The 144179-nt window shown below is 41.5% G+C and overlaps 3 protein-coding genes across 4 annotated transcripts; 2 read left to right on the top strand and 1 right to left on the bottom strand.

The window, feature by feature from the left end:
* Window positions 1-23138: 23138 nt before the first annotated feature.
* Window positions 23139-25709, top strand: gsc (goosecoid). The gene is made up of 3 exons (XM_082515094.1): window positions 23139-23711; window positions 24476-24735; window positions 25364-25709. Exons 1-3 carry the CDS (start codon window positions 23396-23398, stop codon window positions 25511-25513), a joined length of 726 nt encoding a protein of 241 aa, XP_082371220.1. The 5' UTR covers window positions 23139-23395; the 3' UTR covers window positions 25514-25709.
* A 43248-nt stretch (window positions 25710-68957) lies between these two features.
* On the bottom strand, window positions 68958-69908 carry LOC309695992 (GTPase IMAP family member 9-like; the record flags this gene model as incomplete). The annotated part of the gene is made up of 1 exon (XM_082517016.1): window positions 68958-69908. One exon carries the CDS (start codon window positions 69906-69908, stop codon window positions 68958-68960), a length of 951 nt encoding a protein of 316 aa, XP_082373142.1.
* A 7994-nt stretch (window positions 69909-77902) lies between these two features.
* galcb (galactosylceramidase b) lies at window positions 77903-124229 on the top strand. 2 transcript variants are annotated; one of them, XM_082515740.1, is made up of 17 exons: window positions 77903-78096; window positions 78249-78317; window positions 78393-78456; window positions 78782-78895; window positions 79396-79535; window positions 80427-80465; window positions 89522-89652; window positions 109733-109888; window positions 110095-110219; window positions 110604-110731; window positions 110836-110925; window positions 111011-111100; window positions 111189-111333; window positions 111440-111620; window positions 111793-111956; window positions 122624-122700; window positions 123335-124229. In XM_082515740.1, the coding sequence occupies exons 1-17, from the start codon at window positions 77956-77958 to the stop codon at window positions 123476-123478; spliced, it is 1998 nt and encodes a 665-aa protein (XP_082371866.1). In that variant the 5' UTR covers window positions 77903-77955; the 3' UTR covers window positions 123479-124229. The 2 variants fall into 2 exon arrangements, with proteins under 2 accessions (XP_082371866.1, XP_082371867.1); XM_082515741.1 differs by lacking the exon at window positions 89522-89652 and adding an exon at window positions 80652-80779.
* The last annotated feature ends 19950 nt before the right edge of the window (window positions 124230-144179 follow it).

The raw sequence follows: 144179 nt of genomic DNA, 5'->3' as shown, positions 1-144179 counted from the left end.
TCCCTGAAAAACTGTGCCTGTTTCAAGTTCCTGACAATGCAGGAATTAATAAATTTGATTAATTTGTCAATACTGTGTGGTAGAGACACTCAGTTGCCTTAAGGAGCGGTTTGCCTCAGCACCCATTCTATCACAACCGGACCTCACCCTGCAATTCGTGGTTGAAGTGGACGCCTCCGACTCTGAAGTAGGAGCTGTACTTTCGCAACAAAGGAACGGTAATCTTTATCCATGTGCCTTCTTCTGCAAATTCCACTCCCCTTCAGTCTCATTCCTGCATTACATTCTGGCGGGAGGGCAGATGAAGACGGACCCCGTGAAGATCAAGACAGTGGATGAATGGCCAACCCCCGTCTCATGTAAGCAATTGCAATGTCTACTGGGTTTTGCAAACTTCTACAGATGCTTTATCAGAAACTACAGCTAGGTAGCCGCACCCCTTACTCATCTCAAGTCCACTAAAGTACCTTTTGTCTGGTCTCCTGAAGCCCACTCAGCCTTCACTAAACTTAAACTGCTCTTACTACAGCCCTGCTCCAGGCTCACACAGACACTAATAAACAATTCATAGTAAAAGTCAACACCTCTAATGTGGGTGTGGGGGCCATACTATCTCAAAAGGTTCAAAATAAGCTCGAGCCATGTGCCTAATTCTCCCGATGGTTCTCCCCCCACTAAAAAGGATTATGATGTGGGGGATAAAGAGCTACTGGCCATAAAACTGTCCCTGGAGGAATGGCACCACTGGTTGGAGCAAGCTGAACACCCCTTTCTTATATGGACTGATCACAAGAATCTAACATATCTCAAATCAGCTAAAAGGTTCAATTTTCCCCAAGCTCGGTGATCCCTACTTTTTGCTCGTTTCAACTTTTCCGTTTCCTATGGCCCTGGCTCCAGAAATATTAACCTCAACACACTGTCTCATCAGTCCTCCCCTGACTTGGAACCTCAGGATCCAGCAACCTTCCCCCTACCTGCAGGACCGGCTCTTTCACCTGGGAGGTTGAGGAGGCCATTCACCAAGGACTGCAGGAAGAACCTGGTCCCCAAATCTATGCTTCATCAAAGAAACCCACCACTTGCCAGCTGCCTTGGGTTGAATACGCACACAATACACTCACCCCTCGCCACCGCGGTCGTGGTAACCAGTATCTGGTGAACTGGGAGGAATGCAACCTGGAGGAGCATTCCTCCGGGTCCCCTGGTCTGTCATCCTGGACCCATCTCTAATTTCTGATTATTACATTTCTCTTCGCATGCCTGGATGATAAATGGACTGATTCTTATAAAGTGCTTTTCTACTCTGCCGGAGTACTCAAAGCACTGTATACAACATGCCTCATTCACAACATGAACACATCGGAGGTTAACTTGGGGTTAATATCTTGTCCAAGGATATTTGGCATACAGACTGGGGAAGCCAAGGATCAAACCACCAACCTTCCAATCAGTAGCTGATCTGCTCTACCACCTGAACCACAGCCTCCCAACCCTTGGAGGCCACCCTTGGGGGGTGGGGGTACTGTCATGTGCCGTGGGAGTGTCTGGATGGTTTCTCTGGTCGTGATGGGAGCTCCAGTTGTCCGTCCTCTGGGATGGAGCTTCCAGCAACTCATGTGGTCCTAATGCTGGCCCATCTTGTGGTTAACGCTGTTTTCCTGTCCCCAGTCTCCTCAGATCCGTCTCCAGTTGTGCTCCACAGCAGCGCTGATCCTGTTCCTCTTTACTTTACTGGTTGCCCTGCAAACTAAAAGTTTCATGCTCACCTCGCTTCTTGGCCTGCCTTCCTGCCCTTCGTTCCTCCTTCAGATTTCTCCTTTCCTCTGGATCACCTGGAACCTGGACCACCCCGGTTCACATACTCCTCCTCCTCAGGTCACTCTCACAGCAACCCCCCTCCTGTACTAACCGGTCTGCACCTGCAAGTAAACACATCAACCCTGCAATACTTAGTCACCTCTGGCGACTCTCTCATTTCCCTGTCCAATAACACTTCTTTCCTCTGTTCCAGAATTCCTCATTCCATGCTCCCCTTGTGTTCCCAGTGCCCGAACGTTCCCCATTCCCGGTTTTCCCACAGCTCCTTACCTCGTTCCCTGTTATAATCTATGTCCTGTTTTGAGTTTTGTTTGATAAATAAACCTTGTAAATAGTTCTTGAAAATTGAACTATTTACAAGATTTGTCACACCATGCTCGAGTCTCCAGTCCATGACAGTTAAGGAGGTCATCCCTTCCCACTGCTATCAGACTCTTTAATTCATCCACTTGGGTCAGGTCCACAGATATGGAACAGAATTAATCACACCTCATTTCACCCTGTCACTTTTGTACACCACAATATATTGTAGCGGGTCAGGGCTGTTTGGGGTTTGACAGCTATGTTCTGTTGTTCCAGGCGGCAGCGTTATGTTGCCATGGTTACAGGTGACGCTCTCTCTGCGACTGTGTGTTTCTGGGTGAAGAGAGCGCCTTTTTGTTGTTATGCTAGTGCTACGCCGAGCACTGGAGTTAGTGGTGTGTGTTTTCTGTTGAATGCTAATAAACGGTTGTGCTCCCTGGCTAACTCTGCGGGAAGCAAGACCAAATGATACCTCTGTCTCCTCCTTGTCTGAGCTCGCCACTTTGGTGTCAGAAGTGAGATAGCTCACCCTCGCCGCAATGCAGAGAGACATTCAGTGGCTGGAGCAAGCCGTCCAGGAGAGCATTCGCTGCTTGGGGAGCTGGCGATTGAAGAGAGAGGAAGCGACCGGCTGTGTAAGTCCCCCGACGGGTCCCGACGGCGCGAGCGCACCGCGGCAGCAGCCCGTCGCGACAGAGGCTAGGACAATGCTTCATGGGCTGCCTCTGTTGACTGACACGCCGAGCCCCAAACAGTGAGCAGTGATGCCTACAACGCCAGCTAAGGTACCGAAATACAGCAGGCTAACAACGCTACCTCTCACAAGTCTGGCTAGCAGCAAGGCATAGTGGCTGGAACGACAAAGAGGCTGCTACGCTCCTAGCGCCAGCATTGGAAGGACATGCACTGCAGGTACTGCTTGACCTAGCCCTGGCAGAGCAGCATGAGCTCCAGGCCCTCACCATGGCACTCAAGAGGCGATTTGGGCAGCGGCACTCCACTGATCAGAGCAGGGAGCAGCTGACCAACCGGAGCCATCGGGCAGGGGAGAGGCTGGGCACCTTTGCAGCTGATGTGTTGCTATATGCTCGTCGTGGCTACCCAGAGTTCCCAGCAGCAGCCCGTGAGGAGTTTAGCCTGCATGCTTTTCTGCGAGGACTCTTTCCAGAGCGACTGCGCCAACACATCTGGCTGGCCATGCCTCGAACTCTCCGTGAGGCGCTCCTTGAGGCTGAAAGGGCCGAGCTGGTGCTCGCCTCGCGACCTAACCAGCAGGTGACCCTCCCAAACTACCCCCAAATTAGAGCCGCAGACTGCGACAGGGAGGGGGAGGTCGCAGAGATATGCCAGCTGCAGCCCGGTGCTCTGGAGGCGTCCCCGTCGACAGACCGACCGCTGCTACCAGTACGATGAGCCTGGCCATGTGGCGCGCGACTGCCTGGCACCTGCCCCAAAGACCAGAACTATGTGGCCTCAGGGAAACGAGAGGCGGAGTGGTGTAGCGAGGGGACCACCGCTCCAGCTTCCTGCCCCCCCTGAAAGAACGATGCACGGTGGTGGGCCTAGTCGGGCACCTCAAGGGACTCTACCTGAGCTGCTGTGTTGAGGACCAGCCCTGCCGGTCCCTGGTGGACACGGGGTCTACCATTTCCTAATACGACCTGGTGTGCTCCCTGGAACGTCCGGGCCGCTTGTGATGGGTTGGTCGCCCACCAAATCAAATCAAATCAAATCACTTTTATTGTCACATCACATGTGCAGGTACATTGGTACAGCACATGTGAGTGAAATTCTTGTGTGCGAGCTTCACAAGCAACAGAGTTGTGCAAATACAATAATGTAAACAAGCAAAATACAAGAATGGCTACATCTGAAACTAATAAATATATGTACAATATATAATAGTATATGCATTTCACCCAACTGATGACGGTGACGGGGGAGAGAACTGACATGCAGGGGAAGAAACCGTTGCGGATCCGAGTGAAGGATCTGGAGCTGGTGCACGACTTCTGGCTTGCTGACATCCAGGACCAGTGCATCATCGGCCTTGATCTGCTGACCCGCTGGGGGGCCTGCGTTGACACCACAAAGCTGGCTATCACTCTTGGTACAGAGACTCTGGCCCTCCAGTGCGGTCAAATATATATTTGCACACATACTTGTCCTTTAATATTTATACCTATATTTCAGTATCTCTGTTTCTCACTTTTTTTTATATGAGTGCTGTTTGTTGTATATTCGCTGCTATGACAACTCAATTTCCCTCTGGGAAACCATTCACACCACTCACACCTATGTGATAACCCACTAATCTAGTCTTGTCATGTCTTTAGGGGGAGTACTTGGAGAGAAGTGTAGAACTCTGCACAGAAAGGACATGACGAGATGGTGGAGTAGAACTCAGGAACTTCTTACTGTGAAACAACAGCGCTAATCTCTATGCCGAAGTCCTAAACTCTGCACCACGTACTTTGTAACAAAAATATCTGTACTTTTTACTCCTTACATTTTCAAAACAGGTTCATTATGTTAACCTAACCCCAACACATATTTATTTGATTGCAAGCCTTCAAACATAAAACCACTTTGAGCCTAAATGGAGCAATAATACATAAACAAAGTGAAAGAGTCAGTAATTTATGCACCATTTATAGCACTCAGGTGTGCTATAAATGGTGGGACAGAACGATCTGGAATGGCAATTTTGGTATAGAAATTAAGAAATTACGTTTTTTGTTAAATGGTAATTAAACACTGTAAAAAAAAAACTATGTTAATAGTATGTATTGTAAGTCTAGGGTCCTGGTCAAAAATGACTCCAATATTTCTCACAATGTTGTTGGGGGCCTAGGTAGCTGTAAAATTATGTACTCTTCCTTCAAATAATACTGCCTAGAGGGAGCATGTATAATGTAAACAGAACTACCACCAGCTGTAGCTCAGGTGGTAGAGCAGCTACAAACCGGAAGGTTGGTGGTTCGATCCCAGGCTCCACCAGTCAGCATGCCAGATATTCTTGGGCAAGATACTAACCCCATGTGAATGTGTATTAATGTTAGACAGTAAGCACTAAACAGTTTAGAAAAAGTGCTTGTGTGATTGGGTGAATTAGTTGTATAAAGCGCTTTGAGTGCTCAGATAAAGTAGAAAAGCACAATATAAGAACCAGCCCTTTTACTGTGTAGGAAAGTCCTTATGAGACAGTTGTAGTTCCTTTCCTTTGACATTGGCCACAGTTCTGCTTGTGAGGGACTTTTCTACCACACTTTCACATTCCAGTAAACTGCCCATTACTAAGTTTCAATATAGTATTCTTTGAACAGACAATCTTTTACCTTCCTGGTTCACCCTCTATGTTTATAATCATAATTTGGACATGTCTAAGTATGTACTGATCTACACTGAGAGAAAAATAGAACTAATCTGTCTGAATAGAGATTTTCTCACGCTTTGAGATACACTATTAATATGAGATTTTTCTAAGTTGTGGGCCAACTGTACAACTCAAAATACAAAAAGAAGTCTTGAAAAATCACAGTGTGTTTTACAGTTTGTCTGTGTAAATACATTCAAATTTCACGTTCTTAACTGCGTGAACATTGAACTTTTTATGAAATTCAAGGTTTTTTGAGGCATACTGTATGTGTGTGATTGTGACTTCTTTTTTGTAAGTAGTATTCCTTTTAATTTCACTACTTCACAAGCTCTACACTTATTTTGCCATCAGTCCAATGCCTTTCATTGTGTTGCTCGTGTGACTACACTCAGCCCTCTGTGGGTTCGTTTAAGATAAGATAAGATAAGATAACCTTTATTAGTCCCACACGTGGGAAATTTGTTTTGTCACAGCAGGAAGTGGACAGTGCAAAAGTTATGACGCAAAAATTAGAATACAATAAGAATAAATACAGTACACAGCTGTACAGAATAGAATAAAATAATATACTATATACTATATACTGGCTGTATACACCTGGTTTATATCCAGTGCCAGAAAATCTCCTGACATTTTATGTTTGTGGTTATCAATTTGAAAAAAAAAAAAGCCCCCCAAAATACTGAACTCAGAAAAAAAGCAAAATAAAAATAGCAGCTTTTTCTTTAAAAAAAGAAAGAAAGAAAAAAGAAGTATATACCTTCCAGCCCAAAACCACATATATTTCCCTTCCCTTCCTTTTCGATCATTCCAGTCATTCCAAGCTCTTTCTAAATCCACACAGGAAGCTCGTCAGCGCTGGGAAGACATCTAGATCAGTGAGGTTTAGACTCTCATGGCGGCACTGGTAAGACCACCCGTAAGGATCAGATAAGTATATGTGGCAAGCCTGGCCTAACTCAGGATGGCATTTGGAATTACACTGATGTTAAAGTACCACCCCACCCCCCAAACATTCCCCACTACATAACCACACTGTTCCCTTGTAACAGATTTCAGCAGTTTTTTTGCTCCCCTCTAGGCTTGTTTATTATTGTTCGAAATGACAGAGTGCAGAGTTTAAGGTGGAGGAGCAGGGCTGATGGTGGTGGTATCAGTGTGAGCCTGCTTTGAATTATCCTTACCTATAAGAATTAAGTGTTATGCCAAGAATTGGAAGAAGAGAAAATTGAGGCTACCTGAGGTCTTTGCAAGTACAGATATACTTGAAACCAATAACTGTCAAAGATAGATGGCAACTGTCAGTTCACACTCAAGGCGCTGAGTTTTAGGCCTGCAGCTCAGCAGGTTTATGGGGTTTTAAAAGCCACATATTCTGACTGTGCCATCTGTCTGCTCATCTAACTGTCCTCAATCTGATGGGCAATTTGCTACCCACGATTCTCCCACATGCCACCTACACAGAAACACAATGTGTAGAATTACTTTTTCCCCTTCTTGCCCTCAGTTTGAGCAGCTGTCAAAGACTCATAGTCTTCATGAATTCTCATCTTTTCTCTAATTTTGTCACAATTAACACTTCAGTGATGATTTACATCTCACATAACCACGCACTTTGGTAAACGCTGACTGGACTACAGTACATAATGCTTTTCTACTCATAATGAGAATACAAATTTATACTACCAGTCACTATTCCCATCTATTCCCACAGAGCATTTGATTGTATGCATTTAAACATAACTTTGGGTGTCATACTTGATAATACTCTTTCATTCCAGTCTCACATTAATTACATAACCCGGTCTACTTACTTCCATTTACGTAATATTAACCGACTCCGTCCCTTCCTTACTCCCCATGCTGCTGCCATCCTTGTCCATAGTCTTATTACATCCCATATTGATTACTGTAATTCCCTCCTATTTGGTCTCCCTAAAAGGTCCCTTCATAAACTCCAACTTCTTCAAAATTCTCCAGCTCGGGTCATAACATGAACTCCGTTAAGTGCTCATATTACCCCAGTTCTTCAGCAGCTTCACTGGTTGCCCATAGAAACCAGGATAAATTTTAAAATCTTACTTCTTACATACAAGTGTATCCATAAATCTGCTCCTTCATATTTGTGTGACCTGCTCCATATCACCACTGTTTCCCGCCCTCTCAGATCATCATCTACTATTCATGTTACTGTTCCATCCTCACACCTTATTACTGTGGGGAACAGAGCTTTCAGTCGCTCTGCTCCCCGGCTCTGGAACTCTCCACCTGTTTAAACTGGCTTATTCGCTTTAATGCTGATTTTATCTGTTGTCACGCTCTGTTTTGTAATTTTAACTTATTTTATGTATTTTATGACTACTTTTCCTTTTATTAATTGTGTTTTTTGTAAGGTGACCTTGGGTTTCTGAAAGGCGCCCTCAAATAAAATGTATTATTATTATTATTATTATTATTATTATTATTATTATTATTATTATTATTATTATTATTATTATTATTATTATAACTATATTATTCACAGACACACACCTTATTTAACCAAATGATTTAATTTGAATATTTGCAATACTGACAGCAAAAATATAGGGTAAATTTATAGGGTAAAACATACTAATGAGATGCATTTGGTGAAACAGGACTTTTCCTGTTAGGAAACCATCCAGTGAATATCAGAATATATCAGGTTTTGATCATTCTCTTCTTTAAGTTGAGATGATCTTTTGGGTTTTTAGAGCAAAACATGTTTCATTACTCTCCTGTATTAAATGTTTCCTAGATTAATAAGGCACAGGAAGCAACATGAATCCCATGTTTTAAGAAAAAAGGTATGTATTTTTTGAAATAAAAAATTAATATAAAAGACTCAGGAAAAAAGCCTAGACTAAAAGTAAAATACTCCAAACTAAATAATAGCAATTCAACTGTCTGAGATGCTAGTTAGTAAGTTAAATAGCTTTGCCACGCCCCTTCTTTCACGTATCATATGGGGGGAGGAGGGTCTGTTTCAGACAGCATTAAATTGCACTATATTGCACTACTATTTTACACCATAACTGACCACGTTTGAGCAGGTGGCAAAAAATGCACTTTAAAAGCTATGTTTCCACAACAGCAGCATCCCCCAAGATGCAAAACCTTTAGAGGATCTTATTGTGTTTTTAACACAGGAATCAGGATATGTTTGTGGATGGATTGACTTTAGTCTATTTTAGTCTAGTTTGTGGTAAGCCTGGTTTGTTGTTTATGGCTCTGTCTTTTCTCTTGTCTCTTTCCCCTCAGCCCCCAGCTGGACCCCCTGAACCTGGTCCTGTTGTAGGTCTCTTACTGTTAAGAAAATTCTTCTTCCCCACCATCATGAAATGCTATGTTATCGCTGGTGCTTGGTGCTAATTAAATAAAATTACACTAAAGTATTTTAGCTCATGGCAATTTTCCACAATAATTAATATAATTCCATTATATAATCAGTTTATTCACTTTAGGTCCATCATTTGGGAAATTGCACTTTCCCAGGACAAAAAGTGGGAAACATGGCTTAGTGGTGAGACTGGGTGGCACACCATTATTTCCAAAATACAAAATGGTAAATGGTAAATGGCCTGCATTTGTATAGCGCTTTTCTAGTCCATAGGACCCCAAAGCGCTTTACACTACATTCAGTCATTCACCCATTCACACACACTGGTGATGGCAGCTACATTGTAGCCACAGCTGCCCTGGGGCGCACTGACAGAGGCGAGGCTGCCGGACACAGGCGCCACCGGGCCCTCTGACCACCACCAGTAGGCAAACATGGGGTTAGTATCTTGCCCAAGGATATTTGACATGCAGCCAGGAGGCAGCCTGGGATCGAACCACCGACCTTCTGATTAGTGGCTGACCTGCTCTGCCACCTGAGCTACAGCCACCAAAAATGTAGCACATTACACAGACTCACACAGACACACACACGTTTTCATATCTTAGAGAGGTAATCTAGTTGACATAATGCTTTCCCTAGCTGCTTACCCTAACAATCAAAAATGAATGCCTAATCCTAACCCTCAGCCTAAACCTAACCATAACCTAACTGTAACCATGGCACCCAAACCACATTTTGAGGCATTTTGTCCCAGTGAATGACTGTTGGTCCCCATAAGTATAGTAGCATGCCAATTTTCTGTCCTCACAAAGATGTCTAAACATGTACACACTAATGTTTTCTGTTCTGCAGCCTTCTCTGTTGTAAGTAATTACAGGCTGCTAATAAGTCCATTCTAACTGACATGGGATTAGGTGATGCCATGGGGTTTAAGTCAGTTGGCTTATCTAAGTGTTTTTCAGTAATTCCTCAGGAGATGCCGTTTGTGTTTGTATTGACATGTGACCTACTTGGTACATCTGTCTGTAAAACAATGGTTCATTCCGATTGTACACAGAAACCCAAAATCAAAGAATGCTGTGTTTAGTAAAATTCTTTTTTTGAAAAATTCAGTTTGAGTGAAAGAGCAAAAAAGCAGTCTTATTAATCCCAAATGTTTTAAGAACCACTTAACTTTAAGTCTTTGAAAGAATCAAAGTGCAACTTGATATGGACTATAGCAACAACTGAATTTTTAGAATATCATTGCTCAGCAGCAGAAAGCAGCCCACATCTCTTTAGCAACATGAGGGAACTTTATCCCAGAGTTCTCGCTACACTGCGCCTGGGCAGAATGGTTCAGTTTCACTGCTGATTTAATAGAAATAAAACAAGATGGATTTGGGGATATTTCATTAATCTCCTGTCTCTTTCTTTGCAGAGGAAATTAAGGCAAATAAAGTTCAAACATACCTTGTTACCTCGTCTCTCCTCTCTCAGGCTGAACCATGCCAGGAGCTATTTTCGCTTTCTCTTTGGAAAATCAAGACCCAATTAGCTGGCCAAATTCCTGGCTAATCCCTCTGACTGGGTGGATGTGTATTCTGCTGCAGGTGTAAACAGAAGTAGAAGGGTTAAACTACCAGAGATTTATGCGCAGGCCTTCCCTTTAACACGCTCAAAAGCAGGAATGTCAAACATTCTGAGTGTTTTCTTTCTTTAAATCCAACTGCAAACTAAATCAGGGCATTCAATGTTCAGGCATAATACACTCCATAGGTTTGTCTTGTGAGACACACTTACTAACATGGCATTTGCGCTTTACTTTTCTGGTTTGATGAAGTTCATCCAGCCTATCAAAAAGATGCTATTTTACCAAAATTAACCACTGTAGCTATTTCTGGGATTAATGGGGGTGACTGCAGCTCAAGAGGTAGAACAAGTCATCTAATCAGAGGGTTAGTGGTTCAATCCTTGGTTACGCCAGTCGGCATGCCAAAGATACTAATTCCAAGTTGCTCTCCGATGCATCCATCGCAGTGTGATTGTTAGATACTAAGCACTTAAAGAAAAAGAGCATAGAAAAACGTGCTAGTGTGAAAGCACTTTACGCACTGTGCAAAGTACTCAGTTGAAGTAAAAAAGCGCTGTATAAGAACCAGTCCATTTACCAAATGCATGTTACAAGCATCTGCATCTATTTTTAAGATTGCCCTTTGAATATTTTCCTGTAATATTCCCATTTTAATAATGTGATTTCACCTCAGATTTACACAGAGAAGAGCTCAGTTTCAAACTAATGTAGTTTTCATGTCCAAGATCGTTATTGTTGAGGAGACCAGCATTTTGCAGTAGAAGAGTACAAAGTGTCCAAATACAGGCAGCCACTAGACACTGGGAGCACTGCGCATTTGTCCCCAGGGTCAGACTGTGAGGCGGAGTCTAATGTAACAAAATCTTTGAGATCTGGCAAATTTTGAAATCAGGTGTTGCTTTTGAACTTTGTAATCACATTTTATCTGTTTTTTGCAAACACAAATTCCACAGAGCACCTTTAACCTCCTCAGACCCGAACTCTTTCATGGCATGCATTTTTAATTTTTCTTTGCTGTTTGGGCTGATTGGGACCTGATGAATGTAAAAACAAAGAATTAAGTGATTTTTTTTTTTTACCTGATTTTTGTTTCTGAGAAAAATGAGATCCACATATGAGGACATTTGCTTTAAATTCCGATAGAACAGTGGCAGTATAATGTCCTCGTAAGTGGATATCAAGGATTCAAGGATTCAAGGAGCTTTATTGTCATTTGCATCACATGTTAACATGAGATGGAACGCAGTTATGTACACACATTGTCCCGGAGTTATAAAAAAACAAAATAATGAAGAAACACTTTTTATTTTTTATTTTTTTTTGTATAAAGTAATAAATAAATAGTTGGGTTTAGTTTTGTGGAGTATGGGTATAGAGTGTAGGTATAAATGTAGGTGTAAATAAATACTTTAGCAGCAAAGGGCATGTTGACCAGCATTGATAAAGTGACAGTGTCAGTAAGTGTCAGTAGTGATTAAGGTGCTACAATAGCAGTTCTTCTCCATTTATGTATTCAGAAAGTCTCACAGCTTCAGGAATGAAGCTGTTTCTCAGTCCGGTGGTTTGCCATTTGATGATCAGGCCGTTGTAGAGCAAAATTTAGTATTTTGGTCTAGACAACCCTAAAATGTGATGTTCATATATGTGGACGCTTGGTCCTAGGAGGTTAAAAATAGCAGTAGTTAGAGGAGCTCTATGTAACACATTTCGATTTTTATAATAAGGTTCATATTCAAGGTGTAGCAAAGTTACAACTGCCTAGCATGTTGGCTATTTCTGTGGACAACAAATGGTACTCATACATCTTTGCTTTTGGCATTATATGGTTACACACTGGCCAAAATCAACGATTCTTGAGTTTATACCGTTTTAATTGACTTAATTTCAGTTCAGACATTTTAAATATAGAACCTATTCACAACAGCAGTCACCTCAAAATGCTTAACATTGTAAGGTACTATGATATTAGAGAGAAAAACCCGAACAACCAGATAAGCTGCACTTAATGACAATGGGAAGGAAGAACCCCCTTTAAGCTGCAACTTGTAATTGCTAGTTTGTAAGGGAACACTGTTGGAACACTTTATTTTATTTATTTATTTTTTAGGTCTTGTCTATCCTGTTACCTATTTAATATTACCTTATTGTTAGGGCTGTTTTTTGTTGTGCATCTGCACTTTATTGTTGTCAATGTCTACGCATGGGACAGTGTGAAACGTAATTTCAATTCCTTTGTATGGCAAGTACATTTGAAGAAATTGACAAATAAAGTTTTCTATTCTATTCTAAAAGACAAATTAATTGACAAAATGGACAACAAAGTTATGAGATCAGCTTTGATATTTTCAGTGAATAAGCTGACTCCAAACAATATTTCGATGTGCGTTAAAGCAGGTAATCATCCATGTAAAAAGGCATGCATCAGGCAAAAGAAACACCGCTTGAATGACTTGTCCCCAAGCTATATCATTCATTAGTTTGTTAGTGGACTCCACTTCTAAGCTACAGTTAGCTAGTTTTTTCTGACACAGGAATTGCAAACAGGCTTGGGACTTGAGCATGAGCAGCACATCCTTTGGATTTTCATGAAAAACACAAGACATCGTTCACGCTGAAACAGGTGTTAGAAAGAATCAAGAGAGTTGAGGAACAACTTGTATTTAAAGTTATGTCTGAAGCCATGCACAATAGCGATAGCATGTGAATATTTCATTGAGAACTGTATGAAGCACTCATTTATGATTTACAGGCATTACACATATCAAGTTTCCTTTGAGAAAACATTTGCAACACTGTGCTGCTTTTTCTCAGTTTAAATTTATCTGTATATCTTACAGGTTTTTCCCATAAATGCATATAAAAAAACCCTATTACATTAAGCATAACATAACCCAGTGAATTGCTTCGAGGCTATCTTCTTATTGAATTACAAACCTGCAATAGAAATCTGCAGCAGTTGTGTGCCAAGAACAATATATTGGGAGGGGTATATCTTAAGAGAGTGCAGTTTAAGGTTGAGTAAAAGTTTTAAAGCATTACCAGGCATTGTTTATTGCAACAGATATGCTTGCTGTAATGAAATGTTATGTTGATTTTAGGCATGAAGTGTTTTAAACAGGGGAGACATAGCAGTGAATTCCATCCATCAGACACAGACTCCACCACTTGCTAATAAGATCTGTTAAATGCCCATATTCCCGTTACAGTACATGAATATCTGCAGAGAACTGTATCTTTTGTGTGTTTTCTCTTCCTAAAACAACATTTGTCTACATATTTAAAATGCATTATTATAGTGGTTATTGGAATTATTCCCAAAACCAAGTTAGTAATTGAATTTTACACAGATTTCTGCAGTGAAAGCCTCTTTTCCTCCCTAAGACTGTGCTTGGAAAGGAAGTTAGGAAATATGGAAATTGACCTTGTAAACTCCTGGGAGACAGAGTACAGATTTCAAGCACTGCAGGGCAAGGCTCTGACAGTTTTCAGCTGCATGGGAATGTTAATATGTATTTCCAGGATTATTGAATTATGTGTATGACAAACATCTCAAGGAACATGCAGCATTAGCTTCGGGTTTATGAGGCTGGTCATCTCCACGCTCCAGTTACCCCTAATGATGGTAATTATGACATAGCTTAACTATAATACTGGATTGATTCTCAGGCTCCTGAATAACCCTTCATGCTGGCAGGCAGCACCAACCCAAGCCCCTCCTTAGCTGCCCAACAAAGGCTACGTTGAGGCTGGTAAACACTTTGTGGTCCTTGAAGCGGGCTGGCAACCTGTGTGAGCGTTTTTGACCAAGGTTAATACTCTAGCCATATAAAGATGGGATTAAGGCCCAGGCTTACACAGTGACTAAGAAAATTGAAAGTTTTGAGGGAAATATGTGGCTAATTCCATTCTGTCATCAGTGGATATTAAAGACTTTTAGCTGCTGTGTCAAATTATTTGTAAATCACAATAGTGGCCCTGTTTTAAATCAGATTTAATTTCCAGGGGCAACTAGACCTGGAAGTATAAGGAGGGTATCATTTCATATCAGTTCCTCGGCAGACCTCGAGGTTTTAAAGGGAGTTACATCAATTTGTTGATAATAATATCCTTATTTTCTGCTACCTGACTTAGTTCATTTGCTGAAACATTGCGCTATGGTTTTCACCCATTTTCCGTGTCTTAAGGAAAATATGCAAGCTTTGCCAAGCAGCCATGGAAAAGAACAAAAACAAATTACAATGTGTCCAAAAATGAATCCAAACGTGTACCAGATTTTTTCCTGCTGCAATGTGGAACCTGGCTGTTAAGCACCTGTACCGGATTAATGGGCGACCTCTATCGCACAACACGGTTAAGCTTTTAGATTGAGTTACACATAGGGGTGGGACCCAGGCAGGCCAGGTGCTGGCTGGGGAAAAAACATCCCAGATCTCAACAGTCTTGTTCTGTTTTAGAGCTGCTGTGTGCTCCCCTTTCCCTGCTGTTCTACGTCTTGCTAGTACGCCATCACACTTGATATTTATCTGAAAGTAGAAGAGGAAGCTCTGTGAAGCACCAAGAAAGGGATGCTAGATTCTCAAGGCCAGTCCTAAACTCAACTGCACCTCTGCGAGCATTTACTAAATAAAATGCTGACTTTTACTGACACATTCATATTATCAGGCAGTGAGCAGTTATTTGACTCAGTATCAGTTATTCATTAAACAAAGAAGTAACTTGATTTTTTTATTTATTTTTTTGTTACCCGGCAGCCAAGGTGCTTTAATGTGCTGCTTCATTCACTGTTTTTGTGCTTTAAACTTACAGGACCAAGAAGTGACCAAGGAGTTTGTCACGAAAAGTTGTGCTTTAAAATCCATCACAGACATTTTACTTTTAGAGAGAACATGAGACAGCTTAGTTCACCGGCTGACTGGAGACAGATTGTGGCTGGTTAGCATTCACTAAGCAACTGATGAATGAAATGTAGGATAAAGAGAGGTGGAGCCTTAAACTGAATCCACATCCTGCAATTAGTAGACGAGTGAATGTTACTGTCTTAAAACAGGGCTGGTTGACAGCAGCCTATACCTTTAGTATAGAGTCTTGAATAAAATAATAGATGTTCATTTGGTGAAGTTACATCTCTGTACTTCCTAATTCAAACTCAACATGTTACTGAAGTATGTGAGCTCGTTCTTTGTCTCAGATTACCTGACTGATGTGCACGTGAAAATGCAAATAACAGTGAATGGCCTTTAACTTGCCTGTACTTTGTAATTATAGTAATAAAATACTTGTGGTGTGTACTTGCATCAATTTTAAGAATAGTGCAGGTAATATTACAGAGAATTCAAAGCTAGCAGGTGGCTAATCCACACAAAGTATTTCCAGCAGGGAGCTGTGGCTCATGCTGCATCAGTTTACCTGATTCTCACAGAATTTTCTGTTGGTCATGTGTGAAGGTGCTTTCACAACTCAGAGCTGAGACTTTCACCCAGGATAGTGGGATTCAGCTGGTCTAATGGAACTATAACCTTACAATATAAAGCGCCAGTCGTTGTATTTGTGATATTAATAAAACTGAAGGGAACTGAACAATGGGGCAATCAATTTTCCATTTCAGGGCTGAGAGTTAGGCAGTTTTTTAACTTGGCTGAGCAGCTATTGCCACTTTTATCTGGGCACCATTGATTTTGTTCATAATGAAAACTGTTTATTTATTATTATTATTTTAAAAATGACTAAATATTTTACTTTCCCCACGTTTTGCAGCTCAGGTCAGGTGCAGGTCCTAATTTCCAAAGCATAGTTGATATTAACCATTTCTTTTTGACTTTCCAATAAGCACAGATCTTAGGCCAGTAATCTGTGATACAATTGATTACAAGCAACCCTGGATGCTTTCAATGACTGGGCCGTTTACCAGGGCTACTGGATGCAGAAACACATGGTGAAATGCAGCTGCCTCAGAGCTGCTTCATGTCAACATGTCACCTCAGTCCTGTTTCATTTGGTCTCCATATCTCTGATAATCACTCGTCTGAAAATACTGCCTTTATGAATGAGAGTGTGTGATCAGTTTTTATTTTCCTGCTTTTTATGTTGTGGCTTAAAAATGTTGAGATTAGTTTAAAACAATCAGTGTATTAATTACAGACAGTCGACAAATCAAAAATAAAACCTGAACACTTGACCTTTGCACTTTGATGGACTGGTTCCTTTTAGTCTCTTTAGAAGGAAGGGGCACTGCAACTCAGGACAAAGTGATGAAACACTTTTATCCAGGTGGTACTAACAGGGGTTTGGATAAAGGGAGGGCTGGGTGTTGCAAACTCTTATTAGAATAAAACTTATTTAAAACTGTGACCAGACTCCTTCACTGTGACTGCCATATTGTTCTGGGTTATGCTATATTTCCTGATGTCTGTTTAGATTTTTGGGGGAATTTATATCTTTGATGTTTTAATCTTCTGATTAGCCATGGGCACCTTATGACTGCTCACCCACCTACCCAACCTCCTAATGTGAGCCCACAATCACAGTCCCTCCATGCATAGGGAATATGGGCTCACTGATTGTGTATAAAATGCTGTGAATCACAAACCATGGCCTTCGCAGAAATCAGATCTACCCCTAATTGAACACATATGAGAGATTCTGGACCAACATGCTAGAGAGAGCTCTAAGCATGTTCATTTTCAGAAGAAAATGTTGTTTTTCCTTTAAATTGTCACCCATCTGTCCCTTTATGCAAATGTACAAACAAATATACAAAGGATGTTGTAACATTGTATCCTTTGCATATATATATATATATATATATATATTTGCCGAACACAATATATATATATATATATATATATATATATATATATATATATATATATATATATATATATATATATATATATATATATATATATATATATATATATATTGTGTTCGGCAAATCTTTATAAAACTGCACACAACATATGATCATAGGAGGAAACCTGTGGATTACAGAAAAGCGTCATGAAGTGAAATGCATATTGTAATGTCAGATGTGATAGAAGTGTAGGTGACATTTTCCAAACATTGCCATGACAATTCCTTGTGGAACACTGGAAGACATCTGAAACTACTTTGCCGTGCTGTGTTAAGACAGGCCTGAGGTTTAAATTCTAGTGTGTTCAATCCATCCTGGCTGCATCTCTTCTGGCTTGTTTTGATAGAATAATTCTAGGTTCCATTATGTTCCTGCCACAGCCTGTAGAGCTGATTTGAATTTCTTATAATTCCAAAGTGTGTTAAGTAGCACCTCTTTGAAAAGAGGGGGGAGTCGGAGCGCATGTTTCAGACCTTCTAATGTGCAAATGTGTTTCTGATTCCTGACACGACACAAAGTCAGATGGCAGTGTGTGTGTGTAAGTGTGTGTTTCCTTGATCCCTCCATATGACTGGCTGCCTGTAATCAGTAATTACCGGGATTGGTTGATGGATTCTAGTTATAATGAATGATTGATGACTGCTGAAAGAGAGCGGCCAGGCCATTTCTGTCCTCTGACAGCATGACGTTAGCACTGAATTGAAACCATTTAAGTAGAAAATGACTGGACACAAGCGAGGGCTCAATAGCAGGTACCATGTTACCATTTTGGAAATAGACATGTTTGCATTCACCCTGTCTTTGAATACTGTGTATATTCATGTGCATCTAAAACCTGAGCTCTTGCCGCTGCCAACTGTTCACAAGTGTTCATAGGAAAATCAATCCAAGCCCGAGATGAACTTAAATGCTATAAAAGTGTCTTTCACTCAAACAAACAAAAAACAAAACAAAACACTAATTTGTTTGTTTTCACCTCTAACACATGCTAAAAAATGACTAGAAAAACAAGTTAAACATTTAAATTTCCACTGTGTGGACATCTTTAATGGGAGTACCTCTTGTTTTTATATCTGTGGTGAGTATTTTCAGGCACACTGACCCCACAACACAATTGAGAGTGGCTTTCCTGAAATTTGTACATTCAAGTGGTAAAGGCCAGAGTCTGTCCAGATATTTATAAGTTATGCTAACACTTCATAAAACAGCTGTGACCAGGCCTGTGAATGTGACAGCAAAGCACCTCCTTTTGCAAGCTTGCCACCACACAACTCAAGTGTGTTACTGTCTGCACCCCAAATAGTGTTTAATGTTTAACTACAGTGTAATTAGGGAGGTTGGGCTACTCTGTGATATAGCCTACAAGAGTGATGAGTAATTACAGTCTAGGAAGGGGAGATACAGCCCACTCCTGTTTCATTATAATTTAAGAAAGGAAAATATTATTGTTTTCCTATAAAAGATCTTGAAGGTATTTGTTACTACTTAAAATAACTAATTACAACGAAATTTATGTCTATATGCTTTTAAAATACTCCAAAGATACTCACTGCTTACTCTCCTTTCCTTTAAAAACTTTTTGAATCTATTTACTCCGCACTGAAAATAACACCATGCATTCAGAAACATGACATAAATGTTTAGAAATTACACCAGGCTGAATAATGAAGGGCTAACTCTGCTTTTACAAATCTAAGTCATCATACTGTCACACTACCACTAGGAGTCACCACAGTCAGGCATTTTAAAACCCATGCAGATGGACTTAACCCTGGCTGTATTTTTAATCGTTATCATACACTGTATTAAAATTTCCATCATATTTATCTATGAATCATTTTGGGGTTTTTTAGATTGAATTATGTACTCATCACACTTTTTATACGTGATAGTGTATCACACATGGTTAGGTTAGGTTGTGCATAATTATTAATGTGAGACTAAATGATGGTCTGTTAGCCTTGCAATGACAGCTGATCTGTTCACTGTGCATCCCGCTGCTCTTTGCCCAGTGACAGCTGGGATAAGTGGACGGATGAATGGATGGATTTGGCTGGGATGTAAATGACATGGTATTTTGTCTGAGCAGTTTTGTATAAAACTCTGCATGCACTGCACTCTCTGCACTGCAGGGTTGTTGGGATCCATTTAATGGTTTCAACTCATATTTGTGACGTTGTTTGACAAAATTTTTTACATGATTTCAATTTATGCAACACAAAGCAAAAAGTGAATTACAGATTTGTCTGGAGACTGGATTGTCGGGAAGCATCATTCATCACCTTTTTTTTTCTAGTAGGCCGGCTTTTTGTGAAAGGATTATTGTGTGTGCAACTTACTTGAAGCTCATGTGCGAAGAAAATGAGTGCTGAACAAAATGACATTTTGTGATTCGCGTCCTTTCATGTGTGAGGCAGATATTAAATTTGTGGTCAGGTTACGGGCACTTTGTGGTTTGCTTTGAGCAAAAGATGGTTTGCATCGGGTGGTGGTGGGAATGATGAACGGAGGAAGGGTGGGCTGCCTCCTTGAACCTAGCAAGTGGTTCTTAGAAACACATGGGTCCCATAGTGGATCCCTGATCCAACAAAAGGAACCAGACTCTACATGACAGATCTGACATGTACATGTGTGTGTGTGTGTGTGTGTGTGTGTGTGTGTGTGTGTGTGTGTGTGTGTGTGTCTGTGAGTTGATGAATTTGAAGGTCTGTTAATCTAGTTTTCAGTTTCCTTTCAAATAAAATGCAAGTAAATTCAATCACACACACACACATACACACACACACACACATTCCATAATATTCATTTGTTAATGCTGGTACTATGTGTGTTTTTTAGGTTTGTTTATGCATTTTCCTTTGAATTCACATCACTTATGCAATGCTGTTTACAGTAATTTTTCATTTTATGATTTATACAGTTATACAGTTATGGTAGAGTAACGGTATATACAGTGCAATGACAGTAATATACACTGATATGCCACAAGAACTGAACACTGATGACCTTGTTATTACACTACAGTGGGTTTCTTACCTTCATGTGGCTACTTTAACACACACCACACCCAAAAACGCTGTTTGAAACCACACAAATTGTTGCTGACCAAGTGGTTTCCTTAACCAGGACAAAAACAACACATGGACAGTTTGAGGAATGCAATAAACGGCTGAAGCTGACCCATCCTCCAAACTTCCTCTATCTATCTATCTATCTATCTATCTATCTATCTATCTATCTATCTATCTATCTATCTATCTATCTATCTATCTATCTATCTATCTATCTATCTATCTATCTATCTATCTATCTATCTATCTATCTATCTATCTATCTATCTATCTGATAATGTAATTATTCAGCCTTACCATATATTTATCACCTCTTGGAGGGAAGCATTAACAAGTTTGTCTGTTTTTATTTACCCTGTTTAAGCAGGTTTTAAAGATCAGGGCTCTGATATATAAAAGATGCATCTGCTATTGCAGCTTTGTGAGTCTTCTTCAGCTTCCATCTGCAGCCTGATTGACGCTTCTATTCACCTGTAAGTGCTGCCTTCACGGTGCTTTTCAACGGCTTTTAATTTCAAATGGACATTTCGTTTTGTGGCAATCCCTTTTGACTCGTTGCTTTCACTGCCACTTGGAAGTAGAAATATAGAAAGAAATGTGAAAATAATAACAGCACATGGTCCTGTTTTGCTCTCTCTCCCGGTCTCCTCTGAGCTAGAATCAAAGTGTGACTGTATTACAGAAAAGGCTTTCAGCCGCGGGAGCGTGTTTCCAGACCCAAAAAAGTCACACTGATTTCCCACTACACACAAAATCAAAATGTGTCACAATCAAATCAATCAATATCCACTTGAATTTTTTTCATCTGGAATGTAAATTAAGTAATGCATTTTATGTATTTTTTAAAAACGAAAAAAAAATTATCTTTTGCTTCTTATACTGTATATATGTAATAACCACAGTCATACCAAAGGCCTGACACTGCACACTGCTCGTGTACGCATGATAAAGAACAGAGTAAGTTTAGTCTTTGTCCTGTGAACATCCCCGTGTCCACATCGGCTCCTATCTAAGGTTCGCTTTGTTTTGGTTACATGGCTGATAGATTTCAGATCAAGTGTCATACTTCGAATTTCCCATGCACGCATGCTGCAGCGGGATGAAACGGAAGTAAAAGCTTTGAAAGAGCTTCATTCTGGATAAAAGGCGCATTTTTTTTTATAACATAAGATGCAGTTTTGGGGTTGTTGGCTCAGAGTGCTGCCGTGCACTTATCTGTAAAACAGCGTCCTCAGAGCAGCAGGTTGTAGTTTAAAGGTCAGGCTGCGGCTGAACGGCAGGAGTCAGCCTAGCCTCGCCGGCACAAGCCTACTGAGGGCTGGCAGCAGCGCGCTTAGCTTTCACGATTTTTGCAAAACTGTCAAAGCAAAGAAGAGAGACACACACGGCCCCGGAAAAGCGCCCAAACACAACGTGACAAAAGAAAGGAAAATGCATCTGTGATCACAAACAGTGTCTAAAATGACGCTGAAGGACCAACGCATTTTATTTGCCTTTTTCTACTCTTCACGCGACTTGTTTTTACCTTACAGAAAAGCCATCGTGCTTATCCCAGTGTTACTGTACAGAGGTTTCAACGGAATATCTCTTTCAGGGAAATTTCGTAGTAGAAGGTTAGAGATAATAGATCAATCGTCTTAAATTCAATTGCTCTAAAATTAAGAAAAGAAAAGAAAAAAGAAAGAAAGATTTTTTTATTTCACCCGATATTTCAAACAATTGCAAAAATGTTAAAAATAAACGTTTCTTTAAAAAAAAAAAGGTGCAGTGTCTTCGTTTTCCGAAACAGGCTGACATGTACAGGGGTATTTCATCCACATTTTTTAAAATGCTGTAAAAACAATTTGATGGATGGTCTGCAGGTAAGAGGAGTGTAAACTTAGAACAGAGCTTGTGTGTAAACTGTGCGGCCACACAGTGCTAATCACCTCCGTATCTTCACAGCTCAGGCTTATCTGGCCGCCTGACAGCAGCATGTGCGAACATCCTGCAGAGTGTTAAATGCAATCATCGTCCCATTAAGGTCTGAGCTGGAATCCACGTTCCACTGCAGCAGCCAGCGCCCGTTTCCCGACCGCTAAGTCTATGTTGATTAGCCATGTAAATACTTAATAAGTTCCCCTTTCCTTCACTGAATGGAAGCGATAATGGGCCGTTACCTTCGCCCGGTCAGGGGGAAAGAAAGACAACTATGGAGGAAAGCGCTGACTTCCTCCCCACGGAACAGCGAGGGTGGATTAAAGCTGGGGGTCATCTCATTAGATGACCCCCAGCTTTAATACAGCGTGTTTCAGGGTGACATTTTCATTTAGTCATGCAGGAAGGCAGAGGAGGTAACAGGTAAAGCCCCGGTCACACTTTCACCGCACTCATGCGCACAGATTGTTAATCTAATGGTTTCTTTGTTGTTAAGTAGTCCTAAATGGGCCATTAGTGATAGATATTAATGAGCAACAAAATAACCGTCATGTCTGCTCACTGCTCGAGCTTTAGCGACTTTCTTGCTTTGAGTCAGTAATGATGTCAGAGTGTCCAGAGTGATGGGCACAGCTCACGGAGACCGGTGCACTGGTTTTATGAGGACTTTGATCTGTGCTGAGGGGCACGTTGAAGCAGCCTGTAAACGCTGCTGTGATGTCCTGCACAAAGTCTCGCTGACACCGCGATAATCGGATTACTCTGTAGGAAGAGCCCCCGCGGCCCAGTGACACGTTTCTAAAAGTCTGCAAACACTCTGGATTATCTTAATTGAATTAATTCAATACACAGCTCCGTGGCGCGTTCACGCAGCAAGACGAGCGCAAGGAGACTTGTTGCTGTGACGTCAGCAGTGTATAAGAACAGCCCCGGACTCAGGCGGTTCCCCCAAACCTCCTGTCCGTATTCTCCAGCAGAGAGAGAGAGCACACACGAGTCCCGGAGCCGCGATGACGCAGTTGTAGCTTACGTTCTCCCGGAGCACGGAATCCCGTCAGTCCAGGACACTCACAGCTGGTTCCCACTTTTCGGAGAGTTCCCGCCGCACACCGGTGTGATGCCCGCCGGGATGTTCAGCATCGACAGCATCCTGTCCGCGCGGCCGAGCTGTAAGGAGCCGCTGCTGCTGCACCGGAGCGGCCCGGTGGTGCTGTCCGCCGGCCTGACGGACTCTCTCTACGCCGACTACAACGGACTGTATTCAGCCACGTGCGGGCCCGTGGCCCCCCCGGTGCAGCCCGTGAGCGGGAGCAGGATCGGATATAATGGCTACTACTACAGCCAGCTGCACGTCCAGGGCGCCGCGGCAGGGCCCCCGTGCTGCGGCTCCGTGCCCGGCCTCAGCCCGCAGCAGTGCCCCTGCATCCCCACAGGTAACACGGCCAGTCACAGAGTGTCACAGACTCAGCTAAGACCTACGCAGTGAAGGATCCGCCACGGGAACTTTTTTTTCTCCTCACACTCTGTATTTCTCAGAGAAAGCATCTGTGGAGCGAAGTAGCTTCCAGGCCAGAGGGCCCATCAGCCTCTAGGTCAACGCGCGTAATTCCACCGTGAAGTAATTATTCGTTATTAATACAAATTAATTACAATCATGCGTAATATTTCATCGCTTGCGAGCACTATCTTACAATTAAGATTCAGTGTAAACACGCCTGAAATACGCGTTTGTAAAATTATTTCAGACTCCATGCTGCATTTCAAAGCTTTGTAAAAACTCGCAAATGTTCACGTGTGAAGTCTTTTTGTGAGACATTACTGTCGCTGCTGTTTCGCAATCAGGACGAATATCACCGAGCTGTTCTGGATTCATACACAGGAAGCAGAAGCGCTCAGGCACGTGCGCGAGCTTAACTTTGAATACAGGAAAGACTGGAGTTGAGCTTTTCCATCGCTGGGATCTGTTTTGGTGTTTCCACACATTCTGTCATGCATAAAACAGCCTCTTCCACAGTTCATTTAATGTATTTTATTTTATTTTATTTTATTTTATTTGTTTTGTTTTGTTTTGTTTTGTTTTGTTTTGTTTTGTTTTGTTTTGTAGTAAAAAACGGAGTGATTTTAATACGCCAAATAATTGAGTGTATATATAGGGTTTCCACCCAGCCATGATGTGTGCTGTCTGTCCGTCATGCAGGCTATGACAGCCCGGGCTCGGTGCTGATCTCTCCGGTGCCCCACCAGATGATGTCCTACATGAACATGAGCAGCCTGTCTCGGACCGAGCTGCAGCTCCTCAACCAGCTGCACTGCCGCAGGAAGCGAAGGCACCGCACCATCTTCACGGACGAGCAGCTCGAGGCTCTGGAGGGCCTCTTCCAAGAAACTAAGTATCCGGACGTCGGCACTCGCGAACAACTTGCCCGCAAGGTCCACCTCCGCGAGGAGAAGGTCGAGGTCAGCGCTTTTATTTTTAAAAGCTATCTTCTTTCAAAGCTTTCACTCCACTCATAAACACACTCACGTGCAGTGAGTTCTAAAACCCGACTGACACGCGCTCACAATGTTATTATTATTATTGAATAATAATAATAATAATAATAATTAAAGTTTGCTCACCTTTATTATTATTATTATTATTATTATTATTATTATTATTATTATTATTATTATTATTATTATTATTATTATTATTATTATTATTATCTTTTTTGTTGCTTCAACAAAATTCACAAAAATCACTATGTTAGAGGTTGTATAATATTGAACAGAAATGTAATTTAATTCAATTTTATTAAATGTTTCTGTTTGCAACAGTTTATCTTCTGCCCTGATTCTGAAAACAAAGTCGATGCTTATCTACAATGTGCAGCAAGTAACACTGCTTCAAAGCAAAAACAAAACAATAACAACAACAACAAAACAATAATCATCATCATCATCATCATCATCATCATCACCATCGTGATAGTTATAATAATCCATTGAAAACAATAGATTAAGAATAAGGGGCTGAGCTGTGGTCGTGCTCAGCATCAGTCGCCACACAGACACGTTCAAAGTGTGCTCTCTCTCTGTCACGCAGGTGTGGTTCAAAAACAGACGTGCGAAGTGGAGGAGGCAGAAAAGGTCTTCATCGGAAGAATCAGAGAACTCTCAGAAATGGAACAAATCCACTAAAACGTCCGCGGAGAAACCCGAAGAGAGTAAGAGCGAGGTGGACTCGGACAGCTGATAACAGAGCGGACCTAACACGGCCTCATCGGCTTGTCCCGTGGAAATCGATGTGGACCCCGAGACATTGTGGTGGTGTGGTGTTGCCATGTTGCACAGTTGTATATATATCTACATTTTATTATTGACTGTGTTCATTATTTAAATTTAATTTAAGCTGCTTTTGTAACGTTCCACACACAGGGATGAGACGCCCTCTGAACTGACTGACATGTGTGAATATATCGTGATGTTCTCTATATGTGATATTTTCATGGATATTAAATGTTGTAATTCTATCATTATTATTACTGTTCTTTTGTCTTTGGCAAAAATAAGAGAAACGTATAAAGGACAGATAAATGTGCGCTCATTTAAACAGTGTGCGCTTTCATTCTGCGCTCGGCGGCAGAACCACAGACTGAAAAGAGCTTGTAAACAGGCTGTGAAATATAGCGCGAAGAAAACGAACGTTTTTTGTTTTTAGCTTCCAAAACGTCAGGGAGAAAAGCTGCTGCAGGCCTCCACATATAAAAGCCTTTATGTGAAAGTAAATGAAATGAAAGATGATTTTATTGTTATCACATCTGAACTGTGGCTCTTTTATGTCCCGCTGACGATTTGGGGTTTGTTTAAAACATCTTTTGGGCAATGAGTTAAAAAAAAAACAACCCCAGAACAGGACAGGTTAGAGAGGTCAGGTCGATCATTTTAAATGGAAACCGTGGAGAAAACAACCGCCAACAATCAACTGCAGCTATTTCCTTCATTTTTTTAAAACTTGGTACGTTTATTATCATTGACAAACCAACAGCAACAACAGTCCAGAAACGTTTGGCCCGCTCAGCAGATCTGGATCAAAGTGTCAGTGTAAGCTGAAACAGAGGAGCAAAGAGACACCGAGCAAAGAGAAGGTATGAACGCTATCTGCAGAGTGTTGAAGTCCCTCTCTCTCTCTCTCTCTCTCTCTCTCTCTCTCTCTCTCCATATACATTGTAGAAAAAATTATTATTATTATTTTATTTATTTATTTTTTACAGTGCCTTAACATTTGCGCTCTTTATGGCCTCCTCTCGATTATTTCCCCCAGTTAAAGGGCTCAGCTCACATTGAGCTCCTCATGTCGTTTAGAATGAGCAAACATGAGCAAATGCAGCTGCTGATAAACACAGCATCAAGGTCAGAAATGCCACATACGAGATAAAGGTCAATGTGATTATGAAATAGAGGGCAATGTGATTGCATCAATAAACTGATGCAGTAAACACACAGCTAAATACAATGATTCATTAAATATATCTACATAGAAATAAAAGTGGCCAGATAAACGAATGGAGTCCGGGCCTCCACGCTTTCGCAATAGCAACTTCATTTTTCGATACAAGTGGAAAAACAATCAAGCTCTAAAATCGGGTTCACCTTTCTCTTTTCAAACACGTGTGGGACATCCACTGTCTTTAAAGTCATAATTCCATATCAAAATGGACTTCTCAAAACGCACTTCTTCAACAAAACCCGCAACCTTTAGCCTTCTTTCTTTTTCTTTTCTTTTTTTTCCTACTCTTGTGTAAATCGGGGTTCTTCAGAAAGGCTATACAAATATGTTATTATTATTATTATTATTATTATTATTATTATTATTATTATTATTATTATTATTGTTGTTGTTGTTGTTGATAATAATAATAAAACAATAATAATAATAATAATAATAATAATAATAATAATAATAATAATAATAATAATAATAATAATAATAATAACAATAATGATAATAATAATAAAAATAATGATAACAACTGTGTTGCGCTGGCTATTGCTCTTTTCACATTTTTCAGCTGGAGGCAACAAAATTAAGTGACCCGGACACTCCAGTATGCTCACAGATGAAGTCTGGCAGGTTCTGCTGGTTCTGGTGTGCTGGTTTGGTTTGAGTCTATGATTCTGAGCGATCGTCTTTAGGTGTAGGTATCATTCACGACTCTTTCCTTGATGAAAATGAAACAGTTGGTCACATGTTCTCACCTTTACAGTAACCAGAGCAGCTCTCACACATGTGGCGGTGAGCTCGGAGTTCTGTTTCCATCTTCTGAAAGAATGTTGCCTGTCGCTTCAGAGCAAATTTCATCAGATGTGGACTATCTGTGCTGAGGAGTAGAAAGATACTGCGCTGGTTTTTCCTTTAGCTGGTTGCTCATTTGTATTGGAAAAAACAATCACGTGTAAACTGACACTTTTATATCAACTGTTAGATCTTACATGAATAAAAGTGTATTCACGAGTAGTTTAGCTTCTATATTTCTGAAAGTTTGTGTTTGTGTACAGCAATGGCGTTCTAAAAGCTATTAAAACTTTGAAATCCACACAGAAAAGACTGCTTGTGATTGCTGTTAGGTCATATTTATTAAAAAGAAAAATTCACACACTTTTTGTGTGTTTTGTGTTGTACCCTTTATTAAAGGGTTTGCGCATTTGTATGGGAAATTTCAAATTTGCTTTATTAAGTGTTCCTAATGAAAGGGTGTTACCCACCTCTTTAGCTGTTTACAGTAAAAGATAAATATTGTTATAAGCTGTTGTTTAAAATGCATTGTAAAAAGTAGTCTCCATGGCAAACTAGGGGTAAAGACTTCTGCTGCATGCAGGTTCTGTTGTAATATAAATGCTAGCACAGCAACGATGACGCATTAAGTTAGAGCAGATGAACCAGTCCTTAAGTACATTATTTCTTTCTTATGAATTCAGTTTTCATCAGAGCCCTGCAGACCTGCTGCCTGACCGTCACGCTGTATGCTGTCTGTATCCAGAGGTGAGTGTCTGTGGTGTTTTTTCATGAACACGATTGATTGCAGACTCAGCGATCAATCGATCGCTCTTGATTGATTGATCGATCAACCACCGATCAATCAATCATCTTTCTGACACCATTTTAAAGGAAAATTACTATTAAAACAAAGGTGTTTAATTCACTGAGGACTGAAGTACAGCTGATCTTGCACGAGTTGCTTTATTTAAACGCAGATATTGTTTTGAGGATTTTTACAGATGACACCTAATTATTTGTCATTAACATTCGCATACTTTCTCTAATTTGTGTTTTGTTCTGTTTGCTGTTCTGTCTTCTATTTTCCTCTCCATGCCTAACCAGTCGTAGTAGATGCCTCTCCTGGTTCTGTGAGAGGCCGTTTGCTCTAAAAGAGGAATTATTCTCGCACCACACTTTCACATCAAGCTAGTCTGGTTGTTGGGATTTTCTCTCTAATATTGTAGGATATCCATCATACAGTCTGGAGACTGGAGACAACTGTTAGAGTCAGCTGGTAAAAATAAAATGTAATTGAACTATATATCGACATTCAAACTGGGTAAGATTATTTAATTCCAATTTACATTAAATTAAATTGACACTTAACCTTTCCTTTAAAACTCCAAATACCTCTCAGCAGGTAAAAGACTGAACCGAGGATTCTTGCAGGAATAATGAAGTGTTATTTTACTTGCAGCCAAACTCTGCTGTAGTGCCAGCATAGATGGAGTCCTTCACCTGTGCAATAAACTGCTTTTATCCAAGCTATGGTTTTAACTACATATTTAAATTTAATTTATTATATTTCACTTAATCTCACTTTATTAGGTCCTACAACAGAGTGCAGAGTCACACTGTCCCTCTGTCATTTTGAGTCAATTTCTCCCCACTGACTTAATATTGTTTTTCAGCTTTTTGTATAGTGTTTTTTTAGCCACACGGTAAAGTCCTCGAGGCACTCAATCCTGTTTGTGCAGTTGTATTAGCTGGGACTATTTACTGAGTTAATGCTTGCCATGTGTTCTCATTTTAAAATATTACATGTCATCATTTTAAAATATTACATATCAAAGGGCACTCTGCCACTCATCCTGAAGCAGAGACATCAGCACATACATGTATCCTTATGCTCTGTCAGTGACCATAAGTGCTGCTTTTCTGGAGGCAGATGATATTGAAAGTCCAAAAAGAAATGTTCGATTTCACTGCAAAAATGATGGCTTTGTATTAAATGTCTTTTATTCCCCCAAATGTTTGTCTTTTCAAATAACATAAGAATGTATGTTTATATTTTTGTTATAATGCTCACTGTAACTTATTCTTGGTGCCTCTGAGAACTTCAGTCGCTAGTCTTATATTATGTCATTTTTGTCATAAACTAGGACCAAGTTTCAGTTTTCCAGCAAAGCAAACAAAAAAAACCACAACCACAACAAAAAAGCCCTTTAAATATAATACTTTAATAATATGTAAAAAAAAAAAGATTATATTATACTGAATTAGAATTTTGAAAATTAAAAAAAACATTATGTTAAAAAATGTAGTAAAAATATTGGCACAGTTAAAAATGACAAACAGATCATACGATAAATTATTTTACAATTATTTTGTTTTTATGCATTTATATAGTTATGAACTTGGAAGATGTGGGTTTAATGTTGCATTTTTGGTATAATTCATTTGCCAAAAAATGACAAAACAAAATAAATGAAGTTTAAGATGAATTTGACTGGGAGTATTAGAGCTATTTTTGCAGGTTTTAGGCAGACATTAGCACAACAATTATGAAGTGAAAATCTGATATTGTGACAGCCCTAATCTAGACAGAAAAAGCAGTGAAGCTGTGAATCACTTCTTTTGACAACCAGGAGAGAAGCTGGAGTTCAAAGAAAGGAACACAGCTGGCATCAAGAGGAGCACAAACCCTCAAACTAATGAGTACACCACAACACAAACCACAATGTTCAGCTAAACAAGCACGTTGTAAATTAAGAAAGTACAATTTACAGTTATCAGATATCAATTTTTTACACTAATCAGAGCATGCCTAAACATGATGAGGAATGACATCAGGACAACCCAAAGCCTGGTAATGTAGAACAACAAATATGGTTTGAAGTGCATGTTTTTGCTGCCCAGATCCCATCAGTCTATTATACAAAATCAGCTCTAAAAATCATTGTGTTTTCATGGTTATGTTTAGGAAAGTCACACACATGATCAGGGAAAATTATTGCTTAGTTAAAGATTGCAAATAAGTCAATTTCTTTTTAGTTTGACAGAGCATATTTACATTTTCAGTATTTATGCAAATCTTGGTCTAACCTTGACCATTCCGACATGCAAGGACACACAACACAAATCTTCATCGCTGCAGCTCGTGACCTCTACGGTGTCATTCCTGTACGAAACAAAAACATGTAACAATCGTATCTCTTTAGTGCATATAGCTCATATAATTGCCATTTTTATGAGTTCGGTCAGGTTTGGGTGGCAAGAAGGTTTCTGGTTTGAACCCCAGCTGAGGTCTTTCTGTGTGAGGTTTGCACGTGTCTGTGAGCCCAGGTGGTTTTTATTCCCCCCACTGTTCAAAGACAACATGTTAGGGTGGCTGCTGTTGAAATTTTTAGAGGATACAATTGTATACAATACTATAAGAATTTATGGTTACAAGTGCTTTGAGTTGTCAGTAGGACTTGAAAGCTCTACATAAATGCCATTCCATTAATCAGAATGAGAGTATAACGTGAAATTACCCAAACGCTGTCAGGAAGATGGTGTACAGAGAACCCTTTGTTCCCAATCTTAAAACCCTAGAACAAGGAACCATTAAGTTCAAAGAAAGTCATGAAATTAAGAAATCATGAAAATGTAAACATTTAAGGCAGCCTTTTAATGTTTTTAGATCAAACACCTTAACTTTTCTCTGTCTGTTTTTTTTTTTTTTTTTTTTTTTAGATTTTTAAGTATTTTTATTACATACCACAACAACAGTTTGCTTATAATAATTTAGTTTTAGGTCAACTCAAACACGACTTTGTTTTTCACATCATTATCTTTTGTAGTCACTGAAAAGCAGTGCCTCACTGTAATCACAGTCCTTTCAGCAATCACTGTAAAATAACAATAGCATCTTAAATTAATTCACTCTTGGTAACACAGCCAGAAATTCACTTTAAAAAGCTTGGTATTTTACAAAGAGAGCATAAAACATTTTCTGTTTCATTAACTCAGAGAGAAAACATCGCAGAAATTCAAAGCTTTAAGTAAAAAAAATAATTTTATACCTGATGACCTGCCTCTTGCCCTATGACAATTGTGATTGTTTCCAGCACCCCAGTGACCCTGAACTGGGTAACTAGAAGAAGATGGATGGATGGGTAATTAGGTTTTCAGTGCCTAATCTAATTAATCACTTTGGGCATTTGTCTTTCCACCACTATAGAGTATAGCTTTTACTCGAGTAAATTTAAAAGAAATTAGAGAAATTTTTTTTTAATTCTCCATCTTTTTTTCCTAACATTATCCTAACTGTCCTAACTGTACATGAATTTATTATTTAAATTCATGTACAGACTTAAATGAAATGGATTACACTTAGTTATTTGCTGACAGAACAAATAAACAAGAATTTTCAAAGTTAGCATTAAACATTTTTCTGTTTTCCATTTAAAACAGAGAGCTATACATGGCTTTTCAATTATTAATAGTACAAAGTGGTGAAAAGTACCTTACATAGATTTTCTTGCCGATCTTGCTTTGATCAGTCTATCAACATTCATATGCCACACAGGCTCCCATCAAAGAAGAAATCACCTTGCTTTGTGGTGGCTGTACTCAGATCATGAGGAGAGTGACATAGAAGCAGGCTGCTAAAGAGACTTTTTAAAAAACAGATTAGAGCCTGGATCAGTTCAAGCTCCCTGAGACTTGGCACCCACACAAATAGTGAAAAACACCATCCCAATTAACTCCTTGTATGGACACCAGTGATTTATTAAGTACCTCTGTACAGAGCTCCAGTGAGATCCATGAGCCCACAGCTAGAGCCATTTATCTTTTTTTCAGCTGCAGTAATTTTCTGTTTCACAAATTTAATGCAACCAGTTAAAAAAAAAAAAACATTTTCTTTCTTTGACCTTTTTTATACTGTTCCCAGCACTTGGAAAAACAAAGGTGGAGTCCAAGAAAAATTAGGTATTGAGTTAACTTTCAGAGTAGATAAATCTTTACTCCTTCTGCAAGCATTTTGGGGGGAAAAAAAGAAGTTGTTTTTCATTTTTTTGGATTCTGTGTAATTTTCTGTGGGTGAGCTGCACTTACGTAAGCCCAGCTGATGATGCTGAGGTCTGATTTATTTACTTTTTTCTAGTAAATACCACCACGTCTATAGTATCTGAGCCTGTGCGTGCGTGTGTGTTTGCACGTATACATACACATATGCATGCATACACATCTGCAGTCAGTCAGACACACGCACAAGTGTGTATGCATTGTGCGTGCGTGGATGTGTGTGTGTGTGCAGATGTCTCTGAATGACGCTGTTAGTGTTTGGGGGTCTGGAGAGTTTTAGCAGTCCTGGATTTGGCGGCTGGACTGACAGCTCTTGGGTGGATTCCCTGCTCTAAAGATAGACAGGGGTGTTGGCTGCTCTGTGGTCCACGTCCAGAAACATTTGAGAAAATGGCCTCCCTCATCATGGCAGGCTCAGCCAGTCATGAATGAAAGCTAAGACAAATAATGCATATTTTTACAAAATGTAAACTTCCTCCTGTATTATTACCATATATCACTGGGATGACGTGTGGTTTGAAGTTTGTTTTTGTTTTTGTCCATGACTATCTTTTTGGCCTCTGGATCTTTCTAGAGAGCCTGACTCTTGAGGCCAGATTAAAGTTGGTTGGATACATGGCTACACATAAAGGCATGTACAAATACACAGTGGAAAAAGTCATACCACAGCCATTTAAATACCCAACATGTGGCTGCTCTATGGAGTTGCCTTTTCACTGTCTTACCATCCCTGGTTTTGCTTCCACAGAGATTTGTTGGATTAAAAGCGTTTTCCTTTCATTAAATTTTTTGTGTTAGTTATTGGATTTACTGCAAAACCAATAATATTTCAGTTCAATTCAATGCAGTTGTATTTCTCTAGTGTCAAGTCACAACAACTCAAGTCAAGGCAGCTATCAGCTCAATATTTTCACCCTTATTTAGGCCATAGGTTACACAGTACTCAAATAAAACATGCTTTGGTCACAAATATTGTCTGCTGTTAATGCATAAACATGTCAGCATGTGTATGTGGCTGCAGCTCAGGAGGTATTGCAGGTCACATACTAACTGGAAGATTGGTGGTTTGAGCCCTGGCTGCTCCAGTCTGTGTGCCAAAGTATCCTTGGGCAAGATTCTGACCCACATGCTACGCATTCTTCAGAGTATGAAATAAGTACTTGGATGAACTAGACATGTAAAATGTTGTGATAAGAGTAGAGCAGAATTATATAAGAACCCCTCCATTCAAGTGTTAGCCAGTGCTTGCACTGTTTAGACAGACAAAATTGTGTTACTCATGCTGACATCGTGACACTACTTGTAGGTGTGCTACACTACCAAATAGCTGGATGTCCATTTAGCTGGTTAAATTTGTATTTAACCTTTGTACACAGAAACCAAAAAAATAACCAAAATGTTCATTCTGTTCTTGTAACAAACAACAAAAAATAAGATAAAAATAAATGTAATAATAATAATAATAATAATAATAATAATAACAACAACAAAAAATTAAAAAAAAAAGATATGCTGGATATGAGCGGTGACTTTGTCTTCTTCTTATGCACAATCAGTGCAGACAAGATGACTATTTATTACAAATAGCAAAATCGAATTGAATGCAATTAAATCTAAACATGATTTATCATCTCCCTAGTCTGATATGTACTGATTTATGTCTTTGTGTTTTCCACTTTTCAGAGCTGTTTCAACTTTAAAACTGCCTTTAAACTATGAAATATAGTTATTGTGTTTTAGTTACTAGATGAGTAAAGTAAATATAGAACAGATGTTGGTGCTAAGCTTTTCAGTCAGTCAAAATGTGTTGGACATTTTCTGTCTAGTCACATACAAGGACTGAATTCAAGACCAGTCTTCATCATAGGTACCATAGTTTCCATTATTATAAAAAGAAGAAAAGTATCACCTTTACATGCATTAAAAAATGTCATGTGTCTGAAGAAAACAAAATTGCATCTCTGGGGCACACATGGAATTATAATTTTAGCTCTGTCTGAAAATTCAGAAAGGGAAAGGGAATTTATTATGTTTTACTCACTCTGTCCTGAAACCTCTTTTAACAGAGATTTTTTTTTTAGAGATTTCTTGGTCCAAGGAAGGATAAAGAAATGTACTTACACTGCAGATGTACACCCCACCACAAACATACATTGTATTGAGCAGCGTCGCAGCACTCCCCACGATTTACAAATACCAAAATGTAAGTATCCTTTTATTGGCCGAGTTAGTGCCCGTGAAACCCCTTAACTACTGTAATGTTCTTTCTGACCAGCCGTGTAATTACACTGCTTGTCACCACACAAATCACAGCACACCCGCCATCTGCTGACTTCAATTAGCCGCTCCCCCTGGCACTCCCGCCTGGCTGGCTTAAAATCACTGAGGAACCTTAAATCTGAGGAGCTATAGTGCAGGTCAAAGCCAGGTGCTGCCAATGCTCACTGATCTCTATGGTGGAGGAGGAGATTATAAAGCCTGTGACAACTCAGGTTTAAACCACCGTAAAAGATTTCAAGGTAAAGCCACGGTAATTCACAAGCCTCCAAAAGAAAGGTTCGTTCTAAAATGTGCATGCTGTAACCTGTAACCATAAATGAAAACTCTGTACTTTCCTGTCATTCTCCTCTTATTTTCCTGTCATTTCTATGTAGCATAAAACTCAACTTAAAGCTTGCCTGTGTTGGGTGATCCAACACTGCAAATATAAACTTTGCTTTCCCTGTTATCAATACATTATTGCTGGCTGTTTCACAGTGGATATTGACTGAAAAGTCTGCAGCCAATTCCTTCAAAGTGACAAAATAACTTTGACATAACTGAAAAAGGAGAGAAGGGACAGAAAAGACGCCATCAAAATATGTTACCGTGGAACTGAATCTCTTAATTTTATTTCCAAGTCACAATTCACAAGCTAAATGTTAATTTTTTTTTTACATGCCTTTAAATGATCGAGATTTTTCAGTAATAAATAAAAATATTATTTTTGAATTTTCAAGAGCTTTACTTTATTATTATTATTATTATTATTATTATTATTATTATTATTATTATTACACCTTTAAAAAACAAACCAAATGATACAATAAGTGTGTGTGTGTGTGTGTGTGTGTGTGTGTGTGTGTGTGTGTGTGTGTGTGTGTGTGTGTGTGTGTGTGTGTGTGTGGTTTTCTTTCAGTTTGTGAGAGCAAGCCACTGGGATGAATGTCTGACCACATATCACCAGCTGATATTGCAGTTTAGAGGGACAGGTTGTGGTTTGGGGGCTGCAGGTTATAGGGAGAGAGGCAGCAAGAAGAAAGGGAGATACTGATGATGAGTAGGAGGCAGAAAGCAGATTTAAAGAGAAACAATAAGAGCAAAATGTGTAACAAGTTGATCAACAGAGAACAACCCTAAATGATTTTTTTCCTAACACTTTGGAGGCTGAGTAAAAAAAACACAAGGTAAGTGTAAAAAGAGTCAAGTCTTAATCGTCAGATTCCACAGCAGCACAAACAAAGTGAAGCTGTTTTCATTGAAGTCACAACTGAAAAGCAAAGCAAGTATAAAAATATCAGAAACACTTCTTACGTAGTTTTCCGATTGTGGAGCCTAAATGCGTTTGCACAGTCAAGTTATGACGACGACTAGTATTCATAGTTAAGATTATAGCAAGTCTCCTGGAAAAGAACATATGTTGATGTAACGTTTAAAAGAAGAGGAAACCAGAGACTGTAATTTAATTTTCTTAAAATGTTTCAACGTGAAAAATACTAAGTGAACAGACAAAATTCACAGAAATGAGACCATTTTGAGAATTACCAAACACCACTCAACATAAAACCAGCTACTGGGTTTTCTGAGAAAGTATTTTCATTGCAAGTTGAAAAGTAGTGTTTTGCTGCCCTCTATGGCTGAAGGTTTCAGGTCTGTTTCCTCTCTGACCCATTGAGAAATAATATCCTCTGGGCAAAATGTTTGCACCAAATTTTGTTATGATCCATTTAGTCTATTTCAGAACAGATACTGAAACTTGGTTTCCGGAGGTGACTGAGTTTGGGTTTGACCTCTGAAACCAGGCTAAAGTGACTAATTTGACTGCTTTGAACAAAAAGTTTCAATATTTTTAAACACAAGTCTTGTTCTTCTCACCTTTTTATTTATAAAGTATTAAGGCTGAAAGAAATGTAGTATAACTGCCAGCCATGGCATTGCTGCAATACAACCGCATGAAAATACTCAATGTAAAAGATGTAACATAATTACAGCACTGACAGAACGAGCTGCAGAGCTTGCATCATTTTATGTGCTACGTGCAAAATTTGATAGTACAACAATGTGACATAAAATGTGTTACATTTAAAATTTCCTAACTTGGCTGTTCAGAGTGTAGGAATACATTCATTATGCTCTACTCACATCAGAAAGTTATTAAAGTGTAGATAACAAGTGTGACTATGTGACCACAGGAAGAAGCTGTTGCACTGCTGGGGCTGAAACCTAACCACCTTCAGTCTGAACTGAAGCATCATTTGCTGTTTGACTGTGAACAATCTTGTCTTTGTGTCAGCGAATATAAGCAAATTCTGTAATTACTGATGTAAAGCTCAAGGTTCATGAAAGAAGTCTGCGTGTGCACTGAAGACATACATGCTTGTTGTTACACTCTGTTGTGTTTATGGATCAGCGATGGTGCTGATGTGGATACAAATGTTGAACGTTTTAATAAGGAGCAGATTTGAGGATTCTATGATATTAGTTTGGGTAAAATGAGGCTAAATGCATCAGCTCTGTGCTAAAAACAAAGCAGAAATTTTACTTGATTTTTTTACTTGCTTTTTAATTCTACTTCAAAAATTAAAGCTAACAAAAATGTTTTTTATTCCATATTACATTATTATTATTGTTAATTGACTTTTTTCATCATCATTTGTTTGACCCCTCACCCAGGAGCAATTTGCTTTGGGAGACCCTACCAGGGGGCAACAAAAGCCCCCCAACAATATAGCATCTGGTATCACAGTAGAAACAGTGATACCAATAAATTAATGTGAGCCTTGACCCAAACAAGAAAAGCCTGTAGCTCTTGATTTGCTGGGTACGTTGATAAATGACAGTGTGGTGATTGAAGTGTTCTTGCAACTTGTCTGGGCCTTTGTGTTTGGCTTCTGGGGGTGGGTATTGCAGTTGTAGGTGTACATGCCCTGCTGACATCTGGGGGAACGCTCACCCTAAGTTCAATCCCACCCTTGGGCTTTCTGGGTTTTTAGCTGCTGCTTGCCTCTGTTACCAACATGATCCAGAAAAAAATTACCACAGCACCACCTGAAACTAAAAAGCAGCATGTTTATATCAGCCCATCCTCCCCCCACCTAGCTCGACTCTATAAGCAGGGGCTCACAGTAGATCACTTGTTTTTGACCCCAGAGTGTCCCCCCTTGTCCTCCTCCACTCTGTCTCCTAGTTGCTGAGAGCAAGGGGTAAATAAAACAATGTGTGGATTAATGATCATGTGATTTGATGGCTATGTTCTTCCAAGGGCCAGAGCAAACCGCTCTCTATTTACCCAAAGGATAAATCAAAATTATGGGCTGTATCAACAACAGAATTGCACTCCCTAGACACACACACACACACACACACACACACACACACACACACACACACACACACACACACACACACACACACACACACACACACAAAACCCCAGAAAAAGATCATCAATGGAAAAGACTACACCACGAATTGCAAAGAGTCTCTTCTGTCTACTTATCTGATGATAGATGCTTCTTCACATGCGAGAATGTGATACATTTTTCAGTTAAATGCACAGAAATTAAGAAAGCCACTGCTGCTTGTGTTACATAGAATTTTTAAAACACCTATTTAACCTTTATTATTTTTATATAACTGATTATGTGTTTTTTAGTCCAAAAAATCATTTGCACACTTTATTTAGGGTCTGCTCACAAGTCTTTTTCCAAGCTATTAACCACCTTTCATGGTCTTCATCACTGAAGACATGGACTATTTCCAGATTTATTTGTCACTTGATAAGAATGGATGAGGGGTGGGGGGTTCTGGCACATCAAGCACAATCTGTTCATATGATACCAGCAATTGCAATGTTTTTGTGTAGTTGGCTAGTATTTTGCAGGTCACAAGTAAGTCTCATGTCTTTGTTATGTAGTCATGTCCCAAGCCAAAACCAACAAGTCAAGCCAAGTTCAAGTCCTAAACAAGTCAATATTTGTCCATCAGCTCATCTACACTGCCAAATGCACCTTTTCCTTCTGCAAAACTGGCTGACAAATTTACTCCATTGAGTGTTAGTTCATACTCCCCACACATTTATAACACTGTTTTTAGCATAATATTGTAGTGTGACTCATTTGAGTCAATGAGTGTGAAAAAGGCCCTTTTCCAACAAGACAGTTCCATAGCTTCCACACAAAAAGTTTTATAGTAAATTAAAAATGGACTGGTTCTTATGTAGAGCTTTTCTACTCTGCCCGAAAACTCAAAGTATTTAGGACTTTGCAGTTACTAAGCCAGGAGATTGTTGGCAACTTTTATACACTAGCAACACATCAACTTTGAGTGTCGACGCGCTGCTACCACGTGGTGGCTGAGTTTCTGTGGTTCGTAAATATCTCCAATTTATAATATTAACACTTGTTGAGCATCTTGAAAGGAAGAAATTTCACCAACTTACTTGCTGCGGTGGTGACAGTGATACTACAGTACCACACTCGAATTCAGAAAGGTCTTCACAGCAACCCATTCTGTCACAAATATTTGTTGCATTTAAGACTGCATGGCTTGGAACTTGAATTTATACATCATTGGCAATGGGACTGAAAACACTGGAATTCAAAGATTCAGAGATTAGGAGTTGTGTCCCAAGAGCTAAAACTAACACAGAACCTAAACACATTCAAGCAGTTCTATAGCCTGTGTCTCAACCTCTTCTCCTGTATCAGAGAAAAACGCTTGTACTTGCAGATTCTCTGTATTAATACTAAATACAAAATGGTTGAGAGTCCCAGGTGTTTAAGCCCTAGTGGGAGTTCTCCCTTAAGAAGGTAGTTGACCCACTATTGATCATCTGCCTCATGAGCCAAAGTGTGAAAAAAGGCATGGGTCATTATCTGCAGAGGTTTCGAGTGAAATCATTGTGAGACCTTGCCTCACTGTATCATGTGACCCATTGAGATCAACTGATGCAAGATGTAAGTGGGCGTTAAGGAAGGGATCTTAAATCTCTATTATAGAGGTGGCAGACAGTTGGCGTCCTAAGGCACCTCCTCTGTTTATCATTTAGATGCAAGTGTAAATAAATTATCTTTAGACTAAAGACCTATGCTCAGTGTTTCATGTCTTTCAGCATGTATGTCCTATAGAGCTTCTCCTGAAGCTGAAGAACAGCTGCATCTGCTTGAGGCTGACATACAGGGAGTAATTACTAATTGACTTTTGCATTAGATTTGCTTGTCAGGCTGCCAACTTCTGCTTTAAATAACTAGTGGATGGATGTTTAGTGCTGAGGAGAGAGCATGCTCTGGATGCAGAGATGCAGAGGCATATTCAAATCACAAATGTTTAAACTGTTGTTAAAATCTTTGTCTACACAGGCTGCCTGTGCCCTCTTGTGGAATAAAGCTATAATTACAATGAATAAATGATCCGAGTTGTGTAAATATACAACACCTGCCTCATTTCTCTCTTAGAGTGTTTCCTTATTTTTACACTTGTGATTCTAACATGTATATAAGCAGACACGACTAATTCCTATCATCAATCATGGGCTATTATACTTTATAGATGAGTATATAATGATCATAATCTTATGTCACTACAATTCCTCAGCCAGTTTCTTCTCACAATTTGCATGGCTGTGAGGAAAAGTGTATGAAATGTGCTACTCCCTGAACAGAACCAGGCTCAGAGAGTGGCACAGTTTATCAAGTGCTTGTTTATACAATATAATACATACATTACACACTTATAATTAATTATACCATCCTCATTATCAAGCACTTTTTAACACACACACACACACACACACACACACACGTAAAGATAAAACATTGTATGTTTGCTTTCTCTCTTTCAGGTGCTGTTATCTCTGAGACTGTGTTTTGTTGCAGCACTTGGTGAACCGTTGGGCTCATCCCCTTTTTTCTCTTTATTCCTTTTTTCTTCCTCTCTGTCAGCTCTGGCATTATTACACAAGACATACATTAATGAGAATAAAAAAAAAAAAAACTTTGAAAAATAAATAAAAAGAATAAGAAACTGGGCAACAAGAGGAGCCTGTGCAGATTTTATAGAGCTCCTCTTAGCAAAGCAAGTGTTCTTGGCACATCAGGGCATTTAGATCATGACACTGCTAAAGCCAACAGCCTCCCACCTAAGCAGCTACACTTCTTCTTCTCAGCAGGCTCGCCACAACTTAGTGCACTGCTTTTGTCCTTCTGGTGAAATAATATCATTGTTTGATTTGTTGTTACTTGATTGCTTTAAAGCAGGTTTTAGATGTATCCTTGATCCAACACAGCTGATTTAAATGGTTAAATTACTTCCTCAACATGTCTTGACATTCTCCAGAGTCCTGGTAATGAACTAATCATTTGATTCAGGTGTGTTGACCCAGGGTGATATCTAAAACCTGCAGGCCCTTGAGTTCCCCAACCCCTGCTTTAAAGGCACAGTCTGTAAAATTTCACAACTAGATGTCAGTAGATTGCAGACAGCTGAATTCTTTGTTAGTGATCTTAATTCATGTGCATAATTGTAGCTTTAGTGACAGCTGTACTACAAACATATTTTAGTCAGCTATGTTTTCACTAGAAATTTATTAGGAATAAAATTATCTTAGTGGGTATCTTAATATCCCCTCGGCTTGCTGCCTGTACGTTGAGGTTTCTCCTGGTGGATAAGAGTGTTTGTTCCCTGCACCATCAGGTCTGGGAATGGGTGGTTTTCTGAGCTTATACGCTGAACAACGGAACAAGAACAACTTCTTGGAGTTCCTGGGCGGGGTTTGAGGGTGTTCCACCTAGGGTCTCTGTGATCCTACTGGGAGACTTCACGGCTCATGTGGGCAACGACAGTAAGAACTGGAGGGGAATGATTGGGAAGAATGGCCTGCTAGATCTGAACCTGAGTGGTATTCTGTGCAAACCACAGTTTGTCCATAAAGAACACCATGTTCGAACATAAGGTTGCCGTTACGTGCACGTGGCACCAGGTCAATGATCCATTTTGTAATCATACCATCAGATCTGCAGCCATATGTTCTGGACACTTGGGTGAAGAGAGGGGCTGAGTTGTCAACAGATTACCACCTGGTGGTGCGTTGGGTGATGGAGCACATCTTCAACCTGAGCCTGAGGGGAGAGTTCCACAGCTCTGGAAAACCTCTTGTGTGGTACCAGTGCCAAAGACTCTACGTCCCAAGGAGCTCAAGAGCTACAGGCCGGTGGCTCTGACATCCCTGATGAAGATCCTAGAGCGGCTGGTCCTGGCTCAGCTTCGGCCCCTGGTGAGCTCATTATTGGACCCACTTCAGTTTGCCTACCAGCCTAGAATTGGAGTGGATGATGCCATCATTCACCTCCTGCATTGTTCCCTCTCTCACCTGGAGACCACTGGGAGCACTTTGAGAATCATGTTGTTTGATTTCTCCAGTGCCTTCAACACCATTCTTCCCACAGTCCTGAAGGACAAGCTGGAGAACACAGGAGTGGACCATCACCTCACAACATGGATACTGGACTACCTCACCAACTGACCAGAGTACGTGAGAACTAAGGGCTGTGTGTCAGACAGGGTCATCTACAGTGCGGGGACCCAACAGGGAACGGTTCTGCCTCCATTCCTCTTCACCATCTACACTGCAGACTTCTGCCACAACTCCACCCAGTGCTTCCTGCAGAAGTTCTCTGACGATTCTGTAATAGTTGGCCTCATCACTGATGGGGACGACAGGGAGTACAGAGAACTGACCCAAGGCTTTGTGGACTGGTGCTAGCAGATCAACAATAGAAAAACCAAGGAGCTGGTGGTACACTTCCACAGGCACAAAAATCCTCCAATGCTGCCACTAAACATTCAAGACATGGACACTAAGGCTGTGGACAGCTACAGGTCCATTGGTGTTTATCTGAACAATAAACTGGACTGGACTCACAATTCAAATGCTCTCTACAGAAAAGGCTGTACTGCTGCGGAGGCTCAGGTCTCAGTAAAGGGCCCACTCCTGAAGACCTTCTATGACTCTGTGGTGGCCTCAGCCATCTTTTACGGTGTGGTCTGCTGGGGCAGCAGCATCTCTGCCGGGGACAGGAAGAGACTGAACAGGCTGATCTGGGGGGCCAGCTCTGTTCTAGGATGCCCTCTGGACCCAGTGGAGGTGGTGAGTGACAGGAGAATGGTGGCTAAGCTGTCATCCCTGTTGGACAACATCTCCCACCCCATACAGCAGACTGTGACAACAGCACTGAGCAGCTCCTTCAGTGGCAGGCTGCGGCACCCACGATGTGGGACAGAGAGATACCGCAAGTCTTTCCTGCCAACTGCTGTCAGACTCTACAACAAAGACTTTACAGATGATCACACACGCACACAAACACACACACACACACACACACACACACACACACACACACACACACACATCCAATACACCAAGACAGCCTTCACCCAGTCTCTGTAATGTGCAATAGTACCAGTGCAATTTTATTCGAACTTGTATAGTATTTTTATTCTATTTTGTATATTACTTTATTCTATTGGATAAAATATTTTATCCTATTTTGTATAGTATGTTGTTCTATTTTATTTTATTCTATTCTATTGGGGGTTTTTTCTTAATTTTTGCTGCTCCTAACTTTATACTCTCCACTTTCGGCCGTGACCAAAACATTTCCCACTTTGGTACTTATAATAATGGTTTATCTCATCTCATCTTACCTTCATCTGTTAGCCTCTGACTATATTTTTCCTGAGTTTTACACTTAACATAAAATTTGCAGTTCATTTATCTGAGCTTTTCAACCTAAAACAGCTGTATGCTCCGGCAACCATTGATCACTGGTTGATGAAAAGTATGAGGTAAAGCCTGGAAAGCTGTAAGATTATTGATCGTCTCATTTAATACTTAACAGGTTTCAAGGCAATCTGAGTTCCAGATTTTCAGATCTACTTGACAATCACCCAGTGTGTCCCAAAAATGTGTCATTTGATCTGGGTAAAAGAAAAGCCAACACTAATCCAAAAACCGGTGTGATGTTTCATGAATTCACTTAAATGGCAGCTAACATGCATGTATAAATATTCAATGTTAATTTTCAGGTGAGCTGAGTACAAGGACAGCAGGATATGTTTAAAAAAGTATGGGGGGATAAAGTGTTATAATTTGTGACTGCAGTCTTCTCCTCTGACCCCAGAAATAGTGCGGTGTTGGCATCAGTTCTCATGTCTAATCTCCAACTGCTAAGTGAGTAATTGGAAGTGAGAGCTTATGTATTTTGGTAATGAGCTGACAGCATATTTCCACTCCTTGCCCCAAAGGTTTATCTAATCAACATGGTCACTCAGTTTCTCTGTTAGTGACAGCTCTCGCCACAATGACCATGAGAAAACAAAGTGTCAAACAGTGAAAAGGTGTGTGTGTGTGTGTGTGTGTGTGTGTGTGTGTGTGTGTGTGTGTGTGTGTGTGTGTGTGTGTGTGAGTGTCTGTATTTTGGGTGGGCTTCAACTTCTCCCCCAACAGTGTTTCAACATCACTCCTTTTTGTCCATCTGCAGCACTGGACAGGAAGCTGCACATGATAGATAACTTAGATGAATATGCTTAGTATGAATGCAACCTTTATATGTTGTGAACTGGAAGCCCCAAGTTCACAGACACATACCGCAACATTTAGCTCTAGATGATGAGTGTTTGCGTGAAAAAAACTGGGGTGGCTGTAGCTCAGGAGGTAGAGCTGATCATCTACTAATCGGAAGGTTGGTGGTTTGATCAACAACTGCTCCAGCCTGCATGCTGAATATCCTTGGGCAAGATACTGACCCCAAGTTGCTCTCTGATATATCCATCAGAGTATGATTATGTGGGAATTTTAGATATAAAGCATTTACAGAGAAAACGCACAAGAAAAAAGTCTTTGTGAAATATGTGAATGAGACATGTCATATAAGGTGCTTTGATTGCTCAATTAGAGTAGAAAAGTGCTATATAAGAACCAGTCCATTTACCAAAATGTCTATGGTGACTATTTAAGAGAAGAAAATGACTGAATGTGCATAGCATTGGGAAGCCTTTGGAAACAAGGCATGTCTTACATGCAAGATTTAAATTTCCAATCTATAAAAATTTACTTGCTGAACAGTTCTTACATATAAAAATAACTTTTCATCTTTGTCTCTTTATCTTGCTTCTTCTATTAGTTTTGCATATTAACAATTTTCCCTTCCTAGGAAATACAGCAGCTGTATCTTTGACTAGCAGACACATCTGGTGACAAACCCTCAGTAACCATAAGTAACAATTTGTGTTTTTGAAAAGTTTAATGTGAAGTTACCTGGCACTGAAACTCTTTGGTCACTCCTCTTCTGCAACTATCTAGATTCACACAAGTTTAAAAAATGATGTTTTGAGGCTGTAAAAAATGAAAATGTTCAATCGCAAGAGCTTCCAAACTAGGAGTATTCCTTCATGTTTATTATGCAATGAATTTGATACAACAGATCAGAATGAAACCGTCACACTGGCAATTAATAAAAAAAAACCCCAAAACATTTGTGCTCGGTCTGTGTTCTTAAAGTGAACTGCTTGGGAATTCTTGTTGGATTAAGAATGCTAAAACTGAGAATACACAGAGCTCAGAGGTGAAAAGGCAAGTGGTACAATCAGGATCCTGTCTTTTTAATCTGTAACTCAAGCTGATGGGCCTATGTGGGAAATCAGCTTTGGCTGAAGGCTTCACGGATTAGACTCTATCTTCCATGCTCCCTCGGTCCCTCAAGGCCAGTGCTCCTGACCGCAAAGCCTCAGCCCCATATCTCCATTTAGGGATACATGGGCACATGAGAGGTCACAGTGGATTGTATATGGAGGTGTTCCATTTTAAATGCCAAAACAATTTCCCTCTGGCCTGTTGAAAGCCTGTTTTGAAGGTCATCTGCCACTTGTGACATCAGTGAACCCAGAGTAACCTGCAAAAGGGTTTAGGGCTGCTCTGGACCTGCTGTGGGACTCAAATGCTGCAAACCATAGGCAAGAATGCATATAATACAGTTGTGTCATCAACATCAGAGGCTATCCCAAAGAGTGTTATATGTTTTCTGAAGTAATTACAATCACAGCCATGAGCTCTCTCTCTCCCCCCCCCCCCCCCCCCCCCCATTCGTCCTTGCAGTAATCTGGAGTACTGGCAATTGTACTGCTGAGGATCTGCTATCTGCAGCACAGGGCACCAACCCATGCGTGACCATGTGTAATATAATCAAAAAGTCAGAGCTGTGTTTTATACAACTAATCAGAGCCAATCAGTGTGAGCCCAATGTGTGATGGGAAGGTAGAAAGGGGAGTATAGGGTTTGCTGGGGCCCCAGTTGAGTGTGTTACTCATCAGTCTCCAAGGCACAGCGCTCTGTTTGGATTGCTGTGTTTGGATAAAGCAGATTGGTTTGCACTTAACCCTGTAATATATGCAAACTATTCTCCTGATAATACTCTTTAAGGCTGCCCAGTCACCACTGTGGCAGATACCGTAAACGTGACACAGCTTGAAGAAAAATGGCACATAATAAATTGTGACAAAGTCAATGAGTCAGGCAGAGTCTGTGTAGCCCCCCCCCCCCCCCCCCCCGCCCAACACACACACACACACACACACACACACACACACACACACACACACACACAGTTATATTTCCATTAAATCATAGGGCATTTCATTGACCTATTTATTTATTTTTTTTACAGACTAACCTTTTTCTCTCTTAAACCAAGTTAATTAAAAAATGTATTGATTTATGGTATGGAGGTTGTTTCTTGCATATCTAGAAGATGGATGTACCAACAACATTGATGCGTAACTAGATTAATGTTCTCGCAACATGAGCAATATAAGTAAGCAGATACAACACTCTCCTCTGTAATGTTTCCAGTAAGGATATAAAATATGGGATTGCGATTTACAGATGCCGGTCAAGAGTGTGTATTTGCATTATAGTGCACATTTGAAAATAAAATTAAGTAAAAATTGTTCAAGTTTTAAATTGCAATTTTCATTAATTTCTCACCAGACTTATATATAACAATAAAGCATACATCAAAATATTAATCATAGTATTCATTACTGCAAAAACACACAGAGAAGTCTGTATAAACAGTAACTGATGATAAACATGCTGGATTCTCTATGAGTCATGATAAATACAAGGGAAAGTAAGGCCCTGATGCTCCAGAGGAGACATGCAAATTAAACAGGCAAATAAATCAATTTTTTAGTTCAGTTCAATGCTAATGTATATATTTTTATTTAAATCACAGCAAAAGTCATCTAATGGCACTTTATATTGTAAAGGAAAGACCTTACAATGAGTCGTAGATGAAGGGAAATTGTCTTAGCATGGTGTGAGGGTAGAATGGAAATCAGATGGGTTGGAAAAATCAAAGCCACTTCAGGTGTTACACTCTGGAGTATGTATTATATATGGTTAAAATACATCAAATGTAGGAATTATACACAGTAAAGACAGACAGGAAAGTATACTATTCTTTCATATGAACATAGTCTGTAACTTTGTTATTACCATATTTTTTGGGCTATAAGGCACACCCAAAATCCTTTAATTTTCTCAAAAATCGTCAGTGCGCCTTATAATCTGGTGCGCCTTATAAGGCGCATTGAGCAAAGCAGAAAACAGACCCATTCATCGACAGAGCGCCTTATAACAATAATAATAATAATGGATTGCATTTATAAAGCGCTTTACAATTCCACTATTCATTCACTCTCACATTCACACACTGGTGGAGGCAGCTACAGTTGTAGCCACAGCTGCCCTGGGGCAGACTGACAGAAGCGAGGCTGCCATATCGCGCCATCGGCCCCTCTGGGCCGCTGAGTGCGCTTCATGGTCCGAAAAGTACAGTAGCTTTAGACCAAAAGATTCAACATTTCAGTTACATAACAAATTTGAATTTTGATGTTATGTACTGTATAGCCTATATAATAAATAAGCATGTAGTCCTCTGTGTCTCCCTCTGTTCCTGTCTTGTTATTGTCTAATCCGTATGTGTGTTTCCCGGTTCAGTTCAGTCAGCTTATGTTCTGTCCATCCAGTCCTTATAATAAACACTATCCACATCCTCAGCCAGCAAGTTCTGCATTTGGGTCCTCTCTCTCCACACTGATGCTGACAAAACTAGAGTGGCAGTAGGGGTAGGAAGAGATTAGTGACTCTACTGTGACTCTGCTGTGGTATAGCCCACCACAGCAGATCTGCCCCACCTACAATACTAGAAACAGTAAAATGTAAGAACTGCTATATGTACAAAGACATTATTTATTACTATTTGGTGTTATTCTTAAAAACCACATTTACTTTACCGTCCTCTGTCAATGATCTGCGGGTGCAGATCATGTGAGGCAAGGTGCAGACCCAGGCACAGACAATGCATGGAAATGGGGAACTTGAAAACAAAAGTGAGCCTTTTATTGAGTGTTGATAATAATAATGGATTGCATTTATATAGCGCTTTTCTAGACCCTCAAAGCACTGTACAATTCCACTATTCATTCACTCTCACATTCACACACTGGTGGAGGCAAGCCACAGTTGTAGCCACAGCTGCCTCGGGCAGACTGACAGAAGCGAGGCTGCCATATCGTGCCATCGGCCCCTCTGGCCATCACCAGTAGGTGAAGTGTCTTGCCCAAGGACACAACGACCGAGACTGTCCGAGCCGTGGCTCGAACCGGCAACCTTCCAGTTAGAAGACGAACTGCTAACTCCTTGAGCCACGATCACAAGAACACAAAAATTACCTAAACTGGAAAAGTACTAAGAAACCTGAAAACCTTAAAGAAATGAGAGGAGGGGAGCAGAGACTTGGACAAAGGGACAAGGGAAGTCTGAAACAATTTTTACACAGAGGGATGACAAGGAAAGCAACAAATTAAGTATAATGAGACAGGAGAAGCCACTGAACACAAAGCACATGAGACAAGGAACTGGCACCAAAGGTGGAAAGTAATGAATTACATTTATTTGTGTTACTGTAATTGAGTATTATTTTTGTGTATTTGTACATTTTAAAGTAGTTTTTAAAATCTGTAATTGTACTTTTCCTTAAGTATGTTTTTGAAAAAGTATTGTAATTCACTACATTTTCAATCACACCTGTTACTGAGTGAAAAAACATAGCGCTTTGGACTCGGAAATACTGCAGGGAATAATGGGTAGAAGAACAAACTGGCGCTAAGGTCAGAATAAAGATGGAGACGGAGGCCGAGGCCGCCTCAAAAGGGAAAGGACCCAAATGCTGGGCGCCGAACAGCACGTAAGTAGTTTCAGTGACAACGTTTATTTTCTCAGTAAGTGTTCACAATCAGGAAACTGGAATGTGAGTTTAACAAGTGCTAAATGCCACAATTAAACCAAAGGGGTTTTAAGCAGCCTGGGCTAAGTAAGCAATCTGGTCGTTGGTCAGTGGAAACAGCTGTTCCAGGGATTGGGCTGGAGGGAGAGTCAAACTGGGTCCGGGGCAAGGGTCAGAGTCACTGTAAATAGAGTACAGACGTTCAGGTATGGTTCGAGCAAGCTATTCAATTAAATTCAATTCAATTCAATTTTATTTATATAGCGCCAAATCACAACAAAAGTCGCCTCAAGGCGCTTCATAGATACAGAGAAAAACCCAACAATCATATGACCCCCTATGACCCCCTATGAGCAAGCACTTTGGCAACAGTGGGAAGGAAAAACTCCCTTTTAACAGGAAGAAACCTCCGGCAGAACCAGGCTCAGGGAGGGGCGGGGCCATCTGCTGCGACCGGTTGGGGTGAGAGAAGGAAGACAGGATAAAGACATGCTGTGGAAGAGAGACAGAGGTTAATAACAGATATGATTCAATGCAGAGAGGTCTATTAATACATAGTGAGTGAGAAAGGTGACTGGAAAGGAAAAACTCAATGCATCATGGGAATCCCCCGGCAGCCTACGTCTATTGCAGCATAACTAAGGGAGGATTCAGGGTCACCTGGTCCAGCCCTAACTATATGCTTTAGCAAAATGGAAAGTTTTAAGATTAATCTTAAAAGTAGAGATAGTGTCTGTCTCCTGAATCCAAACTGGAAGCTGGTTCCACAGAAAAGGGGCCTGAAAACTGAAGGCTCTCCCTCCCATTCTACTTTTAAACACTCTAGGAACAACAAGTAGGCCTGCAGTGTGAGAGCGAAGTGCTCTAATAGGGTGATATGGTACTACAAGGTCATTAAGATAAGATGGGGCCTGATTATTTAAGACCTTGTATGTGAGGAGCAGGATTTTGAATTCAATTCTGGACTTAACAGGAAGCCAATGAAGGGAAGCCAAAACAGGAGAAATATGCTCTCTCTTTCTAGTCCCTGTCAGTACTCTTGCTGCACACTTTTAGGAGTCCTCATTCACTTCCGCAAGGAACCTGTAGTGGTGGCAGCAGACATAGAACAGATGTTCTATTGTTTCAAAGTCTGCCATGATCACCGGGACTTCCTATATTTCCTCTGGTTTGAGGACAATGACCCCACCAAGCGCATCACGGAGTATAGGATGACCGTGCACGTATTCGGCAACAGCCCCTCTCGCGCTGTTGCCATATACGGCTTGAGAAGAGCAGCTCTGCAAGGACAGGAAGAACACAGTGCAGAGGCAAAAGAGTTTGTTCTAAAGAACTTTTACGTGGACGATGGTCTTGCTTCCTTCTCCACCAATGAGAACGCCATCCAAGTCCTGAAGGAAACCAAGGAAATGTTAGCTGATTCCAACATACGGCTACATAAGATAGCTTCCAACCACAACATAGTAGTGGAGGCGTTTCCACCTGAGGAATGTGCTAAAGAGCTGAATGACCTAGAGCTAGGTGTGGATCTGTTGCCTATGCAGAGAAGCTTGGGTCTCAACTGCCACCTTCAAACCGACAGCTTTACCTTTCTTGTCTCCCAGGAAGAGAAGCCCTTTAACCGTAGAGGTATTCTCTCCACAGTTAACAGCATATTTGACCCGTTGGGGTTTGCAACTCCAATAGTAGTTCAGGGCAAGGCTATAGTCAGAGAGCTATGCATGGAGTATTGCGATTGGGACACCCCAATACCTGCTGAAAAAGGGGTAGTCTTGGAGAGACTCACTGAAGGCACTCGAGCAACTTCACATACCAAGGCAGTATCTACCTGTTTCCCCTGCTTTCCGCACAGCACAGGGAGTTATGTGTCTTTTGTGACGCGTCCACCATGGCCATCTCTGGCAGATGCCTACCTCAGGACAGTTGATGATGAAGGACACTGTCTTGTAGGATTCTGCATAGGGAAATCTAAATTCCTATACTGTGCCCTGTCTAGAGCCGTACTATCAGTTGAGCTGGCTGATATCTTGAGGGATGAGCTAGATGTCGAAATCCACAAAGTGAAGTTTTACACCAACTCCAGAGTTGTGCTGGGCTACATCTACAACGCCAACCCAAGGTTTTATGTGTATGTTGCAAACAGAGTAGCACGCATCCGGAAGTCTTCGCAGCCTGAACAGTGGCACTTTCTCAGTTCGGAACACAATCCTGGTACAAGACCAGTTCCAGCTGCACTGTTGAGAGATACAAACTGGTTTTCTGGGCCGATGTTCTTGAAAATGAAAAGGGAGTTACACTTACTCCACCACAGTTCTTTGAGCTTGTAGAACCAGAAAAGAATGCAGATGTGCGTCCACTGATTGCAACCTTTTCTACGAAAGCTTCTGAAAGACTGCTTGGTTCACACAGGTTTGAGAGCTTTTCCAGCTGGAAGACACTTGTATGTGGCATAGCGAAGCTCATCCAGAAAGTCAGATCCTGTGCTAAGACTCTGGAGGGAGATTCGACAAAGGTAGATGAGCATACACAGGCAACAACAGTGCAGGGAGTGCAGAATTATTAGGCAAATGAGTATTTTGTCTCACATCATCCTCTTCATGCATGTTGTCTTACTCCAAGCTGTATAGGCTCGAAAGCCTACTACCAATTAAGCATATTAGGTGATGTGCATCTCTGTAATGAGAAGGGGTGTGGTCTAATGACATCAACACCCTATATCAGGTGTGCATAATTATTAGGCAACGTCCTTTCCTTTGGCAAAATGGGTCAAAAGAAGGACTTGACAGGCACAGAAAAGTCAAAAATAGTGAGATATCTTGCAGAGGGATGCAGCAGTCTCAAAACTGCAAAGCTTCTGAAGCGTGATCATCGAATAATCAAGCGTTTTCATTCAAAATAGTCAACAGGGTCTCAAGAAGCGTGTGGAAAAACCAAGGCGCAAAATAACTGCCCATGAACTGAGAAAAGTCAAGCGTGCAGCTGCCAAGATGCCACTTGCCACCAGTTTGGCCATATTTCAGAGCTGCAACATCACTGGAGTGCCCAAAAGCACAAGGTGTGCAATACTCAGAGACATGGCCAAGGTAAGAAAGGCTGAAAGACGACCACCACTGAACAAGACACACAAGCTGAAACGTCAAGACTGGGCCAAGAAATATCTCTGTGACTGATTTTTCTAAGGTTTTATGGACTGATGAAATGAGAGTGAGTCTTGATGGGCCAGATGGATGGGCCCGTGGCTGGATTGGTAAAGGGCAGAGAGCTCCAGTCCGCCTCAGACGCCAGCAAGGTGGAGGTGGAGTACTGGTTTGGGCTGGTATCGTCAAAGATGAGCTTGTGGGGCCTTTTCGGGTTGAGGATGGAGTAAAACTCAACTCCCAGTCCTACTGCCAGTTTCTGGAAGACACCTTCTTCAAGCAGTTCCACTTTTTGTTCACTTTTTCTTGCTGAGCCTGAGAGAGCACATGCCTGTAAGTAGTTGCTATATGTTGTGTAAGCTTTCCCGCGATAGTTATGTGTAGCAGTTTAGAGTTTTGTGTGAGAAATGGCCGCGATGCTAACACGTTAGCCCGTCTATGGGATTTCCGGACTCCCGGATGTTTATTGTGGCCCTGTTAGCTATCTGTCAAGCTAGAAACCACCCTAATGAGGGCAGAATAACGACCTCTAAAATTTAACAAGACCTGTGACGGATGACACTAACTGAGGTTAGCAGATCACTTGGCAGCAAGTAGTGGTGAATGCTGGTCTTAAATGCCGGCAGCTCAGTTGCTCGCAGGTGTGTGGTAATGCAAGTGCAGGGTGACTCCGCCCAGGGGTGGTGACCACGCTCCAGTGGAAAATCCCAGCACTCACCCGGACCATGACAACTAAATATTCCACAGTCATGTGTTAGTAATAGGGCTGCCACAAACGATTATTTTGATAGTCGACTAGTCACCGATTATTTTTGCGATTAGTTGACTAATCAGATCATGCATCCATTGGACCTAAAACGTACAGCTTACTGCACAAGCATGCATCTGCTCTTATATAACTATCATTAGCTTACAGCTTTAAGTGTGTAAGGTCTGTGCTAACTAAAAATAAAGACAAGATGATAGTTTATTAAATTTTAATGAAATTTGCAGATTGTTTCGGTGAAGTTTAATAAACTCCTTGCTATCTAAAATATAACAGGACACCGGAGTATATTCTCCAGCATCTCACACTTCTGATAATCAGTTGTCTGCTTGACGTTTATCCATCTGTGTAAAAACTATAACTTTAATCTCAGACAAACCGATTTACTCAGGAACAAATAAAATACAAAAAAAAGCCAAACAATAACATTTTTAAGTTATCTAATTGACTTATATATATTTAACCTGAGTAGCGAAAGACGGCGGTGGGTTTGAAAACGATTTGTTGGGAGTCCGGTGTTCTCACGGGCTCTAGTGAGCCTTGCCCCCGGCTAGCTATCCAGCTAGTGGGTAACAGACGTCTCCGAAAACGTCAGAGCGCTTTTGAAAATATGTGGTGTCTTGATAAACTGAGCAGATATTTGAGGTTTACACAGCTACATTCTCGCCTGAAAATATGTTAAAAGTTTATTTTGTGACCCAGAAAGAATAATAAGAGTAATAATAAAACTAACTAGCTGCCGCCATTGTTGGAAACTGAGCAGGGCCGCGCTATGAATTCTGTGACACAGCTGCTTCTTCTTCTTCAGGGTTTAACAGCAGCTGGCATCCTTGTACATGCAGTGCTGCCATCTTCTGTTTCAGTCCGTTATTACACTCTTAAATCCTACTACTTATTCTTGCGTCTTTTGTGATCTTACAAAGCTTCAAACGACGCGTCGACTATTAAATCAGTCGTCGACAATTTTGATAGTCGACGTAATCGTGACTAGTCGACTAATCGTGGCAGCCCTAGGTAGTAATATTATAACAAATTTTATAACATTAATATATATAGTATATAATATTATAACAAACAGATCACAAAGTGGGGGTCTAGTGCACATAAGTCACCAACTTTCTGCAGAATCAATTGCTACAGACTTCCAAACTCCATGTGGCCTTCAGATTAGCTCAAGAACAGTGTGTAGAGAGCCTCAAGCAATGGATTTCCTTGGCAGCAGCTGCATCCATACCATACCTGCATCCGTGGTCTAAAGCATGCCACCACTGTACTCTAGAGCAGCGGTCCCCAACCCCCGGTCGTTTGGTACCGGGCCGCGAGAGTTGAGGCTCAGGTGTGAAATATATAGTTTTCAGGGTTTTTATCGGTTTTCAGAGTTATTTTGTTATCGTTTTTATCGTTTACTTGGTTTTCCTGGGTCTTTTCACGTGTGTTATGAATAAATCTTCTACCGGTACTAGTTTTATTTTGTTGTATTTATCCGCGACACCTTAAAGGCCGGTCCATGAAAATATTGTCGGGCATAAACCGGTCCGTGGCGCAAAAAAAGGTTGGGGACCGCTGCTCTAGAGGAGTGGAGATGTGTTCTCTACAGTCACGATCACACTTCTGTGTCTGGCAATCCAAAGGACGAGTCTAGGTTTGGTCATTGCCAGGAAAATGGTACTTGTCTGACTGCACAGTGCCAAGTGTAGTTTTATTGTTGGGGAGTTATGTGTAGAGTTATTTTTCAGGAGTTAGTTCCAGTGAAAGAAGCTTTTAAAGCTTCAACATACGAAGACATTTTGGACAATTTTATGCTCCAAGCATTGTGTAAACAGTTTGTAGTTTGCCTCTTTACCAGTGCACAAAGCAAGGTCCACACTGTAAAATCTAATTAGTTCCCAGAACTCAAAAAAATTGAGGAAACTCGTTGCCTCAAAAAAATTGAGTAAAGCTTAGCTAAAAATGACTAAATTAGAACAACTTATTTATTTTGAGTACTCTGTACAAGCTCATTTGTTCCCAGAACTCAAGAAAATTGGATCAAGTTTACGTAAGATGACCAAGTTAGGGCAACTTACTCATTTTGAGTACACTATACAGCCTTGTTAGTTCGCAGAACTCAAAAAAAATTAAGGAAACTCGTTGCCTGAACAAAACTAAGTAAAGCTTACTTAAGATGACTGTTAGGACAACTTATACAGTGCAAGTCTACAGTATTAAGAATAACTTGATACTGACTGTACAATACTAATTGTTTACCTACTGACAAACATTTCAAGTTCAACTAAATGAAAAAACAATTTGTGGTAACCTGAATATGATTAAAAATAATTAACAACACTTTTTGTAACGATGTTAAAATCAGCCCAACTTTTATTTTCAAACAGAACAAAGTATAAAAGCCAACATACTGGACACTGTTCTGCTGAACAACAAACAATTATATTGCCATCACTGTTGTAATCTTACAATGAAACAAAGTCTCAGATGTAATTATTCTGAAAATAAGTTTAGGCCTACCACAAGTTTGTTTTGTACTTACATTACTTATATAATCAAAATAAAATATTTGTTGTTCTGTCACAAGTGCAGTCTCTGATTTAAACAACACATTTGTTTTGCATTCCAACACATGAGCTGGAATGTTGTAATATTTTAAGGATGGCTTGTTTCCAGTCCAGGCATTACTGCCTGAATGACTATCATGGATCGAGGTGATCCAAATGTAGGTGCAGAAGAAAGTCTTTAACTTCCCTTAAGTACAGTGTCACTGGATGTGGGTTGGAGATGCAATGAGCTTGAACCTGCAGGCGACCATCTTCACTGACCACACCATCTGTGATGGAGGACTCATCTCTCCTGTTGTCCTGCAAGCAAACAATCGTATTTTTTGGAACATGAACTTAATTGCTTTCTTAAAACATTTTTTCTGCATTTGGTATAAACAGACTCAAATTTAGACAATCTCAGGCTCCCTCCCCACCGGAGAGGTGACATTCAGTGTCCCAATTGTCAGTCTGGATAGCCCTGACCACCACCCAACACACAATAATGTCATGAAAGCATCATTTTAAAAAGGGCTATGCAAACATGGCCAATAACTTTCATTCTAATGATGTGCAAAATGATTTGGGCACAAAACAAATTTTGTTGTTAGAAAACTTGCAGACTTCACTATATACAGTGTAGACCCTCTAAACTAAGTTTGGGGGATGTGATCTTCCAAGAAATGCAGACCAAACTGTTGTTGTTTGTTTACTTACACAGCATGTCTTGTAGAATTAACTGGAGTCACCAGCAACAGCATCGCGCAGTCATATCTCAAGTCTAATAACAGAAGACAGGAAAAGATCAGTAAAGAAACAACTTCCCCAAACCAAAGCACAAATAAAACAATAAGTAAAACAGGCTGATCTAAAGTATGATTAAAGTTCAGCCTGATTATTATAAATGTCACTGACAGTTGCTAATATATTGGAAAACCAGAATACTTACTGATGTCTTTCTGTCCAACAGCAGGAGTACTGGTCCCGAGCCTCAAAGACAGTAAGAAGCAAGCAGAGGGAGAAAAAACAGAACATTTTTCAGAAACTGATTTGATCCTTAATGGCTGTGCAATCATTGTAACATGGAGTTTGCTTATGTTGTTAAATAAAGGCTAGATTTGACATTAATAGATGCCACAGATGTTCAAAAGCTGCCACAAAGCATGAAAAAAATGGACGTCTCCGAAAACGTCTGAGCATTTTTGCAAATATGTGATGTCTTGATAAATCGAGCAGATATTTGAACTTTACACAGCTACATTCTCGCCTGAAAATATCTTGAAAGTTGATTTTGTGACTCAGAAAAATAAGTACGCACAGGCTCCGACAACCGCAGCCGACAAATGCCATCCTCCTTTTCCCCAGACTACCCTTTCTGGGTCACAAAATAACCTTTTAAGATATTTTCAGGTGAGAATGTAGCTGTGTAATGCTCAAATATCTACTTAATTTATCAAAATATCACATATTTGCAAAAGTGCTTCCACGTTTTCGGAGAGCTCTGTTATCCACCAGCGCGATAGCTGACCGGGAGGTTAAGGCTTGATAGAGTCCATGAGCACAGCTAACTCCTGGCTTATTGTTTTCAACCCCCTGCGGTCTTTTGCTACTCAGGTTAAACATGATATATATAATTAGTTAGTTAGTTAGTTAGTTATGGCTATGGATTGAAAATACCCCCCACACCACACCCCTAATGGCTGCACCTCCCGAAGAATTTTGTCTGGGCTCTTATCTCACTTTTTTATTTCAAACAATCAACAGAAAATTTCACCGACATAGTTTTATGTAAGGTTTTTAAGGGTGTGTTAATTTTTAAGTAACATGAGCCCAGCGGCAACAGCAACGCTAGGCTAACACTAACTAGCTAGCAAGATTATAAACTTGCTGCTAAACTAAGAGAAGCCACAAAATCAGTTTGAATAAGAGTAAACATTTACTTACCAAGTCAGTGTATCAGGTAAAGATTCACAGCAATGACAATAATCTCTTGAGCTGACGCTTCTCCAGGTTTGCTCAACATATTCCATAACAAATGCTGGCACCATGAACATGCGGACTGATCCAAGAGGGAGGAGGACGGTAGTGACGTGGCATTTTCAAAACACATCTTTCATCCTTCCGCACTGAGAAGCAAAACTTCCAGCTTATTTAGTTTTTCTAAGTTAAGACAACTCAAATAAATTGAGTTTATCAGCGTTTTGCATAAAAAGTACTTGTAACTTATTTAAATTGAGTTCTAATAACAAATTGATAAAAATTGAGTTCAGCTTATTTAATATTTTTAATTAAACACAATATTACATTTTACAGTGCATAAAGACATGAATAAGTGAGTGTTACATCCCCCAGGAGGATGTCTCTTCTCCCTATTAACCCTTTGTTTTGTCCAGGCTCCACCTCCTCTGTCCTGATTGGATGCTGTGCAGAGTCCGGCTGATTGGTAATCAGCAGAGCACTATTTAAGGCCTGTGGAGCTGTGCTTCTGGGCCCTCCAGCCATTTTGGTTGCCATACTGGTGCAGGCTTGCATGCCTTTGTATTTTGTGTGAGCATTATTGTTTCATGTTCAGACTGCTTGTAGGGGAGAGCTGCCTTTTGTTTTGACACCCTGTTTTCTCCTGTTTATGTGTTGTTAGGTAGGTTATGGTTATAGGTTGTATCTTTTGTTTCTTTGGAGTTAGGTAAGTTTCTTTTATTTCTACGTCAGGGATGTTTTGTTTGTTATGTTGGCCTTGGCTCTCCCTGACGTTACACCTCGGTCTGAACCTACGTCCCATCACCAGTATTAAATAAACCTTTTAAATTTACCATCTTGGCTCCTCCTTCTCTATCCACATTTTCGTCCCTTCAACCCCCTAGACTAGCCAGGGGACGTAACATAAATTGGGGGCTCGTCCGGGATAAAAGTCCTGGTTAATCCATTTGTGGATGGTGAAGGTTTGGAGTTGTTTGTTTCTGCTGGTGTATTTGGCAGAGGTAGTTAGTATGGCAACTGGTGTTTTTGCTTTGAGTGCATTTTTGAGTAATCCTTCTTGGGAGGAGCTAAATGCGTGTAGAAAACGTGATTTGTTTGCTATAGCAGCACACTTTGAGTTAAATGTATCAAGGCAAATGGTGAAAGAGGACTTGAAAACTGCTGTTTCAAACAAACTTGTGGAAGAAGGCCTGCTTCCTATTTCTAAATCACCTCGTTTGCCAGTTCCTCTTGACAGGACCCCTAATGAAGGAGTGAAGCCTGCTGTGTTAAAGGACGAAGGGCAAAACCCTGCTGCTGTGGAGCAACAAACGGTGGAAAATTTAAGCACTAATGGCTCACCTTCTTTTGCTACTCCATCTTCTCCTCGTTCAAGACAAGAAGTATTACTCAAGGTACGTTTGGCTAAATTACAATTTGAGGCTCAGGATAAAGCCCAAGCTCGTCAGGCAGAGTTGGAACTTCGCAGGTTGGAAGCAGAGACAGAAAAGGTGTTAAAGCTGAAAAAGTTGGAGCTGGAGTTGCAGATTGAAAGGGAGGTCAGACTGCGTCAGTTGGAGTTACAGGCACAGACTTCAAGAAGTACTACTACTCAACCTAGTTCTGCAAATTCATCTGTTGGTGAAACAACCTCCTCCCCTGTAAACCCAGGTGGTTTCAATGTGAGTAAAAACATTGTGTTGGTACCTCCATTTCGTGAATCAGAAGTTGATACATATTTCAATGTGTTTGAACGTGTGGCTGCCTCATTGCACTGGCCGAGAGAAGTTTGGCCATTGCTTCTTCAGTGCAAATTGGTAGGCAAAGCACAAGAAGTCTGTTCTGCTTTGTCTTTGGAAGAAAGTTTGAAATATGATGTAGTGAAGTCTGCTATCCTTGCTGCTTGTTCCCGAAGCGTATAGGCAACGCTTTCGCAATCACACAAGAACAGCAAATCAGACTTTTGTAGAGTTTGCTCGTGAAAAAGCTACTCTTTTTGATAGATGGATAACAGCAAGTAAAGTTCCTGACTACAACTCCTTACGTGAACTGATACTGCTGGAAGAGTTCAAAAATGGCCTGCCAGAACGCATTGTTGTACACCTTAATGAACAGAAGGTTTCCACTTTGAAAGAAGCAGCTGTGATAGCTGATGAATTTGTGCTGACTCATAAAACTGTTTTTGTGCAGAAACGTGAAGTTACCACCAGAGAACCTCCCCCACGAAAGGATCCTTCAAGCCCACGACAGACTTTTGCTCCAAGGACTGAAAGGGAATGTTTCTATTGTCATAAACTTGGTCATGTTGTTGTTGAATGTCCCGCTTTGAAGCGCAAGAACCAGTCACCAAAAGGAGTAGGCTTAATTAAAACCATCCGTGCTGAGAGAAGGGACCAAAGTGAAGGAGTTGATCCCTGCTTCAAACCCTTCCTCTTAGATGGCACTGTGTCATTGACTGGGAAGCCTGAGGATGAAAAACCCATTCGAATACTCAGAGATACGGGAGGGTCAAGATCTGTGATTTTATCTGATGTATTACCCCTGAGTGACCATTCCTCTTGTCATGGTAGTATTCTGATTCAAGGAGTCGAAATGGGCTATGTCGAAGCTCCTTTGCATTATGTACACATCAAGTCAAAGTTGGTTAATGGCATCTTCTCTGTGGCAGTACGCCCCTCACTTCCCATAAAAGGGGTGCAGTTCATTTTGGGAAATGATATTGCTGGTGGAAAAGTGCAACCTGTTCCCGAAGTAACAAATGATCCAGAATCAAACTTGAAGAGCAACGACCTAGCAACATGTTTCCCATCTGTTTTTCCTGCTTGTGTTCTCACCAGGGCTCAAGCAAGACGTAAAGCTGCAGAAATTGATTTGTCAGACTCTTCGTTGGCTCAGGCTCTGGCTACAGATGATTTGCAAACCCTGATTGATCTTAAAAGTGGTTCAAAGGATACTACTGAGAAGTGGAAGGATCTACATCTTCCACAGTTAGACTTGCCAGTCACACGTGAAAGCCTTGTTGCTGCTCAGAAGTCTGATCCCTCATTGACTAAATGCTTTACTTTTCTTTCTGAAACAGGAAATAAAAAGGCTTCTTATTTCTTGGAAGATGGGGTCTTGATGCGCAAGTGGACTGCCCACCCAAGTCTAACAGCAGACGTAGAGGAAAGCTGTTCTGATGACTGTGACTGGAGCACTACTTATCAGATTGTTGTGCCTCTTGAGTATCGTCACTACGTAGTCTCCCTTGCACATGAGCACCCTCTGTCTGGTCATTTGGGAGTTACAAAAACGTACAACAAGATACTCAACCATTTCTTTTGGCCAGGATTGAAGGCTGATATAGTTGAGTTTTGCCGCACTTGTAAAACATGTCAGATTGCAGGAAAGCCAAACCAGACAGTTCCTATAGCTCCTCTTCATCCTATACCAGTACTTGGTGAACCTTTTGAACGTGTCATTGTGGACTGTGTTGGTCCATTGCCCAAGACAAAGAATGGTAATCAGTTTTTACTGACTGCAATGTGTACTTCGACTCGTTTTCCAGAAGCTGTCCCACTCAGAAGAATAACTGCACCTTTGGTGATTAAAGTTTTGACAAAGTTCTTCACTACTTTTGGTTTACCAAAAGTAGTCCAGACAGACCAAGGAACTAACTTTCTGTCTAAACTTTTCAAGCAGGTCATGCAGACTCTGGGGATTAAGCATGTTGTGTCAAGTGCATACCATCCTGAGTCTCAAGGAGCATTGGAGCGCTGGCATCAGACACTCAAGGCAACATTGCAGAAATACTGCTTGGATACTGCAAAAGAGTGGGATGAGGGAGTACCTCTGATGGTGTTTGCCATGCGCGAAGCTAAGCAAGAGTCCCTTGGGTTTAGCCCAAATGAACTAGTGTTTGGTCATTCTGTCCGGGGACCTTTGAAGTTGTTGAAAGAACAGTTCTTGTCAACAGACCATGTTGTGAAAACTAATGTTCTGGATTATGTTTCACAGTTCAGAGAGCGCCTCCATAAGGCCAGGTTGGCAGCTGCAGAAGCCCTCTCCTCTGCTCAGGGGAAGATGAAGAGTTGGTATGATAAGAAAGCCGTTCCTCGATCTTTCAATCCAGGTGACAAGGTTTTGGTTCTTCTACCAACTGCTAGCTCTGCATTGTCTGCCCGCTTCTGTGGACCATACCAGGTGGATAAGAAAGTAAATGACACTGACTATGTGATTAAAACCCCAGACAGGAAGCGTAAAACACGCTTGTGCCATCTCAATATGCTCAAATCTTTTCATTCTAGAGCTGACTCTCTCTGTGGTCCTGCAGATAAGTCTGTGGCATCTCCGTCCGAGCCAATCTCATCTCCAGAACCTCTCTTGTTGAACTCTTCCTCAGGATTGAGGTCAAGTTTAGATGAAGACGGGCTCAAACTTTGTGATGCCAGCTACCAGAATGCCAGAATGCTTAATTCTGAGGTACTGTCCCAGTTGTCTATATATCTGTCTCACTTGACCCGTGAGCAACAGTTGGACATTGAAAGGCTCGTCACCATTCATTTAACACTCTTTGGGGACATGCCTTCCCGTACTACTGTAATAGAGCACGACATTGATGTTGGGAATGCCATGCCTATTAAGCAGCATGCTTACCGTGTGAATATGGCAAAAAGGGAAATGATGAACACAGAAGTAGACTACCTTCTGAAGCATGGATTGGCTATCCCAAGCTATAGTCCATGGAGTTCTCCGTGCCTGGTTACGCCAAAATCAGATGGAACACCTCGCTTTTGCACAGATTTCCGCAAGGTAAATGCAGTAACAGTACCTGATTCCTTCCCACTGCCCCGTGTTGAGGACTGTATTGACAGCGTCGGATCTGCTGCTTATGTGAGTAAGCTTGACCTTCTTAAAGGTTATTGGCAAGTACCTCTGACAGAAAGAGCATCAGAAATCTCAGCTTTCGTAACACCTGATCACTTTTTACAATATACAGTTATGGCATTTGGAATGAGAAATGCTCCTGCTACCTTTCAGAGGTTAATGTCAACTGTATTATCTGGTGTGGCAAACTGTAATGTTTATCTTGATGATGTGGTCATCTATTCTTCCAGCTGGTCAGAGCATGTTGACACCTTAACCACTGTGTTCAAGCGTTTAGCTGATGCTTCCTTGACCCTCAACTTGGCTAAATGCGAGTTTGGTAAGGCTACAGTGACCTACCTTGGAAAGGAAGTTGGGCAGGGCAAGGTTCGCCCTATCAGTGCAAAGGTTAATGCCATTCTTAACTTTCCTGTGCCAACAACACGCCGTGAGCTGCGCAGATTTCTGGGGATGGTTGGTTACTACAGGTGTTTCTGTAGGAATTTTTCTGAAGTCGTAACACCACTGACAAACCTGTGCAGCCCGAAGGTACCATTCATTTGGAGTCCTGAGTATCAACATGCTTTTGAATGTGCAAAAGGTCTTCTGTCGAGTTCACCTGTTCTTGTCGCTCCAGACTTTTCTAAACCTTTCAAGCTTGAAGTGGATGCCAGTGAGGTGGGGGCTGGAGCTGTTCTTCTTCAGGATGATGGACAAGGAGTGAGTCATCCTGTCTGCTTCTTTGGCAAGAAGTTCGATACTCATCAAAGGCGGTACTCGACAATTGAAAAGGAGACTCTGGCCATGCTTCTGGCTCTTCAGCATTTTGACGTGTATGTGGGATCTACTTCCCAACCTGTAGAGGTCTTCACTGATCACAATCCTCTCGTGTTCCTCTCTCGTATGTATAACAACAATCAGCGACTGATGAGGTGGGCTTTAATTTCACAAAACTACAACATTGAAATAAAGCATAAAAGAGGATGTGAAAATATTGTGGCCGATGCCCTCTCAAGAATGTGATGGTGTAAGGTTAACAAACGTATACGTTTGTTTTTCTGGGTGGGGGTGTTACATCCCCCAGGAGGATGTCTCTTCTCCCTATTAACCCTTTGTTTTGTCCAGGCTCCACCTCCTCTGTCCTGATTGGATGCTGTGCAGAGTCCGGCTGATTGGTAATCAGCAGAGCACTATTTAAGGCCTGTGGAGCTGTGCTTCTGGGCCCTCCGGCCATTTTGGTTGCCATACTGGTGCAGGCTTGCATGCCTTTGTATTTTGTGTGAGCATTATTGTTTCATGTTCAGACTGCTTGTAGGGGAGAGCTGCCTTTTGTTTTGACACCCTGTTTTCTCCTGTTTATGTGTTGTTAGGTAGGTTATGGTTATAGGTTGTATCTTTTGTTTCTTTGGAGTTAGGTAAGTTTCTTTTATTTCTACGTCAGGGATGTTTTGTTTGTTATGTTGGCCTTGGCTCTCCCTGACGTTACACCTCGGTCTGAACCTACGTCCCATCACCAGTATTAAATAAACCTTTTAAATTTACCATCTTGGCTCCTCCGTCTCTATCCACATTTATGTTCGTCCCTTCAACCCCCTAGACTAGCCAGGGGACGTAACAGTGAGTTTGGTGAGGAAGATTGTGAAAAGTGCGCTTCTGGTCAAAAATTCCAATAAACACACTCCTAAACCTTGTGGAAAGTCTTTCCAGAAGAACTAATCCTGTTGTAGCTGCAGGGTGGGCTAACATCAGATTAAACCTACATATTAAATCACATTTTAATGAATTAAAAATAAAATGTCACTCACATTTATATGCGTGGTAAAGCAGATGAGCTAATACTTTTGGCAATGTAGATAATGCTTTGTTAAGCAAAGTTGGCTCTGACTAAAACAAGTTAACAACATAGTCTACAGCCAAAAAGCAATATTATAAAAGTAATACATTAAACTAGGCAATAGTTTTTTGCTTCTATGAAGTTAGAATTTCTTATTGCAACAGACATGTTGCATGCTTCACTGACTGTCCTGTTAAATTCATTTCTCTTTTGACTTCAGCCTTTAGGTTGTTCTTTCTCTGTTGCTCTTCATCCTTTCGTTCCTTTGCAAGTCTGTTTCTCTTTCTTTGAGGCCTTCTTTGCCTTTTTCAACATGTTTACTGTGTAGTGACCCCCACAATTCTCCACAGTCATTCTGTTAATTTTCTCTAGAAGCTGCCTGATTTGTTCTGGGTCTTCCACTTCGTTATTGAAGACATGATATCTGCCATAGACACCTTCAATGAGCTCTTGAAGTCATAAATTTTTTGAGATGAAATTTTCAGTAGTTTGTTTCTTTAGTTTGTCTCCATGTGTGAACAGAACTAGCGAGTATTTGGCTGCCTCTTTACCAAAAGTACTTTGAATCATCTTCACAGTGTCTTCCTCTTCTTGTGTGAACCTACCAAGCTTTAGGACCATCAGGAAGGCATGAGGGCCAGAAGCAGACAGAGAAATAGATATTTTAATTTTTTTTAACACTTCTTCTTCAGTCACATTATTGTCAAATACCCCAGGAGTGTCAATGATGGTCACCTTTCGACTTTCCACATCTCCCTGAGCTCTCTTGCACTCAGATGTCCAGGAGGGTGGGGACAGTTCAGACTAGAGATGGACCGATCCGATATTACGTATCGGTCCGATACTGACCTAAATTACTGGATCGGATATCGGAGAAAAATAAAAAATGTAATACGATCCATTAAATATCACGAAAGCACCTCACAAAACTTGCAACACGCCGTAACTCACCTCAGAACGTTAGCACGTCGAAGCAGTATGCATCACGTGATAGAGCGGCTGTGGCATGCGGGATCTGTCGGTGGTCTGGATAGCATTTGGAGCTTCGCTAGCAACCCGGCATTTCATCTCCGACAAAGTTATCCCCGAGAGAAGTAAAGCAAGTGTGTAAGTCCATCTCTGAATGTTTGTAAAGCATTCCTGCGTTAAGCTTAACAAGCGACTGCCTCTTCTTGCTGCTACTTCAATCATGAAACTGCTTAATGATCAGCTGATCGGCTTTTCTGTCGTGAGTCCGTCTCTCTTGTTTGGTTTTGGCCCACTTTGCACCAGAAAGAGGAAACCAGCGGATAAACAACAGCAACACGTTTAAGCTTGATAAGCTGTTGTTAGAATTTATTTAATGTTACTTTCTACTCGAGGATCTTTTTCTACGTAGCTGACGGCTGGTAACTGTGCAGGGGCGGATCTAGCAAAGGTTAGCCAGGGGGGCCGATAGGGCATTAACAGGGAAAATGGGGCACAAAGACATACTTTTCTTTCTTATTCTCATTTAAAATGTCGAGCTTTTAATAAATAATTATCTGACACCCAAAGTTTTAATTTGATGTAAAAGGAATAGAAGTCAATTACTGTATATAGTGACTATTAAGTCTAATATATATACCCTAGTAAGATATAGTACTTTTTCCTTTGGGAAGGTACCATCTGTGCAGTCTGCAATTTTGTTGAAGAAAGATGTTGAATCTATTTAATATTTCTTGAAAAATAATTGATTTCTGTGCATTTTTTTTCACACTGCATCAAATTAAGGTTGATTACGTCGATTAAGCATCATGAGGTGGAGCGTGAGGGGTGGTTCCCTATTTTTTATTTATTTATTTTTGTTGTTGCTGGGAGTTGGAACCCTATTAGTTAGGTTGCTTAATATTTACGCTAAGTACTCTTTAAAATACCAGAATAGGGAGGATGGTGTAGGTTTAAGTTTATTAGATTGATCAGTATTGCTGAACTATGAAATATTTTGTTTTGCATACAGGTATAACAGAATAGCTTTAGTGTAGTTGTTGTTTTAAACTTGAGTTATGAACTTATACAAAATGCAGCAAGATATAAAAAAAAAAACAGTTTTGTTGATTAAAAAACACTATATCGGATTCATATCGGTATCGGCAGATATCCAAATTTATGATATCGGTATCGGTATCGGACATAAAAAAGTGGTATCGTGCCATCTCTAGTTCAGACTGAAAATCTTTTCTTCCTAAGATGATGTTTCCTGTTGCACTCTTCCCTCCTCCTGTTTTTCCCACCAAAATAATTCGTAGTTCATCACTCTTCTTCTGCTTCCTAGAACCTGCAGACATAAAACATAGGAACATCTTTTTTCTTTTTCAGTTTTTTTTCTTTTTCTGCCGTCATTGTATAAAATATTGAACTTTAGTGTAGATTGTACAGTGTACAAGTTATTTGCTCACCATCACAGTGTAAGATAAAAGCTGGCCTTTCTAGACTGTCAAGCACCCAATTCTAAGAGACTGAAAAAACAATCTCCATAAACTAATAAAATATGAGTGCATAAATTGGTGCCGACCCTCATTAGCAAATAAGCATTTTTATTTTAACCTCTATCTACCAGGCCACCCACAACAAATCTAGGGTTACGTTACTGACCCTTTTTTTAAATCGTATTTTTACCTATTTGGAACACCCAGATGGAAAAAAAGAAACTTTAAATACAAAAACCCTAATGACACAATGTAAGCAACTTAATTTAAAAGGTTTTGTTTTCACCCTACAAGAACATGCTGACTTACAATTTCTTTAAAACATTTGTGTGTGTATAGAATAGAATAGAATAGAATAGCCTTTATTGTCATTGTACAGAGTACAATGAAATTGGAGTGCCACTCCCTTGGTGCAAGATAAATAATAAATATAAATGTAAAATATAAAAAGTACAATAAAATAATCGCAAGTACTCAAACAATAGTAAGTACGATATATACAGGATAACGTGTGTGTTTACAACCCTTCAAAGGTCTGTGTGAGGTTCAAGTCTTGATTTTACTGTTGAAGTCCTTAGAGAGACTGCCAGACAAACATGTCTATACACCTATATACCACGTTGAGCAGACAGTCACTCTAGGGCAGGGGTCTGAAACTCAAATGAGCTGGGGGCCACTGCTAGCACTGTCATCTCATTGGAGGGCCACTCAAGTGTTCGAGAAGTACAAAAAAACAAAACAAAAAATACACTGACAAATATTTATGAAAATATAGTGGGTTTTTTAAATTTTAAATATTGTATAACACAAAACTGCAAAAGTGAGTGCAAATCTTTTTTCCTTACTAGACCCCTGCTCTAAGGCAATCACCGATAGCCAAAACACAACAACCATATATCAGTATATCCATGTCCAAAAGATGAACACTGAACATTTTTGAATTGGGTTCAGGTCATTTAAATGGTGACACATATTTCAAAATAAATGAGTTTCTTCCATTTCAAACACCAGCATCAAAATAATTAATTAGAATTAATCAAGAACTTTGAGTTGAATGTGCAAGTCCATTGTTGATCAACAGCAAGGCAAAATCCCCAGAATATTAGAGAGAATAGTATAGAGCAGCGGTCCCCAACCTTTTTTGCGCCACGGACCGATTTGTGCCCGACAATATTTTCACGGACCGGCCTTTAGGGAGTTGCGGATAAATACAAACAAAATAAAACTAGTACCGGTCTCGAAAAAAGAAGATTTATTCATAACACACGTGAAAAGACCCAGGAAAACCGAGTTAATGAAAAAAACGATAACAAAATTACGCTAAAAACCGATAAAAACCCTGAAAACCATACATTTCACACCCAAGTCTCAACTCTCGCGGCCCGGTACCAAATGACTCACGGACTTGTACCAGTCCGTGGCCCGGGGGTTGGGGACCGCTGGTATAGAGATTTCACATAGATAGCTACATCTCTCCTAGAGCTCACATGTCCAAGGTTGTGGAATATCGTACCAGCATGACTGGCTGGTTTCATGTTTGTGCTTGAACAAGCTTAGAATCAGAGATGGGCAGTAACGCGTAATCCGATTACTTTTTTCAAGTAACTTGACCAACACTGCTTAGAATGACACTTTTTCAATCCAGTCTGACAAAAAAAATACAAAATATTCCCAGAACAGAATTTATATAGATACTGATATTCCATTAGTAAATGCCTGCATTTGTATAGCGCTTTTCTAGTCCATAGGACCCCAAAGTGCTTTACACTACATTCAGTCATCCACCCATTCACACACACATTCACACACTGGCGATAGCAAGCTACATTGTAGCCACAGCTGCCCTGGGGCGCACTGACAGAGGCGAGGCTGCCGGACACAGGCGCCACCGGGCCCTCTGACCACCACCAGTAGGCAAACACGGGGTTAGTATCTTGCCCAAGGATATTTGGCATGCAGCCAGGATGCAGCCTGGGATCGAACCACCGACCTTCTGATTAGTGGCTGACCTGCTCTGCCACCTGAGCTACAGCCACCCCATTAGTGATTATAATCATTTACAAATAATAGTGAAGTTATTAACAGTTGAGTATCTCTCACTTGTACATGTTCAAATTATTTCTCTAAGTATTAAAAAGTGATTAGGAAAGTCGTATTCTTTATTTGTGCAAAAATGTTTCTTGAGATGCAGTTGACCAAAACTGCCAAAATTTTCCTGGGGAATAATTTAATCCTCCAAAATCTTCATTGTATGTGGCAGCAATCTGAGACTCTCACTGCTAAAGCACCAACTGTAGCTCCAACAGCTGCTCCAGCAGCAATTCCAACTGCCAAACCTATCGGACCGCCTGCAATTCCAAGCACACCTCCAATGGCAGCACCACAGGCTGCTGCAACAGCTATTGCTGGTGCTGAAGTGAAGTCATTTGATTTTTCAGCTCTGGCTCTGGCTTCATAATGATATCTCATCTGCACCTTGCACTTCTCTCTGGTGGCCCTTCCTCCATATTTGGCTCTCAGTTTATCAAGCTCTCTCTGCTTCTGTGCTTCCATCTCCTTCAGGAGTCGCTCTTTCTCCTTTTCTATGGCTGCCTCTGCTTTCATGAACATTGCATTGGTATAGTAACCTCCACCATTAACCACAGTCATCTTGTCAATTTTGTCCAGGAGCTGAGAGATTTGTTTGGGATCTTTGATTTCATTGTTGAAGACATGGTATCTGTTACCACACTTTCGAATGATGGCTATGAGATCAGGACTTTCTGAAATAAAGTTTTCAATGGTTTGCTTCTTTAACTGGTCTCCATGTGTAAATAACACCATTGTGTATTTTGCTCCATCTTCACCAAAGGTGGTCTGGATCATCTGAACAGTATCTTTCTCTTCCTGAGTGAACCTGCCCAGCTGAAGAACCACAAGGAAGGCATGAGGACCAGGGGCAGACAGAGAGATGCACATCTTGATCCTATTCAATACTTCTTCTTGAGTGAAATTCGTGTCAAAAAGGCCTGGAGTATCATTGACAGCTACCTTTCGACCGTCAACATTCCCCTTTGCTTTATGGCATTCAGATGTCAGACAGGATGGTGACAGTTCTGATTCAAAGGCCTCTCTCCCCAGGATTGTGTTTCCTGCTGCACTCTTCCCCACTCCCGTCTTCCCCACAAGAACAATCCTCCTTTCATCTGAATCCATGGCACCTTTGTACCCTGTTGGACAGAAACACACTGTTCATCATACAGTGCTTTGTTGTTCAGGGTGGCATGCACATGCAAAATGCAAAAAACATCTTTTATATGCTGCTTAGAGATGGTGGTAACTCTTAAAGCTGAACCAGTGAGAACCTAATAAGAATCAATAAGAGAACTGATAAGGAAATTCTGACATCCAACAGGTGAAACAGCTCAGAGATTCTCAGTTTCAGTTAATATTGGATTTGAATGCTTATCTCTTGTCTTTGATAATGCCAAAATAAACAAAAAGATTCTAAAGAAATGTTTTGGGGGATTTAAACAGATTTCATGGGAAAAAGGCTTCTCTAGTATTCAATCAGAGTGCTCAAGCCCTGTGTGAAAAGTGATTGCTCCCCTTTCCAGAAATGGCGAAAACATGGAACCATGGTGAAGCTTCCCAGGGGTGTCCAGCTGACCAAGAGTGCAGTGATCACTCATCCAAGAAGTCACAAAAGACCCCAGAACATTTGCCTCAGTTGAAGTCAGTGTTCATGACTCCACCAAAAGAATGTGTCTGGAAGAAAACATCTTGATGATCCCAAAGACCTTTTGGAAAATACTCTGTAAATGAGGGTGTATTGTGATAAACAGCTGAAACACCCAATGAGTTGGGGGTGCACAACTGATGATGTTTCGTATTCGTGACAAATGGTGGTTTACATTAGTCTTCAACTAACTGAAGAATTACATTACTGAAAACACCTAAGGTCAGTTAAAGAAAACTTGCTTCACTGATCCTGTGACAAAGTGGCTGGACTGAATGCCATTTGTCACTTGCATATATTGTTATTTTGTGTTCTGTTATCTTATAGTCAATCATAATGCTTTAATTAGTGATGTGCGATACCACTGATTTCCTTTCCGATCCGACACCAAGTAAAATTCAGGGTGGTATCGACGATACTGATCCGATACTGATACTTTGTACAAAAACGTATTTTATTTATTGCATCTTTTATTGTATCTCAAATTATAGAGTCATAATGATTACAGGACATTCGATTAATTGTTCTTATCACTTAATAATGCAGAATTCATCATATAGAAATAAAAAAACTGAAGTTGTGCGCTATTTGAACACGTTGCCTGCCTGCGGCACTAAAGGACTCCGTGAAAGACGTCTGTCTCGCCCTAGCAGCACCTGTCCTGTCCCTCTCCTCTCCTCCTCTTCAATTTGCCTCAACATATGCTCATCATATTCTGTGATATGATTTACTCTGAGGTGTTTGACAAGGTTAGTGGAGCTGCCACAACACCTTACTTTTTTGCCACATGTATCGCAAACCACGCCTCGGCTGTTTGTGGATGTAAAATACGTCCGCACATGACTCCATTTATGCGCAGCCATTGTTGTGAGTGTGCATGCCAAGGGGCTGCAACACATTTATACATCCGTATTTCGCACATGACTATGAAAGGCGGAAGAGGAAGTAGTTCCTTCCTATGTAGACAATCCGAATGATATAGTTTCTTTCCATTGTGTTCCCATTAATGGAACTGGCCTGAGGATCAGCTCTGAAAAGTCGAAGCTCATGCACGTCAGCTCCATGGACCCACGACGGGGGATCTACATCGGGACACAGCTGCTAGAAGAAGTGGAGAACCTACCTCGGTAGCGCGATTTCCCATGACGGCAACGCGGAGGTGGATGTCAAGTGCCACACTGGAAAGGCAGCTGCGGTATTTCGGAGGATGAACAAGATCTGGTTCTCCCCGACCATCTCCCTCAAGATCAAACTCCGCGTGCTTAATTCGATCGTGATCCCAACTGCCATTTATGCCAGCGAGACTTGGAAGGTATCGGCCTGCATCAACACCAAGCTCGACGTCTTCCAGCAGCGATGTCTTCGCCGGATTCTGAAGATCCGCTACACCGACCACATCACCAACGAGGAGGTCCTGCGAAGGAGTGGCACAGTCAAACTTCACAACATCGTTGCATGCCAAAGACTCCGACTGGCCGGCCATATCCTCCGCATGGATGATGCATGGATTCCAAAAACAGCGATGTGCTGGCAACCCCTGGGCATTAAAAGACCACGAGGACATCCCCGCAACACCTGGTGAAGGTCCATCAAGACCTAAAGACATCGAACATATCATTGGAAGAAGCTGAAGCCCGCACACAAGATCGAACCTGGTGGCGTTCGTTTGCCACCCGATATGCCACATAAGGCATGGGAGGATCTAAGTCTAAGTAAGTAAGTCCTGTTAATGATAAACTACAAATTTACCCTAAATTACTAAAATATCAATATTTTAATGTGAGAATCGATTCTACAACATAAATGACTGGTATCGGAGGAATCGATATTTCAGTATCAATCAGCACATCTCTAGCTTTAATGTAGACACTGCACATGTAACCTTGGCTCTACATACTATCCCGGGTCTGTTTGTGGTAGCATTGTCTATATATTGAGGCGATCGTGGCTCAAGAGTTGGCAGTTCGTCTTGTAATCGGAAGGTCGCCAGTTCGAGCTCCTGCTCCGACAGTCTCAGTCATTGTGTCCTTGGGCAAGACACTTCACCTGTTGCCTACTGGTGGTGGTCAGAGGGCCCAGTGGCGCCAGTGTCCGGCAGCCTCGCCTCTGTCAGTGCGCCCCAGGGCAGCTGTGGCTACAATGTAGCTTGCCATCACCAGTGTGTGAATGTGTGTGTGAATGGGTGGATGACTGAATGTAGTGTAAAGCACTTTGGGGTCCTTAGGGACTAAATAAAGCGCTATACAAATACAGGCCATTTACCATTTATTCATTACATCTCTGCAAATGTTCTTAAAGCGAAATGTCACTTCATCATTAGTTGATTTGAATCTTTCATTTGTTTATGTAGTTTGGTTATACTTACCATTGTGTGTTCCTTGGTGCAGGTCCTATATGTGAAACAGGTATATGGGAATGGCCGCCCCAGTACTTCCTGATTTTATAGGATATGATGTCACTGATCATATCAATTGGGTGTAACCAAATGAAGGGCTGTTTCTTTTGTGTAAAATTGTTTATTTCATTTAAAATAACCTCACGAGTCAGATTAAGTGAAGAGATTGACTTTTCACACCGTTTAGTTGGGTAAATGAGTTTGTTAAGTGGAAAAATGATTTTATTCCTGTTTCTTTGTCTAGACTGTGTTATTTAGCCTACCCTATATTCTCGATGGTAGAGATTAATGAGGTTCAGATGTGAATGGAATTCTGTATAAAGCAGGTGAGATTTTGACTGTCAGGTTCTTATGTTTTGTGAAACATTTGTTGAAAGGCAATGCTAGAAAATAAAGAAGACTTAAAAGTAGGGATGGGTATTGATAAGATTTTCACGATTCCGATTCCATTTTCGATTCTGTTTAACGATTCAATTCTTTATCGATTCTCTTATTGATTCTTTTAAAAAAAAAGGAGAACACTAAGGCCGATTAGCTTAGAACTTTGTTTTATATCTTCCCTTTGAACAAGATAGAAATTTAGGAGTAGCATGGCCTTATAAACCCAACAGTGAGATATTAAGAGATCTAGCCTATGGCTCTTCAATGGGGTTTCACAGGGTCCCCGGGGAAAAAAATTGTAAATGTAAAATAATAAAATAAATATTCTTCTGTAGCAATAACAAAGTAAAACATAAATTATTCTGTAACAATTACACAAGAATATCCAGTAATGTCCCTGCCTACAATTAAACACATTCCCTTACCGAAAATTTGAGGGCATCTGCTGTGGCAAATGGGTGCAAGCCTTTTACCACAAACTGAGTCACTGCTCGGTGACATTCGTCTATCCTGGCCTGAAAGTAGACGCTACCGGTAGACTGCAGCGACAACTGCCAGCGAGCGCCAGCCAGACTCTGTCTGTCTCTCTCATCATGGTCACCTAAATGCAGCACACAGTAATGGCAGGTTTTGTAATAAGGCAGATCACACTAACATAATATGCACTGTTAGTTGATTATTTACCTGCTGCATTAACGGGAGAGGACGTGCAAACGTTACCGCTGCTGCTGGGTTGAGATTCATGAGTCTGGAGTGGAATTAAAATCACGACATTCATTTAAGGTCATCGCGTGTTTTGTGAGCAAATGCTTTTGCATATTTGTAGTGTTCCATCCATCCATCCATTTTCATCCGCTTTGTCCGGGGCCGGGTCGCGGGGGCAGCAGCCTAAGCAAAGAGGCCCAGACCTCCCTCTCCCCAGCCACCTCCTCCAGCTTATCCGGGGGAATACCAAGGCGTTCCCAGGCCAGCCGAGAGATATAATCTCTCCAGCGTGTCCTGGGTCTGCCCCGGGGCCTCCTCCCGGTGGGACATGCCTGGAACACCTCACCCAGGAGGCGCCCAGGGGGCATCCTTGTCAGATGCCCGAACCACCTCAGCTGGCTCCTTTCGATGTGGAGCAGCAGCTGCTCTACTCTGAGCCCCTCCCGGATGGCCGAACTTCTCACCCTATCTCTAAGGGAGAGGCCAGCCACCCTTCGGAGGAAGCTCATTTCTGCCGCTTGTATCCGCGATCTCGTTCTTTCGGTCACTACCCACAGCTCGTGGCCATAGGTGAGGGTAGGGACGTAGATCGACCGGTAAATTGAGAGCTTCGCTTTTACACTCAGCTCCCTCTTCACCACGACGGACCGGTGCAGCGTCCGCATTACTGCAGCTGCAGCCCCAATCCGTCTGTCGATCTCCGGCTCCCTTCTCCCATCACTCGCGAACAAGACCCCGAGATACTTGAACTCCTCCACTTGGGGCAGGAACTCATCCCCGACCCGGAGTGGGCACTCCACCCTTTTCCGGCTGAGAACCATGGCCTCAGATTTGGAGGTGCTGATCCTCATTCCCGCTGCTTCACACTCGGCTGCGAACCGCTCCAGTGCGAGCTGGAGGCCCTCACCCGATGAAGCCAACAGAACCACATCATCTGCAAAAATCAGAGATGAGATTCTGAGGCCACCAAAGCGAAAGCCCTCCGCCACTTGGCTGCGCCTAGAAATCCTGTCCATAAAAATTATGAACAGAACCGGAGACAAAGGGCAGCCCTGGCGGAACGCTGGACCAGCTCTTTATCCTCTGCAGGATACTTGAGGGTGCATGGGAGTTTGCCCAACCAGTCTACATGTGTTTTGTGGACTTGGAGAAGGCATTCGACCGTGTCCCTCGGGGTGTCCTGTGGGAGGTGTTGCGGGAATATGGGGTGTCTGGCCCATTGCTACGGGCCATTCGATCCCTATTCAACCGTTGCAAGAGCTTGGTTCGCATTGCCGGCAATAAGTCGGACTCGTTCCCGGTGGGTGATGGGCTCCGCCAGGGCTGCCCTTTGTCTCCGGTTCTGTATTTGTAGTGTTTCCTCCTTTAAATTAAATATCTACTATGCAAGTATTGCAAGTTGCCCTGTTGTTCTCGTAAAGTATGACCAAACTTTTTAGCGTTTGCCATGTTTCCTGCCAGGTACTGTAAATGACGCTCTGCAACGTAGTGACATCATTCGGGGTGACTGGAATCGATAAGGAAATTGTTTGCAAAAATGGCAAACAATTCCAAGGAATTGAAACAGTGGGAACCGGTTCTCAACAAGAACCGGTTTTCAATACCCATCCCTACTTCAAAGAAACTTGAACAGTCTGCAGATGCTGTTTTGCTATCACTTTCCATGCTGCTTATGTTATGCTACCTCCCCCCCCCCCCCCCCCCCCCCCCCCAACCCATTCAAGACTTGTGCTAATTATTTTAGGGATTTTAAAATCTGGTCCTATCAAGCAACCCATTTAGTCGCTTCATATTTTTCCCATAGTATAGGTTTATCTTTCTTTGTAAAATCAGACAGCTGCTACTACATTAGTACTTTAATTAGCATCATTATCAGGAGGCTTAGTTTAAAAAGAAAAGACATGTTTTTCACAGACCATAATAACTACTGTTAGAAATTCTGAACCTAAAAATAAATAATGCTTATGGTAATTGGAAAGCAATAAGTATAACCCTGGCAGAGGGTCTGAGGGGGTGTTCAGACCTTTTTGTAATTTTATACAAACCCTTTTGGAAACAGTTCGGATTCAAAGAATTCTAATGAAGCATGTTTCTGTTCTTGTATGACAGCTTGTTCCAATATTAAACTGTAAAGATATTCACAAGTGGATTTCTTTCAGTTCAGTGGGTTTCTTAGATTTAGATTACAATCAAGTATTGATCAAATAAGAAAAAATCCCCAGCATGAGAAAATGAAGCTGACAAGTTTGAATAAAGTATTCCTTGTGTGGGCCTGGTCCTGCCCTGACATAGATCAGCAGGACACAGCAGCAAGCTCAGCCAGAAGCTACACACAGCTAAGTTGATTCCTGAAAGGAAAAGAAAATGAGCTGTCCCCAGACTCTTCTTTGTCAGTGGTATTAAGGAGGTCCTCAAAGTATTCCTTCCACCGCCTGTCTATATCCCCAGTTATAATCAGTATTACCCCAACTGCCACTATCCACTGTGTAAATAATGCACTATATTCCCCTTCTGAATTGTCTGATGGTTTGCTAGAATCGCTTTGAGTCAGACCTGAGTTTCATGGCCTCGCCGAACTACTTTTGCTTCAGCAAGTTCCTGAGCAAGTTCCTAGTTTTCCAGTGTTAATTCCTAGTTTCCATGTTCAGGGTGTTGGTTTGCTTTTCATGTGTTTATTTAATGGAGTGTTTTTCCCAGCAATAAAGCTACCATTTTAAGTTACATTTCCATGTTCGATTCCTGTATGTAGGTCCTTTCTCCTGCCTGCCACACAGCGAAACATGACAACAGTGACCACTGGGTAATTTGTGTTATAAACATGGATAAACATTACTAATTTGTAACGTGGGTTGTATTAAGTGGTTGAGAGGAGGCCGCAGAAACACTCAGCAGGACACTCATGACCACACTGGTACTGGAAATTCCACAGTGTTCGTCTTTTAATAAACACACTCTTCACCAACCGCTGCTGTCTTACATGGAGCAAGCAATGTTCATACAACCTGTAACATTACTTTGAGTTTGGGAGCTGAAAAAACGAGGTCCATCTCAGTCCATGTGTCCATGTGTAAGCACGTTTCTCCCACACTCTACAGAGGGCAGTAGCACATACTTGTGACATCACTAAACATTAACTTGGGTTGTCTTAAAGAGACATCACACAGTTGAGATTGTTATAACTTCCTAATCAGTGTATATGTGTATATGAATTTAATAACCCATCTCAAAATAGACAGAGCCGGGTCCGTGACACAAATCGTGTTATTTTTATTTTTTAACAATGAATATGTCATTTGATGGTTTTTCCTCATTTCAGTCTTGTTTTTCAATTAGACTTGCTTTAATTTGTTTCACAATAAATATATTTAATAACCCATTACTTTACAAGTTCTCTCATTTAGAAGACTTCACTAAAAGGGATATTGTTTATGGACTCATTATGCACAATAGCAAAGATGACTTTCTGGTGAATGCTATAATCACTCTTTGTACATTTTAAATACACAGATCTAAACATACAAAGCTGGCTTTTGTAAAATTTTTATTTCATACTTTAAAGCCCTTATTTTATGAAAACAAAAGATGCAGTGAAACCTTTGAACACAACTGAAGAATGTGATTTAGTTAGTAAGCCCAAATTTACCCCTTTATTTTCTCTTCCTTTTTTTTAAAAAACTGAAAGCTAATTTCTTGTAATCACCTGCTCCAAAGGAATCTTGCAGGAGCCATGTTGTTATATATTAATTCTTGTTTTTGCGTCAATAAAAAAAACAAAACAAAAAAAACTCTTCTAATGCAGCAGACAAATGCCTCACCGTTTTTCCCCGGATTTTAAGGGTGGGTCGTGTGTACCCTTAAAAAAATCATTGCGAACACTGTTTGAAGATTTTTTTTTTTAAATTGCGGACGTTCGTAGAACGAAATAAACGTTTAAAAGTAAGTACCGGTGTGACGGGTTTCAACATCACGTGGCCGCTCAGCTGCGCTGTCATGTGATAGAGAATGTGCGCGCGCGTACAGCGTCTTGTCAGCTAGCGCTCAGGATGGACTGCAGAGAGTCGGCGTTATTAGTGTCCGTTCTCCTCTTGGCTTTGGCTTTGTGCTCTGCTCAGAATTATGTCCTGAGCGATGACGGGGGTCTGGGAAGGGTTTTTGATGGAATTGGAGGTTTAAGCGGCGGAGGGGTGAGTTTAGTGTATTTTACTAGAGTACTTCCTTGTACAACACTGCCTCCACAGGAACAATCTGATCTATGCATGCCTGCCTGCATGTTTCTGTTTCTCTGATTAGCTTATTATTTTACTAACATAACATTTCTACGTGTGCCTTAATGTAGGCGACGTCTCGGTTACTGGTGAGTTATGCGGAGCCGTACCGCAGCCAGATACTAGACTTCCTGTTTAAGGTACGACAGAAGCAACTCATTCACACAGTTCAGTTTTAAGCACGGGAACTCACTGCTCTGTGTTCCTATTTTCAGCCAAACTTTGGAGCTTCTTTGCACATTCTGAAGGTGGAGATCGGAGGAGATGCGCAAACTACTGGTAAAGTACATTTAGTCACACTACATTTCTGACAGTTTCTAATTTGTTACTTGTTACATTTCCATTTCTCTGCTGCCAGGTCTGAAATGCATTATGACACACAGCTAAAGTCCAGCAGAATGACATAAATTCCTTCTTAACAAGGAAACACTTGTGACATCTGCTTCATATGGATCTTAAAGTCTTGTATGGATAGGATATTGGCTATAATTACCACATATTTTGGTGCTGGGGTCGTGATAGACACTTTGGATCATAGTATAACTTCAAGAATAAACTGACTCTCTCCATTTTTTTGGTATTATTGAACCTCTGATTTGATCAGATGGAACAGAGCCGTCTCACATGCGCTATGAAAATGATGAGAACTACTACAGAGGCTACGAGTGGTGGCTTATGAAAGAGGCCAAGAAGAGGAACCCAAATATCACACTCATAGGTAAGAAGGAACATTGCTTCCTTTTCTGTCTGATAACTTGACAGCAGTAAACCAAAACCAGTAGACATCAGAGGGAAAATGTCATAGTAGGAAACTGAGATTTAGAATCTACATGTGTTGTTACAAATGACCACTCCTGCTTTTCTTGGCATGAACACATTTGGTATTACTGGCAAACCTCATGGAATTTCTGCCAGAACTTTCCACCCATTTACTTCTATCCGGAGATTTTGTTTTTTTTTTTTCATTTTTTTTTTTTAAAAATTTGAATAAAGTAGTTTTGATATAAAGGTTACAATTCAATGCATGCAGTTATTTTATATGGAATGTAAATAATACAATAATATTATTGATATTATTGAAAACTTTAACAAGTCTGCTCAGTTTGTTGGATAGATGGTGGGGGTGATTGGAAATGTGACCAGATAGTGAAATTTATATTAAATGTAACACAAAAAGAATCATTGTCTTTTCTTGTGTGTCTGCTTGTTTTCATATAGGTTTGCCCTGGGCGTTTCCCGGTTGGGTGGGCCGTGGCAAGAACTGGCCCTATGACTACCCGGATGTCACTGCAACATATGTGGTGAACTGGATCCTTGGTGCCAAGCAGTACCATGACCTAGACATTCAGTATGTTGGGGTGTGTATACCACTTCTCAGATTAGAATGCAGCTCTGCACAAACCCACAAAATTCATGCAATAATCATCTCTACTTCAACACATTGCTTTTGTGGTCCTTACAAAGGCTGCTTCCTCAAAAAGTGAGTGCTTTGCAGCTTGGTGGCTTTTGGCATGTTTTGAACTTTCCTTTCATAACAGGATTATAATTAATTAATATAGCTATTAATTATAATTCTTTGTTACATTTCAAACACACACATTCATTTTTGAGCTCTGGTTAAACTGTTTGAACATCTGACTGCTTGCATTATCTCTCAGTATCTCTGGCATTCTCAGGATTTTAATAACCAAAAGTAGTAATGGTCAAAACTTCTAAACACTAAGCAGTTATTTGCAGCCACCTAGTGACAGTAAATTCTCTAATGTAAGTCCTGTTACCAACTTCTGTATTTCATCAAATATAAACCAGGAATTGGAACAAAGATGGACCTCTAGTAGCAGATGTGAATCTGGTCAATGTGACCAAGTGAAAGCCAGCCCACAAACACAGGGAGGAAAAAAGTAGTTCTGTTAATGTTAAATGTTACTTATTGCTCTCTACAGTAACTTACATGGCTTTGATTCATTCATGTTGTCTTAATCCTGTGCGGCTGTTGTTGCATGGAATTAGCCCTGTTAGAAAATGAAGGGTTTCTGTCCACTAAAGTGTGACTTTAACATGGTAAGTGGGAACATATCAAAACCTGACTTTGTTGTAAAATGTGACAGATGACATTTATTAGTTGCTTAGTACTGAAGGCCTGCCTGGAATATAAAAGCTTTACCACGTGATACTGGATTGATGGATTTGCAGGAAATTGAGCCTGCAAAAGTTTGTTTGCAAACTAAAATTCTCTTTCATCCATTTAGATCTGGAATGAGCGAAGCTTTGACATCAAGTACATTAAGGTAAACATAACTTACTGTTATCTTTCATTGTACTTTTGTCATAATGAGTAGCCTGCAGTGTAAATTGAAGTAGAAAAACAGCCACTAACATTGAGTTGTCCTACTGAGAGATGCAGTGTGACGGTGTTTGGGATGATTTTAAAGCTCTAGCCGAGTTCCACTGAGAGCATGTCTTTGTCGCCAAAGGTGCTCCGGAACATGCTGGATAAAGTTGGTCTAATTGGTGTTGGCATCATCGCAGCAGACGGCGATTGGAGCGTCGCTAATTCTATGATCCTTGACCCATATCTTAATAATTCTGTTGATGTGATTGGGTAAGTACAGAGTCTCAAGAAGTTTGAAATGAAATGCTCCCACTGCGTAAATCATTGGACCAGATGGCACAGTAAAAGCAGAACTTTTACCATGTGCTATAAGTTTACTTGAAGGCTATTTGGTGCTTGACAACTGATTGCGTAAATCCGAAATGTCCACTGAGTTTGGGTGCGTCTCTGTTAAAGCACACTCTTCTTCCACAAGTACCCAGCTGAATGTTTGTGGCTGTTATTTTGCTGGACTTGAAAGATAAAGTCGGAGCTGAATCATGTGTAGGTGTGTTGCTGCTGAAAAAAAAATTTCAGATCTGCCACATTTCTTAGGTGGTTTTAAAGCTGCATTAAAAAATTTTTTTTAAATATGAATATTGACCCAATACAGAAAGTAATCATAAGTGCTGAGAAATTTTTTTTATTGAATTTGGAGTCTAATTTGCATCTGTCTCTCCTGGGTGACAGCATGTTGATGTGCTACTGTAGGAAAAAACGAATGACTACAGTTGTGCCACACACTTATACAATCAAGCACCTAGGCATGCAGACTGCTTCTACAAACATTTGTAACAGAAGGGGTCGCTCTCAGGAGCTCAGTGAATTCCAGTGTGATGCCGTGATAGGATGCCACCAGGACAACAAGTTGTTTTTCAAGAGTTGGGTTCAGCCTCTTATTTCCAGTGAAAAGAAACAGTCCATAGATCACAGTTTTGAGCCATTTTATTGATTTATTGGTTTTAACTCAGTAGGCGTGATTGCGGATGCCACGCAGTTGCATCCACACTGCCCCACACACCACACCCCACTACAAACACATAGTGAAACACTGTCAGTCATGGACTGACCCATTAACATTACTGAAGCAGTGTAGGATCATCTTGACAGAACAGAACAAATGGCCTGTAAATGGTAAATGGCCTGTATTTATATAGCACTTTACTAGTCCCTAAGGACCCCAAAGCGCTTTGCATATCCAGTCATCCACCCATTCACGCACACATTCACACACTGGTGATGGCAGCTACATTGTAGCCACAGCCACCCTGGGGCGCACTGACAGAGGCAGCTTGTTAAGGAATAAAGGTAACCATACCAAATATCAAGAGTTAGTGTAAAAGCAGATGAAGCTGATCACCAGCCTCAATCCCTGCCCCCCTCAAATTCCCTTTCCTGGACACATGACTGTGATAGCTGGCCTGGTAAAGAGACAGCTGGAGTGAATGCATCTATGTTCCGTTTCCTAGTGTAATATAAAGAAAAAAAAGGAAAGGTTCAAGACTTTACAGTAACATTGTAGCATCAGAGAGCACCAAAATATATCAAACATTATATGAAGGACTGGGAGCCATAACCTCAATGATCACTTATAATATCTTCTCTTCTCTTTTGGCTCTCGGCGAAGGCAGTTGCACTTTTCTCCTCTCCTCCTTCCCCTTATCTTCCCTGCTTAGCCTCTTGTGCCCTTGTCTTGTCTCGTGTTTTTACTTTTCCCTGGAACACTCTCTCACAGTCTGTTCTCTAAAACCTAAAATAGAATTATGGATTTGATCAACTGGTCTCTGAATGCTATTGACACCCTTTTCTCAACGAGAAGTCTGGGCTTGGGAGAGCCCGAGTGCCCTGGAGGTACTTTCCCTGCCGGATACACGATGGACGGGTGGCAGACATGGAGGATCGTGTGCCTGGCGGGACTGTCGATCGAGGACGCTGAAGATATCTACCTATTCGGAACCATGATAACAGGGTTCTTGCTGATCGGAGCTGGCTTGGCCCTGGCTTATCGGAGAATTAAGAAAGCGGAACCGGCTGTTCAAACCCCTCCAAGGCTGCCCACTGGGATTGAAACGGTGGGACGAGGCGCGACTTCTCAGAAAGAGCTCACTGAATGCAGCATGGTTAAGATCTTGGAGAAGCTTACAGCTGCCGTGAATACTCAGAATAAGACCTCTGAGTAGAGCTGGGCAATATAAGATTTTTTCACATCACGATATGTTTTTTTTCATTTCAGGCGATAACGATATCTATCATGATATAAGCCAAATAACTATATTTGTAAGATTTAAATGTGCCGTTGCTCACAAGTAAAGTGTGAAATAATCAGCAGCTTGTTTTTATTTAAATATTTATTTCCCATAATAAGTTCAACAGGGTAGATGTACTTAAGGAACATGAGACTTTTTCAGATAAATAAAGGCAAATATTGCAAACTACACAAAAGGCTATGGAACGCCAGGACTGCCATAATGAATTAATTAAATACACCATTAAATAATTAATTAAATGTGACAATAATTAATTAAAATTGGAATTAATTAATTAATTAAATAAATAGTTATGACACATGTAATTAATTAATTATTGACACATTTAATTAATTATTTAATGATATATTTATTTATTTCATTTTGGCAGTCCTGGTGCCTGGCTCTCATCTTGAAATAATTTTATCTGTCAGCCTCACCCATCAAACTCAGGGGGCGGGGTTAACGCTGCCCATGCAGCTTCTCTAACATTTGATTGGTTGCCGTGCAAAGTAAGTCAAAACAGGTCGATCCTAGATAATCGATTGCTTGTGTAGACTTGGGGCAGCCAGTTATCCCAGAATGCAGATCAAATCACAGGCAGCAGTGGTGGTGTAGTTTTAAAATACCCCGTTTTTCTGTCACCAACTACACTTTTAACAGTGTTTTAGCCGCGAATGTCGCGCCGTATGTCTGGTCAGGTTGTCAACATAGAACATGTTTGCAAAAGTGCTCAGATGTTTTCAGAGATTTAACTAGCTCTGCTAACAATTAGCATGCAGAGTGCACCCAGGGGGTTACGTTAACCGGTTTGTTTACATATTCCACTCTCCGTGTTCCACATGTTGCATTCGCAGATTCTCATTTTCACCGAACAATCGTCTCTTTCCGCCTGGTTTTGTGTCTCTGTGCTTCTGTAACATAAAGAACGAGCTGACATTTTTCTCACGAAACCAGCGATCAGCTCAACAGACCCTCAGTTTACCTGCATGCATCCTCCTCCTCATCTGTCAGCTGTTTAACACCTGCTGCTAATTCAAGAAACACGCCTACGTTACCTGGTGATAGTCACAGTTTAACTGGGCAGCCGGTGCTCGATATAAAGCAATGTCAGCGCATTTTTCTGCACAAGATAAGTAAATATAGTATTTTTCCCGAGCTGCTGGAGCTTGTTTCCTTACAGAGGACTTTATAGGTGAACAGCTTCATCAGCGGCTGATGTCCAATCACCGGCACACAGCTTTGAAACCTCAGCTGAGTTTTAGCTCTCAGTGGTTAAACGCTGGACTTCATTCACTCAGGTTCTGTCTGTTTACTTCGCTGTTTTATTTACAACTGAGCAAATCGGTTTGGCTGAGGTTAAAGTTACGTTTCATAACTGCATAGTTTCACAGACGTTTAATGGTTCACTGGCACATGTGTTAGACTGAACTATTCGCTTTTCTTTATCTGGTGTGTTTTGGATTTAACAGTGAATTTTGAGATTAAACTGACTTTTATAACGTTTTTATACAAAGAGGAAAGAGAAGGCGCATTTCCACCGAGAGGAGCAGAGTTTGCAACAGCATGTTCATCATGAAGTCTGCAACATGGACAGAAATATTATATCATCTGTTTTTTAATAGTTATTCAACTGTATTCTAAGCACCAGCTGTCTGTTAGAATGAGATTTTTTTTTCTTTCTCTCTGTTGGCAGAGGTATAAAAATGCGCAGGAAAATCTGACGTGCATGGCAAACTTCACCGACAATATTTAGGGAGGAATAAACACACATCAAACATAAATGAACCATTTTTTTGCTTTTTCGGTCATGTTATGTTTACCTGTCAAAGGCTTGTTACAAACTATGAAACACATCGTGCAGACTTCTGGATGTTAGAAGAAAACTAATACTGCTCATGAAGGAGACTAAAGGCAGGAAGGTGTCCTTTAAAACTAAACATGTTAATAGGACCTCCCTATTTATAGCATAGTTTATGATTTAGCACGTGTATTTCAGTAATAGCCTGCTGATTTCAGTGTAGTGGTGAACAGTCGCACAGCTCACATAGGCGTTATCTGTGATACTCCTTAACTATAATTTATCCAAGTTAACTTCAGTTAACCATTCAGACGGTTCTTTTGCAATGAAAAACATAAACACCCATGCTGCCGGTAAGCTTCCTCAGTGCCAGCTGTTAACATTATAGCTGCTTATGCAGTAACCATGGTAACCACGGACTCTGAGCGGCTGGATCGACGGAGGTCAGACAACAATTTTACATGTATGATCTTAAAACAGGACACAGCCACTATACGTGCTGGCCTCATATCAAATGTGAAGGCAGACTGAGTCTATGTTTGACATTTTTTAATATCTAATCTTCCTTTTCAAACATTTAAACAGCAGCGAGTCTGCAGCTGAGGGAATACAAACTCAAATTGTCGGAACAGGTTTGCTCGTTTCTTGGATTCATTTGGTGATTTATTAAATGTATAAATGTTATTCTAATCTGCTGCTGAGTCTCTTACACTTTTCTTTATGCTGTATATTTTCACGTCTCTGGAATAGTTGGCAGTTAGATAGTCAGCTGGGAAACTTTGTGTTAACTCATGGAGCTGAGGATATCGTGGATATGCTGACCTCGCTCCGTGGTGTACAGGGCCGTTTACCCTCATGATTAATATTCACAATAAAAATATTAGCCGAACATCATGAAGTCTGTATGTGTTTCATAGTGTCGAACAACCTTTGTACAGTTAAAGCCAGCAGTTACTACATGACGGAAACACCAACGTTATCTCTTTTATGCGTTTATACACAGATGACGCTGATTACTGAACAAAAACCCAAAGATCAGATGTTAAACAGATTTATTTGCACTTTCTCCTCCTTAAACATGTTTTTAATGTTAGTTATAATTCAGAATTGGCGACTGAAACACGTAGGACACATAAGAACATCAGGAAATAAAACACAGATAAATATAACCTCAGTAAAAGAAGTCAGCGGGGGTTATTACAGCTGTGTACCGGGGCCTGCGCTTTGTCGGTGGGATTGCTTGCGAGGCAAGCGGGTCTATCCCACGCTTTGCCGTGAGACTGGGCAGACATCTCCGAAATCATCGAAACACTTTTGCAAAGAGGCTGTATCTTGACAAACCGACCAGACACATGAAGATTAAACCACTACATGCTCGGCTACAAAAATATTAAAACGGTATTTGGTGACACACAAACAGGGTTTTTCAAAGTTCAGTTCTGTTAGCTTCCACATGCCGGTTGTTGTGTGCTAGAAACAATGGCCACCAGGCCAAAGCAATGGTTTTGACTCGATCAGCGTTAACCCCGCCCCCTGAGTTTGATGGGTGAGGCTGACAGATAAAATTATTTCAAGATGAGAGCCAGGCGCCAGGACTGCCAAAATGAAATAAATAAATATATCATTAAATAATTAATTAAATGTGTCAATAATTAATTAAATGTGTCAATAATTAATTAATTAAATGTGTCAATAATTAATTAATCAAATGTGTCAATAATTAATTAATCACATGTGTCATAACTATTTATTTAATTAATTAATTCCAATTTTATTAATTATTGTCACATTTAATTAATTATTTAATGGTGTATTTAATTAATTCATTATGCCAGTCCTGGCGTTCCATAAAAGGCAGCCGCTAAAGCGTTTAAGTTTCAAAATAGAACAAACGAAACAGACTACTAAATTGTCAATTCCACTTAGAAACAAAATATTAATTCTAAAAACAAATCTTAGTTTGTTTTACAGAAGAACAGACAACACTGACTAACTTTTGTCAATATCAAATAAACTGAGAACTAAAAGGAAATTCTCAATCTCTCCTTGTTGTATAGCTGAGCTTTTCAAACAGTTTTAACAGTTACTTTAGTCTGACAAAAGCCGAATGACGAATTAGCGCTTCCAGTCAGAGACTGAGGCTACGTCCACACGTACACAGGTATTTTTGAAAACGGAGATTTTTCGTTTTAAAAAATAATCCCGTCCACACATAAAGGCAGAAATGAAGGAAAACGCTGCTATGAACATGCCAAAGCAGCAGGTGGAGCTAGATTCCTAACTGTGCAGAAATGTTGGCCAATCAGAAGTCTAGAAGCCTCGGTGGGAAAAAGTAAACAAAGCTGGGGCATAGAAGCAGAACCGAGTCGTATGTGTGTGTCACGCTTGGTTGATTTTTCTAGTCGGCACACTCATTTCCTCCATTACCCGGGCGGTACGGTGGCTGGCTGCTTCCCAAACAAATACACATGTGCGGCTTGGCACTTGTGCTGTACGTAACAAGTCACGTGACGTGACGCTGCGGCTGTGATTGGTTCGGCTCTGTGCTACTTAATTTGGATTGGCTGTTCTTTTTTTTCTTTTTTTGTAAGAGGACAAGAGCGGCGAGGTCTATCGCGATATTTTAATTTTTCTATCGAGAAAAAGTTATATCGCGATACATATCGTTATCGTTCTATTGCCCAGCTCTACCTCTGAGCATATATTGGATTACATCAAGGAGAAGATCACTCAGAATAACATCTCTGAGGGAAAGTTGGATTACATCGTGGAGCAGCTCACTGCAGTCGTGAGTAGGGATGGGTATCGTTTAGGTTTTATCCGATACCGGTGCCAAACTGGTACTTTTGAAACGGTGCTGGTGCTTAAACGGTGCTCAAACCGGTGCTTAAAGAATCGAGAACACAAAATTGGTCGAAAAACCTCTCATGTTCAGCTGTTTTTTGTTTTTTGTAAAAAGATAACAATGTTAGCCTTTTCTGCAGCTATGGGGCATATATGGTATCGCTCTTGGATGGAAGCAGTGCTTAATCAATGGAAAAAAACACAAACTTTGTCCAAAAACCTCTCATGTTTAACTGTTTTCCACTTTTTCTTTGGTCATTTTAGCCTTTTTGGCCAGGGTGAAGGGAGTATCTGCCATCAAACAAGAAGACAGCCGCATGTAGCTATGATGGTGTTTGCTAGTTCACTTTACTGCATTAGGTCAGCCTACTCAACGTAAATTACACACGAACAACATTAAGCTACTCACACAGAGAAGAACGGCTGCTGCTGCCATCATCATCCGTCATCATTTCTGCTACACTGGCAGGGCTAGGGGCCAGGACTCTCCTCTTCGAGTTTTTGGGGGATGTTGCTAACTCCGGGTCCGATAACAGGCGCCACACCCGCAGTAGATGTGCACGGTGTGAGGTCTCGCAGCAAGCTATCAAATACGGTGCATTTCTCGGCTTTTAAAAAAACCCGCTATGCGTCGCCAGGTGTTTCATCGGATATGAGGTGTTACTTCCTTTGACAGTATCACAGTATCAGCTTAAAGCACTTGCAGGCTGCTGAGTTTGCATATTTTGCTGTGAAGTACAGCCAGACTTTTGACCGCTTCGCCTTGGGCATTTTTAATCTGTAGCTCTGCTCTAAAAGAACGTACGTACCTGGGCCCGCCTACTATCCTCGGAAACGTAAAATGATTGGCTAGAATCTAAAGTGTATCACAGCTCAGGGAAAAAAAAGCACCGAAATAAAGCACCGAAATGTGCGCTGCTTTTCGGTCTGGTTACTACCGTTTATGTCAGAACCGGTGCCATCATGGCACCGGATACCGGTAACCATCCCTAGTCGTGAGTTCTCAGAATCGGCTATCAGAGCACAAGAATGACAAGACCACGGAGCGCAAGTTTGATAACATCATGGAGAGGCTCGCGGCTCTCCACAGGAGATTGAGAGACCAGTGTGTGTTAAAGAGCAGCTTTGAAATTCTCATGAGTTGCTCGCATAAAAGAAAAATCACCATTTATTGCGGCTATCCCTTCGGCGCCAGCTGTGGGCTCAAGGCTGGAGCCGAACAAAAACTCCCTGATAACGACTGTGTTGAGTCTGTTCCTTCCCATTCCATGCAAGGCCACCTGGGTTGGCTGGAAGACTGTTTACTTAGCCTGGCAGGCGAAGGACACTGTCTCAGCTGAACTATGGACATGCATACACATACACTGATATGCACACACTCATCACCCCTCCCTTTCCAAACGCCTTCGATGGTTGTTCCCTCCTGGGGAACACGGTGGGTCTGAGCCCGCGCTGGAATGGTAGCGCTGGGCAGGATGGCTGCTGTGTTTGCTTCGGATTACTCCTCACCCCCTACCCATCCCTGTGGCTTGTCACGTGTTACATAATGTTGTGCTGTGGACATTTATGTGCTTTTTTGTGCAGAGGAGTTTTTTTGTTTCTTGTTCTCATGCTGTCCTTCCCGGAGCCCAGCATGAGTAGAGGTCTCTTTTTTTCCTTTTGTACTTTCCCATTGTAGTGTATATTTCAATGTTTTTCTGTAACGCTACCGATCTCCGACCTGTTTCCCCATGTGATGTCTGTGTTGTGTGTGTATGGTCGGGGGGGGGCGTCCCATTTCACTGCAGGGCACCCTGCATGTGGTGAATAAAGCCTTGATTGCTTGATTTATAATAAATTGTCCCAAACATGGACAGAATCACTGAAATGTTAACTGTAGTCAGTAGTTTATCCCTCCTATTGCATCAAGTCTCTTACAAAAGCATCTTTAATGCCACCAGTTTCTTGAGAAACTAGTTCTGGATATAAAAGTTTTATGTGGAAAGCAGCAAACATTGTATAGACAAATTCTGAATTGTGCTAGCTGTGAATCCGTCTTCTCTGCTGTCAATCTCCTTCTATGACTGTGACTGTCTGCACCAGCTGCTGCGATACACTCTGGATAAGAGTGGTCTGGAGAGGGTCAAGATCATAGCCAGTGACAACCTGTGGGAGCCCATTGCCTTCTCTCTGCTGCTAGACCCTGAGCTGAGCACAGCTGTAGACGTGATAGGGTAGGATCCTCCTCTGTCAATAGTTTGTATACGTAGCTTATGTTCTCTATCCTCAGCAGCTAAAACTTCAGCCAGCTGATGGTTGCTGCTTAAAAATGAACCACCTACAAGGCTTTAAATGGTTTGGCACCTTCATACCTTTCTGATCTTTTGCACCCTTATGTTCCATCTCGTACTCTCCGAGCCCAGGATTCTGCCGTTTTAAAGGTTCCTAGAGCCAGAGAAAAAAAACTATCGGGGAACATGATTTTTCTTTTCATGCCCCATTTTTGTGGAACAACCTTCCTCAAGATATTAGGCAGGCATGCTCTGTGGAGGTTTTCAAAGCTAAGTTGAAGACCCACTTGTTCACCCTATCCTACATGTCTTAATTCTTTGCCTTTTAGTTTTGTTTTTTGTTTTTTTTATCGTTTTTAACTTTTATTATGTTTTTAACTTGTTAATTTGTGTTTTTAACTTGTATTGCTATGCATCACTTTTATTTATTTATCTCTTTATTTTCAAATAGCTGTACAGCACTTTGTCTGAAAGCACTTTATAAGTTTATAAGTTGTTGTTGTTGGTTATTATTATTATTATTATGTAAACTACTAGCAGTAAAAACAACATGCTTTTTTCTAATGGCAGTATAGCACAGAGTCGTTTGTTATTCTTTCTTTTGCGTTTAAACAAAGTGCAGCATTTAATACCTTCTAAGACGGATTTCATCCACGTTTCAGAGCCCATCACAGCACAGAAACAGCTTTGGTGAAGGTTACAAATGATCTTCTTATGGCCTCTGACAGTGGACTCATCTTTGTGCTTATTGTGCTAAACCTCAGTGCAGCGTTTGATACTGTTGATCACTTACCTTTCATGACCACGTAAACGGGGTGGTAAAATCAGCATTCTATCACCTCAGACGTTTAATGAAGGTTAAGCCCTTTCTTTCCAAGCGTGACTTGGAAAGTGTTATTTATGCCTTTATTACCTCACATTTAGATTATTGCAATTCTCTTTTGTCCCGAATTCGAAAATATTGAGCAATGGAACAAACCAACAGAGGCCCAGAAGAGTGCAGTCAAACAATGATTTATTGAGTACACGCGTGGGAAGATGTATACAGCAACACCAGCATCGATCTTCACCGAACAGCTCAATTCAGAATGGTTTTATTCATGTCAGGGTTCAACCCCTTCTGCGTCACAAATTAACATAATATGCATCAGTTTCAGTAAATGGTCAATCTTAAACCGCTAAAATTAGACAAAGAAGTTCCTTTTTCTATCACATCTTCCATACAAGGCAATTAGGTTCAGACACAGACGGTCCCTCTGGGCTTGTCCTCTTCTTGACTCATCTTCTGTCATCTGTCACTAAGCAAACTAAAATGCAGTTAGAAGCTAAATGAATACCAGGCCTTCGGCCTGGCCTATGTTTAAATCATATGTCTGTAAGCATGAATGCTGTTTATCCTTCTATTGCTCCAAGTCACCTACACAATATATTGTGAAGACATAGCGCTTCACAAAGCTTGAAACCTTTAATAGACTGAGCATCATCTCTGAATGAGCACAAATATGCAATGTGTGTATAAAGTGATTATGGCTGCACCTGTAATAAAAGGTTAATCCAATGCCAGTATCTTTAATAAACATCTTGATGCTATATCAATGCTGTAGGTTATATTATCAATGCAATGTTAATGATAAAGAATATATTGTAGCAGTAAAATAATTTCTTTTATTTCCACACTTTTAATAGGGGTTGGGCAGGGCACTTTGTCACGCTTGCAACTAGTGCAAAATGCTGCGGCACGATTTTTAACTGGCAAATGGAAATTTGACCACATCACTCCGATTTTGGCCTCTCTACATTGGCTTCCAATTGAATTTAGGATCTGTTTTAAAGTCCTTTTATTGGTTTTTAAATCTCTAAATGGTCTGGCACCTGTTTATTTGTCTGACTTGTTGAAGCCCCATGTTCTCATTCGTTCTCTTTGATCAGCTGAGCATAGAGCTGGGCGATATGAGATTTTTTCATATCACGATATGTTTTTTTCATTTCAGGCGATAACGATATCTATCACGATATAAGCCAAATAACTATATTTGTAAGATTTAAATGTGCCGTTGCTCACAAGTAAAATGTGAAATAATCAGCAGCTTGTTTTTAAATATTTATTTCCCATAATAAGTTCAACAGGGTAGATGTACTTAAGGAACATGAGACTTTTTCAGATAAATAAAGGCAAATATTGCAAACTACACAAAAGGCAGCCGCTAAAGCGTTTAAGTTTCAAAATAGAACAAATGAAACAGACTAAATTGTCAATTCCACTTAGAAACAAAGTATTAATTCTAAAAATAAATCTTAGTTTGTTTTACAGAAGAACAGACAAAACTGACTAACTTTTGTCAATATCAAATAAACTGAGAACTAAAAGGAAATTCTCAATCTCTCCTTGTTGTATAGCTTAGCTTTTCAAACAGTTTTAACAGTTACTTTAGTCTGACAAAAGCCGAATGACGAATTAGCGCTTCCAGTCAGAGACTGAGGCTACGTCCACACGTACACGGGTATTTTTGAAAACGGAGATTTTCCGTTTTCGTTTTAAAAAATAATCCCGTCCACACATAAAGGCAGAAATGAAGGAAAACGCTGCTATGAACATGCCAAAGCAGCAGGTGGAGCTAGATTCCTAACCGTGCAGAAATGTTGGCCAATCAGAAGTCTAGAAGCCTCGGTGGGAAAAAGTAAACAAAGCTGGGGCATAGAAGCAGAACCGAGTCGTAAGTGTGGAGGGACAGTAACTGTGTGTATATGTAAGCATTTAAACACTGCAGAGAGTAGAATTAACAGTAACAGTATTGTAGAAATTCATTTCACCGAAACAATAACGTGGCGCACAGTGTGACGCATGCACCAGTTTATTGTATTTCCAGACTTGCTTTCGGCACAATTTACAGTGCACGCTACTCTGTTTTTTGTCAGACTTGAAATAGCCGAAATACCTTCACACTACGGAACTTCTATGGCTCTTCCGTTCGACAATCTCTCCGGCGTTGGAACCATCATCTGTTTTCTCTTCGGTCACGCTCGGTTGGTTTTTCTAGTCGGCACACTCATTTCCTCCATTATGCGCTGGCTCCATTACCCGCTGGCTGCTTCCCAAACAAACACACGTGCGGCTTGGCACTTGTGCTGTACGTAACAAGTCACACGACGTGACGCTGCGGCTGTGATTGGTTCGGCTCTGCGCTACTGAATTTGGATCGGCTGACCTTTTTTTTTTTTTTTTTTTTTAAGAGGACAAGAGTGGCGAGGTCTATCGCGATAGCTTAATTTCTCTATCGAGTAAAAGTTATATCGCGATACATATCGTTATCGTTCTATCGCCCAGCTCTAGCTGAGCAGTTGTTGCTTTTGGTCCCAAAGTCACGGCTGAAACTTAGAGGAGACAGAGTGTTCTCTTTTGCAGCGCCGATGCTTTGGAACAACCTTCCTCTCCATATTAGACGGGCTACATCAGTGACAGTTTTTAAGTCCTTATTAAAAAACTATTTTTATTCCCTGGCCTTTAACTCTGTGGGTAACTGACATTTTTATTAATTTTGATGCTATGTCTGATTTCTGTTATTTTATTACTATATTTATATTTGTATTGTACAGCACTTTTTAAAGTGCTATATAAATAAATGATGATGGATTCCCATTCATTTTCTATGACGGTCACTTTTGAACACCACAGATGTAACAAAATTGATTAAAACACTCAAAATTCAACGAAAGAAGTGCTCATCACTTTAATATGTTCAAGTGCATAGTGTGGAGGATGTCATAAGGCCTTTAGGCAATTGGATGTAAAACACAATATTTAGGAGTTTTTAAATTTGTAAATCGGTCTGATTTGACCCGAACACGTCAGGAAATGGAGAGTCCTTTTCACACGCTAAATTTAATTATGGAGTTCCACTGGGTTCTTGATATCCCTATGGCAGTATCATTAGAAGGCATAGCATACCACCAGTTCAGAAGTTTTGGCGCGAGATATGTGAAGACTTATCAAAGGCTACGTTCACACCGCAAGTCTTAATGCTCAATTCCGATTTTTTGATCAAATCAGATTTTTTTTGTCTGCTCGTTCACACTACAATAAAATGCGTTCGCGATGTCTTATCGAGCGCTTCTCCGGCGGTGATAATTGGCGTCTGTCTTGTGTCAGTGACGTAAAAAACGGATTTAATGCGACTTGACCATTTACACAGCAGTCGCTTTCTGAAACATCGGATATGTATCGGATTCAGTACCACATACGAAAGTGACCCAGATCGGATTTGAAAATATCGGATTTGTGCCGGTCACACTGTCATACCATGATCGGATATGGGTCGTATAGGGTCAAAAAAATCGGATTTGATGCGCTTTCGCCTGCAGTGTGAACATAGCCAAAGTGTCTGAAATGTAACATTCCAACTTCCCCTTTAGTGTGTTTGTTGGGCAGCTTAGATAATGTCACTACAGATAAGAATATAGCCCATATGGTTTTCACTGCCGTATGCATAGCCAAGAAAACAGTCCTCATGAACTGGAAAAAACAAAAATAATCTTAATTCTAACCAATATAGAAATTATCTATTAGATTACATTAGTCTCGATACAGCCTCTACCACCACATCAGATCAATTGCTCTGGGCTCCTTTGATTAGCTCCATCACCTAGTGGGGGTGGGGGGTCATAGTTTGGTCCCACCTTCGCTGTAGTGATTGGTGTGGGGGTAGGGACAGGCTTAGGGCGTCGGGGGGTTCCCCAGTAGCATCTTCCTTGGGGGGCTCAACCCGGGGTAGCGGTCATGGCCTATTAGGGGCTCTTAGGTGACGGTTTCCTTGTGGCTGCATGCAGCGGGGCTAGGGGAGGGTCTGTGCTGACGGACGTGGGTTACTGACCTGGTAGCCTGGCTGCCCCTGGGTGGGTCCGGGACGGGCGTGAGGTTCTGGGGCGCTCCGTCTCTGGGCTGGGGCCTTGGCCGGGCCTCGGGGGCTTGGGTCCTGGTTGGTATGTTGCTGGGGTTGTGGGTGGGTGGGTGTATGGGGGCCCGGCCCTGGCGCAGGGTTCCGCCAGTGCATCGAGCCACCTGGGGGGCTCTTCAACTGGTGGGGGAGGTTGTTACATCTTGCAGGAGCTCTCCTCTCTTCAGGAACTCACTCTGCAGGAGGGGGAGATACAGGAGAGGTGGAGGAAGATCTCAGCCTGGGCGTCTATTGTCTTGTGTAGTCTGGAAGATGAGTGGATGACGGGGTGGGTGCAGTTTTCTCTGTGGTGGGGTCAGATGGGCTGTCCTGGGCTCTGTGGGGCCGGGTGGCGCTGCTGTTCTGTGCCCCGGTCCGGATGGGCCTGTGCCCCCTTTCCCTGGCGGGTTGCAGAGTATGGGGGTGCCTACTGGGGTCAGCGGGGGAGCTGGCCCCAGGGAGAGGTCACTTGCCCCTCCCTTCCTTCCCTCCCCATCTCCAGCTGCCTCCCTCTTCCCGCTCCACCACAATCACCCACACATGCAGGGCCTTGGAGTAGGGGTGTGTCACCAGGGTGCAGGGGAAGCATCCCCCCTCTGTCCCCTTCTGGCTTCTTGTGCCTCAATTTTATCTCACAACTTAGACATTCACATTATTCACACTCTCATAACACATACATATAGGATCTTGGGGGTGGGCACGCTACACGGACTCCAAAAGACCATCAGGGTGTACACCTCACCCCTGGCGTCATTGCCCACCTCTCAATTTTAAATACACGTAGACACTGAGGGCTATCAGGAGGGGCTATGCGCTTACCTGCTGCTCTCTGGCAGGTAGCTCCATGCCCTCCTGGGTTTTAAATGCACCTTAGAACACACATGCATCAGCACTACATATGAGCGGGTGGAGGGAGGTTTGGAGTCTTCTCTCACCCCCGTTCTCTGCGACCTGCTGGAGCGGGGGGCCAGGAGGAGGAGTTGGCCGTCCGACTGGGGTCTGGAGTGTGGGGCCTCCCTGCTGCTGCGGAGTCGGGGCGGTCTGCTTTTCCCCACTTCAGGGAAAAGGGTAACACCACCTGGGTCTGGGTGCAGTTTCCCCCTCCAGGGGCAAAGGTACCTAGACCCGGTTCTTAGAGTACGCTTGGGGAGTGTGATTGTGTGTACAGTGTCTCTCTATGTCTGTCTCCACGTTGGGTGAGTGTTGAGTAATTGCATATGAGAGCATAAGGGTGGGAATGGATGTTTGTATCTGTGTGTGCCTGTATGTCTGTGTCTATATGTCAGGTTGGGTATCAGACGCCACCTCTCTGGGGACATCTCAGGCCCTCTAAGGTATGGAGGCCTATCTCCCCCCACCACTTCCCCTGCCAGTGGCAGACGCCCTCAGACATCAGTGCTTTGGTGGTTCTTTGTGTCCGGGGATGGGCGCCCGGGTACACACCGGCTCACTCCTTGGTGGCTGCTTGTCGGGGCCTGGAGCCTGGGGCTCGCTTTGGCCACTTCGGGGGTTGGGTGCCCTCGGCCTGGGGCTTGGTCACTCTGGCACAGCTGGCTGCCGGCGGAGCTCACGGGCACGTCACTGCAACCCCCCCCTCCTGGCTTCTGCTCCGCGGCTGCTGAGTGACCCCTCATCTGGGGCTCTCCTCAGCTCTTTCTGGGATAGTGGTGCAGCTGCCCCTGTGTTGGTCTTCCTTGGTCTCTTGTGTTCTGAGGGCCTCTGGATGTCTGGAGTTTTGATCTCCTCCACACCTGCTTCATGCCCTGGTGGACGGGGCTGTGCCCCCCCCCCCCCCCCCCCCCCCCACACACACACACACACACACACACACACCTCCTCTAGCAGATCATTACATGAAGGAACCTTTTAAAAACAAGCGCGTCCATGCTCACAGGTGTACACACGGGTGATCACACACACAAGCTACACCCTTTTTGGCTCCTACCTCAAAGCACACTGTGCGCTGTTGATATTACGTGCTGCACAATAATGTTTAATATTTAGTATTTACTGTCATATTCCCATATATCATCGTGATGTTGTTTATTGTATTGCTCTCCTTTTCTTCTGCTGTTTTTCTTTTTTCTTTCTCAGGTGATCTAGGTTATTGTATTGTATGTATTTTTTTTTTGTCTGCTTATTTAGTTTTTTGTTTTTTTTGCCCTTTATCCCCGTCTGTCTTCTCCGCTGTTTTTTCCCCCCCCTCTTCCTTTCTCCCTTTTCTTTTCCTCATTCAAGTCTGTCCCGTATCTAGCAAGTGTAAATAAAAAAATAAATAAAATAAACAATAAAAGGTGAATCAAATAAACCATTACGGCAAAGGCTGGGATGTTCAATTTGGTAAAGTAAATCCGTTGGGCATCTTTCTTGGCCTTTAGACAATAATTCTGATGGCAAAAGAACCAAACGGGACAGGCAAAACAAAAAAAAAGACAGCATACATTTTCACTGCCATGCAGATGACACCCAGCTTTGTCTATCCATGGAGCCAGATCACACACACCAATTAGTTAGACTGTAGTAATGTCTTAAGAAGCTCATAAAGATGTCTCATACTGACCTTGATGACCTCTAATTTGTTTTTGCTTCTAGTATCAGAAAAATGGTATCTAACTAGATGCTTACTCTGGATGGGATTACCTTGGCCTGGATGGCATCCTGGATTTAGGATAGGTACTTCTTCCACAATTGTAAAAAGTTAATCAATATTTGATCAGAGCATGTGTTCACTGTTCATCAAAACAGTGATCAGTAATTTTACTAATAACCAGGGAAGTACAGAGCAGAAACAGCTTTTTAATATTGTTCTTGCTCGCACCTTTCTGAACACTTTTAAGATTTAAAATAAACAAATATATAAACTTATTAAACAAAAATTTAAAGAATTTCAAGGAAATTGTGCAAATATTTGTCAGACAGCTAATAGATGTGTGATGTTTCCCTGTGGTCTGCAAGTCCAGGCCCAGAGACCAGACTGATGGATCTAAAACAGATATAACTAAAGTTAATCCAGTGGTTACCTGCACAGAGATAACCACAAAGCATAAACAACTTAGCTGCTGCAAGCTAGGTGTGCTACGAGCTTGCTGTGTAATGTAATATAATATAAGATTTACACAGCATGTTCAGACCAATGAGCTACTTACTAAAGATGTCCAAACCCTTTTCTTTCCAAGCTCCTTAGACTATTAAAGAAACCCTGTCACATCCTTCTCTTCTGTCCACTCCACAGATTGTCTGTTCAGGTTCATCTAGGTAATATTTCAGGCTCTCTAAACTCACAGTTAGTGGAGCTCTGCAGCCAGATGTCTAAGAAACAATTTTACCTTTCTTAGGAATGCTGCATGCTTAAATCATAGAAGCTATGTAATGCTATGTAATGCTGTGCAACAAGCACAGAATTACACAGCATCAATGGGACAGCAGTGCAGAGGATTCAGAGCTTATCTTAGAATCCTCGGGTTTAAAATATTGTTTCAACATTAAAGTAATCCAGTGACACACCAAACAATAACTTGATTGTTCCAAGCTTTATTTTTCAAATTGTAACCAAATGCAGTTTAAAAATGTGATAGCGACAAAGAAAAACTATTTCTTCTTTCCAAAACAAAAACTGAGAAAGGAGTCAAGGATTAAATGGAATTTTAAAAAATATATGATTTTTTGTAACCGTATCATCCAATTTCAATAATATTATAATTCTTTTCTGTTTCTCTTGTTTTCCCCTCTGGTAAATAAATCAGTTCCCTTTCAGTCTATTCACTCAGTACACATAAGTATGGGATAGCCCTCGCACATCCTGCCGAAGAAACCTTTATTCACTCCTTCAAGGCAGATGACCTGTGTTGACATGCACACAGCCCCACCTGCACATATAACCCCTATCATCACAGACGTCTCTCAGTTCTTACGCTCTTCCCCTCGCTGAGAACACCTCTGCTGAGTTGGGCTAGCTATCTGCTGCTAGTTAGGTCCGTTGTCTGCTGACTTGAACTTAACTTAACTGCCGCTGTTGGTGTTAGTCTCCATCGCTGGTTCCTGATGACAAGCCCGCTGGCACCTCTTCTTAACGAGGTCAGAGTTGCCACGGATTACATCATCCATGCGTCCCGCTGTGCAGTGCTCTCCCTGGGCAGAGGGATGGCTTCGACAGTAGTAGCGCAGAGGCACCTGTGACTGACCTTCTCTGGCGTCCCGGATAGGGACAGGGCTGTATATCTGGACTAACCAGTGTCTGCGGCTAAGTTATTCGGACATTCACTAGATTCAATCTGAGGAAGAAGCAGACAGAAGCTTTGCGCGACATCATCCCCAAACGTCAGGCGAAACCCAAACCCACAGCTACCTCGCACAGGCCCGCCACTCCTCTGCCAACTGGCAAAAGACCGGCGCCCACTGCTGCAGTGGGTGTGCCGCCAGCGGGAGCACATCCTCCACCCTGAGCTCCGCACCAGTCAGCCTGGAGCAAAGGACAACCCTTGGACCCCCGGCGGGACCCGACGCCCAGGAGGAAGCCTCAGCCCTCCTACAGTGGCTTGCAAAAGTATTTGGCCCCCTTGAACTTTTCCACATTTTGTCACATTACAGCCACAAACATGAATCAATTTTATTGGAATTCCATATGAAAGACCAATACAAAGTGGTGTACACTTGAGAAGTGGAACGAAAATCATACATGATTCCAAACATTTTTTACAAATAAATAACTGCAAAGTGGGATGTGCGTAATTTATTCAGCCCCCTTTGGTCTGAGTGCAGTCAGTTGCACATAGACATTGCCTGATGAGTGCTAATGACTAAATAGAGTGCACCTGTGTGTAATCTAATGTCAGTACAAATACAGCTGCTCTGTGATGGCCTTAGAGGTTGTCTAAGAGAATATTGGGCGCAACAACACCATGAAGTCCAAAGAACACACCAGACAGGTCAGGGATAAAGTTCTTGAGAAATTTAAAGCAGGCTTAGGCTACAAAAAGATTTCCCAAGCCTTGAACATCCCACGGAGCACCGTTCAAGCGATCATTCAGAAATGGAAGGAGTATGGCACAACTGTAAACCTACCAAGACAAGGCCGTCCACCTAAACTCACAGGCCGAACAAGGAGAGCGCTGATCATAAATGCAGCCAAGAGGCCCATGGTGACTCTAGACGAGCTGCCTCATTTCCGCAGAGTCGTAAACAAGACAGTCAGCATCAAAGCAGCAGGAAGAAAATAAAGGTGCTATTGCAGAAAAGAGCAATACAAGTACAGCCGTTAGTTTGTTCAAAAAAAAGGGGGGGAGGGCTTCATCCCATCCACAACCTGTGAGTCTTGAACATGTATCTACGAATGTACAAGGTCAAGATGCTAACACTCAGACAGCTCTTGAATGCAGTTGGTCCGGGAGATTGGTTTGCAACAATCGATCTAACAGATGCTTATTTTCATATGACTATACACCCGAACTACAGGCAGTTTCTGAGGTTTGCATTCGAGGGCGTAGCCTACAAATACTTGGTGCTGCCTTTTGGGTTCTTGCTTGCTCCTTGCACCTTTGCAAAATGTGCCGAGGTGGCGCTAGCACCCCTCCGAGAGAGAGGCATCCGCATCTTAGCCTACCTAGACGACTGAACTCTCGTAGCTTGCTCCAGAGAGCAGGTGGAGACTCAGTTGTCACTGGTTTTGTGACACATTCACACACTGGGTTTCTCTGTGAACTTTTAGAGCTCGCTAATCCCGAGTCAGCAGATTTATTTCCTCGGTTTAGAAATATGCTTGCTTTCCAGCCGCTCACGTTTGTCAGAGCATCGCTTCCTCATTCAGGTTCAGCTGGATTCTCTCTCATTGCCTGTGGGCATCGTGTCACCTCGGGAGGAGGCATGCTAGCTCTCCGTCCCTGGAGGAAGCCCAGGCTGTTGCATCAGGGCTCTTGGACTGGGAGGGTGTTGTTTTGCTAGGTGGTGTCCACAGATGCTTCCCTAAGGGGGTAGGGAGCGCTGTGCGGTGCATCAGTGAGAGGGATCTGGTCCCCAGCCCGGTGCGAGCTGCACATCAACCACTTAGAGCTGTTAGCAGTGTTCTTAGCTCTCAAACATTTCCGTCCAGTCCTGGAGGGCCAACATGTCCTAGTCAGGACGGACAATTCAACAGTAGTCTCTTACATAAACAGGCATGGAGGAATACGCTCCTCTCAACTGTTGAAGCTGCCTCGCTCTGCTGTTATGGTGCAGTGTTCATTTTCTGTCTCTAAGAGCCATCCATGTTCTGGGTTACCTGAACTTGGGGCCAGACCTTCTCTCTAGCGGGGGGTCCTCTGGTGAGGGAATGGAGGTTGCACCCTTTGATAGTGGCTCAGATTTAGGATCTGTTAGGCAAGGCACAAGTAGATCTTTTTGCCTCCAGGGTAAATACTCACTTCCACATGTTTTTCTCCATAATCAACCACGATGCACCGTTGGGCATGGACACGTTAGCACACCAATGGCCAGACGTGCTCCCTTGTGCATTTCTCCCAGTGAAAATGACATCTCCAGTTCTGGAGAGAGTGCATCAGCAGTCGCTCTCTCTGATTCTAGTGGCCCTTTGGTGGCCCACAAGGTTGTGGTATGCAGAAATAATCAGCCTGCTAGCAGCGAGTCCTTGGCAGCTTCCTCTCCGCGGGGACCTCCTCTCTCAAGGTGCGAGGAGAAGTGGTTCATCCACGCTCGGATCTGTGGCGGCTTTATGCTTACCTGCTGAGAGGTCAAACTTGATTGCTAAGGGTCTGCCAATAAGTGTGATAGCGACAATTCAGAGCATTAGGGCCTCATCCACTAGAGGCTTGTATGCTTACAAATGGTGAGCTTTGAGCAATGGTGCCAGGATTGCCATACTCTCCCATTTCAGTGCTCTATTGTGGTTGTTTTGACATTCCTGCAGGAGCTGCTAGATAAGGGCCTTTCATTTTCAACAATTAAGGTTTATTTAGCAGCTATATCTGCTTGTCATATTGGCTTTGACGGGATGACATCAGATGCATCTCCCCTTGCCTTACGTTTTCTGAAAGGGGTTCACCGGCTGAGACCCATGCTTCTGCCCAGTGTCCCTGCTTGGGTCTTATCTTTGGTGCTGGAGGCCCTTTGTGGCCAACACTTTGAACACATTGAGACTTTGGATATGAAATTTCTCTCATATAAGATGCATTACTTCTCACTTTGGCTTCACCAAACACATGTCTGTGTATTGCGTTCAGATGCTGCCTTTTTTCCCAAGATCATGCCAGCATCTTATAGCTCAATGGAGTTTGATTTGCTGAGCTTTTGCTCCCCTCCTTTTGTATCTGAGGAGCAGAGAGGGCTACATTCTCATTGTCCTGTGCGTGCGCTACGTACCTACATTGAGCATACTCAGAATATGCGTTTATGTAACCAGCTGTTCATCTGTTTCGCTAGTCCAGCCAGAGGTTCCACCAGGGGGATGGCAACTTCATGGGCTCTTTTGGGGTGCCTATAGCTGATATTTGTGCAGCAGCTAGTTGGGCATCACCACACACTTTTGTGTGGTTTTATTGGTTCGACATTAAAGCCCCTTTGGTGGCTCGCACTGTCCTTTCTGCTGGGTCTACTGCACACTAAGGTGGTGGTGGTCCAATTCCAGTTCAGTGGCTGCTCTGCAGGGTGTGTATATATCTTCCATACTTATGTGTTGTACCTCGCTCCTCTCCTTCAGGGAACAGAAGTTATAGACATAACTGTGTGTTCCCTTTCAGTTGATTCACTCGGTACAACACAAGGTGGCCCCACTGAGCAGTTTGGCTCGGTGAAGAGCGGCTATCGAACTGAGGGATGTCTGTGATGACAGCGGTTATATGTGCAGGCGGCGCTATACGCATGTCATCACGGGTCATCTGACTTAAAGGCATGAATAAAGGTTTCCTCAGACAGGACACGTGAGGGCATGATATCCCATACTTATGTGTTGTACCTCGTTCCTCTCCTTCAAGGAACAGAAGTAATAGTGATAGGTTTGTAGCATAAACCTATTCGCTGGAACGTTAAGGACAACTTACTACACAGCAAAAGCAAGACACAAGTAGGCAAAGTTCTCTGTGTTACTCATGCATGAGGGAGGCCTGCCTGGAGCCAAGTGTCGTTCCACCCACTTGACCTCCGTCAGACTCTCAGCCATAGCACTTCTTTTATTGTGGTTACATGAATATACATAGGTTCATTAACATATGACGTCTACATACACACAAAGAGTACCTTGCCTGTGCGTTGTGTAAGTGTCTCCACAGACTACTAAGGATCAAACCTCTACCAACACGACATTGATTATAAAACTCTAAGCATAAATGAGTAGATATTTCTAAGCATAAATGACAATCCGCTATATAACCCTGACAAATAGACATAACTGTTTGCTTCACAAGCTATAAAATACAGGCTTTACAATCTGTGACTGTTTGATACTCAGCTTTAACTCCTTTTGTAGCTACTTTTGTTTTTTGTTTTTTTGCTGTATGGGAACAGCTTGAATACAGAAATCTGAACTGTGATCACCAAGTTTGACCTTTTGTATGTCCAGATGGGACTATTGCAACTCTCTTTACCTGGGCCTCCAACTCTCCCTCCTTCAGCGCCTGTAATTAGTCCAAAATGTGGAAGCATGCCTCTTAACTGGCACTAGAAGGCATGAGCACATCACCCCTACCCTCGCTAACTTACACTGGCTTCCCGTCAAATATCGCATTGATTTCAAAATCCTTCTGCTCACTTTCAAAATTCTAAATAACCTGGCCCCTAGCTACCTAAGTGATCTCCTTGATCTGTACAACCCAAAGAGAGCACTAAGATCCTCCAGCCAACTGCTCGTAATGCAGCCGAGGTCTTGTTTAAAAACCAGAGGGACTTCCGCTTCCGGCCGCATGGAGTGAAGTAGTGGGTGCGTTCAGCTCCGCTTATTATTTTTAAATATTGCATATGCATACTTAATTCTTGGTTAGCAGAAGCCACGCTAAAATGGATACTAAGAAGACCAGAAAATACACACAAAAGACCATAGACATCGATTCGACCATCTCGAGCGGGGAATATGGCGAAGCAACTAAAGCTAAAGCTAATGCTAACGTGGAGACGGGGGAGGAAGCGCCTATATCTGTGGGTACGCTGCGACCAGAAATACGTGCAGGACTGAAACCGTATGAAGACAGTTTGGACAGCATTAAAATCCAGTTGGCTAGTATACATAAAGGAATCAGCAGTGATATATCTGTGTTGCAAGAAGAAGCTAAAGCAGATATTAAAACCACCCGAGACGAACTCATGGGAAAAGTTGAACAGCTGTTCACTATGCAAGCAGAGGCAGCGAGCACACAGAAAGAGATGGAGAAGTCCCTGAGTGACACGACTGACAGGCTGACAACACTGGAAAAGTCCTATATGTCTCTAAAGGCAGACCATCAGAAGCTACAAGAGAAATGCACTAACTTAGAAGATAGAAGTCGCAGACAGAATATCAGAGTAGTTGGTGTTGCAGAAGGCGCAGAAGCGAATAACATCACCGATTTTGCCGCAAAGTTTCTGGCGGAGGTCCTCGGAGCAGACAACTTTGACTCCCCTATTGTTATTGATCGAGCTCACAGAAGCCCCAAACCACGCAGCGGGGAGCGACCGAGGCCCATTATTATCCGATTGCACTACTTCACAGACAAGGAGAAGATCCTGAGACTGTTTCGTAATAAAGGAAACTTACGCGTCAACGGGTCTCCAGTTTATATTTTCCCCGATATAAGTCCTGAGGTTGGGCGGATGCGAGCAACCTTCAATCAACTGAAGCAGAAACTCCACAGCGCTGGCATCCAATACAGCCTGTATTATCCAGCCAAATTGGTGATTACGGCAAACGGCTCCAGATACACGTTTACCGACGCACAAGCAGCTGAGAAATTTATCTTGTCCAACAAGCTGATCACATCGGAAGATGAAACTGAATGGGAGGCGCTGGCCAGCTGATCGAGAAAGACATTACTGGATGGTCACACTCACTGACTGAGTTGATAAACTCTTATTCAGGTGAAATATATTATTATGCTGTTGAGGATATTTTTACATCTTCCTTTCTTTGTTCTGTTTTGAGAGAATGAATAAGTTTATAGAAGGAGAATGAATTAGAATGTGTTCGCAAGAAAATTCATAGTTAATATTTAAATTGATTAATATTAAGGTAATTTAAGTTATAAGATGATGTTTATTCTCTTACCAATGTAATCTCTTCTTGTATGTAAACCATCATAATAGGAATTAAGGGTAATGGCAGAGCCTGAACTACTTTTTTCCCCCCCTTTATTTATTAATTTTATTATTATTATTGATATTATTATTACTGTGAGTGTGCTTTATCAAAATTAAACTGGATATGAATAATATAATTCTTTAGGAGCTTAGTGGTAAGTCAGATGCTCATATCTCTCTCTGAGTTGAGACTTAAATACTTTTGTTGTATGGAGTCCCCTCTCTGTCCAAGCTCTGTTGGAGTGCTTTGGTCAGGGAGGAGCAGAGAGGAAGTAGGGACTGTTTTTGTGGGGTTTTTTGTTTGGGTTCTCACCTGCACTTTTGTTTGTATTTTGTTTGGAGGCCATTTTATTAACGAAAAGAAAGAGAGTTAAACATAACAATGGAACTTTTAGAAATAGACAAGGAATATGCTATCTCTCCTTCATCGAAACTTTATAAAAAGGTCCCATTGCAGACAGAACTTAAATTGCTTTATACAAATGACACGATAAGATTACTTACACAACTTCGACATAAATACTATGAACACGGGGAAAAAACAGGTAGTTTACTAGCAAGGCAAATTAAAGAAGTTGCAGCTTCAAGACTGATTACAGAAATAAGAACTAGTGCAGGGCAATTAACAACTGACCCAAAGAGAATTAATGATGTATTCCGAGAATATTATAAAGCACTTTACTCTTCAGACTTAAAAAAAGATCCAAACATAATCGAAAGTTTTTTCGATTCTATTCAAGTTTCATCTATCAATATAGAACACAAACTATTGTTAGAACAACCAATAACATTAAGGGAGATAAATCAGGCTATTCAAAGTATGCAGTGCTCGAAAAGTCCCGGTCCAGATGGGTATAGTGCTGAATTCTATAAGACCTTTAGTGAACAAATTTCACCCGTTCTTTTGGAGGTATATAACGAAGCTCTAACTAAAGGATGCTTACCTTCAACCATGTATGATAGCACTATCTCTCTAATCCACAAGCCTGGTAAGGATCCTTTGGAACCTGGTTCGTACAGACCAATAAGTCTATTGAACGTAGATAATAAAATATTGGCAAAAATTCTGGCTATGCGATTAGAGATAGTTCTCCCAACAGTTGTGTCGGAGGACCAAACGGGATTTGTAAAAAATAGACAGTTATCTTTTAATATTAGAAGGCTATTCAATATTATATACAGGGAGTGCAGAATTATTAGGCAAGTTGTATTTTTGAGGAATAATTTTATTATTGAACAACAACCATGTTCTCAATGAACCCAAAAAACTCATTAATATCAAAGCTGAATGTTTTTGGAAGTAGTTTTTAGTTTGTTTTTAGTTTTAGCTATTTTAGGGGGATATCTGTGTGTGCAGGTGACTATTACTGTGCATAATTATTAGGCAACTTAACAAAAAACAAATATATACCCATTTCAATTATTTATTTTTACCAGTGAAACCAATATAACATCTCCACATTCCCAAATATACATTTCTGACATTCAAAAACAAAACAAAAACAAATCAGCGACCAATATAGCCACCTTTCTTTGCAAGGACACTCAAAAGCCTGCCATCCATGGATTCTGTCAGTGTTTTGATCTGTTCACCATCAACATTGCGTGCAGCAGCAACCACAGCCTCCCAGACACTGTTCAGAGAGGTGTACTGTTTTCCCTCCTTGTAAATCTCACATTTGATGATGGACCACAGGTTCTCAATGGGGTTCAGATCAGGTGAACAAGGAGGCCATGTCATTAGTTTTTCTTCTTTTATACCCTTTCTTGCCAGCCATGCTGTGGAGTACTTGGACGCGTGTGATGGAGCATTGTCCTGCATGAAAATCATGTTTTTCTTGACGGATGCAGACTTCTTCCTGTACCACTGCTTGAAGAAGGTGTCTTCCAGAGACTGGCAGTAGGACTGGGAGTTGAGCTTGACTCCATCCTCAACCCGAAAAGGCCCCACAAGCTCATCTATGATGATACCAGCCCAAACCAGTACTCCACCTCCACCTTGCTGGCGTCTGAGTCGGACTGGAGCTCTCTGCCCTTTACCAATCCAGCCACGGGCCCATCCATCTGGCCCATCAAGACTCACTCTCATTTCATCAGTCTATAAAACCTTAGAAAAACCAGTCTTGAGATATTTCTTGGCCCAGTCTTGACGTTTCAGCTTGTGTGTCTTGTTCAGTGGTGGTCGTCTTTCAGCCTTTCTTACTTGAGTGGGATTTCCTCTTCTCGACCCTATCAAAGTATGGCATAGGCCCTAATTATATCTCCTTTGTTAAGCTGCTTTACACAAAACCTAAGGCCTCGGTTAATACAAGTAATATATCTTCTAGTCCTTTCCTCCTCCACCGCTCTACAAGACAAGGGTGCCCTTTGTCCCCATTGCTATTTGCACTTGTCATAGAACCTCTTGCCATTCAATTACGCTCTACAAAAGATTATAAAGGAATAAGGAGATTTGGTGTAGAACATAAGGTCTCTCTATGCAGATGATTTTTTTGCTATATATCACTGACCCTACTAAATCATTGCCAAAAATTATGACAGTTTTAACTGAATTTGGGAAAATTTCTGGATACAAAATCAACTTAACAAAAAGCATATTGTTTCCGATTAGTTCTTTAGAAAAATTAGATAGCGCTACATTGATCTCGTTTCCTTTTACAATCTCAAATACCTTCAAATATCTTGGAATAACTGTAACCCGTGAATTCTCTGGCCTTTTTAAACATAATTTTGTTAATTTATACCATCAAACTGAACAGAACTTGGAAAGACTGTCTAAACTGCCCATCTCGCTTGCTGGCCGAGTAAATATCATTAGGATGAGCACTTTACCCAAATTGTTATTTTTGTTTCAATGTATCCCAATATTGATCACAAATTTTTTTTTAAGAAAATAGACCAGTTAATCTCTCAGTTTATCTGGAACAAAAAGACACCCAGAATAAAAAAGATATTTCTCCAAAGATCCAAGATTACAGGAGGAATGGGGTTGCCTTGTTTTCAGTTTTATTATTGGGCCTGTAATATACGTTGTATGTCATTCTGGGGCGGGGAACATAGACCTGATTGGGAACGGATGGAAAGTATGACTTTTTTCTCCAATACTCTTAAATCTTTGGTTCATTCAAACTCAGATCTGGGTAAGCATAAATGTAAAAATCCGGTAGTGTCTGACTCACTAAAAATTTGGTCTCAAATTAGAAAGCATTTTCATTGGCGTCAATGTTCAATCTTTACACCATTAATTCATAATCAAGCATACACATTGCTCTCAGGATCAACATTCCAGCTATGGAGTTCCAAAGGGATACACACAATCAAGGATCTGTTTATTGATAATCTTTTTCCTTCGTTTCAACAACTTCAGCAAAGATTTTCCATAGAAAACAGAGATTTTTTCAAGTATTTACAAATACGTCATTTTTTTAAAGAAACGTTTCCATCCTTTCCCAATGAACCACAAAAGCTAGTTTCAGATGATCTATTCTTAATGAACCCGCTAAAGAAAGGAGCTATTTCTAGGATCTACAACCAACTTTTGCAAATAGACAGTACAACTACATTGGACCACTTGAGATATGCTTGGAGTGAAGAACTGGCTACTAACATCACTAAAGATCAATGGACTAAGGCACAAGAACTGGTTCACTCCACTTCTGTCTGCTGCAGGCACAGACTACTACAATTTAAGGTCTTGCATAGGCTCCATCTGTCTAAATTGAAGGTTTCAAGGATGTTTCCAGGGGCTGACTCAAGATGTGATCGATGTGGCCAGAATTCTGCCTCATTGTCACATATGTTTTGGACATGTCCTAATATCGCTACCTACTGGTCTAAAATATTTAAAACTTTGTCTGATATTTTTAAAAAACAGCTCCCCCCAGACCCAGTAATGGCACTATTTGCTGTAGCTACAGTTAAAAACTTAAATAATAAACAAATTCGTGCTCTGAGTTTTATAACATTGCTTGCAAGACGCCTTATACTTCTAAATTGGAAAAATAAAGCCCCCCCAACTCATTCTGCTTTATTAAGAGACACAGTGTATCATTTACAGTTGGAGAAAATTTAATTTTCATTAAGAGATAATGTTAAACAGTTTTACCTAATTTGGCAACCCTTTATAGATTACTTTAATAAGTAAAACTGGGAGGTATGGCCTCCTCCCATATCTGCCCCAAGATTATATATATATGGGTCTACGCAGGTGTTGTTGTTTTTTTGTTGTTTTTTTTTTGTTTGTTTGTTTGTTTGTTTTTTTGGGGGGGGGGGGGGGTTCGTTTGTTTTGGTTTGTTGGTTTGTTTTTGTTTGTTTTTGTTTTTTCCCTCTCTCCCTCCTTTGAATATACTTATTTAGGATAATAAATGTGTATGTATAGACATAGATATGATTGTTTATATAATGGTAATTATATTTTATGTAAAAAGGATGGGGAGAGGAAGGGAGGGAAGGGGGAAAAAGAGGGGAGGGGAAGGGAGAAGGGGAAAAAAAAACGATGTCAATGTAAATGAGATATATACTTTGTTGCCTGATTTGAATAAAGAAAGGAAAAAAAAACAAACAGAGGTGACCATGCCTTTGACATTACCGCCCCTAGACTCTGGAATAATCTCCCAGTTGATATCCGTAAATTGGAATCAACTCAGTCGTTCAAATCATGCTTAAAACACACCTGTTCAACTTGGGGATGGCAAGTGTCCTGCACTACACCATGCAATGTAATTTTAATTGTAACTGTACTACTTGTTCCTTGTTCTGCCCGCATTGCAGTACACTAGTCTTTCAAATGTGCTATAGAAATTAATTTTGACTTGACTTGACTTTTGTATGTGGTGATCAGGGCTCACTACCCGGGTACCACCACAATAACAGAGGCCCTGAAGACACAGAAGAAGCTGTGGTCGTCAGAGGACTACAGCACCTTTAACAATGAGGTGGGAGGAGGTTGTTGGGCTCGTATCCTCAACCAGAACTATGTCAATGGACAAATGACAGCGTAAGTTAAAAAACAAGCAGTACATGCCAGTAAAAATATTAAACATTACACAGAATGTTTTTAAATTTATTGAATTTTAATCAATTTGATGGTAAGTTTATTTTTAGTTAGAATAAAGTGTAAACTTGGTGAATACATGCTTTGGACAGACTGTTAAGCCTTAATGTTGAACAATGTGGTTAATATGACTGTGATCCTTCCTCCAGCACCATCTCCTGGAATCTGGTGGCCAGTTATTATGAGGATCTCCCATTCGGCAGGGATGGGCTCATGACAGCTGAGGAGCCCTGGAGTGGCAACTATGTGGTCGAGTCTCCAATTTGGATCACAGGTGTGCATACAGAGACAGATAGTTTGAAAATGTGTTTCAGATCAACATAACATTTCTCATAATAGCAAAGTTATTAGAGAGTGGTCAGTGGTCATAAAGGTCAGCAGTGTACTTTTAAATCCAGAAATCATGACACCAACCCTTAAGGTTCTGAGTAAATATAATTCATTATGTCACTGCATTTTTAGTGTTGACTGTATGTTGCATACTGATGGGGTAGACTGCATAGAAGACATCTCACTTGTGAGACAGATTTGATGGGTTGGCGAAAGTTTTGGCATGAAAGCAATCTGATTTTTTTTTAGAAGTGAATTAGTTTGGTAGTTGTTAGGTCTGGCTAGTGATTGTTTTGTAACCCTTTGTTTTCAAATGTTTTCCTTGCAGCCCACACCACACAGTTCACCCAGCCAGGATGGACCTACCTGCAGACTGTTGGACATCTGGCACAAGGTGGAAGCTATATTGCCTTGACTGATGGGAAGGGAAATCTCACTGTTGTCATAGAAACAATGGTAAGTTAGTTACACACACACACACACACACACACACACACACACACACACACACACACACACATGAATGCTCCTTTTAACAAAGCTTTTTGTTTCCTTTATAGACTCACAATCATTCAGTGTGCATAAGACCTCCACTACCTCCCTTTAATGTAACATCCCAAAATGCAACTTTCTGGCTAAAGGGGTCTATTGTAAGTTCATGTTATCTTCTTGAATCTTGCTTAGAGTTTCTGACTTGTACATCTCTCATGTTCAAGATTATTTATTTCTTCTTAGGCATCCATTAAAGAGCTCCAAGTGTGGCGGTCACAGTTTGACTTTAAGACGAACAAGCCCTCCTTTTTTGAGAAACTAAAACCCCTGAAGGTGCTGTTTACACTCTGAAGAAAGATGCACCTCAGTGATATGTGGGCACCAGTTTGTCAACTGTAACACTGTCTTTATATGACATTAGCTTGTAGATGGCTCGTTTACCCTGAATCTGGCTGAAGACGAGGTTTACACACTGACCACTGTTAGCACAGGAAGCAAAGGCAGCTATCCCGACCCACCTCCCTCAGCTCGCTTTCCTAAAGTGTACAAGGATGACTTTGATGTTCGTAAGTTAACCATGTGCATGAACCCAAAACTCACCGAATTTTTAACGTCCATTAAAATGACATAAAATGTGACCTTTATTTTAAATCTGCTTCTGTGTATGTATAGGAAGCCCACCTTTTTCAGAAGCTCCATACTTTGCTGATCAGACAGGAGTGTTTGAGTACTACATTAACCTGACTGATCCTGGACCTCACGTTTTCACCTTAAGACAGGTTCTAACAGAAAGGCCCATCACATGGGCAACGGATGCTGATCAGACCATTAGTGTCATCGGAGACTATTACTGGTGAGTAGTCCTGTGACTACTATGATTACCTTAGTTGGGTTAGTCACTACTATCACTAACCCAACTAAAGTAATTCATGGGGTGTCTGTGGCTGAGGAGGTAGGCAGACACACACAGACACACAAAATTTTTTTTTTTTTTCTCCACCCTGTTACATTGTTATTTTATACAGGCAGAGCCTGACAGTGACATGTGACGTCTTCATGGAGAAGATGAATGCTGGTGGTGTGTTCATAGCAGCCAGAGTGGATAAAGGGGGACAGTCAATCCGCAGTGCTAAAGGAGTCTTCTTCTGGGTGTTTGCTGATGGCACCTACAAAGTTACCAATGATCTTGGTCAGTACAATCTGTCTCTGCTCCAACCTTCTATAAGAATGATCAAAGATGTCCTACCATTAGTTAATGATTGAGTCTTAAAAAATGATCAATCTGTCTTTATTAATGGGCTGTGTACCACAGGGTTTTGATGTTCCACTAGTTAAACCATTACTTACAAAGCAATCACTTGATCCCGCTGTCTTAGCTAGTTCTAGGCCAGTCTTCAACCTTTTGAAAATTGGCCTAACATTAATATTAGATTTGTCAACTCTTTCTCAAATTTTTGAAAGAATAGTCCTAAAACAAGTAACTGATCATCTACAGCGGGTTGATTCTTATTAAAAATGATAATAATACATTTTATTTAAAAGGCGCCTTTCAGAACACTCAAGGACACTGTACACAGCAGAATAATAAAAGTAACATAAAAGCATGCAGTTTACATAATCATAAAAACATAAGACATAACACAAATATAAAATTAGAATAGTTTCAGTCAAGTTTCACAACTTATCAAAGTACTGAAACAGCATTAGTTAAGGTTGCACATCATCTCAGTACAGCGTTCCATACTGTTGCCCATTAGTGATGGGATTTCCGGCTCTTTTTAGAGATCCGGCTCTTTCGGCTCGGCTCACTAAAAAGAACCGGCTCTTCAGGTTGGTTTGTTGCTTTAATTAATTTATTATCAACAATAATATAAAATTATGCGCAAAAGGAATTACTAATGTAAAAAAGTGGTTTTATTTATATATGTTTAAATATAAATATATGCGGTGGCCCCTAGAGACAAAGCACGTGCAAACTCTAAAGCATATACAAACTCCAAAACACATTTCTAGCGTTAACTGAACTTCCAAAACAGAGCTACCTAGATCACTTAAATTACACAATTGAAAGCATATGTGTATTGTTTGTGTATTTATAGACAAGCACTCACATATATTCAAATATTTTTTTTTTAAAAAAAGTTCATTTACCTGTTTCAGCTAAACGGGCTGGCCTCGTTTTGCGCCGACAGAAATGCAGCTCTGTGTGGTAAGACTCGCGGTGGCGGCTTGTGTGTTTACATCAACGCGAAATGGTCCAAGAACTCTGTGCTAGTTTCTAGTTATTGCTCATCGCTGGTGGAGTTTGTGACTGTTAGATGCAGACCTTTTTATTTACCACGGGAATTCACCACTGTTTTCATTATCGGAGTGGCGCTTAGAAGAGCTAGGGCCGAACTTTCTCGGGCCATCAGAGAGGCGAAGCGCGCACACGCCCAGAGAATCCACAACCACTTCAAGGACAGTGGCGACACACGGCGCATGTGGCTGCTGAGCATCAACGGCTCCTCTGTGGAGATCGTCGACAGCACCAAATTCCTGGGCGTCCACATGGAGAAGGACCTTGGCTGGTCCCTCAACACCAGCTCCCTGCACAAGAAAGCCCAACAGCGTCTCTTCTTTCTGAGAAGACTGAGAAAGGCTCGGCTTCCACCACCGATCCTGACCACCTTCTATAGAGGAACTATCGAGAGCATCCTGAGCGGCTGCATCACTGTCTGGTTTGGGAACTGTGCCATATCGAACTGCAAGACCCTACAGCGGATAGTGGGAACAGCAGAGAAGATCATCGGGGTCTCTCTCCCCTCTATTGAGGACATCTACACCACACGCTGCATTCGCAAAGGCACCAGCATTGTGGCTGATCGGACACACCCCTCTCACACACTCTTCACACTCCTGCCATCTGGAAAAAGGTACCGAAGCATTCGGGCACACACATCCAGACTGTGCAACAGCTTTTTTCCACAAGCCATCCGTCTCCTCAGCAAAAAGGGACTGGACTGATAAACACACACACACACACACACACACACACACACACACACACACACACATTATCACTCAGCTTAACTCAACTACCTCAAAACATTGAGACTGCCCTGACTAATCAACACAAGTGCAAACACACTGACCTACACCACCAAACTATCGTACACACCAACCTATTACTGGACTTTTTGCACTAACTTCTTTACTTCCTAATTTTTGCTGCTACACTAAGGAATGTTTACTGTTCCTCCTCTACCTCAACTCATCATCACAAAACCTTATTATTATGTTACGTTGTGTTTTTTTGTCACACTGTCACTTTGCTGCTCTTGTTTGCACATTTACACGTGCACTTTGTTGTCTGCTGTCTGTTAACAAGAAAAAAAAAAGTCTTCCTTAGATAGTTAGATAGTTAGTTTTTGTTAATTTATGTTGTAATTTAAGATAAGATAAGATAACCTTTATTAGTCCCACACGTGGGAAATTTGTTTTGTCACAGCAGGAAGTGGACAGTGCAAAAGTTATGACGCAAAAATTAGAATACAATAAGAATAAATACAGTACACAGCTGTACAGAATAGAATAAAATAATATACTATATACAGTAGAATAAAATAGAATAAAAATATACAATAAGATAAAAATAGAATACGAATGCTATATACAACTGAGTAAAAATACAACGATGCCAGAAAAGATTATTGCACTTAGTGTTATTGCACATGTGTGGATGTGTGTGTTTGTTCAGTTAAAGTCTTTGTTGTGGAGTCTGACAGCAGTGGGGAGGAAAGACCTGCGAAATCTCTCCGTCCCACACCGTGGGTGCCGCAGTCTCCCACTGAAGGAGCTGCTCAGTGCTGTCACAGTCTGCTGCATGGGGTGGGAGATGTTGTCCATCAGGGATGACAGCTTAGCCGCCATTCTCCTGTCACTCACCACCTCCACTGGGTCCAGAGGGCATCCTAGAACAGAGCTGGCCCTTCGGATCACCCTGTTCAGTCTCTTCCTGTCCCCAGCAGAGATGCTGCCGCCCCAGCAGACCACACCATAAAAGATAGCAGAAGCCACCACAGAGTCATAGAAGGTCTTCAGGAGTGGGCCCTCCACCTCAAACGACCTGAGTCTCCGCAGCAGGTACAACCTGCTCTGCCCTTTCCTGTAGAGGGCGTCTGAGTTATGAGTCCAGTCCAGTCTGTTGTTCAGATGAACACCAAGGTACCTGTAGCTGTCCACAGCCTCTATGTCCATACCCTGGATGTTCAGTGGTTGCAGTGGAGAATGCTTGTGCCTGCGGAAGTCTACCACCAGCTCCTTGGTTTTACTGGCGTTGATCTGGAGGTAGTTCAGCTGGCACCAGTCCACAAAGTCTTGAGTCAGTCCTCTGTACTCCTTGTCGTCCCCATCAGTGATGAGGCCGACTATTGCAGAGTCATCAGAGAACTTCTGCAGGAAGCACTGGGTGGAATTGTGGGAGAAGTCTGCAGTGTAGATGGTGAAGAGGAACGGAGCCAGAACCGTTCCCTGTGGGGCCCCCGTACTGCAGACGACCCTGTCCGACACACAGCCCTGAGTCCTCACATACTGTGGTCGGTCGGTGAGGTAGTCCAAAATCCAGGTAGTGAGGTGATGGTCCACTCCAGAGTTCTCCAGCTTGTCCTTCAGAACCGAGGGAAGAATAGTGTTGAAGGCACTGGAGAAATCAAAGAACATGATTCTCACAGTGCTTCCAGCGGTCTCCAGGTGAGCGAGGGAACGATGTAGGAGGTGAATGACGGCATCATCCGCTCCAATGCCAGGCTGGTAGGCAAACTGAAGTGGGTCCAGTGATGAGCTTGTTAGGCGCCGAAGCTGAGCCAGGACCAACCGCTCCAGGGTCTTCATCAGGTGGGATGTCAGAGCCACCGGCCTGTAGCTGTTGAGGTCCTTGGGGCGTGAAGTCTTTGTTAGTCTATGTTAGGTCAGTCTGTCTTGTCTCTGCTAGCCAGCTAACTAGGCCTCTTAGTTAGCTAGTTTAGTGTTTTCTGTTAATTTATGTTGTAAATTTATGTTGCATGTAGCACCTTGGTCCTGGAGGAACGTTGTTTCGCTTCACTGTGTACTAACTGTATATGGTTGAAGTGACAATAAAGCCAACTTGACTTGACTTGACTTACTACCACACACCAAATCCGATTGTTGATACTTCCTGGCTTGTGTAGCCACTAGGTAACAAAAGCTCAACACTGCGCCCTAGCATCCTGGAGCACTTCTGTTGTCTTTTGTATGTGCTTCAGAGTTTGTACATGCTTCTGGGTTTTTACGTGTTTTGGAGTTTGTACGTGATTCTGAGTTTGTACATGCTTCTGGGTTTTTATGTGTTTTGGAATTTTTACATGTTTTGGAGTTTGTACGTGCTTTGTCTCTAAGGGCCACCATAAATATACTTTATTTATTCACTCCACATAAAATGTAATAAATAAATCATATACAGTGGGGCAAAAAAGTATTTAGTCAGCCACCGATTGTGCAAGTTCCCCCACCTAAAATGATGACAGAGGTCAGTAATTTGCACCAGAGGTACACTTCAACTGTGAGAGACAGAATGTGAAAAAAAAATCCATGAATCCACATGGTAGGATTTGTAAAGAATTTATTCGTAAATCAGGGTGGAAAATAAGTATTTGGTCAATAAGAAAAATACAACTCAATACTTTGTAACATAACCTTTGTTGGCAATAACAGAGGTCAAACGTTTACTATAGGTCTTTACCAGGTTTGCACACACAGTAGCTGGTATTTTGGCCCATTCCTCCATGCAGATCTTCTCGAGAGCAGTGATGTTTTGGGGCTGTCGCCGAGCAACACGGACTTTCAACTCCCGCCACAGATTTTCTATGGGGTTGAGGTCTGGAGACTGGCTAGGCCACTCCAGGACTTTCAAATGCTTCTTTTTACAGAGCCACTCCTTTGTTGCCTGGGCGGTGTGTTTTGGATCATTGTCATGTTGGAAGACCCAGCCTCGTTTCATCTTCAAAGTTCTCACTGATGGAAGGAGGTTTTGGCTCAAAATCTCACGATACATGGCCCCATTCATTCTGTCCTTAACACGGATCAGTCGTCCTGTCCCCTTGGCAGAAAAACAGCCCCATAGCATGATGTTTCCACCCCCATGCTTCACAGTAGGTATGGTGTTCTTGGGATGCAACTCAGTATTCTTCTTCCTCCAAACACAACGAGTTGAGTTTATACCAAAAAAGTTCTACTTTGGTTTCATCTGACCACATGACATTCTCCCAATCCTCTGCTGTATCATCCATGTGCTCTCTGGCAAACTTCAGACGGGCCTGGACATGCACTGGCTTCAGCAGCGGAACACGTCTGGCACTGCGGGATTTGATTCCCTGCCGTTGTAGTGTGTTACTGATGGTGACCTTTGTTACTTTGGTCCCAGCTCTCTGCAGGTCATTCACCAGGTTCCCCCGTGTGGTTCTGGGATCTTTGCTCACCGTTCTCATGATCATTTTGACCCCACGGGATGAGATCTTGCGTGGAGCCCCAGATCGAGGGAGATTATCAGTGGTCTTGTATGTCTTCCATTTTCTGACGATTGCTCCCACAGTTGATTTTTTCACACCAAGCTGCTTGCCTATTGTAGATTCACTCTTCCCAGTCTGGTGCAGGTCTACAATACTTTTCCTGGTGTCCTTCGAAAGCTCTTTGGTCTTGGCCATGGCGAAGTTTGGAGTCTGACTGTTTGAGGCTGTGGACAGGTGTCTTTTATACAGATGATGAGTTCAAACAGGTGCCATTCATACAGGTAACGAGTGGGGGACAGAAAAGCTTCTTACAGACGACGTTACAGGTCTGTGAGAGCCAGAGATTTTCCTTGTTTGAGGTGACCAAATACTTATTTTCCACCCTAATTTACGAATAAATTCTTTACAAATCCTACCATGTGAATTCATGGATTTTTTTTTTTTCACATTCTGTCTCTCACAGTTGAAGTGTACCTCTGGTGCAAATTACTGACCTCTGTCATCATTTTAGGTGGGGGAACTTGCACAATCGGTGGCTGACTAAATACTTTTTTGCCCCACTGTAATATGTCTGTGAAGGTTCTCAGTCATCCAGGTCATCGTAGTCAAAGGAGCTTGCAAAGAAAAGCGTCTGGACTTCTTTAAGTTGCTTGAAGACGTTTCACCTCTCATCCGAGAAGCTTCTTCAGTTCTAAGGTCAAATGGTGGAGACAAAACGCCAAAACACAAACTTAACAATGTGGTGTATGCTGTACAGTGCAGCGAGGAATGCTCAGACCTCTACATTGGAGAGACCAAACAGCCACTTCACAAGCGCATGGCACAACACAGAAGAGCCACCTCCACAGGACAAGACTCAGCAGTCCCTCTGCATCTTAAGGATAAAGGACACTCTTTCGAGGATGCCAATGTTCACATTTTGGACAGAGAGGACAGATGGTTTGAAAGAGGAGTGAAAGAAGCCATCTATGTCCACTGTGAGCGACCATCTTTGAACAAAGGCGGGGGTTTACGACACCAACTCTCTGCCATCTATAATCCAGTTTTGAGATCCCTTCCCAGACGCCTTAACGCCCACTCACATCCTGGGCCATCTGACCTCAGGAATTCGCATGATAAGGTGGGGCCAGGTTTCACAATGAACTCACCCGAAACTCTGGCTGATTGGGACCCACACCCAGTTTCACACCTTGGCTCAGGCGAATAGAGGATCATCAGGGGGTCCTTTTGTCCCTCTGTGGGGGGTTACTCCCACTAGGTTTATATCTGGGACTCTCCACCATTTGACCTTAGAACTGAAGAAGCTTCTCGGATGAGAGGTGAAACGTCTTCAAGCAACTTAAAGAAGTCCAGACGCTTTTCTTTGCAAGCTCCTTTGAAATCATATAATACAAAAACCAACTATTTACATTTTAAACTTTTAACAATTTAAATTTTCAGCTTTTTCCTTTTAAACAATTTTAAAGTGAAACAACACAAAACACTGCAAACCACAACACAATTAAATATAAATTAAAATATAAAAACAAAAAGAGCTTGCATATTCTGTCATATGGGCCTGCATGAATAAGCTTTCTGAATCCATTATCATCCGCAACTGAAAATAGTTGTGGATGATTACTATACCTTTCTAATGTGACGTTATTGTCCCTGGCTCTCTTTCTCTCCCGCTCTGTTCCTGTGCTACTGCAAGTGTAACTACCGCCCCTCCCCCCTCTTCCCAGCACAAAGTACAAGCCTCGAATGCGGAGTGAAGCGGAAAAAAGGTGCGAGAGAGAGAGAGGGTGAGAGAAAGAAAAACAACCCCACGGCTCGCGATAAGGAGCCGGCTCGCGTCGTTCACTTCAAAGAGTCGACTCTAAGAGCCATTTCGTTCGCGAACGACACATCACTATTGCCCATAATATTCTATTAGAGCAGTTAAAGCATGTCGTCCCTCTCTGAAACAGCAGGATGGGTGTTGGTGTCCCTGTTTTGTTGGTCAAAGCGGGCAAAAAACTGGTTTAGGGTGTCAGGTAAGGTGATGTCCGGGGAGTTTGTGGGCGACTGTCCTTGTAGCCAGTGAGTGTCTTGATCCCCTGCCACATGTTTCTGGAATTGTTTGTGTTAAAGTGTTCCTTGATGCACTGTTTGTATTTCCGCTTGGCTTCTTTTATGCGTTTAAGCAGAGATTGGCGTGCCTCTTTGTTGGTCTCCTGATTTGAAGGCACTGTCCCATGCTCTTAGTAGGGCTCGCACCTCACTGTTGAGCCATGGCTTCTGGTTCGGGAACACTTTAACAGTCTTTGTTGTTGTTACACTCTCGCTACAGAAGTTGATGAATGAGAGTACAGCAGATGTGTGGCCCCCCAAGTCTGATCCTTCTGCAAATGCACTCCAATTCATGTTATCAAAACAGTTTTGTAGGGCCGTGGTGGCTTCCATGGTCTACTCTCGTACTGTTTTTACAGATGGTTTTTGTCTTTGAATTAGAGGTTTAAAGGGAGGGATCAGGGACAGAGAGAGATGGTCTGAGAGTCCAAGATGAGGCAGTGGGGTGGCTTTGTAAGCATCTGGGATGTTGGTGTAGACCTGGTCAAGTGTGTTGTTTTCGCTTGTTGGGAAGCTCAAGTTTTTAAAGAATCCAGGCAGGACAGATTTCAGGTTTGCATGGTTAAAATCTCCTGCCATGGTCACAGCGCAGTCCGGGTGCGTTGTTAGCTGTTTATTAATCGAGCGCTGGAGTAGCTCCATGGCTGACTGCACTGCAGTGGTTTGAATTACATTCATCTAATACAGGGAGTGCAGAATTATTAGGCAAGTTGTATTTTTGAGGAATAATTTTATTTTTGAACAACAACCATGTTCTCAATGAACCCAAAAAACTCATTAATATCAAAGCTGAATGTTTTTGGAAGTAGTTTTTAGTTTGTTTTTATTTTTAGCTATTTCAGGGGGATATCTGTGTGTGCAGGTGACGATTACTGTGCATAATTATTAGGCAACTTAACAAAAAACAAATATATACCTATTTCAATTATTTCTTTTTACCAGTGAAACCAATATAACATCTCCACATTCACAAATATACATTTCTGACATTCAAAAACAAAACAAAAACAAATCAGCGACCAATATAGCCACCTTTCTTTGCAAGGACACTCAAAAGCCTGCCATCCATGGATTCTGTCAGTGTTTTGATCTGTTCACCATCAACATTGCGTGCAGCAGCAACCACAGCCTCCCAGACACTGTTCAGAGAGGTGTACTGTTTTCCCTCCTTGTAAATCTCACATTTGATGATGGACCACAGGTTCTCAATGGGGTTCAGATCAGGTGAACAAGGAGGCCATGTCATTAGTTTTTCTTCTTTTATACCCTTTCTTGCCAGCCACGCTGTGGAGTACTTGGACGCGTGTGATGGAGCATTGTCCTGCATGAAAATCATGTTTTTCTTGAAGGATGCAGACTTCTTCCTGTACCACTGCTTGAAGAAGGTGTCTTCCAGAAACTGGCAGTAGGACTGGGAATTGAGCTCGACTCCATCCTTAACCCGAAAAGGCCCCACAAGCTCATCTTTTTTTTTTTTTTTTTTTTTTTTTTTTTTTAAATGACATCAGAAACAGCAGTATGCGACATTACGTGATGGCAGAGCTTCAGTTCATCCTTTGTCTTTTTTTTTTTTTTTTTTTTTTTTTTTAATAAATAGGACAGGGGGAATGAATGAGAGAGAGAGGGGGAGAGAAAGAAAGAAAACCAAAGAGGAGAAGAGACGGTGAGAAGGGGGGGGAAGAGAGAGAAAAAAAAAAGAACTCCTGGGTCACCTGTATGGAGAAAAAAAAAAAAAACAAACAAACAAAAAAAACAAACAGAGGAGACAGCAAACAACAAAGAGCAACATAATAATAGAGAAAACAAAGCACCATCACAATAAACTAGCTAGTCATAGATATCAATATTTACTAAATAATAAACGATATTGTGCAGCACGCAAGATAGACAGCGCACAGTGTGCTTTGAGGCAGCAGCCAAGAAAGCTTTAGTCCGTGTCTGTGAATACCCATGTGTGCATACCTGTGTGGATCAGCATGCTTGCATTCCAAAGGTTTCTCCATGTAATGATCTGCTAGGGAGTGTGGGGGCCCCACAAGCTCATCTATGATGATACCAGCCCAAACCAGTACTCCACCTCCACCTTGCTGGCGTCTTGCTAGAGCTCTCTGCCCTTTACCAATCCAGCCACGGGCCCATCCATCTGGCCCATCAAGACTCACTCTCATTTCATCAGTCTATAAAACCTTAGAAAAACCAGTCTTGAGATATTTCTTGGCCCAGTCTTGACGTTTCAGCTTGTGTGTCTTGTTCAGTGGTGGTCGTCTTTCAGCCTTTCTTACCTTGGCCATGTCTCTGAGTATTGCACACCTTGTGCTTTTGGGCACTCCAGTGATGTTGCAGCTCTGAAATATGGCCAAACTGGTGGCAAGTGGCATCTTGGCAGCTGCGCGCTTGACTTTTCTCAGTTCATGGGCAGTTATTTTGCGCCTTGGTTTTTCCACACGCTTCTTGAGACCCTGGTGACTATTTTGAATGAAACGCTTGATTGTTCAATGATCACGCTTCAGAAGCTTTGCAATTTTGAGACTGCTGCATCCCTCTGCAAGATATCTCACTATTTTTGACTTTTCTGAGCCTGTCAAGTCCTTCTTTTGACCCATTTTGCCAAAGGAAAGGACGTTGCCTAATAATTATGCACACCTGATATAGGGTGTTGATGTCATTAGACCACACCCCTTCTCATTACAGAGATGCACATCACCTAATATGCTTAATTGGTAGCAGGCTTTCGAGCCTATACAGCTTGGAGTAAGACAACATGCATGAAGAGGATGATGTGGACAAAATACTCATTTGCCTAATAATTCTGCACTCCCTGTAGACTCCAATTTTTCCTGTTAAGGAGTCGTCGTCTTCATACAGTAAGGTTAATTATGGAGTTCCACAGGGCTCTATGCTTAGGCTAATTGTATGTACATTATGCCTGCTTTCTTTAGGAAGTGTCATTAGAAGGCATACTATGCTGTAATTCATTATTATCAGGATGTCCTAAAAACTCCCCGAAAAGCCTTCAGATGATCCAAAATCCTGCAGCAAGAGTACTGACAGTACTGACAAAGAAACTTGAGGCCACTGCTGTTAAGATTTGGCACTGTATAAATAAAATAGAATTGAATTGGTTCATCACACTTAACTCCAAACTGAAAACCAAAATCATCACTTATAGTCTTTTATTTCGTAGACAGTTTCTCCATAATTTCCATAGTTGGACAGTTTGTTGTTTCTGTGCCTCTCATCACTGTTCTTTTGTCAACAGTTGGCGAGACTGTACTTGCAGAGGGACAGTCTGGTACTGAGGTACATAGCTGGTACACCTTGTCACTCACTGTAAAAGTAAGTAGACACTTTTTACTATTTCTAATGTTTCTTTATACTCTCACTTCTTCCACTGTTATGATGATTAAAGGAGTTTGTAATCCAATAAACCATGTTAGGACGTGGAGATTAGATCAACTCAGATTAGCTACTCTCATTATCAATAGTATTTTGAGTCAGCATCTAAATCACATGAGAGATTTAAGATGATGTATTAGCAAGACAGAGCAAAAAATCTGCCTTTTTCCTACTTGGATTTTATATGGAGGTTTGTTTGTTTTTTAGGTGATTTGTAGATTTGTAGGTGTGTTAATACAGTATGTCAAAATCAAGAAATAACAGACGTCACACTTGAGGTTGTTCTGAAAAAAGGCAAGGTAAACAGTTTGTGATCATATATGAAGACAAAATAAAAGTGAAGGATTATAACCTTGACGACACAGTTAACTGGGGCAGTAATCAGTCCTGCTTGCTGGTAGCTGTGCAGGAACAGTCCTTTCTGGTGTAGGTTATTGTGTTGACACACTGTAACTGAACATTTCAGCAATATGCCTGTCTTGTCACAGCCACATTAATTTACGAATTAACCTATGAAAAGTCTATCTTTTTGCGTGGATTTGAAAATGTAAAGATGTTTTTCTCTTTACTGTAGGGACAGTATGCATCAGGGTCACTGAATGGATACCCTCTGTGGAAGAATGCTGTGATACTGACCCCAAAGGCTGGCTGGGCTGCCATAGGAACACGCTCATTTGAACTGGCCCAGTTTGATAACTTTGCTTTGGTGGCTGAGTGATGAATTAACTTTAAATCATGATTTACACTATGCTGAATGTCCTGATTCATTTATGGACTTGATTAGTACTTTACAGCCGATAGCTTCAAGCATAATAATGTTGTGTGTAAAATTTTGGGCGATGTATTGACAGAAATGGGTTATAGTATTTAATTACCATGTAATTATGCATCACTGTGTTTTTTTTTTGTTGGAATGATCCTGTCATATCAAACCTCAGTCCTGAACAGAAATTAATGTCTTTCTACAGCTCACAGCCAACAAAACACTGGTTTAAGACCTTTCTTTGAAGAGATGCCAAGACTTCAAGATAAGGCTGGAATTGTTTTGGGGCATAACTTGTAGTGAATCGTGTGTTTGTAGCACATCAGAATCCATCACACTTGTACAGGATGTGCCTTATAGCCTGGTGTTAGAATCAAATGACCATATTAGTATTTGGTGTTAGCCGTGTAGTTGGCTTGTCACTACCATAGGAGCATCCCTCAGTTCCCTCAATGGGCTCCACCCCTCATTTGTTGCATCTGTTTTCAAAACAGCTAAGTTTCAACACACCACGCTTCTCGGAAATAATACTTAATGTCTTGGTGGTTTCCTCCATCTCCATCTTTTTATATACAGTGTATGTGGAGGAAAAAAATATATCATATGGCACTGAATCCTGGAACTTTGTTTGATGTGATTGTAAATGATTTTATAGTTTGACTTTATATTGTCTTAACTGCTTTGAATAAATCAAATAGAAAGCCAACCACAAGTGTAGTGTAATCCGTGACTCCCCATTAATCATGTCTGCTCCCTACTCCCATATAGCACATGCACAGTCACCAGGATAACCTAAGATGGCAACACAAGCACTACATTTTAATTTACATTCATTAAAATCAGCTAAATTTAGGGTCCAATCCTGATTTATTCCCTGTGCTTTGAATACCCTAGTTGTCAAAAGTGGAATAACGCTGGGATTTGGTTTAGTCAGTAGAATCTCCAGGTTAGGATTAGATATACAAATTCTGTGGAGAAGGACAGGGAAAACTACTGGTCTAGGTGTTTGTCTTACTCATTTTTCCAGTCCTAGATTGTCCAAACTAATGTAAACTTCTGAGTACCATGGCCAAAGGATATGGAAATCTTAATTTCAGAAACTCTTATAACACTGTTGCATCCCATGAATATGAGAATTTAAGCAGGCTTACCAAAGGTGATCACATGTTTTGTTTTTGTGTTGTTTTTGTGTTTGTTTTTTTAAACACTCACTCTACTCCATGCTGTTCATGACATCTGTGTTCTTTCTTTGCACCATGATTGGGGTTGTTGAAAAGTCCAATCATCAAGCTCTTCTCACAGTTCCATTGTTCCATGCTGGTCCGGTGTCAGGCTTCCAAGCTCCAAAGTAGAGCTTTCAAGTTACTCTGCAGCTGTTTTCATTGAAGAACCTTACACACACAGAACAAGATGGAAAAAAAGTAGCAACAGTTGCCTCTGTTTTCTTGCAGTTTGCATAAGGCTCCATGACACAACAATAAACAAGGCAGCGTTCCCCACTAAAATGTATAATAATATTAAGAAAGCTCAGAAGCTGTTAAAAATCGTGGGATTAAAGTCAAGGATTTAGGTTTAGGTTAAGCTCCATGGGCGTAAACGAAGTTTTATTTTTTATTTGGGGTGGGGAATTTAAGGTATAAGGTTTCAAACCTATATTCAGACGTAGACAGCATATTGAGTGGGTTGGTCAGCACGTACCACATTGCATCTGGCAGATCTGCCCTTTATACTAGTAAATGGACGAACTTTATAAATTGCCTTTCTACAAAGGTATTGCTCATCATTCACACATCACTAATAACTAATAATAACTAATAACTCCAATTTCCTTGGCAGCACCTGGAAATTGGAGTTATGGCAGACTGCACAATTTCCCCTCTGGCATTTATCATGGCAATGGAGTTGGTTATGCAGGTATCCCAGTGGGTAGTGGGATGTGAGAGACTCAAGAGTGGCCTTCGTCTTCTACCCATTAGGGCCTACATGGATGACATGACCATCATTACAACAACAAAACCATGTACTAGGCGATTGCTACAGAAGCTCCAGGAAAACATAGAATGGGCAAAAATGGAGTTTAAGCCAAGTAAATCTTGCAGTATCTCCATCATAAAAGGAAAACTGACAGCCTAGCAATTCTATATCAGTGGAGAACCAATTCCAGCAGTCTTAGAGAAGCCCATAAAGAGCCTGGGATGGTGGTATAATGCAGACCTCAATGATACGTGGCAACTAGAACAACTAAGGCAGATCTTGGCTGATGACCTCAAGCAGATTAACAACACTGCACTCCCAGGGAAACTGAAGCTCTGGTGCTTCCAGTTTGGGTTATTACCCAGACTACTGTGGCCGCTGACAATGTACGAGGTCTCACTCAATCATGCCAATCAACTAGAGAGGCTAGTGAGCTCCTACATTAAGAAGTGGCTCGGACTTCCCAAATGCCTCAGCAGCGTTGGACTCTACAGCGACGGGATACTGTCATTGCCTATCCCTAGCCTGGTTGAGGAGATTAAATGTGCAAAAGTAAGGCTTGAGATGTCACTCACGGGCTCCCGGGACCCCATAGTGAGAGGCACTGCTCCCACCCTAGCAACGGGGAGGAGGTGGACCACAGCCACATCTGTGCTACAGGCGAAATCCGCTCTTCGGCACTGTGATGTGGTCACGTCCAACAGGGTAGAGGAGGATTTGGTCTTGGCGCAGTAACACCTTGGTGGCAACAGGCATCTGTAACTGTTCTGGTTACAGATGCCTGTTTTATTGTTGTGCCTGAAGAATAAATTCCTCGTTTAGAGCCTCTGGGTCTGGGACTGATCCAGCATCGACACTGTCAGCAGAGGATGGTCCAGCTGCTAGTGTAGAACTTTTAGCAGGAGGTGAAGCTGAAAAATGTTAAATATTAAACATTCATTAAAATGGGTTGAAATAAATGTACAGTACACATAATAAGTAGTGATTTGCATGTTTTCAGTTAAGTTTTTACTAAAGTTACAACTTTTAAATATTGGCATCAAATAAGTCATCTCACACACTCACTGACCCAAATCATTCAGTACAAGTGCCCTCTAGGGTAGTGTGACATCTGTAGTGCTTTTCTACATTGTACATTAATAAATTAATGAGTGTGACTATAAATCCAGATAGCTAATGACTTTTTGACACTACTTTCCTGACTTTGTAGTAGAGCTGGGCGATATAAGATTTTTTCATATCACGATATGTTTTTTTCATTTCAGGCGATAACGATATATATCACGATATAAGCCAAATAACTATATTTGTAAGATTTAAATGTGCCGTTGCTCACAAGTAAAATTTTAAATAATCAGCAGCTTGTTTTTATTTAAATATTTATTTCCCATAATAAGTTCAACAGGGTAGATGTACTTAAGGAACATGAGACTTTTTCAGATAAATAAAGGCAAATATTGCAAACTACACAAAAGGCAGCCGCTAAAGCGTTTAAGTTTCAAAATAGAACAAACGAAACAGACTAAATTGTCAATTCCACTTAGAAACAAAATAATAATTCTAAAAATAAATCTTAGTTTGTTTTACAGAAGAACAGACAAAACTGACTAACTTTTGTCAATATCAAATAAACTGAGAACTAAAAGGAAATTCTCAATCTCTCCTTGTTGTATAGCTTAGCTTTTCAAACAGTTTTAACAGTTACTTTAGTCTGACAAAAGCCGAATGACGAATTAGCGCTTCCAGTCAGAGACTGAGGCTACGTCCACACGTACACGGGTATTTTTGAAAACGGAGATTTTCCGTCCACACATAAAGGCAGAAATGAAGGAAAACGCTGCTATGAACATGCCAAAGCAGCAGGTGGAGCTAGATTCCTAACCATGCAGAAATGTTGGCCAATCAGAAGTCTAGAAGCCTCGGTGGGAAAAAGTAAACAAAGCTGGGGCATAGAAGCAGAACCGAGTCGTATGTGTGGACGGATAGTAACTTTGTGTATATGTAAGCATTTAAACACTGCAGAGAGTAGAATTAACAGTAACAGTATTGTAGAAATTCATTTCACCGAAACAATAACGTGGCACACAGCGTGACGTAAAAAAATGCGCACACCTTTGACGCTGTGTTTTCTCAGTTTTTCTAGTCCACACGTAAATGCAAAAACGGAGTTTTCAAAAATATCCACCCTGGCCGGAGTTTTTAAAAATCTCAGTTTTCAGTGACCAAAAACGCCGTTTACATGTGGACAAAAGGTGCAAACGCATAGAAAAATCTGCGTTTTCAAAAATACCTGTACGTGTGGACGTAGCGCATGCACCAGTCTATTGTATTTCCAGACTTGCTTTCGGCACAATTTACAGTGAACGCTACTCTGTTTTTTGTCAGAGTTGAAATAGCCGAAATACCTTCACACTACGGAACTTCTATGGCTCTTCCGTTCGACAATCTCTCCGGCATTGGAACCATCATCTGTTTTCTCTTCGGTAACCTTCGGTCACGCTCGGTTGACTTTTCTAGTCGGCACACTCATTTCCTCCATTACCCGGGCGGTACGGTGGGTGGCTGCTTCCCAAACAAATACACATGTGCGGCTTGGCACTTGTGCTGTACGTAACAAGTCACGTGACGTGACGCTGCGGCTGTGATTGGTTCGGCTCTGTGCTACTTAATTTGGATTGGCTGTTCTGTTTTTCTTTTTTTTCTTTTTTTAAGAGGAGACGAGCGGCAAGGTCTATCGCAATAGTTTAATTTTTCTATCGAGAAAAAGTTATATCGCAATACATATGTTATCGTTCTATCGCCCAGCTCTACTTTGTAGTGCATAACATTTGACACTTCAAACTAGTACTGTGACTTAAGAGTTTTGTACAATGATGATGCTAACTACCTCAGGGAGGTAATCAGGTAACCTCTTAAGAAGTATATAAGTTATATAAGAATCTTGGTGTTCATATTGGTAACATTATATAACATTTGTTATACTAGAAAGTCTCGAAGAGAATTATCAGGTCTGGTTTTCATGAAGATTTTTAAAATTACATTTGTATATACATGAGTGTGAAGACCATACTACACACACACACAAAATTGTTCAGGTGGGTAACACCAGAGGTTCAGTATGGCTAGCTTTGGTGATGTGAACGACACACGGGGAGGTAATAAGGCATATATAACACTATTTTCACGTTAGCAACAGGACATGTAGGGCAGCTGTCACCTCACAGCAAGTAAGTAAGTAAGTAAAATTTATTTATATAGCACATTTCACAGATAAAAATTAGAGATGGACCGATCCGATATTACGTATCGGTATCGGTCCGATACTGACCTAAATTACTGGATCGGATATCGGAGAAAAATAAAAAATGTAATCCGATCCATTAAATATCACGAAAGCACCTCACAAAACTTGCAACACGCCGTAACTCACCTCAGAACGTTAGCACGTCGGAGCAGTATGCATCACGTGATAGAGCGGCTGTGGCATGCGGGACCTGTCGGTGGTCTGGATAGCATTTGGAGCTTCGCTAGCAACCCGGCATTTCATCTCCGACAAAGTTATCCCGAGAGAAGTAAAGCAAGTGTGTAAGTCCATCTCTGAATGTTTGTAAAGCATTCCTGCGTTAAGCTTAACAAGCGACTGCCTCTCCTGCTGCTACTTCAATCATGAAACTGCTTAACGATCAGCTGATCGGCTTTTCTGTCGCGAGTCCGTGTCTCTAGTTTGCTTTTGGCCCATTTTGCACCAGAAAGAGGAAACCAGCGGCTGAACAACAGCAGCACGTTTAAGCTTGATCAGCTGTTGTTAGAATTTATTTAATATTACTTTCTACTCCAGGATCTTTTCTACGTAGCTGACGGCTGGTAACTGTGCAGGGGCGGATCTAGCAAAGTTTAGCCAGGGGGGCTGATAGGGCATTAACAGGGAAAAGGGGGCACAAAGACATACTTTTCTTTCTTATTCTCATTTAAAATGTCTAGCTTTTAATAAATAATTATCTGACACCCAAAGTTTTAATTTGATGTAAAATGAATAGAAGTCAATTACTGTATATAGTAACTATTAAGTCTAATAAATATATATATATATATATACACACACCCTAGTAAGCTATAGTACTTTTTCCTTTGGGAAGGTACCATCTGTGCAGTCTGCAATTTTGTTGAAGAAAGATGTTGAATCTATTTAATATTTCTTGAAAAATAATTGATTTCTGTGCATTTTTTTTTTCACACTGCATCAAATTAAGGTTGATTACGTCGATTAAGCATCATGAGGTGGAGCGTGAGGGGTGGTTCCCTATTTTTTATTTATTTATTTTTGTTGTTGCTGGGAGTTGGAACCCTATTAGTTAGGTTGCTTAATATTTATGCTAAGTACTCTTTAAAATACCAGAATAGGGAGGATGGTGTAGGTTTAAGTTTATTAGATTGATCAGTATTGCTGAACTATGAAATTTTTTTTTTTTGCATACAGGTATAACAGAATAGCTTTAGTGTAGTTGTTGTTTTAAACTTGAGTATGAACTTATACAAAATGCAGCAAGATATTTAAAAAACAGTTTTGTTGATTAAAAAACACTATATCGGATTCATATCGGTATCGGCAGATATCCAAATTTATGATATCGGTATCGGTATCGGACATAAAAAAGTGGTATCGTGCCATCTCTAATAAAAATCACAAAGTGCTTTACAATAAGATCAGACATACAAGAAGGTTACTGGTCTGAACCTTGGCTGAATAATAGAACAGAATAGAGTAGAATAGAATAGCTGGTGACTGTTAACTATCCTCATCCTCACCATCTTGTTTGTTTCTGTGTACCCCGTGGTGATCTGCCTTCTTATCTAGGGTGTACTATGAGTATCACCCAAAGACAGCTAGGATAGGCTACCTGATAAGGACACCTGGTTACAGATAATGGACTCATCTTCATGAGGATGTCACGTGCAGCACCTTCCGCTGGTTCGATCTGAGTGATCACGTCCCCTACTATAAGGCCCTTACGGTCAAACTGTCCAAGAAACAGAATTGGCTGGTAGCCCAGGGCATGTAGTTTTGAAACCTGCAAGAACAACAAAGAAAAACATGCAGCCAGTCTTTCATGTAAGAAAATTGATGTATAACAAACCTTTAAGTTTCACATCTTTGTTGTTTTATTGTTGTAGATAGTTAAAAAGTATTTATGGTGACCAAACCTGTAAATGTATGATAAAATCCATCTTAAAATGTTTTGTCTCTCAGTTAATAGCCGATTAAATAAAAAATCAGAAGTAGCTTAAATAAAAAGTTTTTAACAAGTTTTTTCTAGTTTGATGTCTTTAGTGTGATGATGTTATTCTGATGTGAATAACTTTTTTTTATTTATGCTCTTTTATAAATTAATAGTTTATGTGTATATACATGTCTTGTTAGTTTCTTACTTCATGATATACAAGAAAACATTGACAACTGTGATTAATAAAGAATTGTCTAGCAGACCAACCATCAGAACTTTTAAACTTACTGACAACTGGGCTGAATTAACCACCCTGCTCGCATTTCTGTTTTTTTTAACAGAGGCAGCCCAGTTACTGTTTTTAAACTGTTCTTGTTTTTTTTTTTCCAATCCCTCCTTTACGTTCAGGCTGCCCAGGCATCCACTGCATGTCTTCCTGTTGCAGGTGCTTGGAGCCTGACAGGAAGGGCATGGTTTGGTTTTTGGCTTTGTCATTTCTGCAAATGAAAATGGAACATGTAGTGATTATTTCAGGTCTGTTTTGGTTAAATTATTACAAAAATAATTTATGACCAAAGAAATAACTTGTATTACGAGGCAGTATTACACCATATTTAGAAAAAAAATCAATTACGAGATTAAAGTCATTAATATTGAGTTAATTACGTGAATAGGGTTAAAAAAAAAACTGAATTGATTACAGAAAAGATAAATTGCTAAGCAAGTGTGGCCAAGCAAGTGTCTTTCACATGAGAATACATCACAAAAAAAAAATTTAATAAACTTTTGCAGAAGTAGTTCTCTTGGTACACAGACTGCTCTGTGAAAACATTTCAAGTTTAATATCAGTTTAATATCACTGAAATTAATATTTCAGTGAACATGCAAATAACCCACAGTTTGTCACAACTTACTTAGGTAGGATCTGCCTCGTGTCGAGTCGAAAAATTCGCTGCAGGACCGTGAGTTGAAAGATACATTTACTACGACTCCCAAGATGCATTGCAGTAAAAACCATCCAATCGCCTTGCTTAAGATCTGTTGACGTGTCGCTAAAGGCGCGCTGTAGATAAATATTGCAATTTGAAAAAAATAAAATAAAAAAATAAAATTTGTAATTACATCATTTAACACTGGGCCAGTTTATTTTCGTATTATCGCTGGTTATTATTTTAGAGTAAATAAAGGAATAAGATAAGATAAGATAAGATAAAACTTTATTAATCCGTCGGGTGGGTTCCTCTGGGAAATTCGGTTTCCAAAAGCACAGCACCGACAGAAGTTACAGTTACAGAATATTATATATATATATATATATATATATATAGAGGATCGCAAGTTCGATTCCTGCCTGGGGCGTCTGTATCCAGTAAGGGTCCTAAGGCTAGACCCCCTATGCTAAGCAAGCCTACCGCAGACATGAGCGAGACAGATAAATATGAAGGCTTGCCGGCTCGGACGTCGCCCGGATCAACAAGGTCCGCGTCAGGTGTTGAGGAACCAGGGCACCCTGACGAAAAGTGGGCTACTGGGACAAGAAGGCATCGGTGGGCAAGAGACGAAAACAGGGCGTTGTTGGAATGCTACTATGTAAGTAACCCCGGCGGAAGGGGCTACATGAATAGGATGAGGGACCTATGGATTCTTCGATACCCAACATCCACAATGACGGCGAAACAACTAGTAGCTCAGTGTTCCAACATTCGAAAGAAGGGACTGCTCTCACAGCTAGAGATTGACGAGGTACAACACAAATGCTACGGCAAGGAGGAGTCAGGACGCCAGGTCAGGGGGGAGATATCATCACCCCCACCCGAGATTGGGTACATAGCCCCAAGTGCGATAGGAGAAGGATCGTTGAGTGCGAGAGGAACTGACCTGAAAAATAGGATCATGGCCAAGCTTGAAACCTGGATCCCGCGTAGCCGGTTACCATAGCAAAGGTGTACTCTCAGTGGCAAGGGAACAATAAGAGAACAGCACCACCAAGGCTGGAGACGGAGCAATACTGGAAGAGCATATGGGAGAAGGATGCAACCCATAACGGCAATGCTCAGTGGCTAGAGGATCTGAGGGCTGACCACAGCGACCTCCCTGAACAGGGTCCAGTAACCATCACAGTGGCAGATATCCAAGAAAGGGTCTCCAGTATGAAGAGTTGGACAGCACCAGGGCCCGACATGGTTCACGCCTACTGGCTGAAGAAGCTGACTGCACTCCACGAGCGTCTGGCAGCACAAATGAACCAGCTGCTAGTTAACGAGAGACACCCGGAATGGCTAACTGAAGGCCGGACGGTCCTGATCCCCAAGGACCCCAAGAAGGGACCGGTCCCCTCCAACTACCGACCAATAACCTGCCTCAGTACTACATGGAAGCTCCTGTCAGGCATCATATCGGCTAAGATGAACAGGCACATGGGTCAATACATGAGCGGGACACAGAAAGGAATTGGCAAGAATACCAGAGGCGCAAAACACCAGCTACTGGTAGACAGAACAATCAGCCGAGACTGCAAGACCAGACTGACCAACCTGTGCACTGCCTGGATTGATTACAAGAAGGCCTATGACTCAATGCCCCACAGCTGGATACTGGAATGCCTAGAATTGTACAAGATCAATGGGACCCTAAGAGCCTTCATCAGGAACTCAATGGGGATGTGGCGTACAACACTAGAGGCCAACTCCAAGCCCATAGCACAAGTCACCATCAAGTGCGGGATCTACCAAGGAGATGCTCTGTCCCCACTGCTGTTCTGCATAGGCCTGAACCCCCTCAGTGAGATCATTAACAAGACTGGCTACGGATACCGACTACAGAACGGAGCAGTTGTCAGCCACCTCCTGTACATGGATGACATCAAGCTGTATGCCAAGAGTGAACGAGACATCGATTCACTGATCCACACTACCACGCTATACAGCAATGACATTGGAATGTCGTTCGGACTGGAGAAGTGTAGTCGGATGGTAACAAAGAGAGGGAAGGTAGTCAGAACTGAGGGAATTGAACTACCAGAAGGCAACATTGCAGACATAGAGGACAGTTACAAGTACTTGGGGATCCCACAGGCGAATGGGAACCATGAAGAGGCCGCTAGAAAAGCTGCAACCACCAAGTACCTGCAGAGGGTCAGGCAAGTCCTGAGGAGTCAGCTGAATGGTAAGAACAAGATCCGGGCCATCAACACGTACGCCCTGCCCGTGATCAGGTACCCTGCTGGGGTAATAGGCTGGCCAAAGGAGGAGATAGAAGCCACTGACATAAAGACAAGAAAGCTCCTTACCATGCATGGAGGGTTTCACCCCAAATCCAGCACCCTGAGGCTGTACGCTAAGCGGAAGGAAGGGGGCCGGGGACTGGTGAGTGTCAGCACCACAGTCCAGGATGAGACAACGAACATCCAAGAATACATTAGGAAGATGGCCCCAACTGACCGAGTGCTCAGTGAATACCTCAGGCAGCAGAAACCCAAGAAAGAGGAGGGAGACGAGGAACCATCATGGAAGGACAGGCCCCTGCACGGTATGTACCACCGGCAGATAGAGGAGGTGGCTGATATCCAGAAATCCTACCAGTGGCTGGACAAAGCTGGACTGAAAGACAGCACAGAGGCACTAATCATGGCAGCACAAGAACAAGCTCTGAGCACAAGATCCATAGAGGCTGGGGTCTATCACACCAGGCAAGACCCCAGGTGCAGGCTGTGTAAAGATGCCCCAGAGACAATCCAGCACATAACAGCAGGGTGCAAGATGCTAGCAGGCAAGGCATACATGGAACGCCATAACCAAGTGGCCGGCATAGTGTACAGGAACATCTGTGCCGAGTATAACCTGGAAGTCCCGAGGTCAAAATGGGAGATGCCCCCAAGGGTGGTGGAGAATGACCGAGCTAAGATCCTGTGGGACTTCCAGATACAGACGGACAAAATGGTGGTGGCTAACCAACCGGACATAGTGGTGGTAGACAAACAGAAGAAGATGGCCGTAGTGATCGATGTAGCGGTTCCGAATGACAGCAATATCAGGAAGAAGGAACACGAGAAACTGGAGAAATACCAAGGGCTCAGAGAAGAGCTCGAGAGGATGTGGAGGGTGAAGGTAACGGTGGTCCCCGTGGTAATCGGAGCACTAGGTGCGGTGACTCCCAAGCTAGGCGAGTGGCTCCAGCAGATCCCAGGAACAACATCGGAGATCTCTGTCCAGAAGAGCGCAGTCCTGGGAACAGCTAAGATACTGCGCAGGACCCTCAAGCTCCCAGGCCTCTGGTAGAGGACCCGAGCTTGAAGGATAAACCGCCCGCAGGGGCGTGCTGGGTGTTTTTTTTATATATATATACACACACACACACACACACACACACACACACACACACACACACACACACACACACACACACACACATATAAATACAGAGACATATATAAATAAAATATATGAAGGGGATAAATAGAATAAATAGGAATAAAAATAAAAATACAAGTGAATTGCACATTTCAAGTATTGAGGTCTATTGCACCATTGACTATTAACAAAAGTATTGCACAAAAGGTATTGCACAGTGAAGTGAAGAGGCACTACAGCTTAGTTGTTCCCCCCTCCTTTGTCCTCCTGTTTCCCCTCCCTCTCCCCTCCAGAGAGGAGTTAAACAGTCTGATGGCGTGTGGGACAAAGGAGTTTTTAAGTCTGTTAGTTCTTGTCTTGGGGAGAAGCAACCTGTCACTGAAAAGACTCTTCTGGTTGTTAATGGCCGTGTGCAGAGGATGCCCAGCATTGTTCATAATGTCTAGCAGTTTTTTTAGTGTCCTTTTCTCTGCCACTGTCACCAGAGTGTCCAGCTTCATGCCGACCACAGAGCTAGCCTTCCTGATCAGTTTCTCTAGCCTGCATGAGTCCTTCTTTGCTGTGCTGCTCCCCCAGCACACCACAGCATAGAAAAGTACTCCAGCAACCACCGACTGGTAAAACATCCTCAGGAGCTTCCTGCAGATGTTAAAAGACCTCAGCCTCCTGAGGAAGTATAGTCGGCTTTGGGCTTTTTTATACAGGTGCTCTGTGTTGCATGACCAGTCCAGTTTATTGTCCACCAGCCCGAGGTACTTGTACTTGTTGACCACCTCCACCTCCTCCCCCTCTATCTGAACCGGCAGTGGACCTTCTCTGGACCTCCCGAAGTCCACAACCAGTTCCTTAGTCTTTGAGGTGTTGAGTTGCAGGTGGTTTGTGTGACTCCATGCGACAAAGTTCCTCACCAGACTTCTGTACTTCTCTTCATGATCATCCCAGATACACCCCATGATGGCTGTGTCATCTGCAAACTTCTGAATGTGGCATAATTCAGAGTTGTAGCAGAAGTCAGAGGTGTACAGGGTGAAGAGAAGAGGGGACAGCATGGTTCCCTGTGTTGCTCCTGTGCTGCTGACCACAGTGTCAGACGTGATGTCCTTCAGCCTGACGTACTATGGCCCTTGTTGAGGTAGTCGGAGATCCAAGCCACCAGGCGGGGGTCCACCTCCATCCTGTTCAGTTTTTCCTGAAGCATACAGGGCCGGATGGTGTTAAAGGCACTGGAAAAGTCAAGAAACAGGATCCTGACCGTGCCTTTTCCCCCATCCAGGTGTGAGTGGGCTCTATGCAGGAGGTACAGGATGGCATCCTCCACTCCGACACCCGACATCTTTTGATGTTGGATAAGCTTCTACCCATTTACTAAATTGATCCACTATCACCAGTAAGTACTTGATGCTTCCTTGTGCTGGCATATGTGTAAAATCAATTTGTAATGTATGAAATGGAAAATCTGGTTGTGGTAAATGCTGATGTTTTGCTTTTGGTCTCCCTACATTAGTTCGTGCACATGTTAGACAGGTTGCTAATATGCATTTTACTGCGTGTGATGTTTTCTCAATTACAAATCTTGATTTTATTGCTCCTATTACCCCTCTTTGTCCGACATGACTCACACCGTGAAAATGTCGGACAAGGACTGGCAGTAGGGAAGATGGGAGGGCAATCAAACCCTCAAGATTTTTGTATAGGCCATCTCTGTCATCTAAGGTACAGTCATTATCCTCCCAATAGGTGTAATCAGATGCAGAGGCCTGCTCTTGTCTGGGAGTGTAACAAGTGGCAGCTGTAGGGGCACAGATAATACTTCCTGTGGAGGTGGGAGCTGTGACGCAGCTGCAGCCTTGGCAGTCACGTCTGCTAGGGCATTACCTGCTGCTTCGTCTGTGTCAGCTGTACTGTGTCCTTTCGTTTTAACGACTGCAACGGCCGATGTTAGCTGTATAGCCTGCAAAAGTCTTTGAACAAGATAAGAATTAGCAATTGATTTTCCGTCAGCAGATCTGAAGCCTCTCTGTCTCCACAATGTGCCAAAGTCAGGTACCACACCAAACGCATAACGGCTATCAGTATAAATTGTCACCCGCTTATCTACATGTAGCTCACAGGCGCGTATTAAAGCTCTGCTTTTTGTCCTGAGTGAAATGGTAATGAGTGAGCCTCTAGTATAATGTCAGGCAATGTCACCACCCAATAGCCACAAAGAAATGAGTTGTCATTTGGTTTTGAACAGGATCCGTCCACATAAACAGTGATAGGTGTCTGCTCTAAATCTGGGCGTGGTGCTGTAGATTCTTGTATGCGTGTCATGCAATTGTGAACATCAGGCCCGTCTGAACCATCCTGTCGGTCAGAGGAACACAGCATACGAATAAGTAAGTGTGCTGGCGAATTGAGTGTGCTGCTTGCTTTTATAGTGAGATTTGCTGTTGAGGTCAGTGTAGCTTCATAACCTGAGCGACGTTGTGCGGTCATATGTTAAGATAAGATAAGATAAGATAAGATAACCTTTATTAGTCCCACACGTGGGAAATTTGTTTTGTCACAGCAGGAAGTGGACAGTGCAAAAGTTATGAGGCAAAAATTAGAATACAATAAGAATAAATACAATACACAACTGTACAGAATAGAATAAAATACTATATACAGTAGAATACAATAAAATAAATATACAATAAGATAAAAATAGAATACAAATACAAATACTATATACAACTGAGTAAAAATACAACGATGACAGAAAGGATTATTGCACTTAGTATTATTGCATATGTATGGATGTGTGTGCTTGATCAGTTAAAGTCTTTATTATGGAGTCTGACAGCAGTGGGGAGGAAAGACCTGCGAAATCTCTCCGTCCCACACCGTTGTGTAGTTATGTTTGCTAGAATGGTCGTGACCTGATGATTGGTGTGTAGAATAGTGTCATGTGAGAGTGTGAGCTTCTCGCAGTCCCTTATCATGATAGAGCAAGCTGCTACTGCCCTCAGGCAGGCCGGCATCCCCTGAACAACCACAGGCAGCACCTTTGAGTGGCGGAGGTCAGCGCTCCCTTTAATGCATTGAAAGAGGCAGTCATTTCTGTGGACCACAGTATTCGAGGAGGCTTGTCTTTTTTACAACAGTCACGCAGAATGTGGTCATGAAAAGAACAGTCTGGTATCCACTGTCTGCAATAGTTCACCATGCCTAGGAAGGACAGCATTTCCTTCTGTGTAGTGGGCCGAGGGACGGAGGTCACAGCTTTGACCCTGTCTGCAGTCATGGAATGTTTTCCGTGAGACAGTGTGAATCCCAAATATTGAACAGAAGTCTGACAGTACTGCATTTTCTTTGCCGATGCTTTGTGGCCAGTCTGTTGGAGGTGCTGGAGAGGCATGTGTGTAGCAGTTTGACATAGTTCCTCACTCGGAGCACAGAGGAGGAGATCATCCATATCCGTACAACATTAAAAAGTTTTTGCATCTCTGTGTGTGGAGTGAAGCTGTGGAACAGACTAAGTAAAGATATGAAGCAATGTCCAAGCATGGCGCAGTTTAAAAAGGATATGGTTTTTACAGGGTACAGGGAAAGGTAGAGATTTGATAGGGTGTTCTTGTCTAATATTTTCATGTGTGTGCGGGTGCACGGGTATGTTGGTATGGGTATATATATATATATTTGTAGGTTGTGTATCCTTGAGGTGAAAATGTGTATATGTGCGTATGTGTATATACGTATGTATGGATAGACAGAAACATATATGTATATATTAAAAAAAACAAAAAAAAAATTACACATGACATATAATGTAATTGCAAGGAGGTATTTTTGTAGTCTATTGATACTATATAGTGGAAAAGGGGTGGGATTAAATAAGCTTATGCTTCTTCCTGCTCCTTTTTGAACATGAACTTTATTTGTAGTTGTGGTTGCTTGTTTTCCTTTTGTTTTGCTTTGTTCATTTGTCTCTTTTAATTCTATTTTGTTGTACTTTTTCAACATGTTCAAAATAAAGATTCAATCAATCAATCAAACCACGTACTGTATCAAGGTACAGCCCTCCGGAGGAGTGAAGCTGTCCAGGGTAGCACGGACCACCATTGAGAAAGCAGCAGGGCTATCCACCATGCCTTGGGGCAGACGAGTCCAGGTGTACTGCTTATTTCTATGTGTGAATGCAAATATCGGCTGTGTGTCTTCATGCACAGGCACTGAGAAAAAAGCGGAACACAGGTCCACCACGGTAAAATGTGTAGCTGTGGATGGAATGGATGTCAATATGCTGGGAACGTCTGGGACGAGAGGTGGCAGAGGCATAATGACTGCATTAATTTGCCTTAAGTCTTGTGTGAAACGCCATACTCCAGGTTTGTTAGGCTTTGGCACAGGATTGACAGGAGTGTTATATGGAGATACTGTGGGCTTTATTACTCCTGTAGTCAATAAATCTCCTATGATGACATCTAGGGCTGCGGCTTTTTCGGCGGAAATGGGATATTGCTTGACATATACTGGCTTGTTGTATTTCAGCTGTGCGTGATAAGGTGTACAGTCAATAAATCCTACATCATTCTCAACTTTTGACCATAATGTCATATTCTGGTATTCAGCTGGCAACGTAACTGCAGAAATAGTACAGTGGATAGGGTAGGTTAGATCTATGTGTCGACATGGTGTAGTTATGTCATAACCTATGTCTGAGTTATGTGACAAAACCACTGTTTGACCTTCACTGGTGTGAGCAGTTATCATGTTGTTGAACAGTGTGAGAGAGACAAAAGTGTGGCTCCCAGGCATGGGGTTACCTGGTAGTGGTGTCTGTACACGTGTTTGGCACAGTGTGTGACATGGAGTACCGGACAAAAAGATGTTGAGTTCATTCTCTGCTGAGGCGTCCAGCTGACACAGAGGCTGTTCCTTCTCCATGATGTCGGTGCATAGGGCAGAGAAAACATAGCTGTTATCAGTGTCAGCAAACATTTCACCCTTTGTGTTAAATGAAATACACAAATTCATTTTTGCCATTAAATCTCTGCCTAATAGATTCACAGGCGAGTTTGGAATAATTACGAATGGATGATATGTGATTTCATCTGGTTTTGGGCCCCAGCGTGTCTTTAGAGAATGAGTTTTAGGGCATCGCACTACAGTTCCGTTAATTCCCATAGTGTTGATGCACACAGAGGAAACAGGCCCATTATAGAATTTTCCAGACAGTGAACTTTTAGTGGCTCCACTATCCACTAAAAATGGGTATTTCTTACCATCTATTTCTACCTCTAGTATGGGCAAGTGCTCTGTGTTAGGGGACAGTTGCAAATGCAGCATCGTGTGTAGTGCTTCACACTGCTGTCCCTCATCCTCACCTGGGCCTCCCTATTGGCGGTCCAGCCGGGGGTTATCAGATGATGGGAAGAGATCATGGTGGGAATTGTAACGCACTCTCTCCCATTCTGATTCATGCTCTGGGTGTCTGCGGCTGCTGGAAAACTGAGCTAAATTTGCACCTCTAGCTTGTCTACCTTGTGGGTTAAAATGCGGATTATAAGGCTGCTGCCTAGATGTGGGGCCATTATTGCGTGATTCCTGTTGTTGCCAGTTACCTTTACTGGAAGAGCTCTGCTGACGCCTAGTGGCAGGAACTTGTCCTGCGTTTTGTGGTTGAGGCTCGCGTGCTCTATTGGAAGCTGCAAATTTGCATTCCCTAAACCAATGTCCTATCTTTCCACAGCAAAAACACACATCTCTACTCTTATCTTTCCGCCCTCTGAAACCTCCCTGCTGTGCTGGGGCAGGTGGTACTCCTGCATACATTAGTTTCTCACTTTCTTCTGGATCTGCAACATCAAAATTCAGCATCATTTTAACACTTTTAGCTTTCGTGGTAGTAGGGAAAAGTTCTGCACTGGCCTTCAGTTTTACAAGCTTTAAAAAAGCATCTTTACTCAGTTCATAGAGATTATTAGTAGCTGTCACTTTTAGCAACTGAGAGCATTCAGGGTGGATATTGTTCAAAAAGGTAGTAATGAAAATCTGATCATTTCCATCCTCAGGCATGCATGCCTCATTGGTCCAACAGTGCATAAAGCATTTTATGAATACTAGGATAGATTCATCAGGCTTTTGTTTACACATAGTTACTGAATTTAAGTCAATTTTGTCTCTGGACATTGTTAGCAGGAATCTCTTTAGATTCCTAAAGAAATCGGTGATTTTGTCATCATTTACCCACAAGAACTCTGCAGTTGTGGATGCTTTATCATACTTTGGATCTAGATCATAGAAGAGTCACAACTCTTCTATGAGTTGTGACTCGGTTACTCCAGGAATGCATTGACACAATATGTACCTGTAATCCGGAAGTGGGAGTCGTACTGAGCCGTTATTTGTGACTTTATATTTAATTTTTTTCGGTTTTACAGTTAATTTAGATTTTTCCTCGGACCTGTCTGAGGTCTTTGAATTATTCTGACCCATGTTCAGTGATTTCCAGAGGGGTTTACGCTTGAAGGATTTAAGTTAGTATTTTTGCTGTGGCATACCTGAGGTTACTTGATTATTGCTAGCAATTTTATCTTTTCTTTTTTTTTTTTTGGTGAGCAGCTTCTCACTCTTTAATGAGCAACTTCTCGTTTTATGACAACAGGCAACTTCCTGTGTCCTTTCTGCTGGTGAGCAACTTCTCACTTTATGACAACAGGCAACTTCCTGTGTCCTTTCTGCTTTATTTTACTTTATTCGGGGACTAAGGAAGATTCGTCAGTGTATCCCATTTATCTGGGCCACTGAGGAAAGCTTCGTCAGCATGTCCCGTTTCTACGTGGGTCACTGAGAAAGGCATAACACAGTCTTTATAAATAAAATTAAGAAAATTGTGTTTTAGTAGCTGTGTTTCGATTAATGTATCGCATTATATTGTTGGGAATGTTAAATGCTAAAGTGAAGAAAAGGTTTGATTTCACTCATGACTGAGCATGTTATTATTAACCATAGCAGGCCACTGTAAAGAGTCAATTAACTTTTATAGAGGTAAAAAAAAAAAAAAAACCCAAAAAAACCCCCCAACCCTCTATTGAGGTCTATGAATAACAGGGGAATGATAGACTTGTCACACTCAAAATGGAGATATGTAATAATAAACACTGGTCCCCGTCTTTTGGGTGCTTTCTTTATATTTTATTTTTTTCGGTTTTACAGTTAATTTAGATTTTTCCTCGGACCTGTCTGAGGTCTTTGAATTATTCTGACCCATGTTCAGTGATTTCCAGAGGGGTTTACGCTTGAAGGATTTAAGTTAGTATTTTTGCTGTGGCATACCTGAGGTTACTTGATTATTGCTAGCAATTTTATCTTTTCTTTTTTTTTTTTTTTGGTGAGCAGCTTCTCACTCTTTAATGAGCAACTTCTCGTTTTATGACAACAGGCAACTTCCTGTGTCCTTTCTGCTGGTGAGCAACTTCTCACTTTATGACAACAGGCAACTTCCTGTGTCCTTTCTGCTTTATTTTACTTTATTCGGGGACTAAGGAAGATTCGTCAGTGTATCCCATTTATCTGGGCCACTGAGGAAAGCTTCGTCAGCATGTCCCGTTTCTACGTGGGTCACTGAGAAAGGCATAACACAGTCTTTATAAATAAAATTAAGAAAATTGTGTTTTAGTAGCTGTGTTTCGATTAATGTATCGCATTATATTGTTGGGAATGTTAAATGCTAAAGTGAAGAAAAGGTTTGATTTCACTCATGACTGAGCATGTTATTATTAACCATAGCAGGCCACTGTAAAGAGTCAATTAACTTTTATAGAGGTAAAAAAAAAAAAAACCCCCAAAAAAACCCCCAACCCTCTATTGAGGTCTATGAATAACAGGGGAATGATAGACTTGTCACACTCAAAATGGAGATATGTAATAATAAACACTGGTCCCCGTCTTTTGGGTGCTTTCTTGAAATAGTCAGCAATTTAAAAGCGGGATAGAACCGACAGGGGCATGTGCTGAGAGGTGGCGCTGCACAAGAACAAGAGCAAAATAAAGAAAAATTATTGTGTTTAGCTTTGATAAATTCAAATTAAAATGTACCATTACACTCAGAAGATCAATATGAAATTCGATATATGCTAATTTTGTATGAAGTACATGACTGATAACTGTTCTGTCCTGAGCTTTTGTTTTTACAGCACCCACTTGTCCACACCAACAGTTTCTCGCCACCAACAGGGGGTACTTGCAAAGAATAGGGAGGAATATCATCAAAAATGGGAAAGGTAAGCCCCGAACGGGGTGATAATACCATAACTTTCACTTATGGTCAAATTCTCAAAATTTGATCCCAAACTTGAAAATTCTTCAAACATTTAGAGACAGAGTGGATAAACATAATGTCGCAAACCACATAAGGATGGAGCATTTGAATCGATAAGATGGTGAAATAACATGCAGTAAAATGTTGATCATGTTGATTATGTTTATTCCAGTGTGCAGAGCAAGGTTATTATTATTAACGAAAACAAATGAAATAACGAAAACTAGAAGTGAAAAAACATTTTCGTTAACGGAAATATAATAAAAACAAAAAAGGAAAACTAACTAAAACTGTAATGAGTGTTCACAATACTAACTAAAATTAACTGAATTTACAGCAAAATGTGTTTCGTTTCATTGATGTGTTCGTGTCCTACAATAGTTAAGGGTGAAAATGAAGTTTAGTTTCCAGATTTTTGCTTGCTGTCTAATTATGCCAGCAGGTGGCAGTACATTAGTTGAGTCGTCTGTGTTGCTGCTCCGTCCACGCGCAGAATCATGTCAGGAAAAGTCGGGGGAAAGCGCCAGAGTCCAATTTGAATATGACTGTGTTTTGGATAAAGCAAGTGTCTGTTGTAGTTGAAAGAGACAAATTATGAGGGACATTTCTAATGGGAAAATTCCCACAAACCTTAAAATGCACTTGAAAAGCTCACACAAGAAGGCTAACCTAGCTTACCTTGAGAAGGTAAGGGAGCACACTCAACCCTCATCCCCAGAAAACAGAAGCTAACCCCAGGCAAGGCAGCGTGATGCATCCCGAGACAACAGGACGGGGACATCTATATAACTGTGTGAGTCAATTGCCTTCACAAAGTTTATCAA

Source organism: Aulonocara stuartgranti (genome assembly GCF_965226115.1).
Source record: "Aulonocara stuartgranti genome assembly, chromosome: 19".
NCBI classification, from domain to species: Eukaryota; Metazoa; Chordata; class Actinopteri; order Cichliformes; family Cichlidae; genus Aulonocara; species Aulonocara stuartgranti.
The sequence above is the reverse complement of the archived record's forward strand: the minus strand, read 5'-3'. Positions and strand labels throughout refer to the sequence as shown.

Excerpts from the sequence above, each read along its gene's own strand:
- galcb (XM_082515740.1), top strand. The coding sequence starts at position 77,956 with ATGGACTGCAGAGAGTCGGCGTTATTAGTGTCCGTTCTCCTCTTGGCT. Across the intron at positions 78,097-78,248 it reads GAGGTTTAAGCGGCGGAGGG|GCGACGTCTCGGTTACTGGT; the intron begins GTGAGTTTAGTG and ends GCCTTAATGTAG. Across the intron at positions 78,318-78,392 it reads TACTAGACTTCCTGTTTAAG|CCAAACTTTGGAGCTTCTTT; the intron begins GTACGACAGAAG and ends TCCTATTTTCAG.
- gsc (XM_082515094.1), top strand. The coding sequence starts at position 23,396 with ATGCCCGCCGGGATGTTCAGCATCGACAGCATCCTGTCCGCGCGGCCG. Across the intron at positions 23,712-24,475 it reads GTGCCCCTGCATCCCCACAG|GCTATGACAGCCCGGGCTCG; the intron begins GTAACACGGCCA and ends TCCGTCATGCAG. Across the intron at positions 24,736-25,363 it reads TCCGCGAGGAGAAGGTCGAG|GTGTGGTTCAAAAACAGACG; the intron begins GTCAGCGCTTTT and ends TCTGTCACGCAG.